At 36.6% G+C, this 124047-nt stretch overlaps 1 protein-coding gene across 1 annotated transcript; it reads left to right on the top strand.

Moving 5' to 3' along the window:
- Nucleotides 1-35093: 35093 nt before the first annotated feature.
- AHI1 (Abelson helper integration site 1) lies at nt 35094-122009 on the top strand. The gene is made up of 25 exons (XM_056488327.1): nt 35094-35159; nt 39458-39529; nt 40355-40476; nt 45288-45898; nt 46468-46610; nt 46897-47110; nt 47695-47884; nt 49424-49519; nt 50979-51164; nt 52124-52261; nt 53272-53404; nt 54408-54531; nt 56707-56936; nt 57981-58084; nt 58805-58923; nt 61920-62050; nt 63365-63505; nt 65384-65586; nt 76238-76355; nt 97364-97422; nt 102869-102934; nt 105235-105397; nt 106818-106918; nt 117218-117297; nt 120848-122009. The coding sequence occupies exons 2-25, from the start codon at nt 39520-39522 to the stop codon at nt 121086-121088; spliced, it is 3723 nt and encodes a 1240-aa protein (XP_056344302.1). The 5' UTR covers nt 35094-35159; nt 39458-39519; the 3' UTR covers nt 121089-122009.
- Nucleotides 122010-124047: the final 2038 nt, after the last annotated feature.

Genomic DNA, 124047 nt, shown 5'->3' with positions numbered 1-124047 from the left:
ATAATATAAATAGAATATGAATATGAATATGAATATACTAAAATATAAAAATATCTAATATATATGTATATATAAAAATATATATAAATATATATATATATATATTTATATTATTTTTATATATACATATATATTAGATATTTTTATATTTTAGTATATTCATATTCATATTCATATTCTATTTATATTGATTGATAATCAGTAATCAATTTCTTTAATAATTAGAGAACAATTGTGCAAGATGTTCTGCATCCTGAGATTACTGCATCTTGCATGCTAAATTTCTAGTGCTTTGGAAGCAAGTCACAAAGACTATGCTGAAAAGCTGGTCTACCCCAAATATGTGATATTGGCAGTAGAAATGCCTGTATATGTTTATTTGGCAATCTAAATTTCTGTGGCTGCTTCTCAGAGATTTGAAAGTCTTTGAACTGAAAAGATTTCCCTGTTAGTTCAGTCCTTGACTTGCCTCCTAGTCCTGAAGTGGGTGCCCTTAGTTCATGTGGGCAAGTAAGCTGTCCTTTCTCAGGAGAGAGTTTAAAAATGTTCTTTTTCCTCATTGACTTTGTTGAGCCACATTTACCATCTCAAGGTTTTTCCAGGGTAGGTACAAGACTAATTATGAACACAGGTTTTATTTTTGTTTTGTATTCTCCTTTTCTTGTGGGTGGCTGTTCTCCCAAAACTAAAATTCTGTAATACATATTTTTTTCACAGTCTACTACAGTTTTTACTTGTAAGCCAAAAGGAAAAAATGTTACATTAAAATTCAGCAAAAAATTTAAAGAAACTTAGTTTCTCTTTCTTTCTTTCTTGAAAATACTTTCAGTTTAGAACTTTAAAATGTTTTAAGGAAATCAAGGCTTAGTCATCATATTAATGCAGAGACTTGGAGCAAGGCTGGAATTGTGAAGGGACACAATCCTAGGGATCTGGTATTAACAGGGAATGTAAAACTCCTAATTTTTTTAATAAGTAATTTTATTTTTCATTTTAAATGGGCTGAAGTTATTAGGAGAATCACATGAACTATCCCTCGTATTTCAATATGTTCTACTTACTAGAATGTCTATTTATTTTGCAACATGAGGATAAGAAGGTAGACAATTTTATTTCATTGCCAGAAAACTGGGTTTCAGAAGTTCAAATTGTGTGTCCAGACAATGAGGTCATGAACCCTCTGGCGAAAAATTTTATTGTGTTTTCAGTACTAATGTTTCTTGAGCAACATCTGAGGTATGGCTAAATCTCTACTGATGTTTTCCTGTCCTCAGGACGAGAATTCTAAGTCTTTTTAAAAGCAGGTTATCATTTGGAAAATGCATGTGTTCTCAGAAAACTTCGGGTGCTTTGCCACGGGATGGCAGTGTAACAGCACATGTCACTAAGTCTAATTTTTGTGAAGTGTTTTGGAAGCGTTGGATATCGGAGCTAGAATTTGTCTGTAACTAAGTGCAGCATTGTTGCTTTTTAACTTTACAAAATACAGTTGTTCCCCTTGTACTTTAAGTGCATCTTTGGATATATTTTAATTAAATTATTTTCCTTTTGTGCTGCTTATTAGCTATACAATAAACTTTAATAAAGAGTAACAGATCTCCTGAATATCCCTATTGTATCCTGTGGTTAATAGATTTTATTTGTAGACTAATTCACACAACATTTTTTTTCAGAAATGTATTTATTCTTTGAAATGTACTTGTTTTGTTTCATAATGTAATTGTTGATGTGGTTCAGTGGATTTTGTTACTTCTAAAGGGTTGGTTTTTTTAATCAAGTCAGTTTGAAGACTTTAGTTTGTAGTCCTTTGACATGTTCTTATAACTTTTTTCAAAGTCTTCAAGCCTATCTTTTAAAACATTATTGTTTATCTCTCTGGGATATTTTATTCTTTGGTATTTTATTAAGGTTCACTTCTTTCCTTGTTTCCACTGACTTGTTGAGTAAGAATCACTATTGTCAGCAAAGTGGCCATTTTTTCACTTGAGGAAGGAATACCTTAATATTCTATTTCAGATATGGTGTTCACAAATCTTGTTCACAGTCCAGCATTAAAAATCAACCCTGTGGTGTCCTGCTGCCCAGCTCTCACTCCAGCTGTGCTGAGGGCTGAGAACACCCAGCTTTGACTGGCTTTTGCTGCAGCAGGAGGCAGTTCCTCATCCCTGCAGCTTCCAGCAGTGATGCTGGTTTCTGTCCTCATTCAGCCCCAATTCCCACAAGCACACTTGGCTTTGCTGAGCTATATCCAAGGGATGCCCTTCCCACCCCACTTACCAGACCCACCTTTTTAATATTCCCCCTGTAAAACAAAGCCAAGGAGTCTTTGTATGTGCATCCATAGAATATGAAAAGAAAAAAAAAAAGAACAAAGCCTGTTGCTGTCTCTGGGTTTCCAGAGGTTCCAGAGGTTCCATAAAGCTTCCAGAGGTTGCTATACTTTCTTCCCTTCTTGTGTAATTTAGTGACAAAATTGATTTTATGAAAATAAATATAAGAATAGTCACTCTAATATTAGTGAAAATCATCAGCATTATTAAGAAGCACTTTTCTCTAGCACAGACAGTGTCTTTTCTCTCATCTTTTTCTTCTCTTTTACCTTGCAATTTTTGTTTTGCTTTTTTCTGTTGGGATTTTTTGGTTCAGCTTGCCACATGGTGGCAGCTACTTCCTATCTTCTAGTGAAAGATAGGAAGCCAAAAAAAATGATACCAGCTAGATTTCTTCTGAAGTCTGTTTGGGTGGGAAAACCAACATACCCTTTTTTCATTTAAGCAATGGGATAGAGAGTCCTGCTATGTTGTGCAGCTTGGTCACAAAATCAGCATGGGAGGGGGACCAGACAGAATCCCACATCTAAATAACTAGATTTTGGGAAAATTCAGCTTTGGTTTTACAAAGCCTTGCTTGTCTGGAAAACACCTTATGTTAGAAAGAATTCAAATCAATATGAATCTAGGCTAACTCTTCTGCAGGGAAATGGAGAAATTAGCACCCACAGGTTGGTCAGGCCTCCCAGAGCTATGGAATTGGGCCTGGATGCTGACCAGAGCAATGGAAAAGATCTGCCACTGAATCAGGAATCAGGAAATCTGGGTTAGTCCTTCAATCAGTACTGTAGTGACCAAAGGAAATTGAGTGGGGCATGTTCCAACAGCAACAAAAATCAACAGAAACACACCTGACCCCTAGCCTCCCAGTCTCTAGCCAAGGCTAATTCCAGAATTTTTAGCTGTTGTTCTAGTTTTCTGTGTATCATTAAAAAACATACCACTTCTAAACAGAAGTGGCCTACATACAAGAAATGTACACCTTACCAATAGAAATGGACCTCTAAATCTGAAGAAGGATATTTATATTTTTTGTCTTCCTGTTGAAACCTGATATAAAGTACATTATAAATCTGTATCTAGTATTTAGATTTTTTATTGTTGCTATTAAGAACCCTGGGGAGATCAGACTCTGCAAAAATTAACTTTGGGAGTTGTAAAAAGGTTACAGCTAAAAAAAAAAAAATATATATATATATTTGCAGATTCTCTGCTTTTCCCTTAATAATCTTCATCAATGATTTATGGCTTCCATTCTGACCCATTCATCAATTTCTTTTGTTTGAATGGCTTTTCTATACCAGTCTTTCTTGACAGCACATTTTTTTGTGTTTCTTCCAAGTCCTGAATATTGTTCCAGTCTCCAAGCTCCTGCTCTCCCATTCAGTCTGCCCTTAGATGTGTATCCCCACTACAGCTATAGACCAGGCTACCTTTTCAAACCATGTGGCCCTTAGTGTGGAGTTTCTCACACTAGCACAGACCCCTGTACTCTCACCAGGGGTGCTGGAAATGGTGGTGAATGGAAATCCACTTTTTCCTGTGTGATCACCTGAACAGGCTTTTACAGGACTGTGTTTCAGCCCACAGCCACTTCTGCAGCCTGCTGTTATCTCACTAATCTACCAGTGGGACAAGGCCAGAGAAAAACCTGAAATGGGAACTCATCACCAGCTCCCCTTTCTCAGGTATAGTACTCAGTGTGTCTCTCCCTAGTTCTCCTGTTGTACTACAGCCCCAAAGGCTTTTCTTGAGCTTCTTGCTCAGTAGGTTTGGATGCTTTCAGAGCATGTTGAGCACAACATTTCCCAGAGCACATTAAAGGCTTGCTGCCATCTGGCACTTGCTTTCTATCCCCCATGCACTGCTGGCTTTGAAAGTTCTGCCAGTAGTGCTGTCCTTTAAAAAACATTGGCACCAATTCTCTGTAATAATTGGCCAGACCCAAAAATTGTTCCTGTTTCTTTTGATTCCTGTGAGGCATTCTACAGGTCCTGTGGGCACTAATGGAAATTTCTGGTATTTGATACTGCATTTTGCTAGCAGATGTGAACTGTGCCTGCTGGGGATCTGCCCCCCAGGTGATGCTGTTGCCTGCAGAGGCTTGCACAGTCTGCCTGTAAGGCACAGATCACAGCAGTACAGACAGAATAACAATTTTCATGTTATTAAGCATCACATTTAGAATTCAGGTTTCTTGCCCAGAAATCTGTGACTCATTTACAGACCATCCTCTTGCTACAGGATATTCTCAGGAGTGAAAGACTGTCAGGAGTGAAAGACTTTGCAATATTCTGTGGATCACTTGATTCCACAGTCATTTGAGTCTTTTCTATGTGTTAGTTTGTGATTTGGGATATTTTTTGTGGTTTTTGTGAGAATACAGTCTGGATATCTTGCATTATTTTCTCCAGCTGGGAAAACAGTTGCAGTTTTATCTGTTCTCTAGCATCCATCCTAATTCAAGCACCTATTCAGGTGATACTTCTGGCAAGATTTCCTGCATTTTCCAGTCTTTGATGTGCCTAAATAATAAATATTTTTTTCATATTTAGAGTTGAATACTAGGACTGTGTCATTACTACTAGGACTATGACAATATATTGTCATAGAATGTAGGAACTTGGGCCCTGATTCTGATGATAACACCAGCACTTTGTCACTGGATGGGGCTCTGCATCCTTGGTGCACAAGTACCATCCTCCTCATTTCATCTGTCTGGGTCTGCTTTGGTGATCTCTATGTCCTTATTCTGTCACATTTTCAAATGTAGTACCACTGGATTTTTTTGTTTTCCTGTATCTTAACCCTGTAGACAACTGCAACACTCTGAACATTTCTGAGTGCTATAAAAGCTTTTTTTTCCAAGAAGTTATCTTGCACAAGATGTCAGAAGACTAATGGGTGGCTTGTAACTAGGGAAGGTGTTGCAGAGGTTGAAAACAAGTTTGGAAAAAGTTATTAAGATAATTCCAGTTGCTGACAGCATCATCTGTTTAATTTTTTACCCTACTTTCATCTGCCTTCCACCCCACTGTTTGTGATTACTCATGTTTCTGCACTTTCTATGCCAAAAATAGAACATGGTATGCTACAGACTTTGGGACACACAGCACATGTAAATGGCATATCTTTCAGAAATTTACTTTGAATTAAAATATAGTAGGAGCAAATTATAAAGCTGATCATCAACTTTTCCATGATTTCTACAGCAAAATTTCCTGATCTGAACTTGGGAGTTTACATGAGAGTCAGGAAAAAAAGAACCAACAATTTTTTCAATGTTGTCTTCAGCAAATGCAAGCTGTGGAATACAATGACAAGGTCATTTTGCATAGAGACATAAAAATGATTTTAAAATAGAGGATTTTTATACAACATCTATTAAACTGGAATTGTCCTTAACACTTTTATTAAATATTTGTAAACAAAGATGTTATAGTAGGTTGTATTCACACACATAAACACACACACATAAACATGCCCACACACACACATGCAATTTGTCAAAATGTTAAACTAAACCTGAAGGTAATATTCTCACCTTGCTGACATATTGTTGAAAATCTCTCTAACTCAAATGTCTTGAACTGATCCCATTCCAAACAACCCTGAATGGAATATTAACATAATTTTCTGCCTTTACCCTTTTAACATGTATTTTCAATAAGATTAAACTGATTAGAACATCCCTCCTTTATGCAAGTCAATGAGCCAAGAATAAGCATGGAAATGAACCTACATGTAAGTGACAAGCAGAAAATGCACTTGGAAATTTCAATATGCACTTTGTGTAGAAGATGGAGGTGGCTTGTCCCTTTTTTCTGAAACTGTCATAGAAGTAAGGAACTGTAAACATTCATCTTATTTCAGTGAGATTTCTAGACATTGATTTCATCACTAGTTAGAACCATCAGTTAGCAAACAATGCAGCACTGATCATTGTACAAAACTGCCTAAGTGTGTAGAAAAAGAACAGAACAGCACCTTACAGATAGCAGGCATCTGTAGGGGTCTTTGGAAGCACTTAGACAACTATTGGGTAAAATGCAAAATTTCTCCACACAGTCTCTGCTCAGCTTTTCTAACCAGAAGTGGAATAATCATTATGCTGCTTTTCTTCATTTTCTCTTCCACATTCTGCTGCCAAATTGCCCTTACCCTCATCCAAGGACTCCCCAGTAACTCTAAACATTTTGAAAAGAGTGGTCACAGGGTTAAGTTGCACCATTAGTGTCAGAGGAAATGATAAGAGTTCAACAGCCCTCCCTCTGCATGGGCTCCAGAGCACAGCTCACAGCTGAGTCCTGTGACTCGGAACAGCAGAGACAGGAACTGCTCTCCTGCTGAACAAAGAAGTGCAGCAATGACCTGGAGTTGCACCAGTCTTTGAGGAGTCTGAATGCAAAAAATTCTCACTTTCCTACAGACTCTTTCAAGAAGAACAGAACTAAAAGAGAATCAGACATATGGTTGCATTTCAGGCCCTTTTACGTGCTGCTTCTCTGTGTTTTGCAGCCCCACGTGTAAAGAGTGGGTAGTTCTTTAGGCAGGGTGGTTGCAGCAGTACAGCAGGAGAATAGCAAAATCAAGAAGGACAAGTTTGGGTGCAGGACATGTGCTCTCCCTGACACACATGTGGAGCAGGCTGCAGAGATCACCACAGCAGTTTTGCTGAGCCACTTCCCAAAGCACTGCTAGTGCTGGATGTTACATGCTGGAATAGTCAAGACTCAAAGCTGCACAGTCTCTGCTGTCCACAATTCTTTACCTTAGCTGTGGTTTCTCTGATGTTCCCTGCCTAGGAAATGAAGAATGATTTTACCTTCTTGTCTATCAGCAACATGATGCCATTGTCCCTCGTGTGCAAAGTCTTGTAGCACAATGTGTGCTACGTGCTGGCTGTCAGATTCTCTATGGTTTTAATGCTCTCCACACCTCTGTTAAAGGCAATTACACAGTCTTTGTATTTCCAGATACTTTTTCAGCAATGCAGAAACCTCACTAATTAATTCTTTAGATGTCTCTGCTAGAAAGGTGACGCTCAGTTTGCTCACTTCTGGCTTCCCATTTTCCTGACTTTATTCTGCTGGTTTCTTACATTTGGCAGCAGCCAGAACATATGAACATTTTAGACACAGAAGCTTTCACTACTGAAAAAAAAATCCTCTCTGTATCTCCTTATTTTAATTTTCCTTACCTTGGATCCAGATTAGCATCTGTGGTCAGAAATCACAGAGATGATTTTATCTACCAGATCTACTGCCCTCTGTTCTTTCATGTGCAGAGCAAGGACAGAATTTATTTTTAACTTGGCTACCTTTCCTCCTCCCGAACTCCTCCCTACCTTACATTCAGCAGCATCTGCTCTTAGAAGCCATCCACATTATCCATCTGGGGCTGCTGCCCAAAGTTCCCTCTGCCTCTGTGCATCAGGCTATGTACATCTTATTTTGTTACTTTTTCTGGTGGTGTTTGAAAAGAAAAATAAAAATAGCTTCCTTATTTCCCTCTGCTCATGGCTCTATATCATGGAGACTCTTTGGGGCAATTACATTACTCCTTTTTTTTTTTTCCATGCTTATCCCAGTCTTGTGGATGAGCAATTCCTTAGAGATGCCTTTTGAAATGTTCCCTTCCTTTGAAGATATTTAAAGATAACAAATCTTTCCTTTGATTCTTCCCTCTTAGCAAGTACGTGATAATCTCAGTGTCTGTTTTCTGATGTTTCCTGATTCTGAAATTTAGAGAATTTATGTTTGAAAATTTATTCGAAAAATTGTGCTCTGTGTTCTGAGATTGTTTGCAATTTCTTTTGTGGGGAACTTTTTCTGAACTTACAGTAAACCCAATTTCAAGGGTCAACTTCTATTTAAAAAACCTCCTACTGTTGTTTATATTTTAACCACTGTGCTAACCAATGTACCCTGACTCTGAAATAAGATCTGATAAACTTCCACCTATGGTGGGCCTCACAGTGATCAAATAAATGAGAACAAACACCACAAGACCAGACCTGGGGAGAGATTTAGATACTGTGTGCATCCTTGAGGGGAAAGAGGAAAGAAGGAAAGGCATAAAAGGTTAAATCAACAGTTTACAAGGGATCTTCTCAAATATAATGCCTTGACAGGTCACATCCTTGTCACAAGACAACAGTGAGGAGTGCCAGTGTGACAGATAAAAGCACCTCTGTTTTGTCATTTTCCCGTGGAAAACTTACAGAATGACTGTTCTTGTACCAAGCACAATTGCTGACAATATTCTCAAATCCAGTTTTCCAGGATCATATCCATTAAGACAGAGATTATAAGATTTATTCAAATGTGCATTGCCATCTTTGAATGGAATGGCAATGAGTGTTCTTTGCTTTCTTCAGAGCATTGACACCAATGTAGGTGCATTTTAAACAGATTTGAGACAATGAGGTTGAGAGAAGGACCAGATCCAAGCCTAAAAGTGGCAACAACTCTAGACTATAAGGAAGGAGTATAGATTGTGAAGAAGTATATGTAGACTTTTAAGATGAGGAAAGCTTGCAAAAGAGTTTACTTACCTGATGCATGCAATTTTCCTAAACTATCCTGTTAAACCTTTGGCTACCACAATTAGCTTCTTTAATTTTGAAACTAAAAAAAGCTAATCCGATTAAAATCTCTAATACTTAGTGTTTATTGATGAGTTTTACAAACTCAGTTAAGACTCACAGCCTTTCAACCTCTCCATGCAGCAGAAGCAGCTGCACTCACCCACTTATGCATCTTTTTTTTTAGACTTTTACCACCAGATGTGCACCATAACACAGTAAGCCAATGACTACCTCAGTGGAAATGGGGGATACAGAAAAATGGGGAAGGTGCCAAAGATGCTGGAGAGGGCAAGGCTGAGCAGAAAACAAATTTTGCATTGGAGTAAGGAAAAGACCCATTCACTATCTGATAATATCTGATGGGATGGAAGCACAAGGATTGATGAGCAGATGTAGTTGGGGAGTCAGGGATGTAAAGAAGGAGAGACAGAAACCAGGATCTGGAGCTAGAATTGAAAATTAGGTTATTGTTAAAAACATGGAGCTAACCCAACTTGAATAGCTCTCAAAAGCTTACTTGCTAGTAACACCTACTTGGAGTTCTGGTCCTTTGTTTTACACTTCTTTCCCAATGAGTAACTGTTTCCTAAACCTGATAACCTGATCCCACACATGATTGCATTATGTCCAACCCATTCCCCTGTCTCCTTTCAAATGTTTCCCTGAGCTGAGTCCAGATCCAATCAGCTCCTCTTCTAGGCCCTTCTGCTTTGTTTCCCTGGACTAACATCAGTGGTAAACTGAGCCCCTAAGATACCTCATGCTTTGCTGTTGTTCACAAGTTGCATTAAAACAGATTCAAGCACAGGAAATAACCAAATAACATGGTATTTATACTACCCTACAGTAGAAAAAAATAGTATAGGACCACAAGCAGGATCAGCTTTAAATTTTTCAGATAATCAATAAAATATAAGCTAATCTGATTCTCATGCTAAAATGCCTCTCCCACATATTTACTCCTGCACTCCTAGATTTATCCCAAGCCCTCATACAGTGTAACTTCTACTTAAAGCAGGCAGGATGATGTACAAGTGGTCAGCCTCATTCATTTTTAGAGGCAACTCATGATTCTGTAAACTTTTGGCTTCAATTGCAGAAATTGAATTGCATGATGCAGCAGTGTCCATTCAAGTCTGTTCTCCCCATCCGTATTCATCCTACTCCCCCTCCAGTGAGCCACCAGCACGTTTGGTTCAATAAGTTGTTTGGAAGCAACACCAGAGAGTTAACAGGCAAGAGAAGCCATGAAATGGTGCTGCAGTGCAACTTTTCCAAGATAAAGGCTGCTTGGGAAATGCAAAGTGATCTGATGTTGAAATCAGGTAACACACAGATGAAACAAAGTCTGACACCCTCACTGAATGAGTTTTGTGCATGCAGTGTGAGTTAGATGTCTGCTAAGGAAGAACCACTAATTAAAGAACACTTAAACCTAATGTTTATCCTCTTAAATCTTAATTAAAAGAAATTAAAATTAGTCGTAGTCCCATATAGAAGAAAAAGAGAAAACTTTAGGTCAAGGAGACAGCAGAAAAGGAATTATTTAATAAATAAGTAAAATAAAACTATTTTACAGTGCTAATAATATCAGAATCTTATAATCATGCTTACTATGAGATTAAATAGAAGTTGCTCCTTATAAATCAGTGAAGGTATGCATGGCTGAATTTACTACTGGGACTCCAGTGTCAAGAGAAATTCAGATCCTGCTGGACACATGATTTTCCATGCTTTTCAGCAACATTATTCCTGTCTTTTCCCTAGCAGAGAAAGACCTAACCATTTGAGAACAAAACACATCCTGCAAAACAAGAAAGTGCCTTTGCATTTAACAGCATCCAGTAGAAATGATTGAATCTGATTTGGTAATCCATCCAATTCAAGGTTGTTTGAACGGCACACATGGCAAGGGGGGAGCAGCATGGGAGAATGATTAACTTAATCCTCCTGCCTTGTTTGTTTGATGCTGCCTCACTCCAGTGCGAGTCAATAAAACTTCGAGCCCGCACACACAACTTCCAGCACCCGCCAAGCTGGCCCAAAATGGGGATTAGCAAAGCTGCCCTTCTCCTTCTGGTCTTTCTCAGCTCAGGTAAGAGTGCTTTGCCTTCTGCTTGCCTGGGTGAGACTGGGGCCAGACTCTTGTGAGCTCCATGTGAGGAAGGTAGGTCCCCAAATCCCTGTGTCACAACTTCCCTGGACATGCTGGATTTGGGGCTTGCTGGCCAGCAAGAGCTGCTGCTGAAGAGTGGAGTTGTCATTTCTCCAGGGCTGTGTTCATTAGAGAATCCAAAAAAAGGAGCAGCCTTGGTGTCTGCATGGGCAACTAATGGCTCCCAGCAAACTTTTTCCATGGCCAGAGGCAGGGACACCCTTGGGAAGCAGCCTGTCAAAGGCTTGTACAAAGGCATGGCTCCCTCTGGTTTCTGGTTTATTATCTTAGGTTTTGGGTTGGGATTTTTTCTATGTTATTGCCAGCTACTGTGATCCTTATTCTGATTGCTTTAAAGTCTGTTAATGCTTGTGCAAAACAGAATCACAAACGAAAGGAAAGCTTGCTCTACATACTGCAGTTTCACTCTTTTCATAACCATGTTCTTAACAGTGAATTATATCATTCCATGTGACAGGGAGACCAAATCTGATCACTGTATTTCTGCAATATTTTTGGTATGAAAAGATAACTTTGTGGAAGACAATAAAAATGTTTGGGAACACAAAGAACTGAATTGTTCTCTTTAGATATATTTTTATGGGTTTTCGTGCATATGAATATTCTCTGTCCTGAAAACCTTAAACTGCAATGAACTGTGATATTCAGACCATGCAGCTTCTTGCAGGCACCTATAACCACTCAGTATGTTGTGATTGCAGTAAAAAATACATGTGTAATACAATGTCTAATGCATGTATAAAGGTGCAATGAAATAAACAAGCATTTTAACATGTGCTGTTTTAAAACACAAAGAGGTAACAGTTAGAAAATATTTGGGTATATTTTAGCTGGAAATATTAGAGACATGCCCCAGCATAAAAAAAAATCTGTTATTTAATGCTAAAATTTTTATCTTTGTTTAAATTCTAATTTCTAATCTTTGTTTTTGCAAAAGAACAACCTTAGTAAAATTAAATTCCTTTCTTAATGAAGTGGGAATTTTATATGAGGGAGAAAAATATACAATTTGGGCTTTTATCTGAGATACTGTACTTTTGTTTGCAAATCCTTTCTCAAATAGTGGTAAATATTTGCATTTCTGAATAAGATAATAATACATATTCCTGAGACTGTAAAAAACCACAGATACAGGGAAAATGGTAACATGAAAATTTACTGTTTTTTATTCAGATTGCATATTTTCCTTTTATTTTCTTAAAGTATGATGCCTTCCATGTAAATATAACACAAAAGGGGAAAAATATTTTTATGACCCAAATCAATTATGACCCTGTCAATATTTTTAAAATCAAATGTTGCATAATAATAACAATATTATTGCAAAATGTCAAAACAGAACAGAATTAAGTTTGCATGGAAGCTGTACCATAATAGGAATTCTTTACTTGTTTTTCTTTTCCTTGTGGAGAGCATTGCAGCATCATATGATATTGTCTTAACCTAGTTTAATGTTTTGTCTCAAAACATTTCTTCTCAGTGTTTTTGTTTTGAAATAACTAGCGGAAATTTCATTAGACTATTTTTCACTTATTCTTTTGTTTTCCAGCAGCTATCCTTTCCTGCACACTGTTAAAGTAACTGCCAACCCTTAGGGACAAACTCTTCCCTTCTCTAAATGCAGAAAAACCCCTGCAGTAACTTCTATGCTTTTGCAATTGTATGAGAAGAAGCATAATTTGACTTCTATCCCTGTTTTACCAGCTTCAATATGTAGATGCAAAATGATCTGTAGGAAAATACCCAATTGCAGGCTGAGCTGTCTCTCAGGTGAAGGAATTTAACAGCAGGACACATGTGAGCCTGCTCCACACTAAAGGGTGTACTCAGGACAGGGAGGAGCTGTTGCCTCTCTCAGCTGGGAATACATCACTGAGCAGCCCAGTGGAGCCCCTGCTCACTGTGGGTCTGAGTGGGACAATGAGGCTTTTTGTCCCTCCTGCTGGCACTGGGCCATGGCTGAGACAGACGGGTCGGGAGAAAGTGAGGAAGTCCCTCTCTGCAGCATGGCTGTTATTGCTGAGATTCCAGTCATGGTCTGGTTCATCCCCTGTCTGCCTTTTTTTCAGCAATTGTGTAAGGCCAGGCACAAAAACAGAGCAGGACTGAGATGTCCTGCAGTGACCAGGGGCCAGGGTGTCTGTCTGGGGTTGAAATCCTGCAGAACAACAAATCCCAGAGCCAAACATTCGTCAGAAGAGTCATATGCTCCACTGATAAAGAAACTAAAAATCACAGGACTCGTGTAACTCCATGACCCTGCAGCTGGAAGTCATGAAAGTCTCTGTGCTGTGCAGGAATTCTGAGATTACAGAGCTGTAACAGGAAAATGCCAAAGTCTTACAAGGAGGACTGTTCTTGAACATTTTTGAGTTTACCAATAGACATAGCTGTACTTTTTAGTATCCTATATATTTGACAGGCAGCTGTAGCCCAGAGGTTGTTAGGTGAATTTGTTTACCAGTTTAGTGTCTTGTGTTAATTCATTGCGATGGAGGGCAACAACTTCTACCTTGGTTATTAGGTAAATTCAGTACAGGGTTATTACAAAAATGACAAACCAAACATCTGACAACCCCAGTGACTGGGGGTGGTTTGATTCTTTTAGGAGGAGGAGCCTTTGAAAGGAGGTGACTGATAAATCTGAATTCATTCCATGTGGATAAATGGAGAGCAATGGACATCATTGTTTCACACTTTCTTGAGTCCCATTTCTCCAAATGTCCAAAGTATGCATGGCCACTATTTCTTTCTGAAACACCTCACTTTTTTTGCTCCTCAGGTCATCTTCTGTGCTCCCATTACTTTATACCATAAGTTTGTGTTATCACTATTCAAGCCATTTCTCTATCCTGCCTTACACTGGGTTTTCAGTGATGCTACTTTTACCATACCAGGAGGGCATTTTAGATTTACCCATATTTTGTCACCATTAGCCCAATCATTCCAGCAATTAAATGATGATATCACATGGCTAGGTGACAGACTTTAACATGAGAGTTTGAAATAAATCAAATAATCATTCCCATTTTCACTCCTTCTCTTTTTCCTTTTAGTGCAAGGAAGCATCCTAGACCGCTATGTGAGAACAGAGGGGGCTTGGCTGCTCAACCCAATGAAGCAAGTTTATAGAACAAATAGTGATGAAGAATGTGCAGAGAAATGTGAAAATGAAGAGAAGTTTGCTTGCAGGTAATTTCCACTGGTTCCCACATTTTTTATTTTATTTTATATATTTTATTTATTTTATTTTATTTTATTTATTTTATTTTATTTTATTTATTTATTTTATTTCATTTTATTTATTTATTTATTTTATTTGCCATTTTTATCAGGAGCCTGAACTTTCAAAGGTTGCCTTATGACTATGTGGGGATTTGAGGCTTGCTGAAAAAAAAAAATGCGTAGTAACAGAATGCCTGGGACATATAGTTGAAGACAAGAAATATAGAGAAATTAAGGAAGTTATGTTGAATTTTTATTGAAAAACATTATAATATCTTTATGCACAGCTTGACATGCTGCAAACCAACTTGACATGGTTTTATCAAGACTTGCACTCCTGCAACAGGGATTCATAATTAATTTCTTGGAAATTTAGGACAGCAATAATGGCATTGCTTATTTTCATTGCATTGGGTATCTCACAGATAAACCCATTATTTGGAATTTTACTAGAATTTGAACTTGGGTAACTTCTATTTGCTTTGAGAAGGAGATGACCACCTAAACCTTCATGATTCTTCTTTCAGCCAAGTGCTCCCACTGCTCTTGCATTAACCAGGCTCAAGGGGTGAGCATGAAAGGTGTTGATGAGCCTGCATCATTGGTCTTTGCTTTGCTGGAGCCTATTGCTCTGAGCCTCAGGCTTCTGGATCTCCTGCAGCAAAGCCTTGCAGCCCATTGAGCTCCAGCAGAATAGAAGGAAACTGGGGCAGTGAGGAGAGATGTCCATTACTGCAGTGGGAGGCAGTGCACACAGATGGGGCAGAGATTTCTCTTCCAATCTACCACTTCTGCAGCACACCTTTTGAAGCAGAGTGATTGTCTGCAGTGCTGTTTCAAGCACTTGGTTTACTAAATGCTTTTATTCAAGGCAGGGTTGCACTGGTTCTGACTTCTTAAATGTGTTTTGTAACTTTGTGTTTTAACGAAAGAGAAAAGGAGATTTTTTTTCAGAAGCTGTAACCCTCAAGGATGACAGAGGCTGCTGACTGTATGAAATACCATCAATTCCCTTTGATCCAGCTTCACCCTGGAAACCACAAAGGGCAGAGCTGCAGCAGCATGTACTTCAGGAAAGTAGGGAGGAAGGCAGAGAGGCAAGTCTGTATATTCAGATTATATATTTACAGTTGCAGGCAATTAATGTTCCCTTTCAGACACAGTATAATTCCTTAGCTTCTGCACTGGGGCTAAGCCTGCCATCATTGGCACTGGAAACAACATCAGGTTAATGCCTCCTTAATTAATTATGTGAGATCTATTACAATCCAGCAAGAACAGATGCTCTCTGGCAGGAAGGATTTGAAGGAAGAAAGATAAATGTTAGTTAGAGCTTAAGACCAGGCCAACACTGCAGCATCCTCACATTAATGCTTCAGACCAATCTTCAATTAAAGCTTCAGATCAATATTTCAGACTTGTTACCCACCTTAGACATGGATTGGGCTGTGCCCTTAGTTACTTCACTACTTACAAATTTAACATTATGACAGCTTAATTGGCTTATTTGTGGGTAGCAGCTTTCCTGATATGGATCTACCACTGAATGCCATGCTGCTACTGCTCTTTTTTCAGTTCAGAAAAGCCAGCTGTAGGAATTACTATGCCTGTCAGAAGGTTTCCTTAGATGCTATTCTAAAGGCTAAACCATCTGCTCCAGTTTTGCAGTTTACAGCCTAGTCACCTGCTGAAAAGACAAAATGCTATGACTTACAAAGTTCTTACTCTCAGAAGAGGTACAACAAGGTAATTTAAGGTCCTGGTCCTGTGTTTTACGTGCTCCTTAGTAACTTCTGCACACTGGGGAATGTTCACTCCTTGAATGACCACTAAAATATTAGTGGTCATTCAAGGAGTGAGACTTCCCCAGTGTGCAGAAGTTACTAAGGAGCACGTAAAACACAGGACCAGGACCTTAAATTACCTTGTTGTACCTCTTCTGAGAGTAAGAACTTTGTAAGTCATAGCATTTTGTCTTTTCAGCAGGTGACTAGGCTGTAAACTGCAAAACTGGAGCAGATGGTTTAGCCTTTAGAATAGCATCTAAGGAAACCTTCTGACAGGCATAGTAATTCCTACAGCTGGCTTTTCTGAACTGAAAAAAGAGCAGTAGCAGCATGGCATTCAGTGGGTAGATCCATATCAGGAAAGCTGCTACCCACAAATAAGCCAATTAAGCTGTCAGTAATGTTAAATTTGTAAGTAGTGAAGTAACTAAGGGCACAGCCCAATCCATGTCTAAGGTGGGATAACAAGTCTGAAATATTGATCTGAAGCTTTAATTGAAGATTGGTCTGAAGCATTAATGTGAGGATGCTGCAGTGTTGGCCTGGTCTTAAGCTCTAACTAACATTTATCTTTCTTCCTTCAAATCCTTCCTGCCAGAGAGCATCTGTTCTTGCTGGATTGTAATAGATCTCACATAATTAATTAAGGAGGCATTAACCTGATGTTGTTTCCAGTGCCAATGATGGCAGGCTTAGCCCCAGTGCAGAAGCTAAGGAATTATACTGTGTCTGAAAGGGAACATTAATTGCCTGCAAACTGTAAATATATAATCTGAATATACAGACTTGCCCTCTCTGCCTTCCTCCCTACTTTCCTGAAGTACATGCTGCTGCAGCTCTGCCCTCTTTGTGGTTTCCAGGGTGAAGCTGGATCAAAGGGAATTGATGGTATTTCATACAGTCAGCAGCCTCTGTCATCCTTGAGGGTTACAGCTTCTGAAAAAAAATCTCCTTTTCTCTTTCGTTAAAACACAAAGTTACAAAACACATTTAAGAAGTCAGAACCAGTGCAACCCTGCCTTGAATAAAAGCATTTAGTAAAACCAAGTGCTTGAAACAGCACTGCAGACAATCACTCTGCTTCAAAAAGGTGTGCTGCAGAAGTGGTAGATTGGAAGAGAAATCTCTGCCCCATCTGTGTGCACTGCCTCCCACTGCAGTAATGGACATCTCTCCTCACTGCCCCAGTTTCCTTCTATTCTGCTGGAGCTCAATGGGCTGCAAGGCTTTGCTGCAGGAGATCCAGAAGCCTGAGGCTCAGAGCAATAGGCTCCAGCAAAGCAAAGACCAATGATGCAGGCTCATCAACACCTTTCATGCTCACCCCTTGAGCCTGGTTAATGCAAGAGCAGTGGGAGCACTTGGCTGAAAGAAGAATCATGAAGGTTTAGGTGGTCATCTCCTTCTCAAAGCAAATAGAAGTTACCCAAGTTCAAATTCTAGTAAAATTCCAAATAATGGGTTTATCTGTGAGATACCCAATGCAATGAAAATAAGCAATGCCATTATTGCTGTCCTAAATTTCCAAGAAATTAATTATGAATCCCTGTTGCAGGAGTGCAAGAGTCTTGATAAAACCATGTCAAGTTGGTTTGCAGCATGTCAAGCTGTGCATAAAGATATTATAATGTTTTTCAATAAAAATTCAACATAACTTCCTTAATTTCTCTATATTTCTTGTCTTCAACTATATGTCCCAGGCATTCTGTTACTACGCATTTTTTGTTTTTTCAGCAAGCCTCAAATCCCCACATAGTCATAAGGCAACCTTTGAAAGTTCAGGCTCCTGATAAAAATGGCAAATAAAATAAAATAAAATAAAATAAAATGAAATAAAATAAAATAAAATAAAATAAAATAAAATAAAATAAAATAAAATAAAATAAAATAAAATAATATAAAATAAAATAAAATAAAAATGTGGGAACCAGTGGAAATTACCTGCAAGCAAACTTCTCTTCATTTTCACATTTCTCTGCACATTCTTCATCACTATTTGTTCTATAAACTTGCTTCATTGGGTTGAGCAGCCAAGCCCCCTCTGTTCTCACATAGCGGTCTAGGATGCTTCCTTGCACTAAAAGGAAAAAGAGAGAAAGGAGTGAAAATGGGAATGATTATTTGATTTATTTTAAACTCTCATGTTAAAGTCTGTCACCTAGCCATGTGATATCATCATTTAATTGCTGGAATGATTGGGCTAATGGTGACAAAATATGGGTAAATCTAAAATGCCCTCCTGGTATGGTAAAAGGTAGCATCACTGAAAACCCAGTGTAAGGCAGGATAGAGAAATGGCTTGAATAGTGATAACACAAACTTATGGTATAAAGTAATGGGAGCACAGAAGATGACCTGAGGAGCAAAAAAAGTGAGGTGTTTCAGAAAGAAAATAGTGGCCATGCATACTTTGGACATTTGGAGAAATGGGACTCAAGAAAGTGTGAAACAATGATGTCCATTGCTCTCCATTTATCCACATGGAATGAATTCAGATTTATCAGTCACCTCCTTTCAAAGGCTCCTCCTCCTAAAAGAATCAAACCACCCCCAGTCACTGGGGTTGTCAGATGTTTGGTTTGTCATTTTTGTAATAACCCTGTACTGAATTTACCTAATAACCAAGGTAGAAGTTGTTGCCCTCCATCGCAATGAATTAACACAAGACACTAAACTGGTAAACAAATTCACCTAACAACCTCTGGGCTACAGCTGCCTGTCAAATATATAGGATACTAAAAAGTACAGCTATGTCTATTGGTAAACTCAAAAATGTTCAAGAACAGTCCTCCTTGTAAGGACTTTGGCATTTTCCTGTTACAGCTCTGTAATCTCAGAATTCCTGCACAGCACAGAGACTTTCATGACTTCCAGCTGCAGGGTCATGGAGTTACACGAGTCCTGTGATTTTTAGTTTCTTTATCAGTGGAGCATATGACTCTTCTGACGAATGTTTGGCTCTGGGATTTAGTTGTTCTGCAGGATTTCAACCCCAGACAGACACCCTGGCCCCTGGTCACTGCAGGACATCTCAGTCCTGCTCTGTTTTTGTGCCTGGCCTTACACAATTGCTGAAAAAAAGGCAGACAGGGGATGAACCAGACCATGACTGGAATCTCAGCAATAACAGCCATGCTGCAGAGAGGGACTTCCTCACTTTCTCCGACCCGTCTGTCTCAGCCATGGCCCAGTGCCAGCAGGAGGGACAAAAAGCCTCATTGTCCCACTCAGACCCACAGTGAGCAGGGGCTCCACTGGGCTGCTCAGTGATGTATTCCCAGCTGAGAGAGGCAACAGCTCCTCCCTGTCCTGAGTAACACCCTTTAGTGTGGAGCAGGCTCACATGTGTCCTGCTGTTAAATTCCTTCACCTGAGAGACAGCTCAGCCTGCAATTGGGTATTTTCCTACAGATAATTTTGCATCTACATATTGAAGCTGGTAAAACAGGGATAGAAGTCAAATTATGCTTCTTCTCATACAATTGCAAAAGCATAGAAGTTACTGCAGGGGTTTTTCTGCATTTAGAGAAGGGAAGAGTTTGTCCCTAAGGGTTGGCAGTTACTTTAACAGTGTGCAGGGAAGGAAAGGATAGCTGCTGGAAAACAAAAGAATAAGTGAAAAATAGTCTAATGAAATTTCCGCTAGTTATTTCAAAACAAAAACACTGAGAAGAAATGTTTTGAGACAAAACATTAAACTAGGTTAAGACAATATCATAGTGATGCTGCAATGCTCTCCACAAGGAAAAGAAAAACAAGTAAAGAATTCCTATTATGGTACAGCTTCCATGCAAACTTAATTCTGTTCTGTTTTGACATTTTGCAATAATATTGTTATTATTATTGCAACATTTGATTTTAAAAATATTGACAGGGTCATAATTGATTTGGGTCATAAAAATATTTTTCCCCTTTTGTGTTATATTTACATGGAAGGCATCATACTTTAAGAAAATAAAAAGGAAAATATGCAATCTGAATAAAAAACAGTAAATTTTCATGTTACCATTTTCCCTGTATCTGTGGTTTTTTACAGTCTCAGGAATATGTATTATTATCTTATTCAGAAATGCAAATATTTACCACTATTTGAGAAAGGATTTGCAAACAAAAGTACAGTATCTCAGATAAAAGCCCAAATTGTATATTTTTCTCCCTCATATAAAATTCCCACTTCATTAAGAAAGGAATTTAATTTTACTAAGGTTGTTCTTTTGCAAAAACAAAGATTAGAAACTAGAATTTAAACAAAGATAAAAATTTTAGCATTAAATAACAGATTTTCTTTTTATGCTGGGGCATGTCTCTAATATTTCCAGCTAAAATCTACCCAAATATTTTCTTAACTGTTACCTCTTCTTGTGTTTTAAAACAGCACATGTAAAATGCTTGTTTATTTCATTGCACCTTTATACATGCATTAGCACATTGTATTACACATGTATTTTTTACTGCAATCACAACATACTGAGTGGTTATATAGGTGCCTGCAAGAAGCTGCATGGTCTGAATCTCACAGTTCATTGCAGTTTAAGGTTTTCAGGACAGAGAATATTCATATGCACGAAACCCATAAAAATATATCTAAAGAGAACAATTCAGTTCTTTTGTGTTCCCAAACATTTTTATTGTCTTCCACAAAGTTATCTTTTCATACCAAAAATATTGCAGAAAATAACAGTGATCAGATTTGGTCTCCCTGTCACATGGAATGATAAATTCACTGTTAAGAACATGGTTATGAAAAAGAGTGAAACTGCAGTATGTAGAGCAAGCTTTCCTTTCGTTTGTGATTCTGTTTTGCACAAGCATTAACAGACTTTAAAGCAATCAGAATAAGGATCACAGTAGCTGGTAATAACATAGAAAAAATCCCAACCCAAACCTAAGATAATAAACCAGAAACCAGAGGGAGCCATGCCTTTGTACAAGCCTTTGACAGGCTGCTTCCCAAGGGTGTCCCTGCCTCTGGCCATGGAAAAAGTTTGCTGGGAGCCATTAGTTGCCCATGCAGACACCAAGGCTGCTCCTTTTTTGGATTCTCTAATGAACACAGCCCTGGAGAAATGACAACTCTCACTCTTCAGCAGCAGCTCTTGCTGGCCAGCAAGCCCCAAATCCAGCATTGTCCAGGGAAGTTGTGACACAGGGATTTGGGGACCTACCTTCCTCACATGGAGCTCACAAGAGTCTGGCCCCAGTCTCACCCAGGCAAGCAGAAGGCAAAGCACTCTTACCTGAGCTGAGAAAGACCAGAAGGAGAAGGGCAGCTTTGCTAATCCCCATTTTGGGCCAGCTTGGCGGGTGCTGGAAGTTGTGTGTGTCGGTGCTCGAAGTTTTATTGACTCGCACTGGAGTGAGGCAGCATCAAACAAACAAGGCAGGAGGATTAAGTTAATCATTCTCCCATGCTGCTCCCCCCTTGCCATGGTGTGGCCGTTCAAACAACCTTGAATTGGATGGATTACCAAATCAGATTCAATCATTTCTACTGGATGCTGTTAAATGCAAAGGCACTTTCTTGTTTTGCAGGATGTGTTTTGTTCTCAAATGGTTAGGTCTTTCTCTGCTAGGGAAAAGACAGGAATAATGTTGCTGAAAAGCATGGAAAATCATGTGTCCAGGCAGGATCTGAATTTCTCTTGACACTGGAGTCCCAGTAGTAAATTCAGCCATGCATACCTTCACTGATTTATAAGGAGCAACTTCTATTTAATCTCATAGTAAGCATGATTATAAGATTCTGATATTATTAGCACTGTAAAATAGTTTTATTTTACTTATTTATTAAATAATTCCTTTTCTGCTGTCTCCTTGACCTAAAGTTTTCTCTTTTTTCTTCTATCTGGGACTACGACTTAATTTTAATTTCATTTTAACTTAAGATTTAAGAGGATAAACATTAGGTTTAAGTGTTCTTTAATTTAGTGTTCTTCCTTAGCAGACATCTAACTCACACTGCATGCACAAACTCATTCAGTGAGGGTGTCAGACTTTGTTCATCTGTGTGTTATCCTGATTTCAACATCAGATCACTTTGCATTTCCCAAGCAGCCTTTATCTTGGAAAAGTTGCACTGCAGCACCATTTCATGGCTTCTCTTGCCTGTTAACTCTCTGGTGTTGCTTCCAAACAACTTATTGAACCAAACGTGCTGGTGGCTCACTGGAGGCAGGAGTAGGATGAATACTGGATGGGGAGAACAGACTTGAATGGACACTGCTGCATCATGCAATTCAATCTTCTGCAATTGAAGCCAAAAGTTTACAGAATCATGAGTTGCCTCTAAAAATGAATGAGGCTGACCACTTGTACATCATCCTGCCTGCTTTAAGTAGAAGTTACACTGTACTGAGGGCTTGGGATAAATCTAGGAGTGCAGGAGTAAATATGTGGGAGAGGCATTTTAGCATGAGAATCAGATTAGCTTATATTTTATTGATTATCTGAAAAATTTAAAGCTGATCCTGCTTGTGGTCCTATACTATTTTTTCTCCTGTAGGGTAGTATAATACCATGTTATTTGGTTATTTCCTGTGCTTGAATCTGTTTTAATGCAACTTGTGAACAACAGCAAAGCATGAGGTATCTGTAGGGGCTCAGTTTACCACTGATGTTAGTCCAGGGAAACAAAGCAGAAGGGCCTAGAAGAGGAGCTGATTGGATCTGGACTCAGCTCAGGGAAACATTTGAAAGGAGACAGGGAGAATGGGTTGGACATAATGCAATCATGTGTGGGATCAGGTTTATCAGGTTTTAGGAACAGTTACTCATTGGGAAAGAAGTGTAAAACAAAGGACCAGAACTCCAAGTAGGTGTTACTAGCAAGTAAGCTTTTGAGAGCTATTCAAGTTGGGTTAGCTCCATGTTTTTAACAATAACCTAATTTTCAATTCTAGCTCCAGATCCTGGTTTCTGTCTCTCCTTCTTTACATCCCCTGACTCCCCAACTACATCTGCTCATCAATCCTTGTGCTTCCATCCCATCAGATATTATCAGATAGTGAATGGGTCTTTTCCTTACTCCAATGCAAAATTTGTTTTCTGCTCAGCCTTGCCCTCTCCAGCATCTTTGGCACCTTCCCCATTTTTCTGTATCCCCCATTTCCACTGAGGTAGTCATTGGCTTACTGTGTTATGGTGCACATCTGGTGGTAAAAGTCTAAGAAAAAAAGATGCATAAGTGGGTGAGTGCAGCTGCTTCTGCTGCATGGAGAGGTTTGAAAGGCTGTGAGTCTTAACTGAGTTTGTAAAACTCATCAATAAACACTAAGTATTAGAGATTTTAATCGGATTAGCTTTTTTTAGTTTTCAAAATTAAAGAAGCTAATTGTGGTAGCCAAAGGTTTAACAGGATAGTTTAGGAAAATTTGCATGCATCAGGTAAGTAAACTCTTTTGCAAGCTTTCCTCATCTTAAAAGTCTACATATACTTCTTCACAATCTATACTCCTTCCTTATAGTCTAGAGTTGTTGCCACTTTTAGGCTTGGATCTGGTCCTTCTCTCAACCTCATTGTCTCAAATCTGTTTAAAATGCACCTACATTGGTGTCAATGCTCTGAAGAAAGCAAAGAACACTCATTGCCATTCCATTCAAAGATGGCAATGCACATTTGAATAAATCTTATTAATCTCTGTCTTAATGGATATGATCCTGGAAAACTGGATTTGAGAATATTGTCAGCAATTGTGCTTGGTACAAGAACAGTCATTCTGTAAGTTTTCCACGGGAAAATGACAAAACAGAGGTGTCTTTTATCTGTCACACTGGCACTCCTCACTGTTGTCTTGTGACAAGGATGTGACCTGTCAAGGCATTATATTTGAGAAGATCCCTTGTAAACTGTTGATTTAACCTTTTATGCCTTTCCTTCTTTCCTCTTTCCCCTCAAGGATGCACACAGTATCTAAATCTCTCCCCAGGTCTGGTCTTGTGGTGTTTGTTCTCATTTATTTGATCACTGTGAGGCCCACCCATAGGTGGAAGTTTATCAGATCTTATTTCAGAGTCAGGGTACATTGGTTAGCACAGTGGTTAAAATATAAACAACAGTAGGAGGTTTTTTAAATAGAAGTTGACCCTTGAAATTGGGTTTACTGTAAGTTCAGAAAAAGTTCCCCACAAAAGAAATTGCAAACAATCTCAGAACACAGAGCACAATTTTTCGAATAAATTTTCTTAAACATAAATTCTCTAAATTTCAGAATCAGGAAACATCAGAAAACAGACACTGAGATTATCACGTACTTGCTAAGAGGGAAGAATCAAAGGAAAGATTTTGTTATCTTTAAATATCTTCAAAGGAAGGGAACATTTCAAAAGGCATCTCTAAGGAATTGCTCATCCACAAGACTGGGATAAGCATGAAAAAAAAAAAAGGAGTTAATGTAATTGCCCCAAAGAGTCTCCATGATATAGAGCCATGAGCAGAGGGAAATAAGGAAGCTATTTTTATTTTTCTTTTCAAACACCACCAGAAAAAGTAACAAAATAAGATGTACATAGCCCTGATGCACAGAGGCAGAGGGAACTTTGGGCAGCAGCCCCAGATGGATAATGTGGATGGCTTCTAAGAGCAGATGCTGCTGAATGTAAGGTAGGGAGGAGTTCGGGAGGAGGAAAGGTAGCCAAGTTAAAAATAAATTCTGTCCTTGCTCTGCACATGAAAGAACAGAGGGCAGTAGATCTGGTAGATAAACTCATCTCTGTGATTTCTGACCACAGATGCTAATCTGGATCCAAGGTAAGGAAAATTAAAATAAGGAGATACAGAGAGGATTTTTTTTTCAGTAGTGAAAGCTTCTGTGTCTAAAATGTTCATATGTTCTGGCTGCTGCCAAATGTAAGAAACCAGCAGAATAAAGTCAGGAAAATGGGAAGCCAGAAGTGAGCAAACTGAGCGTCACCTTTCTAGCAGAGACATCTAAAGAATTAATTAGTGAGGTTTCTGCATTGCTGAAAAAGTATCTGGAAATACAAAGACTGTGTAATTGCCTTTAACAGAGGTGTGGAGAGCATTAAAACCATAGAGAATCTGACAGCCAGCACGTAGCACACATTGTGCTACAAGACTTTGCACACGAGGGACAATGGCATCATGTTGCTGATAGACAAGAAGGTAAAATCATTCTTCATTTCCTAGGCAGGGAACATCAGAGAAACCACAGCTAAGGTAAAGAATTGTGGACAGCAGAGACTGTGCAGCTTTGAGTCCTGCTTGACTATTCCAGCATGTAACATCCAGCACTAGCAGTGCTTTGGGAAGTGGCTCAGCAAAACTGCTGTGGTGATCTCTGCAGCCTGCTCCACATGTGTGTCAGGGAGAGCACATGTCCTGCACCCAAACTTGTCCTTCTTGATTTTGCTATTCTCCTGCTGTACTGCTGCAACCACCCTGCCTAAAGAACTACCCACTCTTTACACGTGGGGCTGCAAAACACAGAGAAGCAGCACGTAAAAGGGCCTGAAATGCAACCCATATGTCTGATTCTCTTTTTAGTTCTGTTCTTCTTGAAAGAGTCTGTAGGAAAGTGAGAATCTTTTTTGCATTCAGACTCCTCAAAGACTGGTGCACTCCAGGTCATTGCTGCACTTCTTTGTTCAGCAGGAGAGCAGTTCCTGTCTCTGCTGTTCCGAGTCACAGGACTCAGCTGTGAGCTGTGCTCTGGAGCCCATGCAGAGGGAGGGCTGTTGAACTCTTATCACTCTTTCCTCTGACACCTAATGGTGCAACTTAACCCTGTGACCACTCTTTTCAAAATGTTTAGAGTTACTGGGGAGTCCTTGGATGAGGGTAAGGGCAATTTGGCAGCAGAATGTGGAAGAGAAAATGAAGAAAAGCAGCATAATGATTATTCCACTTCTGGTTAGAAAAGCTGAGCAGAGACTGTGTGGAGAAATTTTGCATTTTACCCAATAGTTGTCTAAGTGCTTCCAAAGACCCCTACAGATGCCTGCTATCTGTAAGGTGCTGTTCTGTTCTTTTTCTACACACTTAGGCAGTTTTGTACAATGATCAGTGCTGCATTGTTTGCTAACTGATGGTTCTAACTAGTGATGAAATCAACTGTCTAGAAATCTCACTGAAATAAGATGAATGTTTACAGTTCCTTACTTCTATGACAGTTTCAGAAAAAAGGGACAAGCCACCTCCATCTTCTACACAAAAGTGCATATTGAAATTTCCAAGTGCATTTTCTGCTTGTCACTTACATGTAGGTTCATTTCCATGCTTATTCTTGGCTCATTGACTTGCATAAAGGAGGGATGTTCTAATCAGTTTAATCTTATTGAAAATACATGTTAAAAGGGTAAAGGCAGAAAATTATGTTAATATTCCATTCAGGGTTGTTTGGAATGGGATCAGTTCAAGACATTTGAGTTAGAGAGATTTTCAACAATATGTCAGCAAGGTGAGAATATTACCTTCAGGTTTAGTTTAACATTTTGACAAATTGCATTTGTGTGTGGGCATGTTTATGTGTGTGTGTTTATGTGTGTGAATACAACCTACTATAACATCTTTGTTTACAAATATTTAATAAAAGTGTTAAGGACAATTCCAGTTTAATAGATGTTGTATAAAAATCCTCTATTTTAAAATCATTTTTATGTCTCTATGCAAAATGACCTTGTCATTGTATTCCACAGCTTGCATTTGCTGAAGACAACATTGAAAAAATTGTTGGTTCTTTTTTTCCTGACTCTCATGTAAACTCCCAAGTTCAGATCAGGAAATTTTGCTGTAGAAATCATGGAAAAGTTGATGATCAGCTTTATAATTTGCTCCTACTATATTTTAATTCAAAGTAAATTTCTGAAAGATATGCCATTTACATGTGCTGTGTGTCCCAAAGTCTGTAGCATACCATGTTCTATTTTTGGCATAGAAAGTGCAGAAACATGAGTAATCACAAACAGTGGGGTGGAAGGCAGATGAAAGTAGGGTAAAAAATTAAACAGATGATGCTGTCAGCAACTGGAATTATCTTAATAACTTTTTCCAAACTTGTTTTTCAACCTCTGCAACACCTTCCCTAGTTACAAGCCACCCATTAGTCTTCTGACATCTTGTGCAAGATAACTTCTTGGAAAAAAAAGCTTTTATAGCACTCAGAAATGTTCAGAGTGTTGCAGTTGTCTACAGGGTTAAGATACAGGAAAACAAAAAAAATCCAGTGGTACTACATTTGAAAATGTGACAGAATAAGGACATAGAGATCACCAAAGCAGACCCAGACAGATGAAATGAGGAGGATGGTACTTGTGCACCAAGGATGCAGAGCCCCATCCAGTGACAAAGTGCTGGTGTTATCATCAGAATCAGGGCCCAAGTTCCTACATTCTATGACAATATATTGTCATAGTCCTAGTAGTAATGACACAGTCCTAGTATTCAACTCTAAATATAAAAAAATATTTATTATTTAGGCACATCAAAGACTGGAAAATGCAGGAAATCTTGCCAGAAGTATCACCTGAATAGGTGCTTGAATTAGGATGGATGACTGATAGTAAATCAAGAATTCCCATGCTGCTAGAGAACAGATAAAACTGCAACTGTTTTCCCAGCTGGAGAAAATAATGCAAGATATCCAGACTGTATTCTCACAAAAACCACAAAAAATATCCCAAATCACAAACTAACACATAGAAAAGACTCAAATGACTGTGGAATCAAGTGATCCACAGAATATTGCAAAGTCTTTCACTCCTGACAGTCTTTCACTCCTGAGAATATCCTGTAGCAAGAGGATGGTCTGTAAATGAGTCACAGATTTCTGGGCAAGAAACCTGAATTCTAAATGTGATGCTTAATAACATGAAAATTGTTATTCTGTCTGTACTGCTGTGATCTGTGCCTTACAGGCAGACTGTGCAAAGCCTCTGCAGGCAACAGCATCACCTGGGGGGCAGATCCCCAGCAGGCACAGTTCACATCTGCTAGCAAAATGCAGTATCAAATACCAGAAATTTCCATTAGTGCCCACAGGACCTGTAGAATGCCTCACAGGAATCAAAAGAAACAGGAACAATTTTTGGGTCTGGCCAATTATTACAGAGAATTGGTGCCAATGTTTTTTTAAAGGACAGCACTACTGGCAGAACTTTCAAAGCCAGCAGTGCATGGGGGATAGAAAGCAAGTGCCAGATGGCAGCAAGCCTTTAATGTGCTCTGGGAAATGTTGTGCTCAACATGCTCTGAAAGCATCCAAACCTACTGAGCAAGAAGCTCAAGAAAAGCCTTTGGGGCTGTAGTACAACAGGAGAACTAGGGAGAGACACACTGAGTACTATACCTGAGAAAGGGGAGCTGGTGATGAGTTCCCATTTCAGGTTTTTCTCTGGCCTTGTCCCACTGGTAGATTAGTGAGATAACAGCAGGCTGCAGAAGTGGCTGTGGGCTGAAACACAGTCCCTGTAAAAGCCTGTTCAGGTGATCACACAGGAAAAAGTGGATTTCCATTCACCACCATTTCCAGCACCCCTGGTGAGAGTACAGGGGTCTGTGCTAGTGTGAGAAACTCCACACTAAGGGCCACATGGTTTGAAAAGGTAGCCTGGTCTATAGCTGTAGTGGGGATACACATCTAAGGGCAGACTGAATGGGAGAGCAGGAGCTTGGAGACTGGAACAATATTCAGGACTTGGAAGAAACACAAAAAAAATGTGCTGTCAAGAAAGACTGGTATAGAAAAGCCATTCAAACAAAAGAAATTGATGAATGGGTCAGAATGGAAGCCATAAATCATTGATGAAGATTATTAAGGGAAAAGCAGAGAATCTGCAAATATATATATATATATTTTTTTTTTTTTAGCTGTAACCTTTTTACAACTCCCAAAGTTAATTTTTGCAGAGTCTGATCTCCCCAGGGTTCTTAATAGCAACAATAAAAAATCTAAATACTAGATACAGATTTATAATGTACTTTATATCAGGTTTCAACAGGAAGACAAAAAATATAAATATCCTTCTTCAGATTTAGAGGTCCATTTCTATTGGTAAGGTGTACATTTCTTTGTATGTAGGCCACTTCTGTTTAGAAGTGGTATGTTTTTTAATGATACACAGAAAACTAGAACAACAGCTAAAAATTCTGGAATTAGCCTTGGCTAGAGACTGGGAGGCTAGGGGTCAGGTGTGTTTCTGTTGATTTTTGTTGCTGTTGGAACATGCCCCACTCAATTTCCTTTGGTCACTACAGTACTGATTGAAGGACTAACCCAGATTTCCTGATTCCTGATTCAGTGGCAGATCTTTTCCATTGCTCTGGTCAGCATCCAGGCCCAATTCCATAGCTCTGGGAGGCCTGACCAACCTGTGGGTGCTAATTTCTCCATTTCCCTGCAGAAGAGTTAGCCTAGATTCATATTGATTTGAATTCTTTCTAACATAAGGTGTTTTCCAGACAAGCAAGGCTTTGTAAAACCAAAGCTGAATTTTCCCAAAATCTAGTTTATTTAGATGTGGGATTCTGTCTCTGGTCCCCCTCCCATGCTGATTTTGTGACCAAGCTGCACAACATAGCAGGACTCTCTATCCCATTGCTTAAATGAAAAAAGGGTATGTTGGTTTTCCCACCCAAACAGACTTCAGAAGAAATCTAGCTGGTATCATTTTTTTTGGCTTCCTATCTTTCACTAGAAGATAGGAAGTAGCTGCCACCATGTGGCAAGCTGAACCAAAAAATCCCAACAGAAAAAAGCAAAACAAAAATTGCAAGGTAAAAGAGAAGAAAAAGATGAGAGAAAAGACACTGTCTGTGCTAGAGAAAAGTGCTTCTTAATAATGCTGATGATTTTCACTAATATTAGAGTGACTATTCTTATATTTATTTTCATAAAATCAATTTTGTCACTAAATTACACAAGAAGGGGAAGAAAGTATAGCAACCTCTGGAAGCTTTATGGAACCTCTGGAACCTCTGGAAACCCAGAGACAGCAACAGGCTTTGTTCTTTTTTTTTTTCTTTTCATATTCTATGGATGCACATACAAAGACTCCTTGGCTTTGTTTTACAGGGGGAATATTAAAAAGGTGGGTCTGGTAAGTGGGGTGGGAAGGGCATCCCTTGGATATAGCTCAGCAAAGCCAAGTGTGCTTGTGGGAATTGGGGCTGAATGAGGACAGAAACCAGCATCACTGCTGGAAGCTGCAGGGATGAGGAACTGCCTCCTGCTGCAGCAAAAGCCAGTCAAAGCTGGGTGTTCTCAGCCCTCAGCACAGCTGGAGTGAGAGCTGGGCAGCAGGACACCACAGGGTTGATTTTTAATGCTGGACTGTGAACAAGATTTGTGAACACCATATCTGAAATAGAATATTAAGGTATTCCTTCCTCAAGTGAAAAAATGGCCACTTTGCTGACAATAGTGATTCTTACTCAACAAGTCAGTGGAAACAAGGAAAGAAGTGAACCTTAATAAAATACCAAAGAATAAAATATCCCAGAGAGATAAACAATAATGTTTTAAAAGATAGGCTTGAAGACTTTGAAAAAAGTTATAAGAACATGTCAAAGGACTACAAACTAAAGTCTTCAAACTGACTTGATTAAAAAAACCAACCCTTTAGAAGTAACAAAATCCACTGAACCACATCAACAATTACATTATGAAACAAAACAAGTACATTTCAAAGAATAAATACATTTCTGAAAAAAAATGTTGTGTGAATTAGTCTACAAATAAAATCTATTAACCACAGGATACAATAGGGATATTCAGGAGATCTGTTACTCTTTATTAAAGTTTATTGTATAGCTAATAAGCAGCACAAAAGGAAAATAATTTAATTAAAATATATCCAAAGATGCACTTAAAGTACAAGGGGAACAACTGTATTTTGTAAAGTTAAAAAGCAACAATGCTGCACTTAGTTACAGACAAATTCTAGCTCCGATATCCAACGCTTCCAAAACACTTCACAAAAATTAGACTTAGTGACATGTGCTGTTACACTGCCATCCCGTGGCAAAGCACCCGAAGTTTTCTGAGAACACATGCATTTTCCAAATGATAACCTGCTTTTAAAAAGACTTAGAATTCTCGTCCTGAGGACAGGAAAACATCAGTAGAGATTTAGCCATACCTCAGATGTTGCTCAAGAAACATTAGTACTGAAAACACAATAAAATTTTTCGCCAGAGGGTTCATGACCTCATTGTCTGGACACACAATTTGAACTTCTGAAACCCAGTTTTCTGGCAATGAAATAAAATGTGTCTACCTTCTTATCCTCATGTTGCAAAATAAATAGACATTCTAGTAAGTAGAACATATTGAAATACGAGGGATAGTTCATGTGATTCTCCTAATAACTTCAGCCCATTTAAAATGAAAAATAAAATTACTTATTAAAAAAATTAGGAGTTTTACATTCCCTGTTAATACCAGATCCCTAGGATTGTGTCCCTTCACAATTCCAGCCTTGCTCCAAGTCTCTGCATTAATATGATGACTAAGCCTTGATTTCCTTAAAACATTTTAAAGTTCTAAACTGAAAGTATTTTCAAGAAAGAAAGAAAGGAGAAACTAAGTTTCTTTAAATTTTTTGCTGAATTTTAATGTAACATTTTTTCCTTTTGGCTTACAAGTAAAAACTGTAGTAGACTGTGAAAAAAATATGTATTACAGAATTTTAGTTTTGGGAGAACAGCCACCCACAAGAAAAGGAGAATACAAAACAAAAATAAAACCTGTGTTCATAATTAGTCTTGTACCTACCCTGGAGAAAACCTTGAGATGGTAAATGTGGCTCAACAAAGTCAATGAGGAAAAAGAACATTTTTAAACTCTCTCCTGAGAAAGGACAGCTTACTTGCCCACATGAACTAAGGGCACCCACTTCAGGACTAGGAGGCAAGTCAAGGACTGAACTAACAGGGAAATCTTTTCAGTTCAAAGACTTTCAAATCTCTGAGAAGCAGCCACAGAAATTTAGATTGCCAAATAAACATATACAGGCATTTCTACTGCCAATATCACATATTTGGGGTAGACCAGCTTTTCAGCATAGTCTTTGTGACTTGCTTCCAAAGCACTAGAAATTTAGCATGCAAGATGCAGTAATCTCAGGATGCAGAACATCTTGCACAATTGTTCTCTAATTATTAAAGAAATTGATTACTGATTATCAATATAATATAAATAGAATATGAATATGAATATGAATATACTAAAATATAAAAATATCTAATATATATGTATATATAAAAATATATATAAATATATATATATATATATATTACATATATTATATCAATATAATATGTGTAAAATTCTTCTTTCAGTTGCCCCAACTCAAGCTTCAATTTATGTCAAACAATCAGATCGCTGGCTCAAAAATACCAGAAGATTATATTTTGCTACCAAGAGAAAATAACCCACAGTTAAGCAATTAACTTTTGCCAAAATATCACTGCACCTTTAGTGCTCTTAGAGTTATCCAGCCCCAGATCTTGTTTCTATTTTGTGCACTCGAGTGACACCTCGAGGCTGTCCCTGCATGTGACAGATTTTACCTTTTGTAGAAAGTTAGGTTCTGACAAGAACCTTGATCCATTCTCCAACATCCTGGAATTCCTGTGAGATTTTCTGAATGCATCTGGTATGTAACTGCTTATCTGTAACCTACAATATGCCACCTTACTTCGTGTCCCTTTCTACTTCCCACACATCCCAAATATAAGATAATGGAAAGCTTTCTCTGTACAAGCCCCTGCAAACTGAAAAATCAGGTGAACAGAGTCAGCACATGCTTTTGAAGCAATTGAAAAACTCCATGTATACATGCTGTATCTTTTTCAAAAGTCTTGCTTTCCTCCTCCTAGCAGAATAGGAATTGCACACTTGTCTCTGCTTACAAAAAGGATGTGTTGTGTTTGGAGTATGCTTTCCTTTCTTTGGTCTGTTCCACAGGCCATCAAAGTACAGACAAAACTCATCCTGTTATTTTGGGGGCTGTACAGGTTCCCCAGCATTCTTTACGTGCTGCTCCTGAATTCCATTGCTTTTGCAATAATGAGTAAAGTCAATATATTAAAAAAAAAAAAATTCACTGTCAGGAAATGGAAAAAAATATATTCGTGACACTGACACATTGCAACATCTTTAGTTGTAATGAAAGTGTGATTAGCAGCCTCAGGAACTGCTTAATATCAGCAGGTCATGTTTTGCACTGTGCAAAGTATATCAGAAGAACTGTAAGACACAGGACCTCATAAGAAGTAACATGAGGCAAAAAAACCTTCTTTACATCAGCATGTCAAACCTTTGCTTACAGTAGCTTTCTATAAGGGACATTCTTAACATCAGAATAGTGATTTTTAACTAGCCCAGGATGAAAGTAACAAGTTTAACAGAGACTTATTTGTTTTATCTATTATTTATGAGTAAGAATGGCAGCATTGTCGTCTATCTCTACCCTCAAAAACCCAGCTAAACAAGTCAGCTAAAGAGGTCAGATTTATCCTCCCCTGACATGGAATATGGGCCTGACCACTACTTGCTTATAGTTCTCAGATGGCACAAATGCCTTGTGTTTGTCAAAGGTGTAATGGTCACAAAAATCTTTAAGACGTTCTTTCGAAACAAGTGATCCTGGAAACCTGACACAAGCTTTTGGTGGTAATAGAAAACGTGTTGATGTCTCATGCCAGGCTTGTTTAGAAGGCTTTATAGCCCATTACTGCTGGTCAAATTAGACAGTATCAAATCTGCTTCCTATGTCAATGATTAAAAATGACTGGTTTTGAATTTGTCATAACTCTCAGCTGCCAGGAAGTTAGTTAGGAAGAAACACCTGGATTTCTGGTCCAATCTCTTTTTCAATACAAGGCCAACCTGCAAGTGAGACCAGGTTGTCCAAGACCATTATTTCATGGAGTTTGGGGTACCAGGAAGGACAGAGGGATAAAAGAATGGAGATATACTAAGGATAAAGAGAAGCACAAGAAGGTTGAGGAGTTGGTTTTTGTTTGTGCTGTGCCAAGGCAACCCGGGACACCTGCCTTACAAAGAAAGAAATATCCCTACCTATCAGCTGAGTGCATGCAAGCATTTGAGAAAGCAGAGGACAGGTAAATACAAAGAAAAAAGAGATAATAATACCTCACTATATGTGTCACTATGTCACTATATATGTCACTAATGTGTCACTAATAATGTAGGAGGAACAGGGAAGCCAGGTTTCAGAAGGTGCATTCTTTTGGAAGCCAGTGGAATCATTGACAGAATTTGAGGGATTTAATGCTTGGGGACTATGTCACAAAGTCAGGAACACAAGCATTTGCTCACATCTAGTTTGTGCAAATTGTGCCATCTGAAGGCTAATTTTACCCAATTTGTTTCTGAAAAAAAACTAACCACGATCATCAAAAACCTTGCACTGATTTCTCAAACCTTCTAGTGCATGAGCCACCTTTGACATCTAAGTCTTAATCAATTTTTACAGAAGAAATTAATACACAGTTTTTCAATAAAAAATATGCTTAATTTTATTAGGTAATTATGCCTAAGGGGGTGCGGAGGAAATCCCCCAAAACACTGATTAAATCAGCTACTAAATCAGGCAAAAAATGAAAGTTTCTCCAGCATCTGCGTAGCTCGGCGACATCCACTTGTGCTGCTACTTGCAGAAAGCTTATGTTTTTCCAAACACTTGTCACTCGCATCCCAAACACTCGGCGCTCGCCCTCCGGAGCCCAACAGAGCCCATTACCCGGGGACTTCATTCTTACCCCGCAACTTTTGTTAGAGCTGACACGTACTTTCGACACTTTTTTTTTTTTTTCCAGTGGACCATAAAGCACCCGTGGGAGGGCTCGTCTTTTTATTTTTATTTACTTTTTCCCCCCTATCCCCGCGCCTCCCTGCGCGCCTGCGCCGCGCGCGCCGTTTCCCTGGGAGCCGGGATTGTTTCGGGCGGAACCACCCGCGCGGCGCTGCGGAGGGGGGAGCGGGGGCAAGGAAGAGCCCACGGGCGGAGGGAGGGGGGGGAGGCGGGGCGGCCGCAGCAGCCGCCGGGCCACGGCAGAGGACGCGGCCGACGTGAGTGGTGCCCGCGGCGGGGAGCGGGCCCGGGCTGCGCCGGGCGTGTGCCGGGGCGCGGGCCCGGGGGCGGGTGGGGCTGGGGAACGCCTCCCGGGCGCTGTTCCCGCCCCGGGGCGGGGGGCTCGGCTTGGGGCTGGGCACGGCCGCAGCCGCTCGGGGGCCGCGCCGGGACGGCGGGCGAGGAGCCGGGATCGGGATCGGGACCGGGCTGGGGAGCGGGGGCGGAAGCGCGGCCGGGCCGGGCGGCGGGAGCGGGAGTGAGGGCGCAGCCGGCGAGCCGGAGCAGCCCCGCAGTGACTGTCTCCGTCGGGCAGGCCTGGGGCTGTCTCCCCCGGTCCCGGCAGAAGCCCTAATCCCCAGATCGGTGTTGTTTCGCCCCCCCGCTCCGAGGAGCTCCGTGGCTCGCTGCGTGGGCAGCTGTGGTGAGCACACAGCGCTTCTCCGTGCCGGCGCCTCCCAAGCGGGGATGCCTCCCTCGCGTGCGGAATGCGCATCGCATCCCCGCTGGATAATTCCGTCCGTTTGTCCACTCGTGGTGTGTGGGCGGAATGTCCCTTTATGCCTTTTAAATCTACCGCTGTTCTTCCGCCAAGGCAAAATGTCACATTGGAAATGAAAATACTAAGGGTGGTCTCTTGCTGCGAACACATTTTCGTAATTAGCATCGAAGATAAAGCAGAAACTTAAAACTTAATAAACAATATATATTCTATATTTCCTTAGATAGAGCCGAAGTCCATAATTTTGCCGTCAGAGTCTGTTTGCAAGTTTCTCTTGACTAAAGGTGCCAAATTTCTGGGGTAAAAACCCCCATCTGACAGTTCTTATGAAGCAAAAACTTTCTGATATATTGCTATTGGAAAACCGAGGGTAGCACCAGCTTTTTAAAGCATCTTTTTTTTTTTATTAGTAAGAGTGTAAGATTTTTATAGGCACATCTAAACTGGTAGAAAACTTGTAAAAAATGTGGTACTGCACTTTCATTAGTTTTTGCATAAGGGTTTGCCTGGTCTGTCAGTTTCTGTCAGTTTCTGGACTCATATACTGAATTTTCATTAATAAAATTAGATTAGTTTTTGATGTCAGATTTATCAATAGTGAAGAGGAACAGATTCATCTTAGTGTACTTTTGCTGTGTAATTCTGAGCTGAGTGTAATTCTGAGATGAAGCTGAAGCTCTTTCACATCTCAGAGTAATGATCCCTACATGTAGCTTTATTAAAAACCTAATAGTGAAACCCAGGATTTCCCTCTATGATCTAAAAGATGAGAAATAAACAAGGCCTAATGTTCTACTTGTTTTCAGCCACTGAAGTTTATGCTCACTTAACTGCGACATGAAAAATGAGGAATTTAGTTCAGGAAAATTCTAAGCAATTATATTTTGTCAGCTCAGTTTCCTAAATAATTATAATTAGGTAGGAAATTTTTCACTTCCATTGTGTAATGCAAATTCAGTATGTTCTGCTCCTTGTAGTATAGGTTTTGATTTATTTATTTTATTAGTGGTCAGTAAAAGTGTGTTTTGTGTATGGTGACCTTTGTGGCATGTTTAACATAGAGAATCCCTGTATTACAGATGTAGAATAAAGCAACTCAGTGAGTATTGTAAAATACTGTGAAAAGAGCAAGAGTTTAATGTAGAATTACTTTATAAATATAATAAATACTGGGCTTTATGAATTTGTTTTGCTGTTTATTCCTGGTGGCTGGACTATGCCACTGTTCCAGGTATGTGTTTTTGTGGGTCTTGGATTGTCTTATATTTACTAACGTGGAAGAGATCCAATCTGATCAGGCAAAAATGCATTTTCCAAAATTAATGATAGCTTAGCTTACTCAGATTGGGACATGATGGTTGCTGAACTTTGATATACAATTAAATCTCTCTTATTCTAAGGTGAGATTATGCTAAGTAAACAGCCTTGTTCTTATCCTTGTTGATTAATGCTCTATATTTACACAAGCCTGATGGTTGCTTTCATGCACCATGTCAAAGACCATGAAGTTCTAAATTAGAAATATCTAATAAACAATAGCACTGTCATTAGAGGACTTTATCTCTTAGTTTTATTGCCACAACAGGGTAGACACTGAATAAATTAACAAACAGTTGTGCTCTCTCTGGTGAATTTTGCTAATTCTTCATTTTACTGAGAGTGCTTGTAGATGCAAGGCGAGCCTAACCTTTGGTAAGATGTTTGTTCCATTATAATAAAAAACTATCTGCAAAAGTTTGGTTGGGTTTTTTGATGGACTTATTTATTTACCCTTTGGTAAAAAACCCTTATTTATTTACCCTTATTTCCATACTTAGAATAGGTATGCACTTATTTTATTTTGCTTTTGTGTACTATATTGTCTCTCTTCTTTTTTTTTTTTCTTTAAATTTAAGAGCCCTGCAGTATTTCATTTCTTGTTTGTAATTAGTTTTTGAGGGCTTGTTGAAAACATTCAGCTAATTAAAAGATACCTTCCCATGTTCCTGTGGTCCTCAGTCAATGATGAAAGTGATAGAATCTGCTGTATTTTTAAAAATTTATTTAGTTTTCTGCTCATCTAAATTACGTGCTTTCTGGCCAATTGTGAATTGACTACTTGGAAAGCAGCACTTTGTAACTGTAGTACTTTCAAAATGCTCATTTGGTTTAACCACGTATAAATTGCAAAAGCAGTTTTATTTTTCAATGGTGTTTTCTCTAATTTATTGTTAGAAGTGTTATTTTTAACAGTTACTGCTTTAGTTGTGGCAGTAAAGCTTTGCTGTAGGAGTCAACATGTTAAAACATGTTGACATGATAAATAGATAGTGAAAATACTGGAACCTCATCAGTGTCATTTCAAGCCTATTGCAAAACTGAACATTTTCTTGCTGCCAGTGAAGTCCATTTGGCCGCCCTTGCTCTTTTGAAATATCCTTAGGTAGATGGATACTTAGTGTAAATGCTGAAGACATGAAGTAAACTAATTACTCATGGCATCTGACTAGTCATTTCCTCTGTAGTCCCGAACAACCTGAACACTTTGCCTTTTTTTCCTTAATTTGGTTTAGTTTGGATAGCCAGCATACCAAAGCACTATGAGTAATGAGTGTGAAATGACCTGAAAGTAACAGGCCTGTGGAAGTAAGGCTGTGCAAGAGATGACAAATGTGTGATGCAGATGCTTGGGGACCCAAGTATAGCCACAGCTCTTTCCTGTGCTGGTGAAATGTGCGTGCCCAGGAGAGATTTAGTGCTGAGGCCAAGTGCTGTGTTTGGCTCACTTCACTGCTGATCAACTCAGCCTCAAATCAGATAGCTGCATGCAAACTGCCTGTATATATATTAATCCAGAATAACTCCTGAACTGGGTGAGTCTTAGGTGGCTTGGACCAAAATGGTGTGAGAATAATGCAGCCACACGTCCTGGCAGTGTTTAATGCTATGTCTCAATTTGTTAGGGTCAGTGTAGTCTGGGTGTGCAGGGAATGTGAGTTACTGGTGTCTAGCAGGAGGTGTTGCCTAGGGAGGGCTTGGAGCTGTTACCTGGTGGGCTGTGGGGGGCATAGGGACCAGAGTTCTAAGGGGAACATCACACCTTCATAGGAGCCTACACTTCATTAGTTCCACTGTTTACAAAACAGCTCTTTGTATTAAACTTTTTGTGGAACAGTCTGAATTTTCTTGATGAAAAGATAAACCTGTGTAATATTTTTATTTGCCTTCAAGCTTTGTTTGGATTGCATTTGCGGGCTTTTCTCCACAACCAGGAGGGCCTATAACAATTTTTTTCTTTACAGGAATGAGTTTTGTGTAGTTGCTTGTTTGCTTTGTAAAAAATACAAATGCTTTATATAAACATAAATATTTAGAGATTTGTAATAAAGTTAGATTTGCTGGCAGATACTAACCTTTGTATTGAAAACTATCAGCCGGTTTCCTCAGTGATGCTGTCAGGAGAGGAATCAGATTAGAATGGCTTCAACATACATTGTTTCATGAGTCATTATTGTTTAAATAAACTGTTGGGTTATTTTGAAGATTGAAGGGCTACAGTCCTGATTATTTGGCTACCCCCCCAGAAATATAGCTAATTAAATTGCTGTAATGTTGTTTTTTATTTACCCTCAAATAATAAGTATCAGAGCTGGCATGTGATAGCAGAAAACTTGTAATGATTTATAGACACATAGGGAAATACTTATTTCTAAATAAAACATACTCATCCCTAATACTAATTAGCACAGATTTTATTACTAGCTTGAAGTCTATGGACCACTTATGTTAATGACAGTTCTTAAATACTTTAAATAGAATGGTGAATTCTGAGGAAGAAGCAGCTGTTGTGTTGAGCCACTTCTAACTGAGGACTGAAAATGCGAGCAGGTAAGGATACTTTGTGTTTGATTTCCAGTACATATTTTATAGCTAGAACTAGGTGCAAATGATAGAAGTTATTTGTGTCCTGTGTAAATCTTTAATGCTCCATTGGCTTCTTTTTGAGTTCATGATTATAGCTGATTTTCAAAGTGGTGTTATTTTTTGTTTTGAATTCAGGGACTTTTGTAAACGTTGCAATGAGAGTGGTAAATATGCTGTAGTTGAGGATTCAGCAGCCTTTCTCAGTAGTGTGCCAGGTTGCATCGTGAATTCGTGGTTGCAAATTAAGGATTACCTGGAGGGAACTAGAACACCTACTGCTTCAAGGATTCAAATGCTGCTGATGGCAGTATCATCATTCATAGAAATGCAGGAATGCCAGCTCCTGGCTCTTACAGGTCTGTCTCAGGATGCTGCTGCTCTGGTTTCCAGACCCAGTAAGAACTCAGAGCTGGTGATTCTCCTGGAAGACAGTGTGTTGTCACCTCTGCTCATAAACAGTAATCTGTCCTCTGCTTTGGCTAGCCCAAGTTGTGTGCTGATCCTGCTGCATGTGCCCTTCAAAATGTGCTTTCTTCAGGAGACAGAGTAGATGGTGCTGACTTCAGCAACAGGTGAAAGACTGGTGTGTATGTGTGTGTTTGTGTCTGTGCAAAGCTGCTGAGTTATGGGTTATGTTGCCAGTGGAAATTCTTAACTGAATACAAAGTGAATTTCTTGGTAAACTTTCCCTGATAAGTCATTCTCATCCTTTTAAAGCATGATTATGCACTTTTTTTAGCAATGGTGATTAATGAGATAGCAAATCATACTCTAGATTTCTTTTTGCAGTTGAAAGTGAGGCAAAGGCAAAAACCAAAGTCCGCTTTGAGGAAATCTTCAGACGCCATGCTGGCCTAGCAGACACAAAGAAGTCAAAAAAAAAGAAGTTTGACTCTCAAGAGAGTATTGTGGTGAGTTACAACACATGCAGGCTTTGTTTGGTTGCCTTCCTTAACAGAAAAAAAGATCAGGAAAATGTATTGCAAGGAGATGTAAGCATTTAAAAAAAGATGAAGTGTAAAGCATGTTTCTGCATGTACCCCTTGATTTTGGTGTGGCTTTTATTTTCTTTTTTGTGTACCAGCAAAGCAGCCTTGTAACTTGGAGGTATGCCAAAATTATATAGACTATAATACTGATGAAAAGGAAGTGGCATATGCAGGTATGCACTCAATTAATGTCCACCTGTACTTGTTTTTCCATACCCTTTTTTCATAAAATTTATCAGTATCAGTACTGACTTTACTGGGAGTTAATTAGATGTTTGAGGGCTAGTAGAATTACAGTTGTGAAAATATTTAATTTTGAGAGTACTACATCTGTGTAATACAGGTATATCTGTCTAATACAGCTGTGAATTGAGAACTGATGAGAAGTTATAATAATATTAGAGAAAATAATTAACAATTCAATTTTTTACTTTTTTTTATGCAATAGTCTATACAAAGAATCAACTTGATATCTAAAAATAGTACAGAGAGTTAGAAGGTGGGTTTTTTCCTTTTTGCTGGCATATATGTAAATAAAAGACTAAATTCTTCCACAGTTACTTTTTTTATGAAATGTGAATTTTTAATTTTGTAAAATATAAGTATTTTTGAACACATAATTGTATGTTCATATGCAACTACATATTGCTCATAAATATTTTAAATTTGCTTTTTTAGTTTTAGAATTGATTTCCATTCCAGAAGTCTCTGATGTAAAACACTAGTGTTTTGGTGTTATGTAGAAACACTTAAAATCACAGTGATCTGAATCAAAACTCAGTGGTATGCATGTAAATTAAGAAGCATTTTTAGGATCAGTGCGGAAGCTCAAATTTCTGGCTTTGTTGAAGCTTTAAATATTACAAATCAAACCACTTAAAAATTAAGGACTTAAGGAGAGCTTGTATTGAAACCTATTACTGACCATTTGGAGTATTTCCTTAAAGTGTGACATAGTTGCAGGAGCTCAGGCTGGTATTTTCCATGCTGGTTGCATTCAATTAGAAATTTCTGTAAAAGCTTCAGCAAATAAACAGTCATTTCTCTATAAAAAATAAACGTGTGTGGGAGTGGAAGAGTAGGTAGATAGAGGAGGTTGGCTGGTTTTGTTCCCATTTTCTTCAGTTCATATGATATAACTATACAGAGTTTCACATATCAGTGATGGTTGGCTTCGTGTCACGCACTTGCCATAAACGGTCTCCCAGCTTTGATCAAAAGCAAGTCATGGTTCAGAGCCTATTTCCACTTGATATGTTCCAGTCTGTTTCCTTCCTTTGTCTTTGCTCTAGCCTTTCTTAAAGATTAATAAGATTTTTTCCCTTATAGTCCACTGTTTCTTTGAAACTTGAATTCTGAAGCTGCAGGGGGTTGCTATGGTTTTAAATGATAGAAGTGAGGATAAGGGGTGTGCCTACCTGCTTGCCTGCTCTGCTCTCTGTGCCTATTGCCTGGAGAACCTGCCTGGACAGCAGGAAAGCAGTCTGCTTGGAAGAGGAAAGGTTGATGTCTGTAGTGCAGGATGAGTTTGAAAGCACAACTGATAGGAATGAAGAGCTTGTACTGGAGATGGAAAATAAATCAGCTGTGGCAGCAAAAGTTCTGCTTTGCTGTTCATTAATAGCCACTGGGGCAGTGGGTGTGAAGCCTTAAGGCATTGTGGAAAAAACAAGCAATTGAGACACAGCCAGAAAATTAATTTGCTAATATCCCTTCTAGGGCAGTCACCATTTATTTTTTACCAATTGTGCTTCCTATTACAACTTACAGATATATTAACCTCTGTAAAGTCATCATGAAAATGTTTGAATTTACTTAGTTCAATCTAAATTTTGTGGTTGAAAAGAGAATGTTTAAAATTTTTCTACCAGATGAAAAGGTTAGATCCCTCTACGGAGACAAAAATTTATTTCTTAGACTGTAGTCTGATTATATTGCAATATTGGGATGGACATATTGGGATGGACAAACTGGGATGGCACTGCTAACTTGGGTTTTGTGTTCAAGGCAGGACTGCAAGAGATTTATCTCGTTTGTAGGCTGAAAGGCACTGAATAATTGTTGAGATTTCCACTGGATTTTACCCTATTGTTCCTTGTGCATAAAATAGGAGAACTGATAATAGTTGACTGTATAATTGATCTGCACATTTTCTGGGTTTTCCATTAGAAATTGGTGAAAAAATTGAGCCCATGATCTTATCTGTAAATTAACATTCTTCTAGCTTTGAATGGCTATATTTTATAGCCTTACACAAGCAATGGCATTAAAATTGTCTTCCTAGTATGTTAAGATTTTCTTAAACATCCCACCCAACAAGCCATCATCACAAGTACATTCATTGACAATTCAACTGTAGGTTAATGGTCTTTTACAACCAGCACATATCAGCGCTTCAGTGGGCTGGCAGTGTCCATCCCTAATTTTTCAAGGTGTACCTGTATTATTATGGGCAGAAATTCAGGTACCTCTGTAAATCAGGTTACACAAGTTTCCAAATTACCACGACAAACCCACTGTATACAGTGCCAGCTTCCACTCATGCGTATTTGAGAAGTCCTTTTGAAAAGGTGTAAGATTCTTAGGCGTTGTCCCTGCTGTCTGCTCTGGGGCAGGAATGGCAGTGATGTGACCTGTGATTAACTAATTGTGGTGTGAGCCTTGAGTGTCAGCCCATGTGTGTGCACCTTGGCTGGTGCCCATCCCATGTTCCTCTCAAGCCAGTAGTGCAAGCAAGGCTGTTTTCGGGAGGGAGTTGCTTCCTCTGCCCGAGTGTACTGTGGCCACAGAGCTGTTTTGAAACAAAGCCTTCTTATTTGTTCCATATTTTAAGCTGAGAAAGTCAGCAACCCTCTGGAGTTACTCCAGAGACAGGCTTGTCTACTGAGTTGCTTTTCCAGCCTAACTCCTTTCTCTAATTCAATTCAGTGTTTATGTATTGATGATTGCTCTTAGTTGACATCTCTCAGTCCTGTGTTTCAAAGAATCTGTATCAGTATTCCCACCTCTGCCAGAATCCTAATCTGAAGGTTTTTATAAACCTCTTGGCTTTTGCTTCATTGTTTTGTAATTTATTTGCATCTTTCCTCTGTGTTTAACTATGTCATGTAATTACAGTATATAAGAAAGGTGGCTGAATTGAGATTATACAGGCTATTTATCTGAGGAATTTATATTTGAACTGCTGAAGCAACTTTGTGCTGCCTGCAGTATCATTAATGTTCCTGAAATTTGCTGTAGTTTGAGATTGTGATTTGTTTTTATTATAAGGAAATGGCCTCAAGTTGTACCAGAGGAGGTTTAGATAAAAGGAAAAACTTTTCCATTGAAAGGATAGTCAGGCACTGGCTGCCCAAGGAAATGGTGAAGTTACCATCCCTAGAACTGTTCAAACGGCATGTGGATGTGGCACTTGGGGATATGGTTTAGTGGTGCTGGGTTAATGGTTGGACTTGATGATTTTAGAGGTCTTTTCCAGCCTGAGTGATTCTATAAATCTATGGTTTTTTGTTCGTAGGCAATAATAAATAACAAATTCTAGTAAGTGTTTTGAGCCAGTTTTTGCATCAGGTAGATTCCTTTAAGGAGATTATTCTTGAATATCAGAGTTATTTTAGAAACTCTTGACCAGGTCATAGATGAGGGCTTTTGGTTCAGGATTTCTCAAATTCTCTACTACTTGCACGTAGTGGATTGATGTTTTACCAAAGACAAAAATCAGCATTACCTTAGCTATTGGCCACTGTGGGTTTAATTGTTAGTGTGTTTTAATCTTCATTTCTCATACTCTACAGGTAAAGTTATTAGCAGAAATTATGATAAGGAAGTGAACAATCTATTAAAAACATTATTCTGTTTTAGGGTTTTTGCTTAGTTTATGCAAAACTTGCTCTTAAATTCTTTTATTTTCCTTACTGTGTTTCAAGTTATTTATGCACATCCTCTTGAATCATTGGATTACAAATAAATATGATGTTAGTGGTTTCTTTAAGCAAGCATAAGATGAAAATGCAAGGCTTATTACACATATTGTCACTTTTTACAAATGTTTATGACAAACATGATTCTGTAACTGGGAGACATATCCTGACTAGAAGTGAGCCATGATCAGGAATATCTTGAAATAGATCGGGATGCTCAGAGCCCCTTACAACCTGACCTTGAACATATCCAAAGAGGCAGGGAAGTAGCATTATAACCTTTAGTAACCAGAAATAGAAAGTTAAAGGAGAGAGGAAAGTTTACAATGTGTTTTCTATAAAACCATCAAGAAGCGCTTAAACAAATGCATTAGCTGAAATTGAGTTCTGACAAGCAGCTTTCAGTATAAGAGACTACAAACAACTAAGCCTGAAATATGTCTCTAACTTAGATTTTTAGTGAATGAAAGTCTTTGTTTTCATGGTGCATGAGGTCTTGTCATCCTCCACAGTGTAAAACACTGGCATCTGTTTATGGAGTAGACTTGTTGATTTCCTTTTTTTTACTTGGATATATGTAAAAGTCATAAGAAAACATAGTGTAACATTGAGGATGAGGTGCCCAAATACCAAATTTCTTTTCGATGTGAATTTTCTGTTGACTTACCATCTGTCATTTGCCAAATTGAAACAACAAAATAAATAGATATTTGATTTAATTTTACGTTGCTGAAGGAATAACATGAAGTGCAGTGTTTATCCTTGGAACCTGATTTTTAGTAGAAATATGTTGTATGTTCTTTTCATTTATAGCTTGATACCTTTAGAAATAGTATTGATCTATCTAAGGAAAGTGTGAATGATGAAGCAATTATAAACAACACATATAATCCTGAAGAAGAGAGCCCAAGATTTACAAAAAATAAATTGAGAGAGAAAGCATCAATTGCAAAGAAAATAAACAATGATGTTGTTAGTGGAGAAGAGAACAAGCAGCCAAAGTCGAACAAGAAGAAAAAGAAATCACTGTTACAAGAAGAATTTAATGAGGAGGATGATTTATATGAAGCTAAATTGGGGAGTTTTGAAAAAAAGACTGATGATTTTCCAAAGAAGAAAACAAAAAGTAAATCACAAACAGATGTACCTCATCAGGAAGGTGATAGAAAGATCAAAAATTCCTTGACTGAAGTGAGAAATGTAACTGAATTAGAAGAGGAAGAGCAGCTAATTCAAGCCTATCAGCTGCACATGGCTGAGGAAGAGGCAAATGCAATTAAAAAGAAAATCAGAAAGAAACTTAAAGAACAGATGTCTGAATCTACCTCCATTGTTCAAAGGCATGAAGTTACACTGAATAATGAAGTGGGCAAAAAAAAGAAAAAGAAGAAAGAGCGAGCAGTTTTAAGTGAAGCTGAAACAAGGTAACATGACAAACTGTACACAGTGTGTTGTCTGTGAATCTTTAACAAAATGTTTCATTTCAAGATAAGCAGCAGCTTTCTGATAAATTGTTCATATTTTCTAAGTGATTACCTGGATGATTTTGTTATAAAAAAATAGTACTAAATCCTTTCTCAAAAGGTTGTCACAATTAATATTTAGCTCATGGATTCTTTTTAACTTTAAAAAAAAATATTCTTCATTGCTATTTGATGTTTGTTTAGTGTGGAACTCAACTCTTAAATTAAGGTAGTTTCGTGCATGATTTTTTTTTTAGTGATAAGTGATGGTCTTGATCCAGCAGAAGAGTATTTGTTTAACTCTTCATATAAATGGTTCTGCAGTTGGCTGGAAATTAGGGGGAAAGGAAAGGGGGAGAGTGCTGGGAAAGGCAAGACACTAATGGGGCTGGGGGCTGTTGTGTTTTCAAGATACACAGCTGATGAGTTGCAGAATTTCAGGTTTAATAATGGATTAATAATGTCAATGAGTAATTGTATCAATATATGCAGTGGACCGCAGCTGCTGACAGTGATCCATTACCTTGCAGTGCAATGTCCCTTTCTGAGCTGCAGCATCATCATCCAGACGAAGGTGGCAATGAAAGTCAGTCACCTGAGAGACTATTTACATCAGAAAGGATGGATAAACAGAAACCTAAAGCCAAGAAGGTTAAGAAGAAAACCAGAAAAGGTCTGCCAATAAAATGTTATAATACTGTGCTACTTTGCTGCCCTTTCTTTTTGTGCTGCTTTGTCCACAGTAGTAACATGGAAGTGATTGAGCTGTTTGAGTTACTTATATTTCTTAAGTTACTCAATCATACCTCTGTTCCTCCAATTCTGAGGCTTATTTGTGAGGACGTTTATTTGATAAATCAATCTACAATCTTGAAAATTTATTTACTGTTAGTAGTTTTGAGTTGAGACACAAGTTACTATATTGCACCAGTGACTGTTTACTTTGCTCCAATTTCTAGAAGAAACCATGGAATTTGCTGCAGAAAATGATGAAGAAATGAAGAATTCCGAAATTTCAACTCAATCTAAATTTGGTTTTGGCGATGATCTTGTTTTGGGAATTTATATCCATAGATCGGATCGACTTAAAATTGATCACTTGGTATCTCATCCTGTGGTTAAAATCCATATTGTTGATCAGAGAAGTGGCTTATATGTGAAGAAGGATTATAGGTGACTTAATAAACTGTTTCTATTATCACTGATTAGAATAAATAGGTATACTCCAACTCAGCATATTTTGTGAATCTGTGATATTTCCAACACAGTTCATTCTATAGTCTTCCCAGAGGCAAAATTTCTTAAGTGTCAAAAATATATAAAAGCCAAGAATATGTAACCAAATTCTAGTAGTATAAATAGCGTCTGCCTTTTATATTAAGAACTTTTAAAATCCTTAAATGAAGTTTAGTTCTTTATATGTCTAATTATTTCAGTTATTTGTTTCCACTGTCATTATCCATAATTTTCCTGAAACCAAATTTTAATGGGGTTTAAGCAGTAGACTCCACCATGATAATTTTGCATTAATTTGCTAACAGTAACTTAATTGTTAGGATTTTCAACTTCAGCTTGTAGTTTTTCTGTATACATTGCAAATTGCCTTAAATATTCACTGGGCTTAGAAAAATTGTTTTAGAATCAGGCACATAGTATTTTATATGTTTCTTAGCTTTCAGTAATTGAAAGTATTGTTTTGTTCAAGGTTGTTTTTTAAATGCTCTAACAATTGTGATTCTTTGGAAATGTTCAAACAGTAAGAAGGAAGATTCATCTTATGAACAAGAAGAAATAAAGCACATTCTTCCTGTAATGACACAACCATGTGATTTTAGAAAGTCTAAATCAACAATTCCAGAATGGGAAGAGCAAGTAATATTTAATGAGTGTTTTACTTACTTTATTCAAAACACTGAGGAAAACCCTCAGGTTATCCTGTTTTTTGAGGTAAGAAGAAATATTTTGCATTTGATTTACACACATTCTGTTTTTTGGTTTGTTTCTTCAACAGTATCTATTTCACTGAATCAGGTGTTTTATTTCAGTTAAACTGGGTTAATAGCTTTAAGGTACAAAGTCAAGTGGAGATACCAAAAAGTGGGGTTTTTTTATAGGAAAGGATCCTGTTTTGGTAGTAACAAGATGTACGAAGCTTTCTTATAAAATCAGCTCTCAAACTTCTGAGGAAGGCTGGTAAGATATGGTGGATATCACTATTTTCACATTCTTGGAATCTGAAAAGAGGGTTAAGTACAAGAAGCTCAAAAGTGGAATTCATCTGTATGTAGCAGCACCTCATTGTACCAATGAACAAACTCTTGCATTGTTTCCATTAACATCTTAAACATGCACCTCTCTTGTCCCAGTCTTAATAAAGTAACTATTAATTTGTCCTCCAATACAATTATGTTTAAAGGAAAAATTTTAGGTTACATAATTTTTAGTTTAGACATTCCAATATTTGTACAGAGAGATTCTGTAGAATTAACATAAAAATGGAAACTTAATACAAGAAATATTTTTCATTCCTTTTTTTTTCCTGTTTCAAATAGATTGAGTATAATTTATTGCAATATGTTTCCTAATATTTTGTGATGCTTGTAAATGAACATATTCAGAGAATTAAATATCCTTAATTGCTTAACACAAAACTAATTACATTTGTATGTAAAAATTCTTCATGGAAATAATGTTGGAACCAAAAGATAATTCCACTGAAAAAAGGCTGTTTGACTTCAGTGTGGTTTATGAAATATAAGTTGGAAAAAAGTATTATTCTAAGGTTTTTTTGTATACCAGATAAACTTCCAGGAGTTGCTAAATATGGGAAAATTCAGGTCCCTGACAGAAAAATGGAGACTCATAGGCATCCCTGGAAGTGTTCAAGGCCAGGTTGGATGGGGCTTTGAGGAGCCTGATCTAGTGAAAAATGTCCAAGGCCATGGATCAGAACTCTGTGATCTTTGAAGGTTCCTTCCAACCCAGACTGTTCTATGACTGATTTGATAACAAAACTGATAAAGCTACGAAAGAAAAACTAACTTTTTGACTGCCATTTTCCATCTAGATTAATATGCAGCTGGTTTTAGCTGTCAGATTTGTGATCTAAATGATTTCTGAATTATTAAGAAAATTACACATTTTTTTCTCTTTTATTGAGATGTAAGGGGAGCAAGAATAAGTTTTTTTGAGGCTAGACTTCTTTTCTTTTTTAATAGAGGTCATAAATAGTCAGATAGAAATATAGTCTAAATAGTAAAATTAGTGAATTTTATTTATTAATAAAATAGTCATCAGATAAATGCATAAGGACCTGTTTATTCTAATTTCATACTTGTGTGGAAGAAACACTGGTTTTGTAATATCTTAAAATTTAAATCTGTTTAATTTAGTGAATTCACCAAGCATATTTTCAGCAGTTTTTTAAAATTACTGTGAAGTATACATTCATTAGAAATACATTTATATTCCTGCTGATACTTCTAGGTCCTTGATTCTCCAAATGTACATGATCTGAGAGCCAGCTCTGATGTAAAAATTCAGGAAGGTCATTACCGAAAAATCTGTTGGGCATTTCTAAAGGTACTGTAAATATTTAAATGAAGAAACAAAATTCATAAATCCTTTTATCTGAAAATTTCTAACTGTACTAAGTAGGAAAGCATTTTAAAATATTTTCAGCAACAGAGATGGGGAAAAAAGCCTCCTCGTTTGCTTGGCTGTTCTCTCCTTTTCCTCTTCTTCCACCCCATGAAATCAACACAATAACAGGCTTGACATTAAAGAGTGTGTTTTTCAAGGAAGTATAGCATGTGTAAGTTTTTTTTGTTTGTTCATAAATTACATAAGGTTGTTTTGTGCTTATGTGATTGTGAAGAAAATTACAAATGCACTAATTTCTGTACCACAGCCTGTTCTGTATTCTAGTGGCATTTTCAGTTGTCCAGTCTTTGAAAAGACTCCCTTACTTAATTATAGGATGCTTCTCATTTTCAGTTGCAGAGTTTGAAATGCTGTGGCAATTGAGATACAAATGTGTCAAATGTGAGGTATGGGTAATTTAGCCAGCACATATGTACCTTTCTACCATTTTAAGAGAGACTTGAATGTGTCAATTAGTTCCCTGAGAGCTGACAAACTTCAATTTCCCTGAGGATTGTTTATTTACGCCTATGTGTATGTGTGATAATAATTGACAATCATTGAGCGGTCCACAACGTAGAGGAAATGTGAGAAATACAGAAGATAAAGACTGCAAGTGTAGGTGAAGGAATGGGGGTCTCCACAGCAATTCAATTCAGAGATTGTTCTGAGCTCCACCCAAGGTAAATCTACTGGAAACAGGATCTGCTATACTGTGTGTCTGTTAGCAGAGCTGGTAGTAACTGTGCATCCAGGCATTCAGTACAGCCTGCTCCTGAATAAAGGGAAGAACAATTTTTCAGCTCATAAATATGAATAAAGTTGTTGCCTGTCCTTCATTCTTTCTGCATCTGCCTGCATTATTCTTTCATCTGTATCAGTCGAAGTAGAAATGTCCTGATTCAGCACTGTTCAGTGTTAATGGCAGTAGGTACTTCTGCTATTCTTCATTTCAGTAGACAGGACTCTGTCTCCTCTGAAGTTGGAGAGGTTCTACATTGCTGCATCTTCTGCTCTGAGCCAAAGCCTTACCAATGCCCTTTGTTGCAGCATTCAGAGGACAGATTTGGAAGAAGCTGTTTGTGGACTAGTAGTCCTTTGAGATTTGGTTGATTTTAGCCAGTAGTCGTTTAAAAAAAAATTAAAAAGGTATTGCAGAGGTCTTCCCACTTTCATAAGATATTACTGCTGGGGAAGTATTTTGTGAAACTAGGCTGCCATTTAATATTTAATCTTTGTTATTTGATCCTGGAGGGATTAAATACTTGCTTAGTTCATTACCACTTTTAGAGTTAGGACATTTCTGCAATGGGAAGTAGATTTCAAAAGTTTATACTGCTAGTTAAGATATTAAAAATTATCAATTACTTTTGTGTTCCTCTTTTTAATCACCCTCCAGCTTGTAGGTGCAAATGGAGTTCTAAACGTTGGTGGAAAACTTCGACTGCAGTTATATTACCCACCTTCAAGGACCAAGTCACATTCAAATGTTGTTGAGGTTTATGACTGGTGGGCAAAGTGTCCTAGAAATCGTTACCCATCGACTTTATATGTAACTGTAAAAGGCCTCAAACTGCCAGATTATGTAAGTTAAATACATAATGTATAAATATATTTGCAAATATGCAGACTTTTCTGTGGGAACTAGTACCTAGGTAGAGCACGTGAATTTGTGTTTGTATGCATATATATAAAAGCTGTGCTTACTTGCAATATATAAAATGTATTGTAAGAATATTACCTCTCAAGATAGGTGTTTCAAAGTCAGCCCATTATAGGTATCTTTCAAAAATAGGCATACTTTTCTACCTACATCTTCAAGTATTTTGCCACTGACAGTCAGAAAACTTTCAGAGTACTTTCTTGAAGAATAACGTTCCTTCTTATTAGCAGAAATGCCATTTTTAAAGTCACTGAACTCACACAGGTGTATAAATTCTTTGATAAAAGATGCAAGTTACTAAACTCTGCTTCCCTGCACCCTCTATCAGTATTGAGCTGTATTTTTTTTTTTTTTTCACAAATGAAAGCTTCTTTAAAAATAGTCTTACACTGGTATGTGCTGAGATGGGCATTCAAGATAGATATGGCATTTTCTCTGATGCAAACACAAGATTTCTCTATTATATAATTTCCCATTTGTATTTAGACCTGTAATAATACTTTCTTCTGCTCACTTTTGTACTATGAAGCCTAGTGAGATGTGCACCTTCTCAGGAGTACATTGCAATACAATAGTGGAATAATTCTAATTTTCACTGACCTTGATAGTTACTAAGAATAGGAGATTATCGATTATTTGAAAAAGTGTGATACCATTTGATTGACACAACTTTGGAAGCTTGGACTACTTTCTGACTTCCTGGTCACTTTAAATGACATGTTGCAATGCAGTTTTCATGTATTAAGCTTTTCCCATCTCTGTGTTCCAAATATAAAAATACCAGACATTTAAATCAAAAAGTACCTTTTAACCTTTTTAGAAATTACATTGTTCACTTTAAAAGTATTTTTTCCCTGATACTTAGTTTTGTTTGCCTTAAGGTTGGTCCTTTGCACTCTATGTCAGCTGTTCAACAGGAACAAAATAATACAGCACTGTCAGAGCTCCAGAGAGAGGGATGTGAACTTTCTTCAGAGGAGAAGAAGGAGCAGTTTAAGTGGTCAAGATTGCCTGGACAGGTGAAGCATTTTTCTTTAATTTTTAAGTGAAAATAATTTAAATATTTACTATATTTTTATACATATTGTGAAGCAAATAATTAATTAAAATAATTAATAAAGATATTAAACAAAACATTAGAAACTCATAGGTGGTAAAGGAGGCTTAACCTTAGCAAATATGGGTGATTTAACTTTTTTTCACCAGAACAGCCAGATACTTTTATCTGCAGAATTCTTTAAGAATTTGAAAGAGTAGGGTTATTTGGGTAATGGAAGTAAGACAGGAAGCCAGTTCTCAGATTTCAGCTTGATTAGAAATATGTTTTCTTGACTTTTCTTTTTGTTTGTTGAGAACATTTTTAAACTATGACAGAAAGAGCTTGCATTGAAGAACCACAGATCTGCTGTGGATATTGACCTTCACCTTAAACTTAAAATTTAGTTTTGGAGAAAAAGCTATTGGGTCCAAAAGAGGTAATATGTTGGGAGAAAGGAATGGGGTCTGTCTAAAATACTAGTTCAGTTTTTTGAAATTTTTCGTCTCTGGTTCTGTCTTTAAAAGTCAGATATTTAAATACGGATGAGGAATGTTAAAATTATTTGGTAGAACACTAAAGATTTGAGTGCCTGTGATTGGGTTTCCAAGTTCACACTGCAGTCATTAGGTTACTAAAAGTTGTGCTTAGACTCTTTAAACAAGCTTGACTTACAGTCTAACTCCACATCTTACGTCATTGATGGTAGGCATTATTAAGCATTTCTTAAGATTAAGGAATTTATTTAAATTTAATATTTTAAAGGTTTTTTAAACTTGCTAGTTGTTTGTAATGATGGGGCAGAAAGAGATAAGCATTCATCGGGCCTTGGTTGTGCTGCAGAACTGTCTCTGTTTATAATACATTGAATTTTACTTTGGAATGCCATTAAGATATTACGAGCCTTTTAGAACTTCCACATGCCAGGAGCTAAGAGTGTGCTCCATGCACTGGATAGTTAATATTCCTACCAACTGTTCCCTGAAAAGCCAGGCTTGCCGCATTCCCAACAAGCACCTGCTTTCCCTGCGAGGAGGAGATATGGGCTGCTTCTGTATCCGCTTCTCTCATGATGGGAGAACACTGGCAGCAGCATGTGCAGGAAGGAATGGCTATCCCATTGCTTGTAAGTTTAAATACATTTTGGCTTTTTGCTTATAATCCATGTATTTGGAAATTAAAGATTAAAGAGGGAAGTTAATTTTTATATTGTGCTTTTTTAGAGTTTCTGGCTTGGAATTGTGGTTAGAAGATTGTTCTCTGCATTAAAGAGCATTGAGGGAAATGCTCTTTCTGTGTTGATAGGGCTGGAACTGGCTTTTCCTACATGGTTACATATACACAGTTTAATGGTATGAAATGACACAGTTTCTGCCCAGAGGCCTATTGAGAATACTAAATCAGTTTGCAGAAGGAGCATAGTTTCTGATGATAATGTTTTAAGGAAAATTACAATTTAAGCCTCCACCTCACACAATTTTCATGTAAGTTTTTCTCCTAACCTGTCTTGAAAGTTAGATACCAGAATGTTGCCATCTCCAGACAGACTACTAGAAGCTGCTGTGTTCCATGGTCCAGTTCAGTTGAAGTACAAACATTCCTTGCAACTCAGATTTTTGACTGCTTTATCATGGTAGCTTCAACTGCATAGTTCTTAAACCTTGCATAAAAGTTTTGAGATTTAGAGAGAGCAGTATTTTAAATGTATACAAAGTAAGTGTTTAAATGAAAGAAGCAGTAAATCTAGATTCCTTTATTACATAGCCTCAGAAAATTATCTCAGTGTTAAAAAATTTCTAAGATTGGTCAATTAGTTGTCAGGATTAAAAAAAAACCCAACATAATCCTAATCTGGTTCTAATGATTTAGTGCAAATAAGGTGTTTCTTAAGGGGTAAGACATTTGTGACATCTGTGAACCACTAGATGGAAGTAGATGCGTGCTGTCTATTCATGTCTCGCAATTATTTCATCCTGTTGCCTCAAAATGAGAAGATAAAGAAAATGAGTTGATTTATGCTAGCACAAAATCAGCCTAAGATTAGACTAAACTTTGGCTCTAGTAGCTACTAGTAGTGTTTGACTGCAAATACTTACAAAACTTATATTTTTCCATTTCAACTTCCCTAGTGTATGAAATTCCTTCTGGACAATTCCTGAGAGAATTTTATGGTCACCTTAACATAGTGTATGATCTTTGTTGGTCAAAAGACAATCAACACCTTCTTACTGCTTCCTCTGATGGCACTGTCAGGTCAGTATGATGAAATGTTCTAGCAGATACCATCAGAAGTTGAAAAGAAAGTGGTCTAATTCAAGGTTTTACTACAAACTGTGCTATAATGTTTTAATTAAAGATTTGGTTACCATGTGACTAAAATAATATAAAAATTGTGATTGGGTTAATCACTTAATTGTATTTACTATTTATAATTTAATTCTATTTAAAACCAAAGTTTTCCAAAAACTCTAGTGTCTAAATCTACAGTGCAGTAAAAAACTAAAGGAGTTTTTATTTCAACAAGACACTGAGACAGTTGTATTATTCTGTTCCTGGAGAAATTGCCATACCAGGAACGCAGTATTAAGTTTGTATAACTGAACACTAGGCAGGAAATAGAAAATTTAAGATTCAAGTTATTTGTGTAAATTTACCAAACTGCATGGATGTATATTGGTGGTGTTCTTTTACTATGTTTTTTACGCCTAGTAAAGTAATTCAACTTAGACTGCTGTAAATGAATTTTGATACTGTTATTTCTTAAATTGAATCCTCTATATTAAAGTGTACTTCCCTGCAGTATTAATGTTAAAATATTGATCTGTTCAGATTTAAAAGCCAAAACCCTCAAAGTTGTAGATACACATGAAAATATTGTTGGGGCACTGTACAATTTTATTGTGAGCAACTTTATTGGTTTTCATAGAACTTTCTGGGATTTTTTTAGCCCACCAGATCTTTGTCTATTTTTCCTATTACGTAGCTCAGTACTGCTGCAGGCAGTTGCACAATTGAAATGCCAGAGGAATTGTTAAATGATATATTGTATGTGTGGAACTGTTTTAGGTTTTTTGCTGCTTGTATGTAGGCATAAAAAAAGTGTGTTGAGAGTTCAGCACATTTTTTTAAAATTTGGGAGTGGATTAAGTAAGAATTTTTTATTTTGAGGTAAATATAAATTTCAGTCTTTTATATTGCCTGTAAGAAGGCTGAGCTGTTCCTCAATTCTTGAATTTCTGGCAGCAAGTTGAAACTGCACTGGTCTGTCTTATTTTCTGTGCACTATGTGCAGTCACTGTATGAGTTATTAGTTCCTGTATTTGTTGTGAGTTGCCTTCAGCTCCTTAAAAAGTCTCAGCACCTCACTGCTTTAAAATAAAATACTTATCATTTTATTATTTAGATTATCTCATACTGAGTTAAGGTAACATGAAGGTAAATTTATGAATTTATGTGAATTCTTCTTTATATAGTATTCTGTGTTATCCTCAAACCTTCCCAAGGTTTAGTTGTGCATTATTTGTGAGCAATAAATTAACTTTATTTTGTTAGATTACAACCATTCTAAAAGATAGGTAAACTCCTTGTGACCTTTCTGCATCAAATTGCAAATTAATTGCTGTACTCAAACGGGTTGCAATTTTGGTTTTAAGTCACCTCTGAGTATACTTAGAATTATTCAATAGCCAGCAGAAGTGGTTGCCTCACCAGGGGGGGTGCCACTAAAAATTCAACAACATTTTGTGACTGAGTACTGTGTGTAATGTGCTGCCCACCTGTATTTAGTTATGCAGGTACTGTTTTATTCTTTATGGACTCATCTTTGGGGAAGGTTCACTAATAAAATGCATGCCATCAAATAAAAAACGCTAAGAAAAATCTGATCTTAAAATTATGGGTGGCAAAGGATAGGGAATAGATTAATAGTAAGAAGGGGATTTATGTGATGTAATCATCCTTGAGATCATGATCACTTGTGGCTGGTAATCAATACTCTAAAAATTTCTGGGATTTTTGTTTATGTTTAGTAGCCCTAACTGTTCCTTTATGGCTTTTCTTGTTCTAATATTGTTTTAAATGAATGATACCTCAGAACAGCTTAATTTGGTTGTAACTCCTGAAAGAAAGAAACCAATTCATTCCATGGATTTCTTTATGAGTATTTTAAAATGAGAAATATATCCATTAAGTGAATAAGTAGTCACTAATTTGCTTTGAAGATTGAATAGTAAGTTTTTCTTAATTCTTGTTAGAAAGTACCATATTAAAGGATTAAATAAAAGTGGAACAATTTGCTGGAAAGAACAGGTATTGTTAAGTGTTTGCAAGCATTTGCCTCTAGAACCAGTAGCACAAAATATGGCATGAGTTACACCTGTGTGTGTGACTGCTTTATGCAGTAGAAATTCTAACTTTGTTTCCTTTTAGAATGTGGAAAATAGAAATGAAGGCAGCATCTGCAATGAGAGTTTTCCCTCATCCCTCATTTGTCTACACTGCCAAGTACCACCCAGTTGCTGACTTGTTGGTTGTGACAGGATGTTACGACTCAGTGATTAGAATCTGGAATGCAAATGTGAAAGAAATCCATGGGCAGCTGCTACAGGAGCTTGATGGCCATAAAAGTTTCATCAACACACTTTGTTTTGATGCTGAAGGTATGTAGTTAATACTGCTTTTACAATAGTTTTCTTTCCAATTGAAGGCCAACTTGAATGTTGCTATTTGTCTTTACTTCATGGAGGGAGTCAGTTCTTAGGAAGAAATTATTTACTGGGAGAGTGCTGAGACTGGAACAGGTTGCCCAAAGAGATTGTGGCTGCCCCATCCCTGAAGGTGTTCAAGGTCATGTTGGTCTGAGCTTTGTTCTAGTGGAAGGTGTCCCTCCCCATTTCAGAGAGGTCAGAACTAGATGATTTTTAAGGTTCCTTTCAACCCAAATCAATTTGTGACTCTTTAATGAAGAAAATGAGGCAGTAGTAATTAGACTGTGAGAATTTTAGCTCTAAATTGAAGATGTGGGAAGGTGATGAACTTTTCAATCCTGACAGAGAATAGGAAATACGGAGAGAAAAGGACAGAGGTTTGACCATTGTGAATCATGTTAACTGGTAGGTTAACAGCTGAAAGGGAATGTTGTACTGATATGAACTAATGGTGGAGGAGTTGAAGATGAGTGAAAATTAATGTTTGACTTTTTCTAGTTTTAGTGACATCATTAATAGTTAGGTAGTTCAGTTTAGTCACTTGAGTAAGTACTATGAAGAGGAAAACTGTATTATTATAAAGAATAAATATTTGTGCTTAAAGAGCGAGTGTTGGAAAACACTATTGGTTCTAGTTCAAGGTTCTCTTAAAGCAAGCATTGAGCTATCATGTGAAGCTCATTGAGCTGTAAATGCTCACTTTGTGCTAGTTTTAGAATATGAATAAAAATGAAAAAAATTTAAAAGTATGTTCTGTACCTCAGTATTTAATGTATATACTGCGTCCAGATTTATAGTATCAGCTTATGTCATGCAATAGGAGCAAAATGCATTTGCAATGACTATATTATATCAAAAGAGATGAAAGCATTTGTATTTGCCTATTCAGAAAAATGAGAGAACAAAAGGTTGTTTTCCTGTTTTCTGTATTATTGTTTTATAACAATGTGGTGTTTTGTGTGTGTGGTGTTTTACTTGCAACACATTATTTCTCAGGGCACCACATGTTCTCAGGAGATAGTTCAGGACTGATAATAGTTTGGGATACACCTGTCAAAGAAAGTCCTCCACACCTTTTTCAACACTGGAAGATCAATAAGGTAATCAGGTTTCTTAAACTAGCATTGCAATTTTTATGTGAACTCTTCCAAATCTGTTTTGAATTAAGTTTTTAAAATACATTACCTTTTGTTTAACTGCAGAGGTGTATTTTCTTTAAAAATTGGTATAGAAAAACTTGAACAATGTGCAGTGATTCACTGACTTAATTTTTTTAAATTGTTTTGCAACTTAATTGAGTTGGGCACTGGAATAGACTCCTGAGGAAAGTGATCACACCACCAAGCCTGAGAAAATTCAAGAAGTATTTGGACTCTCAAGGCACATGGTGTGATTCTTGTTGCTGTCCTGTGTAGGGCCAGGAGTTGGTCTTTGATATTCCTAGTAGGGCCCTTGCAACTAAGGATATTCTAGGATTCTGTGGTTTTTTTTCCTGTATAAAAGATGAAAATGCTTGAGGTTTGATAGCACTGTTTTAATAGATAAATGCTCTCTAGAGACAAAAATAAAATAGACCACAGGCTTTAAAAAATATCTTTGTTCATACTTTAGCGCCCTCATATTCAGAATCTGCCTCATGGTTGTAAAAAGTTGATGTCTAGGATGTAATGCCTTAATATAGAAACAAACTTCTTCCTTAACCAATAAAATGAATTGAGCAGAAAAAGAATAATGCAAGAAAAAATGGGCAATAATGTGTAAAAGCATGAGTTTTGAAGCACAAATTTATATGTTTTTCTTTATTCTCTGTCCTTCTGTAGGAAATAAAAGAAAATGATATTAAAGGAACACCAATAAATCATTTGGAAGTGCATCCGAATGGAAGGCATTTATTAATCCATGCCAAAGACAGTACCCTGAGAATTATGGATCTCAGAATGTTAGTATTTTTGGTGAAAAATTTGTATTTCCTTTATGCTTTAAAATTTACATGGGTAGATAAAATACCATAAAGGTATTAATTGTGTAGTTGGGGAGAAAAAAGATGTCCTAATAATCAAGGATAGAAATATTAGGGTTAGAAAATGGTTTCAAAACACTGCTGTATTATAGACCTTTTGGGTGATACTGAGTGAGTATTTTAGAGTAGAATATCTAAAAATTACTAGATTACTTGGGAGTCTAAACTGGCATGAAGAAGACAGTGTTAGTCTTCTAAAGATTGAAATCCCTTTTAAAGTGCAATCTGGGCATAAAAAGAACTTGGAAGCGGTAACATTTGTATGTTAGTTTTGCATTTTTAAGACTCTGGGAAGGATATTTTGATAATGAAATGGAAGATGATTGTCATCATAAATACTAAAAAATACAATGATGTACATGCCATGGTTTATTAAGCAGGCTGTAGGACAGTTTTGCAATTTTTGATGATTTTCTCATTCTTAATTGGTATAAGCATGATCTTTTAAGGACAATCAAAAATAAAAAGCGAGGAGATTATAGACTAACTTGAGTTTGATGTTGGAGAATGACCAGCTCAAACCAATAATCAAACAACAGCATGCTACTCAGAGCTTTATACAATTCGATTTTTAATATCTTGAAGGATAAAGATTTTACAACTTCTGTGAGCAACATGTTTTAGTGTTCATTCACCCTGAAAATAAAATACTTTTTTCTTATTTTTATACAGAATTAGCTATATTTCAATTTTCCCTCCTCTCCTTTCATTGTGTAGGACTGACCAGAGTCTCTTACTGATCACGTACATATGTTGATCAGATGCACTTGAACATTCTCTTCTGGAAAGTCACATTAGAGATATGAACTTTTCTAAAATGTTTCATCCTTAATTTCACTGATTTCTTTCCACCCTTCACCACACAGAAAATCCCTGGAGATTTAAAAGATGTGTAGATGTGGCCCTTAGGTACATGGCTTACTAGTGGACGGGACTATGTGCTATACTAACAGCTGGGCTTCATGATCTTGAAGATCTTTTCCAAACTAAGCAATTCTGTTATTGTACTGGACTGAATGTTTGAACTAGCTGAGGTCTCTACTGTATTATGGTGAACTTTTCTCTTTTACTGAAAATGATAAATTATAATGACCATGCTAGAAGCTAAACTGTCCACTCAGTCGAAGTGTGAAATTGCTGGATTAAGAGAGGGAGCCTGCAGTTTTTGAGGCAGTGTTCTTCTGTTGCTTTTCTTTCTGAAACATGCAGAGTTTTAGTTTGAGAGGGAAGGATGGGTATGCATATTAATCTCTAAGAAAGGGTTTAATACGGGGTGCAATTTCACAATTATTTTAAGCAAATAGGGCATACCATCTCCTGCAATCTCCCACACCTTCGGCCGTGTATTCCTAGCATTTCTTTTTTATCATCTCTAGAGATCTTTTGATGTGGGGTAAGTCAGATCTGTGAACTGATCCAACTAAAAATTAGCCTACAAATACAAATGATTAATTTTCATTTTAATCAACTATCTGGTCAAACTCATTTGATAGTTGCCCAAACACTAGAGAAGAAATGAGGGAGAGCCTGGGAAAATAAGGGTGGAGAGGACACCACCACACTGCTACTTTGACCACAGCCCACAGTTACATTGACTTAAATCTATCAATAAACCACAGGGTCAGATACCCAGCGGTGATAATTTTACACGTCAGCATTAACTGTTCATTCCCTGCATGAGAAAAGAGGGGGTGGAGGTCACAGATGAACACAATTCACTTTGATTGACAGCTGGTTGCTCTTAACTTTCCTCTTTCAAAAACTTGCCTTTTTGATCTTTTTGGATAATGCTGCTGTCCTGTCACTTAGGTATGTGATCAGGGATTTGGTTTAGTTCAGTCCTCACCTTAGGGTTTCATATGAAGGTTAGTTTTGCATCTTGCAGGGCTCTTCTGATGACATCTCAGAGATACTATCTTTTTTATTCATACAGCTAAAACTCTTATTTGTGCTAATATGGTCTTGCACTGGGATCATTAAAGCTTCCTTTTCTCTTACTTGCCAAATAGAATTTCATCTAGAGTATATTTATTTTAAATATTGTTTAAAATAATTTTCCTGTCATATTAAATGCACTGCACTTCTCCCAGCATACCTCCATTGTTTTTGCAGTAAATGTGAAATAATACTGTCTTCTGTCATTGAGGGCTGTGGTGCCTTATTGCTGTTCTTGCCTCAAATTCTGCATTGTACTGCTGCTGGGTTAGTCTCCATGTTGAACTTTGATATCTTTTTCCAGGCTATGCCTCGTGTTTAAAATAACCTTTTGCAAGCTGATTTATGCTTCTTTCCATCCTCTTGTGGATTCTCTCCTATGTGATGCCTACAGACTGTTTGACTGTAGATCATTATTACTATGCTGACCAATAGTGTTTCACTGGAAAAAAGATTTGGATACCTAAGTTGCAAAATAATATTCTACATATTAATAATAAATCAACATTTATGCCTGAAATTTGTTGATTCTACTGCTGGTTTTCTGACCAAGGAGGAGACATTAGATTGACAAGAGAGCTGCTGCATGAGTTTAATCATTCAAGCTCAACAAGCATAATGAAAACTTTCCTGACAGATCTTGGAGTAATAGTGCCAATTTCCCTGTTTTTTGCAAAACCCAGGATCAAGATAATGCAAATTACTGCATCTCTATCTGTTCTCTAGATCTGAGGATTTCCTTTTTCTGCTGAAAGACAAGGATGTATATTTTCATCTGTACTGTCAGGTGCATTATGAAGGTTAGGGAAAATAAAGGTTAAATGAGTACTGCACTCTGCAAAAAGTGTGTGTTTGCATATCTGTTTGGTATGCAAGGTGTCTGGATTTTTCTGAGGAATAGAGGGGGAGCTGACTCTTAAAAAGTTGCATTGTCTGTGCTGAATGTATCTTCTATATTTGCAAACTTTTTTTATCTTTAGCTTGGCGGCAAAGAAATATGTTGGTGCCACAAATTACAGAGACAAGATTCACAGCACCTTAACACCATGTGGTACGTTCCTGTTTTCAGGAAGTGAAGATGGAAAGGCTTATGTTTGGAATCCAGAAACAGGTAACTAATTATTTTATGGGCTTAAGCCAAATTGTAAAAGCTGAGGGGCAAAGGATTTTCTAAGGTTTATTGAAATACATTTCATATGGAATAAAACTTTAGTAAGATGTCCTTGAATCCTGAAACTTCAGCTCCACTTTTTAAATACCTGTTATTAATCTCTGAGATTTAATTCTCTAGAGGAAATTAATAGAGGTAATGTTTGTAATATCCAGCATGACTGGAGCACCTAAGGCTCAGCTTTTTGTATACTGCGATGCTTTACATGTGGTGGGGATCTTGAGATGGCATGCACAAAAAATTTTTTAGGTCAGGTAAGTTTTTCTGTTGAGTTGTTTAGATTTGAGAATCAGGCTCATGTTCAGAACCACTTCATCTCTGTGGTAGGTGGTCAGAGACTGAATTATTTTTTGGTGTGTGGTAGATAAGATTTCTCTGTGAATTAGACCCCAAGCCAAGGAGTTTCAAAATAGCTACCAAAATCTTTCAGCAAAAATGTGACAAAAATGTAGGGTAGATTTTCTTCTATGGGAGGTAAAAGAGACAAAAAAAAGAACAGAAAGTAGCAGAATACCGTATTGGATTTGATGACGTTATAGTCTGTCTGTAATTGTAATCTATGTAATTTTTTAAAATAAAGAAGTAAATATTTTGAAAGTATAACTAACAGTTATATTAACAGATAACTAACAGTTCTGTTTTGAATTACTTTCCATGTTTCCAGCTATGTTAGCTTGCGTCTCTGCAACTACATAATTTGCCTGAAAACTTTAAAAGCATAGTAAAAGGAAGGAGGAACTTTGTTATTAGTATGCTTTTATTGGATTTTGACTTCTGTTTACACACTGTATTTGCATTTATAGTGCCATCAGCTGAAGAGCTAGTTTTATTTATATTTTTTAATAATTCTCTGCTCAACTTTCACTCCTGTTATCAGTATTGTATAGCTGAAATCCACAAGTAAGATGCTATCTTTGTACAATGCAAGCACAAACAAATACTGTGGAACGCCACCTTTCCAGAACGTGCTTATCGGAACAAGAGAACTCATCTAACCTGGTGCATCCTCCTCTGGCATTTCCTGCAGCTATTGCAACAGCACTAACTTTTCTGACTTACTGAGTAACTTAAAAGCATATAGTATTTCCTTTGTCATATGCCAAAATATTACTTTTCAATCAGGAAATTGACTGAAAAACATTTATTTAGTGGTAAACACTGCAGTAATGCAATATTTAACCAACTGTTATTTTGCTGTATCGAATATTTTGAGTATTTTTCCATGGGATTAATAAACTTATTTCACTTCTGCAGGAGATCAGGTGGCTATATATTCTGACCTCTCCTTCACATCTCCACTTCGTGATGTTGCCTTTCATCCACATGAGCACATGGTGTCTTTTTGTGCCTTTGGTCAAAACCATCCAATACTTGTATACATTTATGATTATAAAGGTATAGTACAAATTTTCTTGATACTTACCTGTAAGTATTTTGTTTTTGGAAGCAATTTGTTAGTATTTGTTATTTTTTTTGAGAGAAAAAGAAAACACTCATTTGATGATAATGCATATCTTTTTTCTGGGAGATATGTAAAAAGTGAATTGAACATGGTCCTGCACAGTCTGTCCTATGCGATGTTCTATGTGACATTGCTTTAAGCCAGGGTTTTGGCCGAGCTGAAAATCACCAGAGATCCCTCAAGTTTTTTGTATTTCATGCTGTGTGATTTTTGAAGCACTTTATCATATAAAGGCAGCATCCTACAAAAACCCTATTTGCACTATCAAGGTGAATTATGGAGCTAGAAAATACAATTATTTGGAAAACTAATTAGTAGCTTAATTGGAATCTGAGTAGTTTGTGCCAGCTATGCTAAAAAAACATGTTGAAGAGCTGTATAGAAATAAATAAGAGTGTATAGACTTCTAATAAATATCTGTTATAGCTATGATGTCATTATGGCAGAGGTATGTTTATTCCCCATGTTATATTGAAGAGAAGATAGTAATGAATGCTAACTTTGAGTACTGATATTTATACATATCTTTGAAGTTTTGGTATACAAAATAAGATTCAGATTGTCCTTTGCAGACTTTTTTGATACTTGTGTTCAATTAAGGACATTTGCTTCTAGAGAATTAATGTGTTAATATGAATTATGCAGTAATTTTTTTGTATTAATGAAGTTTGCAGATCTGTAAAGCTAATCCTATCTTTATACACTGGCTTTTTAGATAACATATAGTAATTGGATTACTCATGTAAAATTTTAGTGTAGGTTGACTTTTACAGGAACACTGATTGGAATGACTTTGCAATCAATATTCAGTGCTGTACTTCAATTAAATAGGATATCAGTATTTTAGAAAACAATGAAATTTTTTGGGTGTGAAGAATTTCTTCAGAATTTTTTGATTGTTGAGCAGACAATGAGGCTTAAAAAACTTAACGTAGTAATTTGAAATATATATATGTGTGCATACACATTTCGAGATCACACAGCACAGTGGTAGTTTTTTGTGTCTTCTGACTTAGCTGCTGATAGTAAGATTTTACATAGGTTGTGGTCTTCTTTTGTGTCTTTGGTTACTATCTTTTTGTTCCTTTTTCGTTAAAAGCACCCTCTTTTCTTTCAGAAAGTAGTCATACTGCCATAGCATTGAAAGAGTTAAACATATAGTAATACTAATTTTAGTCACTGACACAATTTTTGAGACTCTGACAGCATGTATTTTAGGTACACCAACAGTTTTATTAATATCCTGGGCAGAACTTCCATGAAGAATTCTTTTAACCTTTGTTGGTTTGAGACCACAGTACAAAGAATTGCAAAAGTCAACTTGTCAGTCAGTGTGTCCTGTGCCTGTATAATACGTCTGTCAATTTACAAAATATTGTTCAGGCACCATGAACTCACTTGAGCTAGGTTGAAAAAAATGTGAAATGGCTGACTTAAACTCGGTGCAGGCTTTATGACTTTATTGCCTTTGGAAAATTCCTTTCTCTTCCCACTCTTTCCCCCACCCAATGCCAATGTTACTGCACGAGGAATACTATTGTTTATAAGCAATACAAAAATCCCAGTTCTGTATGAGAGATTACTGAACACAACTGAAATGAGATATTGTGCTCAGAAGAGATAGGGAGAAAATGTAGTAATAAGGGGTGAAATTTTCTGTCACTTTCAGGTTTTCCCTATAGCACTATTGGTACAGTTTCTGATGGTGTTTGCTGAATACATGTCTGGCAAAATGACTGTGATCCTTCAATTCTTCTTCCCATGGCAATGTAAGGCTTCACCTGAGACCTTAATATTGGTTATTTCTACAGTTGCACAACAGGAAGCTGAACTCGTAAGAGATCTCAGTTCATCACTTACCACAGCTTCACCAAGAGGGCCACACTTCTTTAGCAGTTTTTCTGAAATTCCTGTACAAAAAAACTCAGTGATGTCTCCAGCAGATCAGTTTGTCAGTGTTGCAAGAGCATCAATGAGAATGCAGAAGGTGAAACAAAAACTCGATTCTGTTATGGTAAGTCAAATTTAATTAATTTCAGAAGTATATAGTCTTCCCATATTATGGAACTGTTATACTTAAAAAAACACGTATGTGTTGTCATGGCATCTGGTGTTTAGAAATGAATACATCTCTTAGTTATACTAATTGCACGAGTAAGTAGCTCTTAAGAGAAGAGCAATCATAAAAATCTTAATTTTGGTTTTCAAGTACTGATGACAAGGGATTTTTTGTGCTAGTGCCCATTGCTGTTTGTCCATTTATGTGAAATCAGGGGTCCATAGATCCTTATGGTCAAGATTCCTATCCACCTTAAAAATTGTATGTGGCATAAATAGTAGGGGTTTTAGGGAACTGCAGGGTTGGGAGGAGGGCATGCCCTATGCTGGGCACAGCTGTTTCAAGCCAGCTCAGTGAAGGACTGTATGGACCCACTGCACAACTAAAACTGGAACCCAACACAATATGGCACCTCTGGGAAAACAGACTTAAGAAAGGTCAGAACCTACTAGAGACAGGAAACACCACAGCAGAGGAGAAATGCAAAGGAAAATGTGTCAGGGGGTACAAGTGAAGCTACAGGAGGAAGGATGTGAGGAGTCATGTGAAATGAGGAGATGTGAAAGAAGACACAGAGGGAGGCACGAAGGTGATGCAAGACACACAAAACAATGCAAAAATGGAAATACAGGGACAATAACAGAGTAGGCTTGAAGGGAAAGACTAGAGATACACGAGGACACAAAATAAAACACAGATGATGGTACGCCTCCAGAGGGGTTGCAAACCATGGAAGAATCCATGCTGGACAGGTACAATCCCTAAGGGGATGTTGTCTGGTGGAGGATCCATACTAAAGCAATTGCAAAGAGCAAAAAAAAGAGAGTCAAAAAGGGCAAGTCACTATGCACTAACCTCACTCTACTGCTTCACCCTTCCATTGCCTTTCCAAAAGGATTGAGTATAATGTAATGTCTAAAGAAAGGAGATTGAGGATTAGAAAGGAGAAAAAAGAGGTGTCTGAAGTGAAGACAGACAAAGAGGGATGAAAAGTGTTTTCTTTGGTTGGATGTTTTACTATTTGTCTTGTTTCTCAATACCCGAATCGGTAATTAAAGCTTTTGTAATTGGAAATAAATTTACTTAAGTTAAATTTCCCAACTTGAGACAATTTTGCATGCAACAAGGATACAGAATGTTCCTGAATAGCATTGTGAAGTTATAATTACTTTTCACAATGACATGAACCACATTTCAATATACATATACTGTTTTCCATTTTGAAGTACTTTTGAGTACATGTAGATGTTTTTTTAAATGTAGTTTTAGGTTTTGTCTGCATTAATGAGTAGTGAATCACAAAAGAAGCAGATGAGTAGATGAAAGCAGTTGTTGCTGAGGTTGCTGTAACTACTGTCGTAATGCTTTAGGGGTTTTACTTTGGGTTAGGTTTAGTCAGGTTCCTTGGCTTTGGCATCCCTATTAGGCCTAAACTTTGAAACTGTCTGGAAGAAAGCTATCCCACAGACCACAGATTTGTGAACTGTGAACTTCCAGTGAACCCCTTCATGAAACAACACATGGTAGCTCTCATGAATGGGAGTAGCATGCTGCTTCTACTTTTCAATTACAAGTGGCCTGACACAAGGAAGCAAACCTTGTTTCTATGTAATGCTCATTCTATTCCTGCTCAGGTATGAAGTGAGCACTAGTGCCTCACTTGGTGTTGTTTATCAGGGAAAGGGACAACATGGAGAAAACAGAGCATGTAGCCTTATGTCTGGGACAAGTACTCCAGGAAGATACTCCAGGATAAATTCTTTTTGTTCTGGATGTCTGGTCATATGAAGATAAAGATAGGGTTAGAGAATTTATGAGAATCTTTGTCATTGCAAATGTTTACTCCCAGATTAACCAGTGGTTGTGGACTGTGGAAGACAAATCTGGTTTAGCAGAAGCACGTAGAAGTTCCATGTTAGTGTGTGACTAGATGAAATAGATAAGCTTACAGCTGTGTTTGAGAGAGTAACTTTCAGCCACTGGAGTTTTGTAACCCTAGATTTCCACTGACTAGTTTGGGATGAGTAAGTCCTCTGTGAGCAGAGTAATGACCTGTGTTTTTGACAGCATCCTCCAAGCCCTTTACCCATGTGGAAGATGTCAAAAATTTCATCTGTCTTCTCACTGTGTGAGTTCCAAACTGTACAGGATGATGGTTGAAAGAATCCAGTTTGATATCTCTCACATAGCAGTAGTGATTGTAAACACTGAGAATGCTTCATTGCAGGGCTTTATGAGCCACTGACATATTGGGGAGGAGATTTATTTGAAAGGAATCTTGATGCTAATCTTTCCAGTGATCCAACATGAGACTCATGGGACAGTGGTAGATACATTTCAAGCAGGGATGGGATCATTTTTTATTGCCTGCCTGATTTACCAGATTTTGGACAGCCCCAGAGTAAAATATAAAACATTAAAATTTAAAATTTCTACTACTTTGTAATTGGAAATTAGTTTTTAATGTGTGTGTAATTCCCTTTCTCATATGAAAAATGATGCATGTTTGTAAGTGCAGGCTTTGGTGGAAGGCTTATTAGAATGCACACTCACATGAATGGTTTGCTATAGTGTTTGTCAAAGTAGAACTCTTTAAGTTGCCACTCAACCACATGTGTGAGAATGTACTAATATTTCTGGGAACAGACAAGTGAAAATGGAGAAAGATGACTTTAGGAAGCCACACAAAGGGTGGCTTGTTGCCCTGTGGTTGAGTTGGAACATTAAAAATCCAGATGAGAACACAGGTGTTACCTTGTATGTATTTCACAGAATCATAGAATGTGTTGAATTGGAAGGAACCTCCAGAGATCAAGTCCAAGTCCTGGAGCTGCACAGCACCAACCCCAAGAGTCATACTGTACGCCCAAGAGCATTGTTCAAACACTTGAGCTCTGTCAGGCTGGTGCTGTGACCCTGGGGAGCCTGTTCCAATGCCCAGACACCCTCTGGGTGAAAAATCTCTTCCTGATACTCAACCTAAACTTCCCCTGACACAACTTCAGGCCATTTTCTCAGGTCCTGTCACTGGTCACAACAGAGAAGAGATCAGTGCCTGCCCCTCCTCCTCCCCTTGAAGAAGTTGTAACTGCAATGGGGTCTCCCCTCAGTCTCTTCAGGCTGAACAGACCAAGTGACCTCAGCTCCCCCTCCAGGCCCTTCACCATCTTTGTTTCTGTGCTTTGGACACTCTAATAGTTTAATGTTTTCTTATGTTGTGGCACTAAAACTGCCCCCAGCATTTGAGATGAAGCTGCTGTAGTGCAGAGTTGTCCTGGTTTTTGGGTCATGTTTACATGCCCTTGTCACAGACATGTAGGCAATACCGTGTTGGGACAAGCATGGTGGCAGCATACCTTGTAGACCTGCCTAAGGTCACACATGGAGTCATGTTTTATGAGACAAAGGTGCTGAAACACACAAACAGCAAATCTGCCAACATGGGGTCTCTGGTTTTAATGTGTGTCGACTTACCAGCGTAGCTACTGGATTTATAACTAACTTTAAAGTGGAAGAATACAGAAACTTGTGCTTTTGTCTGCAGCAAAGACCTAGAGGCAGAGCTGGATGCCCAAGTGATTTGTATTTTTCATGCTGCCATTTTCAGTCTCATAAGAATCTGTCCTCTGGTTCACTTTAGTTTTGGTAAGTTCTTAAATGCCATGATTGACTTCTAGGGTTAAATGCAGATGTGGAAGAAGAGAGTTCTAAAGTAACTTAGTACAACTTGTACCTGGAGATGGAAAACCAGAGTTGATAATACATGAAGTACTGAGGACTCTTTTTGAAACACTGCCTATTCTGTGAATGTTCTTGGCCTAGTACAAGATATTGCTGCAGTGCCTCTGCAGGTTGAAATAGCTGTTTCACTTGATCATGCCTGCAATACAAATTTATGTACAAACTACCAGGGAAGGTACTGGTATTCTATCTTATCATATGTATAAGAAATGTGAAGTATTTTTAGAACCTCTTTTTAGTTTTTTATCATATTGGTAGAGAACATGATCCTGTAACACAGGCAGTCATTTTCCATATGACCTGCACAATGCATTTCACTGGATGAGAGCTTTTAAATTAAATAAGTGGGTTTTTTAACAGTGATGTAGGCTTTTTCCATTCCTGTATTCCTCTTTAGAATGCTAGGAAATGCTCTTATTCTAAGAAATTTTATTGCAATTATTACTTTACATGAAACTACTCCTAGTTGCAGACTTCTAAGGATGTATTTTATGAGGCATGCTGTATTTGATACCCTGTAAACCTGTGCATTTCATTTACAATGTAAAGTAGTTTTTATAAAGCTCTTTTCTATTTGTTGAGCAGATACTGTTGAATCATTGTGATTTCATAAACTGATTGTTGATATGAAGTGGCTGCATTATTACTAGAAGCTTTATACAGGTAAAATATTTACTAACATGTGAAACTTTTGCCAGATTTTTACTTTGTATGTCTTCAAGAAATATTTCATTATAAAGTAAGGTTTTAGAAATTGCAATGTTTTTTTCTTGCCAATTCATTAAATTTTCTAGGTTTAATAAAGTAACCTGTGTTAGAAAAAGTTGAACAAATAGCTAAATTTTTTCTGTGATTTTTTTTCTTGATTTCCTCTCACCTGCCCTCTGAAAATCTTACACAGCAGGCTAGGTTCTTACAATTTGTTATATTTTTCTGTGTTAGTAGATTTTTTGCCTAATAAGATTTCTTTTTATACATTCCTCATTTTTAGCAACCATCAGGTGAATTTTAACACAACACAGTTAAAATAGATGTATGTGCTGGTTTTGCCTGGCTTAGAGTCAAACCATGACCTCTTTCAGCACTGTATGTCTCTCAGTGGCTTGTGTTTTATATAAATGGTATGCCAGCCAGAAAATGAATTGCATTCATTTTAAGCACAGAAATATACCACTATGATAATTTTATCAGAGGGCAAAATAAGATGGTGTTAAGGATTTTTACTGTGTGGGGATTTTACTGGTTGGTTTAATTTTGTTTTCAGGTTTTTTTAGCTTTCTTGCCATGAAAATTTGTGCAGTTAAGCAAGAGTTACTGATTAAGCATTTTTACTGTGTATGGGTTTTACTGATTGGTTCTTTAATTTTGTTTCCAGTCTTACCATATTACCTTTCTTGTCATAAATGTTGGTAAAGTTATGAAGTTTAATAACTCAGTGTTTTGTTTTGTCATTACTGAACAAAGTTAAACAGGGCTGAGTACTGGTATATTTATTCAAACAGTATTTTAAAGCAGAGAAAGCTGGATTCATTCATGTTAAAACCCAGCAAATTACTTCTACTGCCAGCTGGCTTGTTTCTCAACAGCCATGATGTTAAGAAGGCAGCTTTTATTAGAAACTTTTAATAAGAGAAAATACCATTAATGGGCACTGAGTCAATTAATAACATTGTTGACAACTTTTGTAATTGTTAATGGGGCTGTGATAGAATATCTTGCAACATGAAGAACATTCTTCCTGCCTGAAAGGAGGTTGTGGCAAGGTGGTAATTGGCCTCTTTTCCTGGGCAACCAAGTGACAGGACAAGAGGAAATGGCCACAAGATGCATCAGAGGAGTTTCAGGTTGGAAATCAGAAAGAATTTCTTCACTGGAAGGGTGGTTAAGCATTAGAACTGTCTGTCCAGAGAGCTGGTGGAGTCATGATTCCTTGAAATGTTCAGGAAATGTCTGGATTTGGCACTTAGTGCTGTGGTTTAGCTGACAAGGTGGTGTTTGTTCAAAGGCTGGACTCAATGATCTTGGAGGTCTTTGCCAACTCAGTGATTCTGTGTTGGGTGCAGAAAGAAGTGGCTCAAATACCAGGAGACTATAGCTGAGAGTTAAAGAATGACATATAAGATGAAGCCTAGAGTATAACCAATACAGGGAGGACTGGGGACATTGTGTTGTGTGTTTGGTAGGTGGGGTGGTATTGAAGACCTCTGAGTGGTCATGATTAGCTGAAGCTCTTTACTGTTTTTAAAATCATAGTGCCCTAATGTCCTTTACCAGCAGGTAAAAAGGAATAGGTTTGTATATGTATTTGACAAAATGTGAGTTAGAAGATTTTCTGGTGTCTTATTTTCATAATAGAGAAGTAAAAGTATCTTTGGGTTTATTTTTTATGGGGAACAAGTTACATCCATTTTTCATTTGCACAAAAAAGAAGCCATTTTAAAATTAACTACTGAAGTAATGGATTTTTTTCCCCTGGTCATATGTTTGTTGGTAGCATTAATTGTAACATGAGATCACGGTTTATATAGTAACCTACTTGGCTCTTACTAAATAAGACAGATCTACTTCTTGCTGTTATTGGTGATGACATTGCCCATTTCTGCTAGAATGTGTTTATCTAGGCATGTTCTTAAACTGAAATGCCAGTTTTATCCAATCCAGGAAAGGTCATTCTATTTGTTTGTAATGGCTAAGTCCTGCATTTAACTGAGCCTTTATTTAACTGTTTTGTGTCTTGTGCAAAGAATTTAGTGTTCCTTGTAGCTAAATGAAAGAAGCTTGCTATTCCAACTATTTATAGCAGTCTTAATTTCTCCTTAACGTTTTTTTTAAAGACCCAAAAAAAAAAAAAAAAAAAAAAAAGGAGGAAAGAAAGTGTTTGAAGTAACGTGTAGGAAATGCCAGGACTCTGGCAGATCTAAGGAGCTGAATATATGTAATTACTTTGTAATCAGACTCAGCATCTGTAGACAGTGACTGAACTGTAGGATCAAGCTCCTGTGTAGTGTCAATTTTCATTTGTATGTCCTGGTCACTTCTGGGCTTCTACAGAGAAAAACCTGCTGAGCACTTAGGTTGCAAACCATCCATATTGCCATGTAGACAAGTAAGAGAACTGTAGGAAGCATCAGGGGAACATACTTGCTTCAGACAAGCAAAGTAAGTCTTTTTCAGTTTTGCCTCTGTGTGTGGGTAATATCTCATTTTAGCTGTGTTTGGCTTTTCTACTTAGTCTAGAGCTATGTAAGAGCAGAATAGATTATCTCTAAGTGATTGCAGGACCCTACCGCAATAGAATCCCAGCTTTTGTTTGAGTCTTTTTATGCTGCAGTCAAAGAAATTATTGTGCTTTTACACAAATGTAAACTTGATTCAAACTTAGATTGCAAATTTAAAAGCTGTAGTGCCATACATACTTTAAGCATTATTGCCTATGTGTTTTCTGCTTACTTTGAGAAAAATATCAGATTGTGTTGTGAGGGTTTTTTATTTCAGATTCAGCTTTTAAATCCTGAAGAATAATGTCTTAGTAGGGCTTTTAAACTGTGTTTAAAAGCAGTATCCTAGAGACATAAGTTTTCACAAGAGAAACCTGAAACTAAGAGATTCAGAAGTAATATACAGCTGACCAATGTGATTTGGCTTGCAGGTATATGTAGAAATGTTTATTGTATTGATTGCAAAGGTAATAAAATTCTTAGGAAAAAGAGAAATTGCTTTTGCCACTTTGTCAAGTCTTGAGCATTCTATTTTTTGTCTCATGCAATTCACTTTTAACGTGATAACTAGTTTCACTGAAAATATGTATTTGCATAATTTGCATAGTGCTACCCTAACACAAAAAAGAAAATGCAAATCTTCTTTGTTTAAGCTTATCAAAAATTACGTAGGTATCTTTATTGTGATGGAAACAATAAGAATGTTTTAACTCTTAGTTTTACTCAATTCACAATAGTAGTAAACTATGTCTTTGATAATGCTGTGGTTTATGCATGGAGAAAGCAGAACCTGTTGTGAAAAATAAGCAAATTCATGGTTGGCTATCTTAGCCAACTTTGCTCGTTGTAAAGGTATTTAGCAATGATTTCCCACCGCATGCATTTCAAAAAAAATGATTGCTTCATTTTGTTCTGTTGGTAGTCTTATGTCTTCCTGTTGTAGGAGAATTAATTATTTTTCATAGAATAGTGTACTTCACCTTAAAACAGTTGTTCTTGAATCACTATTCCTCACTTATATGCTTCCCATTTCTGTTACAATGTTGTGCTGTTTTTCCTTCTTGGGCCTCTTAGAGATTTAAATAATGCTTAGGAGCTAGTGGCAGAAAGTTCAGTAAAACTCTGGTTTTTGTCTCTACTTTGGATGGGCAGTTTTTTATAGCTCACCTGAATTCAGCTTCACTGCTGACAAGGGGAGGAATGAAATTCCAGTAAGACTGCTTACACTTAAAACTTCACTTTTAATATCTCTTCTATTAAAAATATTTATCTTGGGTTTTTTTATTTATCTTGTTTTTAAGGCCTTGGACAGGAAGGAAGTATTCTCAGAGAACTTATGCTGCATTTTAGAATGGTTGATTTTCTTAAATCCTCAGGACTGCTCATTTGGTCTTCTCTTGTGTGCGTCTTGTTGCATTTGATTTCAGAGCATGCTATACTCTCATGTATAGTGTGAGTGTTTGCATAATACAGCAGGAAGATAAAGAGAAGTGTTGTACAGGAATAATTTACACAGAGTTCCATATCTCTTATATAATTTGTTCAAGGGCCAGAATCAAGACAAGCTTAGCTTCCTAATTCTTCCTTTCAAGATGAACTGGGGAGGCGTCTATTAAGTCTTAGTTTTCAATAGTTTGCTCTGTCATGTTTAGTTTGATTTCCAAAGGCCAGTATATTCAACCTGTCTTCATTTCCTGGTATTATCTGAAACCTAATTTTTGATAGCAAATTTGAAAGAGACTTCCATTAAAGTATTTGACTGGAAAGCCTCTGTTTGTCTTATGATGTAGTGTGCACTTAGCAAGAAATTAATGCAAAGGGGAGATCTTCTCATTTATCTAGGGGAAAAGGCTCTCCCTAGAGTTTACGGTGGTTTAAAGAAGATAAATCACTGGAGAGCTGAGCTCAAAACGTTTGCAGAACAGATTATTTTTTCTGTGTTTGAGTAAATATGTAATCTAATGGCTTTCCACCATTTTTTTGTATCAGGGAAAACTTTATATTAATGAAGCTTACTTACTGGTATATGTAAAGTAAGAAAAGCAGATTGGTTTTGTTGTTGCAGTTATTCAGAAAAACAGGCCTCCATTCTGATAACATTTTCCAGCTACTGTTTACTAGCATTCATGTAAATTTGTACACTGTAGTAAAATCTAACAGGTTTAATGCTTTTAAAAATCATGTTCAATGATTAATCTGATTTTCTATCTTGGTTTTCTTTCTGTCAGCTTTGGAGTATAGTCATTACAATTGTGCACTTTTGCTGCAAGATCACTTGTTAGTCAAAGACAGTTTTAATATAAACTTTCCTCATTAGAATTAAATGCATATTCCTGCACAAAAAAAAACCAGACACATTAAGATGAAGATCAGGTGTAGTGGTGCAGGGCAGATGGTGGCACATATCCTCTGGTTCATTCAAGTGATTCAACATACATTTTTACTGCTATATTACCTGCATTCCAGTACACCTGCCAATACCCAAATATTATGCATTATTGAATTGAAAAATGTTTATTGACTTACAGAAATAATAGTACATAAAACAGATAATTTTTGAGATAGTTAAACAAAGTGAATTGGTGATTGTCTCCTTTCTTCAAATAGAATTTACAAGCCAGTAGTTTGAAGATTTGCAAAATATTACTGGCCCACAATTGAAGTTTAAGGTTTACTGAAGCTAAAGGTAGTGCTTCACTGATTGGAAGCTTTTAGTTGGATTAAGGGACCATATGCTTTTATTCAATATGATGAAGTAGGCTTGACTTTTGGAAGGGTTAAGAATTATGTTGTCTTATGTAATAACTCACAAGAATTTTAACATATTAATATCTTGCTTAAAGATAATTACAAATATTTTATTTTAGGCCTATTTTGCTTCCATTTTGGCTGTGATGTATTAAGGCAGTGAAAAGAGTTTTGCCAAACTGTAAAATTCTCAATTGGCTCAACCTAAAACTTAAGAGCATTAGGGTTTTTTTTCATAGGCTGTATTGAATAATACAGTGAGTGAAATTTGGGAAGGGCTTTTGCTTTGAAATAGTTGGATATATTGCAAGGAAGTCCATAGGAAAACAGGTTTTAACTGCATTATCTTTGTTGCTATGGAAATTAGGACTGGAATTATATTATGTGTAATTTACATGTAGAAAGTGTCTGGAATTTTGGTGTTTATTGCTTTGCAGAAATCAGTTCTGTGCTAGGATTGGTTTAAGATTATTTTTTTCCTAGAGTGGTGAGTATCTCTTCATGGATGTAGTGTAGTTTGAGTACTCAAAATGAGAAGTTATTTTACATTTATACGTTTATGAACATATGTACATGTATTCTTATTTTCATACATAAAGATGCAACAAAATGCTGGTCCAAACAAATCTGTTTCATTGTTTGCACTGCTTGAGAATTAGTATCCATATATAAGCATACAATTCAGTTTATGACTGTGCCAGTAATTTTTTCAAGTCTGTATTTCCAAATACTAAGAAAAAATAAATATTGGAGTTGTAAGTCATCATCGACTTGAGTTTTAATTTTTTTTCCTGGAATTTAAGTTATTTACAGTAAGCAAATATTTCTCTTCTAGCTATTGCATCAGTAAGTCACCCAGGAAATTACACTTCACTTTCTGATTTGTCTTCCTGTTACAGACAAACTCAAATCTCTTGCTTCCTGCACCATCATCTCTGTCACCACACTCGAAGCTAAGACTACCAGGCTCTCTGAGTGTTCCACTGAATCCTTTGTATTCTCTCACTGCTGAAAGTGGTAAGTTTCTTTATTTCTTCACTCTAGGGAAGGGGTGATAACTTCTATCAGGATTTTTTGTTTTCTGCCTTTGAAAATTTTGCTGTGCAGCTCTTTCAGGGACTAACCCAATTTTGTTGTATGTGATACTCTTTATTAAGTGCAGTGTGATACAGTGCAATGCTGATGCAATCTGTGTAATACTTTGTTTTTCTTTAAGCAATACAACTATTTATCAGTGCTGTAAGTTTGTAGAAGAGGATGAGATTTCCAGCTTTTCTTAATTTAGTATTTTGATCCTTTAGTAAGCATTAAAATATTATCTTAAACATGGACAGTCAAAAAGAATAGAATTTAAAAGCATATATACTAATATAGAACCATAGTTCTTGATAGTCTATTGGCTGTAGTTTTTAATCTATTTTTAGATTTTTTTTCCTAAATATATTTTGTATTGAAAGATTTTGAGAAAAAGGTAAGCAATACAATTATGTACATTTGTGATGCTTACTTTGGTATTAATATCTGCTTCATTGCTAATCACAGTATTTAATAATGAAATCTATAATTTCATACTATTTTCTCTTTTTTATGGGCACCTGTAAAATAAGACAGAAAATTGGCACCTTAATTTTGAAGTGTTTTTGTTTTGTATCCTTAAGAAGAGTAAAAAGAATTCCAGAGGGAGGGCGGAATACATAATGAAATAAAAACAGGTAATAGAGATTTAAAATGTAGATTGTAAAGATAGTAATAATCTCTATAATTATATAGAATTATCTCCTAAAGGCAGGCAGGTTTTTTTCACAAATGAAGTTATGATTACTTTTTCTGAGCAGCTGGGGAAATGGTCCTTAGCATGGTCTAAAAGATTGACCACTGGTCTCAGAATCACTCTTAATCACTAATTCACAATGCAAATGGCCATGCACCAATTAACTTCAGTGTTTTACCTAAACAAATGGGCTTGGAGCCATAATAACATTCATCTGTTGCTGAATGGATGCATGTGATTTCCAGAGTGTGTAAATCTTACAGAGACAGTAGAACACATATGCTTACATATTGTGAATGTTTAAAATAAGTGGGCTAACCCTTTAAAGAACATTAACATATACTTTTGAGTTGTTCTACATGGCTATTCCTAGTATTACTCAAATCAAGGAATTTAATTTTCTTGAATTTTACTTTATGCAGAAGTACAGACAAAAGTGTTGATGGAGACTTCCAAAATAGCATGAGCAAATATAGGTGTATGTTACAGCTGTTCATGAACGCTGTGTTTTTGTTTCTAAAACTAACTGATACTTCCAAGATGATCCACAGGTCAGGGATAGTATTTATACAAGGAAAGCAACTAAAAAAATATATATATTAAAGAAGAAGCCATGAGAACAGAAAGATTTTTAAGGGAAGGCAACCATAAAAATACTAGTGGGCCACAATTGAAATAGATTTTTCTGTAAGAAAATATTTTTAAATTGTGGATTACTTCTCTGCCATTTTGTGGGCCTCCAAGTTGCTCTGCTGTGGTAGACTTGTTTTCAGTGAAACATGAAAAAGATTTGCTAATCTATTTCATCATTCCCCATTGGTTATAAACTGTGAAGATAAGTGCTGGTCTTCATAGTGCCTAACTGACAGTTAAGTTTTACTTTTGAATAATAGAAAATCTGTACTTAAACACATCTGTTGATTTATTGATTGTGCTGGAAGGACAGAACCTTTATTTTCTGTGTTGGTTTTATATATTAAATATATTTTAATTTTGTACTTATGTTAATTGGGATGTTGGATTGTTAACAACTGCCAGTACTAGAGATCCAGCAGATGGTTACATGTTCCTGAAGGTTATTTTGACAGTTCAGTTCTGTCAACTTTTGCAGTGCATCTTAAAGCAAAATGCAGAATTCCCATTTACGTGTGTAAACCTCTGTTAGCAATATGTTTAACCATTTAACTGGTGTATGTGCATGCTCTAATAGTTTGGTAAAGTGGTAGCTGATATCTGGTAGTATGGGCAGTGTAATAGCCTGAATATATGTAGCCCTTTCTTTTTAAAGGACAGTTCAATTGTCTTGGTCTTGCCTGAGGTAGGAAACAGTGGAAAAAACAGTGTTTCCATCTATGTGCATGGATAATACAGTAATACAGCAGTAATACAGCAGATCTTTCTTGACTTTTAAATCTTTTCATATCTAGATACATTTGCAGAATTAACTGTATGCAACTTTGTAATATAATACTTAAAATAAAAGTAATATTCACTGCTGTGGCTATTAAATATGTGTGTTTGTTTTGACAAATGGGTTCTGTATACCCTGACACATTGTGTGATTTGGCTTTTCTTTAAGTGCATAATTTCACAGGTTTATTTTCTTTAACGAAGCCCCAGTCTTATTGTACTTGTATTTATTCTGCTATTTCCCCACTTCCCTCAAGATCAGTTAGCTCATGGATTCTGAGGCAAGACTGCCTTTGTTTCCAACCAGTTTGCTCTAAATTAAGTAATTAATTGTTTAATCATCTGATAGGAAGCTTCAATATCTTTCTCAAGGACAGAATATTCTTTATGTGAGATGAGTAAAGACAAGATCATGATATTATTGATCATGGACCTCAATCCTTCCTTAAAGTGGATTCTCTTAGAACTCAGGACTGTCCATTTGGGTTTTGAGTATCCCTAAGGATGGAGACTCCAAAACATCTCTGGACAGCCTCTTACAATATTTGACTGCTCTCACAGGAAAGGATTTTTAATTATCTTTAAATTATACTTTGTGTATTTCAGTCTGCATTGGTGCATGGAATTATTTCTCCCCTAGTTCAGGACTTGGCATTTCCCCTTGTTGAACTTCAAGAGATTCTTGTTGGCCCATTTGTGTGGCCTGCTGAGGCCCTCTGACTGGCAGCATGTCTCTCTGCTGTATCAGCCCCTCCTCCCAGATTTTTATAATCTGCTAATTCATTGAGGGTGCACTCGGTCCTGTCATCCAGGTCATTAATGAAGAAGTTCAAGAGTGGACTCCAACTTCAACCTGTGGAGTGCACCACCGGTCTGAATTCTCCAGTTAGATTTCACATGAGGGGTTACAAACCTCTAAACTCTCCAGCTCAGCCAGCTTCCAGTCTGCTGTACTGTCTATTTTACACGGTGCACACTTGAGCTGTTCATCTGTGAGAATGTTGTGGGGACAGTGTTGAAAGTCTTGCCAAATTCAAGGTTAACAACATCTACTGTTTTCCAACTGATTGTATGCAGTGCTGAGCAAGAGATAGTTTTGTCAAGAGCATGGTTAGAAATACTAGAAAATAGTCAAATAGTAATTTAGCAAAACAACAATAATTAGCAGATTACTATTTGTCAAATAGCAATTAGCAAATTAAGTACCACAAAGCAGGTACAAGACATGGATCCACTTATTTTTATTTGTTATGTATAAAGCACTTCATTAGAGGCATTTCATCAGATTTAACAATTAATTTAAAAAAATGTGCATTGTGTGCTTTCCTCTCACAAAGATTGTTTTAAATTTAAAGGAAAGGCATGGTACTTAGGTTTCCTTTTTTTTCCCCCCTTCCCTGGTAATACAATTTGTTTAAGATCTGTCTTTGATAGTCAGAATTGAGGTTTTACCTTGCCTGTGCTGTATAGCTCTGGCTACACTTGTACTTTGTGCTAGTTTTATCATACCTGGCCTGTAGTGCTGTTCTGCAGCACTGCACTGTAGTGTTATCCAGGACTTTGTCTTAAACATTCCTCCCTTTCTTCTCATATGCTCCTCTTTCATTTTTTTCAGGATGACCCATTTCCGAGTTATTATTTTTTAAACAAATAGGGAAGTAGCAAAAGCTCCAGATTTTCAGTTGCTCATTCTAGCTGACAAACATTAAAATCCCCTCTGATTTTTTGTTGTTGTTGTTGTTGTTGTTGTTTTGGGTGGTTTTTTTTGTTGTTTTTTTGGTCTTTCCTCCTTAAGACTGTGAACATCTTTGGACAGTGAAATCATCTTCCTATGAGACATTGTTTTGCAGGTCTGTGGCATGCCATGAAAGAAATATCCGGCATCTTTGGGCTTTATTCAACAGTGACTCTTCAGTAACTACCATTATGTTCAGGACATGCTTTCTAAAATAAGTTTTAGATTTCAAGTCATAGTAATTAACAGTGACCCTAATTGTTAATTATGTGGGAGATTGAAGCTTGACTATAAATACTATACGGATCTGTTCACTGAAATTTGGACTTCAATAAAACCAGTTAATTAAACTTGCTCTTAAAAATTAATTACGTATGTGCTAGAAACGTGATGGTTCTTGTATCTTTAAAGAAAATCTCAAAAACAAAAAACACAACATTTTGGCAGGGTTGAGAACAATTAGAAATTTTCTCTCCATTAACACAACTGACAGTCAAAGGTGTTTTCCACCTATATAAAGGGAAAGCTTCAAAGCACTCTTTATTGCTCTCTAAAGATATTAACAAAACTGACTTCAAATTATAGGCCTCTGTTACATTTGATAGACTATTTAAAATTGCTTCTTTCAGACTCAATCAAATGGTGAAATAGATTTCCACATCAAAGATATCAGAAATATTTATGCATCAATTAAATGTTCTTAAAATACCATTTTTATTCTTGGGTTTTTTTTTAGAATCAGAAAATGGAGATACACAAAGTAGCAAAATTCACATTGTGCAGAGATATTGCAGAAACATAAAAGTTGCAGTCTCATATGTATGTTAAATCATTGATTTTTTTCCCCAATGTTTCATAACTTTTCCCCAACTCTGTAACATCTATCCTTCAGTACTGCAACAGCCCTGGAGGAATTGGATGGGTTTGTTTGGTTTTTTTGGCGGGTATATGCCTTTCACATAATTTTGTGCCACTCAAGGAAGGATATCTGCAGAAAGCTTGTTCAGTGTGGTCTTACTCTTTTCATCTCTTACTAAGAAACTCTTAGGGGAAAGAAAACTTACACAAACTGTAATTGAAAATGTATCAAATGAACAATTGAATTCAATTTCATTATTCCAATAACTTATTTCTTCTAATTTGAAAATAATCATCAACAAAGTATTCCCAAGAGATACTTAGAAAGACAACAGAGTATATATTAATTGAAGGGTGCATGTATGTGTAGTATAAGATGTACTGTATAAGATGAAATAAAGTATTTGTAGTATCTCTTAAAAGAAGTGGTTGAAAGACCTAAGATGACTAGAAGAAGCCATGTGGTACAGGTGGCAGCATTGCCATCTTCCCTGCACTACTGTGCTGCAAATATGTAATTTTGATCTTGGGAGGGTACATTTTTGTTTGGAGGGAGTGCCAGTGGGAGTGTCTGTTGAAGAAATCTGTTACTGGAATCTAATCCATGCAGACAAATCAAATGGCACACAGATCACTGAATACATACCTTTTTTTTTTTTTTTTTTTAATCCTAGCATATAAGTGTTAATACCGTATTTTAAAATTTTTTTAACATAGGAGTGAAATATCTTCCTTTTCACTTTTTCAGAGAAATATCTTGAGTATATGTAAAAGACTTCTTGCCAACAATATAAACATGAGAAAAGAACTCAATTTTGTTTTGAAAGAATCTGGCTATATCTGTTCTCTGTTGAATTGTGATGTGTGCTGCCTCATTAGCCCACTCAGCAGCTTCATTTAGATTTGCTGTGATGGTGAAAGCAATTAAGCCTGCAGGGCTGCACAGATCAGAGCTATGGAAATGGTGTAGCAATTTGCCATAATGTCTAAGTCCCATTGACAGTTTTCTTTTTGTTCCCACATCTTTCTAAAATTGGTGCAGAAGTATCTTAAGGTGAACAGAACCAAATGCACACCTAAGAGTGGTTTAGAACCCTCATTATTACTTGTAAGTGGTTTGAGTGTAGTACAGTCTGCTAGGAGGAATAGGTAATGATAGGAAACTAATTTTATTTTATTTATGAAAAAACTTACAGTAGAGAAGTAGGAAATGTATAATAATTTCACAAACTTTCTCAATTTCATTAGCACTGGTGAGTCTGCTAGCCTTTTTTTGTGTTATTCACTGAGAAAATAATGAAGTGATGTTATGAGGCCTGTGCAGAATGGTTCAGTAGTCTTTGTATTGGTTGCCTGATCTGTTTCTCTTTTCCATTTATTCTTCCTCCTACTACTCCCTCCTTCTTCTACAGAGGGAGAAATGCAAATTTCTAGTCCACTAAGGGATAGTCCTAATGGTCTCAATGTGATCAGGCAGTCCAGTGGGTGAAATATGTTTTGATTAACAGTCTGCTACCCATTAAGTCTGGAACTGGAGAGAAATGCAGAACACTTTTAGTATGTCCTGTAGAGGTGCTGCCAACATAGGAAGTGATACATGAGAATAAATGCTTTCAGAGTGGTTAGCTTCCTGCAAGCTACAATCTGCTGCTAGTAGATTATGTCATGTGTTTGAAAAAGGGGAATGTGTATCAAGATGAAAGAAATAAGTGCCTAGTACTTGTCTTTCATTTTTCAGTTATTTTTCTATGTTCTTACACAGTTTGCTGTCTTCGTGCTCTGTCTCCTATCTGAAGAACTAATTCTGCCCAACATACTTTTCAGAAATTGAAACTTTGAAAAATTTTCAACAGAACTTTTCTAATATTTTTATGGGAATGGATTTTTTTTAATGTGACCCTTTTCATTTAATTATTCTAGTGGGACACTGATGCCAAAAAATAAATAAAATTGCCTAGTATTTTCTTCTACATTCCTAAATGTAGAAATGTGGTTTGCTTTCTGTTATTACAAGAAATAACTTATTGCAACTTAGCAGAATTGTCACATTTTCTGTAATTTGTAGGATGTAATTAATTTTAACTCTGTGGGCTGTATCAAGTATGTATGTTTTCTTTCTTCTGGAAAATGAATTTCTTAAAGTTCCCCACCGCCACTTGGTCTGGATAACAGTAATGCAGAATACTAACACTTTTTAAGTGAGTAAACTTGACTTATTTTAGTCCCTTGATTTTTGAGTACAGTATTCTGCTATGGGATTTTTTCCTCCTATTAACCAGAGATAAACATACCTTTACTAGCCTTTGTTTTAGAGATTACTGCATAGTCACTGATAATTTATTATGAGTTAAGTTTTAGATCCAGTTAGACGATTTTTATTTTCAAAAGATGGTAGGAGAACTCAGTAATGAGTTCAACACCACAGATCAGCTCTCAGCAAGTGTCAACTGATGTAATAACACTGATGTGTGCTAAAAGTATTCTTACCATAAGCAGAAGAGCATTAAGTCAAAAGTACTTTTTATATATGTCTGTTAATTTGAATGGGAACTCCCCTCGGGAAAATGATCATTCATTTTAAGATATTCATATCTCTCACTTTGACTTAAGGGAAATGTGTAAGAGAAGGGTGAAAGAAAATAAATTTTTTCATGTGTTATTATTTGCTTATAATGCAATGTAGGAACTGAAAAATACAGCTTACAGATATTTTTCTCAAATGTAATTTTCTTTTAAAACAATAGGAACCTCTATCACAAGATGTTTTTGTTCTTTTTTAATACCTCCTTCTTTTACAACCTATTTGGCTATACCATTTACATTCTGAAGTTGCTGTGACTCAGTTTCTTCAGTGCAAATAGATTACAAAGGCTCATGATGTTCCAGCTTACAACTGACTTTGGCAGTGAATAAAAATTAAGAGTATCAGGACACACCTGTGCCTTCATCATGGCTTAGAGGCAGCTCAGGCCATTCTGCAGGGATAGGAACTTCCTCAGAGTCCTGTGACCCTGCTGTGCTGCCCACATCACTGGACAATGTCAGAGTTCTGGCTCAAGGCACAAATACAGGACCTTGTTTTGAGATAGAAGAGCTGGGTGTTTACATTTATAAAATGAATATTAAAAATCACTTCTTAATTTGAGAACATAACTTACATAAATAGATTCATCTAACCACAAAAATGTTCCAACAGAATAGTAAAGGCAGAGAGACATAACCATTAACATTAATGACAATGTAGTTCTTCTATTGTAAAAGGTTGCTTATCCAGTTTCTTCTGTCTGATTGATAAGATGTTATAAATGTCAGAAGAGTTTGTATTTTCTAGTTAAACTAGCTAGAATTGTTTATATTGAGATCAAAGATACACATGTTCCTTTATTATATGTTCTTTTTCATGTTTCTTCTAGGTAAGTTAATTAAAATATTTCTCTAAAAATTACACTAAATACAGAGCACAATAACAGCAATCTTTGAAGATTCCAAAAACTTTATCTAAAGAACACCATTTATATTTACTTGAAATTGGTGCATGTTAGGGTAATTACTGCTGAGCCTTCAGGCTAAAGGAAGTACTCTCAGCCAAATTATACAAGGGTGTGGATTAAATGAAGCATTACTCTCTGTTTGGCAGCAGTGGATATAAATTGCAAAATCAGGGTGTGACGTAGTACTGTGGAAAGTCTGTGCCAAAAGTGATTTGGCCTAAGTGTGCCCTTATTTTCTCAGTTATGTGGATCCTAAAACAACTGAATCTAATTAATTCCTAAGTAGAGAGGTCCTGTTAAATGATTTGACTCTGAGCTTGTCTGTAATTTTGGGCTATTGAGCCATGAGACAACAACATGCTTGAATGGTCACAGAGGGAGAAACAGTCCTTCTGCCAAAGACTGTGCCATAAAGCATCAGTTCTCTTGTCCAGCAGAAAGCTCACATCAGCAAGGATGCTGTCTATACAGCAAGAAACAAGAGTGAATAAAATGGGGAAATTGATTCCTGCTTGTACTGCCCCAATCCTTCTGTTCCTGTCATTTACAGAGGAGTGGGGAGGACTGTGCAAACACCCCACTAGCACAAGAGGGAGACATCTCCATCTCCCAAGAGGAGACCAAAGTACTTTGACTTTGTTGCCAGTTTTGACAAGTTAGCAAAACCTAAGTGCATCAAAAAATAAAAGATGTATGTTTTAAACATACATTATCCATCTCATTCTGGTACACATGCATACTTTTTCAACTGCTTTAAAAAGCCTTTGCTAATTTTGTTGATAGATTTTTATGTGTGAAGAAACTAAAACTTCCATGGATTCGTATGCATCTTGTTACTTCATTGAAGCAACGATTTCAGTGAGAGCAAACTTCCCTGACATGATTAATTCTATTAATATAACACCTTTAAAGTTAACTTTGGATGAATGTGCTCTGCAGTAGGTTGTGGTACTGATGCATTTTGGTCATTGTAGTTTGATACAGATCATGTTGGTCTTGTAGCAACTAATGATAGAGGATGGTGCCTTGGAATAAGCGTTAAGAAAGCAGAAGGCAGGTACAGAGAAGTGAGGGCTTCCATGAGCGTGTAACTCAGACTTTGCTGCTGTCCCACAGTAGTCTGCTGTTATATACAGAGCTGGCCTCAATGTGCTGCCTTCATCCAGATGAAATTAGAGTTTCACTGGAGTCTGCATGCTCATCGTTAGCTTGCTTTCTTAACCTTCTGGCTTGCTGGAGGTTGTAAGGAGGAACAGTGACTCGTTGCTTTTGGCCTCAAATGAAGCACTAGAATTCTCCTAAAACTCTGCTTCTGAAAACTTGTATTTGGGTGTTTTCTGCAACCTTATGGTGTGCAGTGAAGGAAGAGATTGCAGAGCTTCTTCTCATGTTTTCCTCCCACAATTAGGGCTCAGTTTCTTCAGTTTTTATTTCCTCAGGCAAAGAAAAAAGATTCAAGTGACAAACAGGCCAATTTAAAAAAAATCTTCTAGTGTCTCCACTGCTCGCTTGACCCTGGGCTTTGTTCTGGCTTGCTGGACAGTCCCTTTGCAGAAGGCAAGTTAATGGACAATGTAACAGATAATATTCAACACTGTATGTCATCTAAAGATTGATTCCAGCGTACTGCATCCCCATATGATTCTAGATATCGCATTCCCTTTGTCATATCCCATCAATCTCTCCTTCAGCTGTCTCTCTATGTTAGCTTCTGGTGCCTTATTAATTGGGGTCTTTTACAGATTAGCTGAAGGGTATTGCAGTGGCATATCTTGATACAGACTGCTGCAACTAATATGCCAAATAACAAAATACAGAAAATTGGAGCTTCTTTCAAAATATGCATTGAGCATCTTTTGGTGTGACAAATTGCCTAGTAGCAATTTGAAATGTCATGAGAATTCATTGGCCAAACTTCTGGTTGTCACTATGCACCTGCAGAGCACAATAAGATTCACTTTGTGAGGTATTGTATTTTCAGGTGAAGACCTTGAATAGGTTTCATTTTGCTACTCCTTGCATCTTTGAGTTTTCATTAATGGATAATCACATTTAAGTAGAGTTCATCTCTGTAGTAAAAGTGGAGGGGGGGTTTTTGTGACTGCCTCAATACAGAGGAGGTATCCATGAGGTGTGTCACCTCCTACTTATTCAGGAGAACGTTGTAACAGACTTATATGCATGTTGTTAGTTGAGGAACTTCTGTTGTGAGACAAGCTAAAACCAAGCTGGTCTTTCTTTCCTATGAGGACTCCAAGCATATTCTTGGAATTTTTATTTTTGAAATAACTTAAAATACAAGTTCTGTATGTGTATATATATATATATATATGTATATATAATAACTAGTGGCAACTTTTCACCTTTTGTGTCCATCAGTTTAATCTAATGTAATGTATGTTCTGCCACATTATATTTCCTTTAGATTTGGCTGCTTCTGCACAAAAAACAGCAACAAGAGGGGAAGAAATGTAATTGTTCTGCTGTTATTTGCAAGATTTGGAGTGCAGTGCCCACCTAATGCACATCTATAATATACCACATCCTGTGTACCCTGATAACAACAGTACTTTATTGGAAATTTGTTTTCCTTCTGGTACAGAACATAAAGGAAACTTCCATCTTTGTTTGCTACTCACACATGTAAAGGATCTTCAGCAGTTGAAACTGGTTTTAATTAAGACTTCCTGCAAATCAGCTTTTCTTACCAAAACAATTTTCAGAGTAAGTTCCAGGAATCACTCAAAGAGAACTAGGTGTGTCCAGAGTTGTCTGTATCACCAGTTCTTGAGTTAATAATTGGCATGCAAGCGTGTGCAAAAACCATCTAGGAAGGTTTACTGAATAAGTCTATTAAAACAAATGCTTTGAGGCTTCCAAACTTAAGTGTGTTACTAGACAATTTTCTGTGGTTTTCAGTTGTTTGGTCCCTTTGAAGAAGCAAATGTTTGTAGCAGTTGGCGATGAAGTAATTTTAAAGACACTCATATCATTCATAATGCATAGAAATGGGTGGTTCCTTTTAGAAAAGGCTATAGAGAAGAATTTCCTGTCCTTAAATATTCAGACCTTAATCACCTTCCTCTTACTGATGATTATAAAAACTTAGCCTTTGCTGCTTTTGTCTGGGTTTTGGCTTATTGGAGATGCTGTATGAGCATAGTCAGTAGTGATTTTAGCTGCAACTGGTTGTCAAACCAGAGAGGATGGGTCATATAATTAGGCTTACATGTTAAAGTGCTGTAGTTTTTAACAGTTTGGCAGTATCTACATGATGATGTGAAAAAAGCTAGTATGGTATTGTATTATGTACTTAAAATGTGTTTCATGATATTTTAAAAAATATTTAGTCAAATGGTAATTCTTCATTCAGAATTTAATTTTCATTATTAATTTTGTTTAAATCTTTTGATTTGCAGTGCAAATAGTCTTGCTTGCAAAATTGCTATACAAACAAGATACTAATTCACTGGATAGGTCTGTTACTTCTATTTTCTGGCTTGCCTCTGAGATAGTGAAAATTCTTATTGTATTCTAATCCCAGCTGTAGCATTTTGTGTTCCTGATTGAACCTTGAAGAGAATTCTGTTCCCTCCAGGATAATCCAGAGTTTTAGAAATGTGGTCTTAGCCTAAAGCTGTGCACAGCCACTCTTTATGAATCTGCCTGTCTTTATTTGCCTTCTTTTACCTTTCTTCAGATCAGGTACCACTGTTGTAAATTAAAGGGAGTATTGCCTCCTAATTATGTGCATTGGAAACATTTTCCATGCTTGTTTATTTTGTGTATCCCCCGCCTAGGACCCAAATGTTCTAAAAATCCACTGCTGTAAAAGCAGTGACAGCTTACTGTTGCATTCTATAAAACTTTGCAGATCTTGAAGGAAACTGAAAAATCAATATCATTGAAATCTATGCCCAGCTGGATCTCCAATGAGTTGCTTTAATGTTGGACAGTGTCTTTCCCTCTGTAACAGATGATACCAGTATTAATCTCAAGTGCTTTTTCTATGTTATTTTCAAGGAAATATATTCAGGTTTTTGAACCAAAGTGGATGCAGGCCATTATTTTATTTTTCTATACAATTGGATACTAATTAGATACTAATCACTGATATGTAGAAAAATTCTTTCTAAAAGTAGTTTGTTCATAAATTTTCTGAAAACTCAAAAAGTGTGCAGGAGGGAAAACTCTCATGGAGTAATTTGGTTTCACCAAATATTTCTATGAAATGTCTGACCAGTCTAATTTCTGAACTACAAAGTGGAAAGTAAACTTGGAGATGTATTTAAAAAAATTATCTTCTCTTTCTGAATATTGAAGTATGTTTGCCATGAATGTTTTTCCTTACTCTCTTGATTTGAGACCAAATTTTAAATCTTACATAATGATTTCCTGATACAGTGTCTGCCAATGGTCCTGCATTTTTCAGGTTTGATAATGTATTAATTTTTTTGCTATTTCGTGTAATTTTTTGGTAATACTTTGTCAAAATTAATATTCAGTATTGGCTGAAAGTGCTAATGTCATAGAGAAAGTAGTGGCTATTCTGGTCATGATAAAAATCTGAAATATCAAGCTGACTTATTTTTTCCAGCACACTGCACCTGATGCTGATGATACTATTTTACCCTGAATGTGAATGTTAGAAAAATACTACATAAGTTCTTCAAGCAGTTACAAGATTTGAATTTTTTTTTACATTTTTTTTTTCCAGTCATGATGTAATTTGACATTGTGAGACTTACTGGGTAGTATAGAAATTCAGTAGTTTATGCAGTAACTGGTTGTTTTTACCTAGTTGACAAGACTTTGTGTTGCAAAGATGTGTTAATGGCTGACTTGGAAAGATATTTGTGGTATTCTAAGTACATTTTCTTGCAAGCTTTCCACTTGTATAATGGCAAGCTAATTTGATTTGAGTAACTGTGAGTAACTAGCCATTGCTGAATTCCTGTTGTGGGAAGAACCATGTGAAAAAGATTACTTTGTTTTCCTTCCTTTCCTTGCATAATTTTCATTTTTTGTCTTGTATCTGTAGTTAAGTATGTTTTTTTAAAGACACAAGTAGAGTAATGAGGTCATAAGACACTTGAATATGAGAGTTACAGATAGAGTTAAATTCTATTTAACTGTATTACATAGGAATTACCTGTATTAATAAATAGAATTTAACTGTTCTACATATTTTTAGAAAACAGAAAATAATAAATCCTGCTTAAGAGTTCCATTTCCTCTGATTCAGGGAGGGTAAGTCAAAGTAGAAGCAAAAATATTACCAAACCCAAAAGTGAAGGTTGCTACTTCAGTGTCAGGTATCTACGACTCCAAGGGACTGAAGTTTTTATGTTTCATGAAGTATTTTATGATAGGGAGCACCACAAACTACATGTAATAGGATACAAAATAAATTTCTTCTCTATTTTTTTTTACTTTGTTTGCTTTTAAATAGTCCAGGTGAGCTTAGCAAAACTAATAATGACTTTCTCAGGATATCTGCAGCACTAGAAGAAAAATAAGTCTTATTAATACAAAGAATGCGTCATAGTCTGCATTTTCCTTACATCTTTATCTGCTATCTAAAACTTGTCAATAATGCTGCCAATCTGATTTCAGAAAGCTGATGGTATCTCTGCAGGCTTATTGATGTTTGCTGTAGAATCACTTTCTGTTCTCCAGGTTGGAGAAAGAAACAACTGGGTACTCTAACCTCTGCTCATTTTCAGGGATATCTACTGCCATTGTGATGTAATGTTAGAAGTTGTCGTAAATTAGCACGTTCCTGATTAGCAAGAACTCAATAAATGTTCTTTACTTCAAAAGAATGCTTGGGACACGTGCTGCTACTTGCATTGTTTATATATGGTACTGTAGAAACTTAACATTTGCAAGAAAAATGTGAGATGATGGTTTGATAAGATTACTCAGAAATAATTAGGTGGGTGTGTAGGCTGCTAAATGTATTTGATTTTAATCTCTAATTAAAAAGTTGGATTTTTTAATTGTTTTTGTGATGCAATAGTTTTTACTTCATTATGCTTCTTGTAAATAGAGGCCAAATTCTGCCTTTCACTTAGGGCCTAAGTACAGAATAAATGTTTTCAAATGAAACCCAAAGCCAGTGACAGACAGACTATCTCTATAGTCCTCCTTGTGGAGGATTATTCTCAGAACAAACACATGTATGTGCCCTTGTATTCCTTGAACCAGGAATGAAAATGATGGTTAACCTTGAATGAGTATCTCTATGCATTCTTTTGGCTGATGGGAGATATAATTATGTTGTGGAATCTGGCACTGCCAGAAGCATAGTGTTTTCATGTTAGTGCTGTCTGATTCTGAGGTCTCATATGAGGCTTGGAATTAGTTGATGTTACGGCAAAGGTATCTCTCTGTAGATCTACAGGTGTGAATTTAAGCCTTGCTCTGTTCCACTGCTCCAGTGTTCACTTAACTCTGCTGCAAGGACAAGCTACCTGGTCACTTGAGCTGTGGAATCACACAACCAGATGCATTAGCTAGAGATAACTACGTCAGTCCTTGGATCAGGAAGTTTCTGTGTTAAAGCACACTAGAACAGTTGAGTCTCTCACTTCAGGAAAACTGTGACTTGCTCATGGTTTGGGAACCCAGGGTTCTCCTAGTAGCTGCAGCTGGGGCATCCACTGGGAAATCATGTGCTGTGTTAAAGAAGCTCCGCCACGATGTATGGAACTGCATGGTCCTGAATTGTGTAACTCCCTTAAGTTATTTTTCTAGATAACTCTTTTTCATACCAGTGTTTAGTAAACAATTGGTTGAAAAGGTAAACATTACTTACTTTTTCATTGAAAGCTTATCCTTCTCTACAGATCTTTCTATATAGTGTAGTATTTTGAATGTCAAACAAAGTCTGATCTATTGGCCTAATTTCCCAAGATTATTTGAGTTTTCATTGTATTAATAGGCATGGGGAAGGCTAATAAAAGTAAGTTATGCTTTTCCACCTCTCAGCACAGCCGTTTCAGCTGAACTTGGGAAGGGTAAGGTGGAGTGGATTTGGGTTTTTTTTATGCCTGCTATCTAGATCAGTCTCCACTAGCTGGAGGAGTGAGGTCTGGCAGCAGTAGAACTGCCAGAGCTTTATTCTCACTCATTTTACTGAAATGTATATAGCATGTAAACAGCTCTCATATCCAATGGGCAAAACAAATTAACAGATAATTCTGTATGTATAGCTTACAAAAAGTGAGATAGTAAACTGAGAGGGATTCTCTTTGTCCTATAGATTTTGGCTTTTGGTTTTAAGTGGATAGATTTAGGTTAATAAATTTGAACCCCACTTAGAAAATGAGAATGACATTGAGGAATTAGTTCAATCTTTTCTGGATTCTTTGATAGAGGAAAAAGGTGGTAATGGCATGGGCTGACATGGAGTAGACTTCTGCCAGTGCAGAGTACACTGCAAGAATCTTACAGGTAGAAGACCTTTGCATTCAGTAATGTTGTCATCACAGCACCTTTGTGTATACAGCATGTGAGAACTGCCTGTTTTAAGCACATACATTTTGAGTGGTTTGCAAGATCAAAATCACAGCATTTTTTTAAGTTGGAAAAGGCCTACAAGATCACTGAGTTCAAGCTTTACCAAGAGTCACCTTTTCAACTAGACCATGGCACTAAGTGTCACATGCAGTCGTTTCTTGAACACTTCCAGGGACAGCGACTCCACCACCTCCCTGGGCAGCCCATTCCAGAGCTAAAAAAGCCCTTCCATGAAGAAATTTAACCCGATGTCTAACCTGAACCTCTCCTAATGCAGTTTGAGATAGTTTCTTCTTGTCCTGTCACTATGATACAGATTTAACTAAAACAGTTTTCAGTACACTTTGGTCCTATCAATTCTCCTGTTCAGTCTGGGATATCTTCAATGTCATAGGTGCTGGACTAAGTTGTGTAGAACAGAATTGCAAGTGGGTTTCCACTTAAAGCAATGGATATTAGTGAAACATCTGTTTTGCTGGTAAAACAAAAAGGTATGCTTGTGTTAAGTAGGTGCATCCACTCCCTTCCTTTTCTGTGAACTGCATCTGAAAATGCTTGTCATGGGCTTTAAATGTATTTGTGATCCTGTGTTTAAATAAAGGAAAACAGGTTCTTACCTAATATATAAACTATCCTTTTATATAATGAATTCTGTTTGATCTATTAGAGCATAATTGGTTTGAGGGATAAAGTCTTTGAGGGAAGATTAATATGTATTTAGATAATTACAAAATTATCTTAATTCCTTTACATTATGCATAGTTTGTAAAATGAAATTGCAGAAATAGCTGACAGCTTTTACTTTAAAAAACTCAAAACTTTTATTTGAAACCTTAGGAATCAAAAGTAGAAATTACATTGAATACTAAAAGATCCTTTGGTCACAAAGGTCATACTTTTGATCATATACTAGGTGACTGTGCTGAAAACATGATTCTCTTTACTGGAAACCGTTTAAAGCAACACAAGATGAGTAGTGAGAGGAATGAGCTGATCTACACATATTCATATCATATCTGCCTTGACTTTTTTTCCAGTGTTTGTTATTTAATTGGGTGTATTTTAACTGCACTGTGTTGCAAGAGCCCATGATATAATTCATAAGAATGTCTGCAACAAGAAATACCATTTCCTAGAGGCATTGTTTATTTTCATGTCTTCCTGGATTTTTTGTGGCTTTTGAGACATTAGCAATTAGTGTAAACCTAAAGTAGAACTCAGTTAAAAGCAGAATAATGTGTAACTAGAATAGGTAAGATTTTTTTTCTCTCTCTGCATGCTTTAAAGATGTTTGTCACTGAAATGTCTGGATATTAACATATTTCAGTTTTCTTAGATATATGTTTGTCCTTTACTCTATGATTTTCTGAGTTTTTCAGGATGAACTTTGGTATGATTTCATTAGCTGTAGATTCTATATGACTGGAATCCTTATAGATTTATTATGCTCAAATAACTATAGTAATAAAAAAATGAATTTATCAAGAACATTTCAGAAAGTGAGAAAAAGCCTTTTTTTGAGAAGTTCATTAAAATAGGAGTTCTTATGTAATGAATGTTCTCTCAGCCTTTTTTAAAAGATCATCTTTTCACAGAAACATTTCACAATGAGTGGTTATAGACAATCCAGTAGGATAGTAGTGGAATTATGTGACTGCCTTGAAAGACTTCTTTCCCTATTCTGCCTCTTATGCTATCAGTTTAAAACAAAATCTTTAAAGATGCTGTTATTTAAAAGATAATGTTCTTAATTATTACAAGTACTACTCTGGGGCAATGTGCTGCTGTCATATAAATTTCTACATAAGTCTATTTGGTTGTGAACTCATCTTCTTTGTGCATTTCAGTCTAACTACTTAGAGTTTTATCACCTCACACTGATGTGTTTGTCTAGAGCAGAGGGCAGTGAAAGCATGCAAGAAAACTGGGGACTTGGTATTGCAGACACATTTTGGACTAGACAACTGCTTGGCTTCTGTCTTCTTTCCTCTTAGGTTGCAGTTACACTGGCAAAGAATAAATTGTCAGAAGTGACCAGAGGGGAACTGAGGATTACACTTTCAGTTCACTGTTCACATTGTATAGGAAACTACCAAACTTTCAGACTCCTCTCAAGGCAGACAGATACACTGGTTTTCAAACCAGTTTCTTGATAGGCTCATGACATAATTGTGACAATATGATTACGTTACTCTAAGGAAGAGCTGTCCTGCTGTTAAACTGTCGATATGAAAATTCTGATCATTTGAAGTAAAGGATTAGCATTTATCGTTTTGGGTTGCCTGATGTGCAGCTAGACATTAGCAGTAAGTTCTCCTAGAAGTAATATGTTCTTCTTATGTAAAATTCCATATAAAGGAAACCACTGTAGAATCAATGCAGAGTAATAGGATGTGCAGTAATTCAGATGTTGATACTTTCATAGGGAAGATTAGCTTCTCAAGATGTAGATAATTTTGAAGGTGAAGACAGCAGATAAGAAAGAAGATTGTTGGAACGTACAAGTAAAACATCTGCATTAATAAAAATGCTTCTCCGTTGGTAATTCTGAAGCATCCTTAAGATAGGACAATCTAGATTCCCCTGGGTGTTGGGGGTGTTTAAGGCTTGACCTTACAAGGGATTTAATGACCTTTCTATAAGCTCAGACTAAGCGAGAGTCCCAGCAGGTCACGGTGTCCTGTAAACTTAAATTTTAGCTCAAGTGGAAATGTCCTTCTGGAATCCAGACCTCAGTTTCAATATAGTAGTTGAAAAGCGTGTACAGCCTGAGTGAGAGAGAACCAAAGCAAATGCTGCTGAGGCTGTTAGTCACACCTGCTTGATGTCATTTACATGCTTCATCAAGCATGGAACCATATCAAGCCCATAGCTGTGGAACATTGCTTTAAAATTCTACTGCTTCATTTGGGGAAGAAAGGATGGATATTCCCTTGCTTGCTGAATGGACGTGGTTTTGTGAATGAGGAAGATTTGACCAGGTTTTCTTTTTTTGGTTTGGGTTTGTTTTGTTTGCTTGGTGCTTTTTAATATAACTGTTTTGAATGTGGGGGCTACTAAAGGAATGCTTGATAATTAAAAACAAGTAACAGATAACACTAAAGTCTACTTTGGGGTAACCAATAGGCATGATCATAGAGTATTTGTGCCCAGGTGTGCTGTGGTCTTTTTACACCTCAAGCAAAGTAATAGGAATTTTCAGTTTGTTTTGTCTCTAGTTATGGAAAACACTGAGTCTGAACCAGTGCCAGCTTCTAGAATTCTGTACACCACTCCTTATATCTTTGAGTTACACATCTGTCTCTGTCCCAAGCTTGCAGCATAGCAGATCTGTGCTGCCCTTTATGGGGGCTTAATTGGGAATATTGGTCTAACCATACAGTTTTCACCTGATAATCAACTGAATATAGAGGCTGCGCAGGAATACTGACATGCATAAACGTACAGTCCAGGAGCACTTGGAAGCAATGAATGTTTTCCTTAGAAAAATATGAAAGTCAATGGTGTTTCTGATAAAAATGCAGATTACTGTTGTTTTTAATTGAAACTTGAGAATTTTTCCAGACAAACAATTGTTTTTATCAAATATTTTATGTATCTTTTATTTCCGTATGGGTTTGTGTGAGTTGGCACAACACTCCTATGCTCAAATTTGCTGTCTAAAAAAAAATTTGTCTTGCAGAGATTTTATTGATTTTCAGTTTGTTTTTTATTCAGGCTTGATACAACGTGTATGTGACAGTATATACATCCATATATAATATCATCTCTGTAGCATCTGGTTTCTGACTTTGTGAGTGTGTACATAACAATATTAATAGGAGTAATATCCCCCCTGACTTTTGGTTATAGCTGAACAAATGTTTTAACAAATAGCTTATTTGGAAAAAGGTTGCCTTCAGAACTACTGTCTTAAAGTACGGATTGAATTCAGAAAATGGTTTACATTCTCATCTCTTTCTTTTTCTTAAAAGATGTGGGAAAAAGTAATAAAAGCAAAGTAAGCCTTTCAAAATAAAGTATTTCAGAATTTATACAAGATTTTTCAAAATTATTAAGATCAAAATGTTTTTAATTCATACCTGGAGGAGAATAATCCATTATTGCATGTATTTAGGATTTCTCCCAAGTAGGTTAGTCACATGCAGATTTGCAGGAGCATGGTTTAACTACAATTAATTGAGTGTGCAGCTTTTATTCTAGTTAGAAATATCTAAATATCTTAATGATTAAACATTTATGAGTAAATCTGCTGTGAAAGTCAAAACCACTAGGCTTTAGAAAATATACTGTAGGTGGAGTTGTGCAAGTTTCCTTGTGGAGCTCTGCCAGTAGATGGGAATCTGAATCTGAAAAGTCCTCTTTATTCAGATGCTAGACTCCTCAAAAGCAGATTTTTGGTGTGGCAAATAAAAATGAGTTTTCAGAACTTATTTTTCTTTAAAAACAAAACTTTTTTTCAAAGCTAGTGTCTCACAGAGAAAATCCAGTGAGCTTAACTCTGTGTTGCCTGGCATTTCTGTACTTGAGAAACTGTTCTTCAGTGAAGCGGTAGCATTTTTCACTGTCATGTTCAACGATTTTCAGATTTTTTTGTATCTTTTCTTTTTAAGATGTTTTCTTAAGTATACAGCTGAGGAGACCAATAAAAGATAAATCCATAGATGATGAAAGGATTTTCCTGAGCTTAGTAGTTAACATAATAGTCTGAAAAGAATTTACAAGTACTTGTTCAAGTGTGCTATGTAGAGGGTGAATAAAATAAACAGCAAGATGTGTTGTGATAGGAACTCAGATGATCAAAGGGACTACTGAATAGAAATAGTTATTCTTTCAGATAAAATAAGGAAGTAATTCCTTTGTGAGTTTTTGTGATCATTTCTGTTGGAAAACTTTGTATGCATTACTTGGAAATTCAATGAAGAGAAAAGCAATACAGCCTAGATAATAGTGTCAGCTTTGAGCACGAGATGGCATGTGGACATAGCTTGAGCTACTTCTCCAAATCATTTGAATGGAAATATTGGATTAGTTAACCTTGTGTCAGGTCTGTTAGTTAAATAAACCCTCCAACTGTTCCTGACTGAAGGATGCATAGTTGTGACTGAAAGATGCTGCTGCTTTTCATTAGAATTTTGTCAAACATACCCTGCTAACATAATGATTTTAAAATAAAATGGTTTATTCGATGGAAAAGGATAACAAGCAGAAAATTCACAGCCTTTTCTTTTCACAGGGTGCTTCAGCCCAGTAGGAAATCCTCTTAGTCGAACACTATTGGGTAGACTACAGAAGGTAAGGAATTCTCTCTTTGCATTTTTTTTAAATTGCTGTTTAACTATAAAATGTCATTATTCACAAGTTCTCATTGTAGAGGTTTTTTTTTTTTATCCTGTCTTTATTCAGAAAAGATGTATTTTCAAACCATTTGTCTACATGGCCAAATTAGCTTATGCTGTGACCAGCTGGTAGTGAGATCTGATATCTGCAAATCAAAAGCTTTATACTTTTTTCATTATTTTTGTTGTTTAGAAATAAATAAAATAAAATCACACTCCAGTGTTTTTTGTTTTTACTAAGAAAACAGATGTTGATGAGTGGCTGGAAGAAAAGCTAAGACAATAACTTGGAATGAAATTCTCATTGCAGCACCATGGTTTCATCGTTTACTCATATTTCATCTTTTTGTAACAAGTTGAATTATATATATCCTCTGCTTACTTAATTGCTCATCTGTTAAATATTGATTGTAAGCCTCTCCTGATTTATTTGTTCTTTTCTTTATTTCTGGTTTCCTGATCACCATAAAAAAATCCAACAGAATCTGTAAATGCCATTAATTGCATCTATACATTTGATGAACCTGTATTAAAGACAAAATGTATGGAGAGACTAGTGAAGAAAGAACAAGTGGTGCATCTGAATAATGAATGTATTTTTGTCTCCATGAAGCTGGGCCTGTTGTACTGGAGATGGTTATCTTCCTGCTCCCATGGACAAAATGCCATGGCTTAATATTCTGTTGTAATTTCACCAATTTTAATTCTTGAGAATGGACATAAATGGACATAAATTATCTTGGGTAATTTATATCTGTTTTGCAGTTTCAATTCAGAGTTTTTTTGGATTGCTTTGGGATTTTTTGGACATACCTTTTTAACAGGTTCTGTTAAGGCAGTTGTGGAAAGCTTGTAAGATACATAGGATTCACCAAGAAATTTTGAAAGAATGGTTTTATGTTGATGTTGTGTTAGTTGCTAAATGATTTCTGTGGTCATATTTTCAAATTTTTAGCCATCAATATGTAATTTTTTAGGGAAAAATATTTATTGTTGAACCAGTTACTGTAGTGTTCACCACCACAGCAAGCTGGATAAACATTGGCAGGACCAACTGTTTTGTCAAATGCTAGGTAGCAGCTACTTTAAAATAGTTTTTTCTGAGAGGGCTAAATTAAGGTTTCGGATATATTTCTTTTAATATTTTTTTACTTCTATAATAACACATCAATATAATACATTCTATAAACACATTAATGTATATAAGTACAGGTTAACTGAATAATTAATATAAAAAACTAATATTTTTAGAAATAGCAAAATAGTTGAAGAGATTTTAAATAATTTCAGGAGCTTGAGTATTTATATTCTTTTAAATTGATTATTTTCCCTTTTTTCTTTTCTTTTTTTTTTTTTTTTTTTTTAATCCTTATAGATTTTACTGCAGCAGCTGTGTTTGCATTTCTGATTTCTGTTTGTACATTGCAGGTTTCAATAAAGTGCAGCCTGGTGCAGTTTTGGCCTTTTCTTCCTCTAGGCAAATTATAGATTCTCATGCTTATTAAATATTGAAGGGCTGTAATCAAATCAGGATTGTAGGCATCTGAAGCGTAAGGAAGTAGCTTTACAGTATCTATAGACAGATTAATAATGAGTGAAGAAGAGTTTAACATTCTTACCAATTGATACATTTAACATAATTTTAATTTAGCTATTAATACTAGTATTTGTGTTTCTGTTTCCTGTAGACTAAATTTGTAGTTAGTTGTCCTGAACTAGGACCAGAGAACAACAACTGAACACAAAAGTGCTAAGATTATCCAGCTGTTTTCTTCTAAGTCTCATCTTACATAGTATTTAATTTAAAACTTCACTTACTGGAGTAAAGAGATTGCATAGCATTCTTAAGGGAGGAGACAATTAAGTAAATATCTAACCTTTAGGATCTTAAGGAAAAAGAAATAAAATAGTAAAATCTCAGATTTATTCTGTAGAATATTTGAATGTTTGGCATATTAACTTTTAAGCCAACCAAGGGTTTTCAATCAAGCTCTCTAAGTTAATTTATTCTTTCTCCTTTAAAAAAACTAATCAAGAAACCACTAAAAATCAAAAACAGCAACAAAAGAAATCCACGAAAGGTAACAGCCTCAGACTGTTGTCGATTTCACACTGAGGCACAGATTTACTGGACAGACAAGAGAAGCTGTGACATACATTCCTTGTGTATTTTCTGGAGTGTTTGCATAAGTAATATTTCCAGTTTCTCTTACACTGTGTCACATAGCAGGTATGGGGGGGGGTGGATGGAAGCACTGCTACTGTGAAGCATCCAGGAAATAGATGTTTGTCCTTCTTCATGTCCCTGAGTCTGTCACTGATGGGAAAAGGAGGGAGGCTGGCTTTGGCCCTGTGTGCATACCCTAGGGCTCACCCCGGTATGTGTACGGTCTACCTAAAAATAATCTTAGAAAACCTTATTTTCCTAGTGTTGTTATTAAGGGTTAGTGCCTAATTAGAAGTGGCTTAATCTGTATTTTTATTATGTTACAATTAAGAATATAATAAATACATATAAGGAAGAAGCATATGAAGCTATATGAATCATTAGATTGTAATTTTTTTTCTTTAAATTTTGATATTGTGGTAATTGAAGCATATTGGTTCAGTAGTAAAAAATGAAATGCCAAGATTTTTACAGAAAAGAAAGCAATAAGAGATCACTTGTTCTTTCTCAGTGCTCCTTTTCCTAAGGGAATGAGTCTTATCTATTGCCCAAATCCTGTTGGGTAGTCTCTATTATATATAGATCTATATTATACATATACTATACTGTACTGTACTATACTGTACTATACTGCACTATACTACAAATCTGCATCACAAAACACAAACCTCCATTTGAGTAATCACTGAAACCGGCCCATTAAAAAGACGCCATAAATGTTTTAATTAGGGCTGTTGCTAGGAATCGATAAAACTTGATACAACAATGCATCAGGTTACTCTCACATATATGTTCTCTTTTGTATCAGCATCTTCAAACATTTTTGTTTGGTTTTGAGTTAGAAATGTCAAGGGTATCTAAGTGAGTTAGTCATGGATAACCAGTGTGATACTCCATGGTCTAGAACTCTGCATCAACTGATGGATCTATTTATCTTCCTCTGAGGATGTTCCTTAATGCTGAAAGCTGCTAACAGCTTTGTTCAACCACAATCAGTGTGACATGGCACACTTTTCCAGCAAACATTTTGTTTCTGTTTCTCACAGATGGTGTGCCTCCCAAAAAGACCAACTCCTCAGAACATAGCTATAGCCCCACAGCTGTTCCAGTGCAAGAAAAGGATTAGCTAATTTCTATCCTGCATGAAAAAAGGGAGACATTAATATTAATATTGAGAATTATGTATTCATACCATTCAGCATGCCTGTTGCTTTTTTGAAATCCTGAAAACATGCCTTAATCTTGTGAGACAGCATTTTAAAAATTATATTTTTAAGCTGAAAGGCTGCTGGTTTTTGTTGGGTATTCCTTGGTGTAGCTGGTACTTGGCACTATTTGAGGAATGGCTGGGCACTGCTTGAGGGATGACACTGCACACCAGAGGCAGCCTTGCAGTCGCTGTGTGTGTGGTAGGCAGCCTTGGCAATTGCCCTGGACAGCTGGAGGTAGAGGTGTGTGCAGCCAGTGACGTACTCAGAGTACCTCTTTCAGAGGCACCTTTGGATTGTTGTTGCCTTAAAAGTTTAAGGCAGTGTCTGAGAACATTCAGCATAGTCTTGGGGTGACTCATAGATGTTAGCTTGTTATTTCCACACAGCTTGCTCTCTTCAAGCTGTTCTTGAGTGTTTGAGAGCCACATAAATACTTTATTAAAAAAGGAGAGACAGACAGATTGAGACACAATAATGGGGCAATATGAGTACCTGAGCTAGATACCTAAATAATACTGCTAATAATTCTGATGAATCATTTTTGAGCAACAGGAGGCACTCCCATCCCACAGGCTAAGCACATTGCCTGCACAGTTCTCTTAACCTTGAGAATGGAAAATGAGAATTAGCTGAAACCTGTACAGCAGTGCTGACTACCAGTAGACTACTGAACAAGCAGTGTACACTGAACTGCAGCTCCTCCAGTCTTTGTTCAAAATTTGTTTATCAAATCAGGCAGTTACAATTTTTTTTTTTCCCTTCTGTGCATGTTCATAATTATTCAGAACTCTTTAGGTGGTAGGCTTAGATGTTTTGGTAGATGATAAGAACTGAGTGCAACTGTTCGCTTTTATACTGGGTTCATCTGTGACTGCTGTGTGAGTCTGTAAAATCTGGAGACTGGATAGAGTTCAGGATGCTCAGTGATTTCTTTCCCATATGGGATAAGCCCAGCTAAATTATGAAAACGACACTGAGGGCAAGAATCCCTGTTCTCAAGAATGGCATTTATTCTAGTGAGGACTTGGAAGGATTTTCTCTGCAATTTGTAATGATTTTCCTTGGACCACCATAATAAAAAAATTTAAAAACCCCAAACATTGAAAATAAAAAGAACAATACATCTTAGATATATTTTTTTAAAAGCAGAAGAAGAGAAAGAAGTTAGTAAAAAGATATATAAAGGAGTGGCTGTAAAATATGAAAGAGATTAAGTACTTTGGATTAAAATTTTCAGATTTAAATGGTTATAATGCAGTGTGTATGTTAGAGGTAGAAACGTTTACTTTACAAAGCACACATTTTATACTTCTAAATTATTTTAATTCCTGTGTAATATTTTTATTCTGTGTGGTAGTGTGTATCCTTTGATGCAACAAATTTGTTTCCCCTTTGTGAAGATAGACCATTGAAAAAAAATAAGTCGCACCAGCACAGGATTTCCAGCTTTTTCTTTTTTCCTCTAGTTTGTTGTTCCTTTGCTAATTTTCATAATTTTTCTATTTTAAATCTTCTTTCAGCTTAAGCAATCAATTATTTTACAGATATCAAAAATTTTTAAGGTATAGACTTATCCTGGTTATTGCAATATATACCTACTATTCTTTTGAATTCATTGAAAGTTTGAAGAGCAATTAAAGTACTAGTTATTAAGACCAACCTAAAATTCTCCATTATATAGAAGTGACATCTTTTGCATACTGGTTCAGAGGTTAAGTTCACTGCAACAACTTAAATATCTGCTGTAGTGTTTGCAATGCAAACAAGCTTGGACTGCATAGTCATCAGTCCAGTTGTGTCTTTAGTGCAATGTACATACTTGAAAAATTTAATATCTTCTTCTAAACATCTGCCAGCCAATAGCCAATATTACTCAGTGTTGCTTAACATCACTTCTGCTTTTTCTTTTTTGCAAAAAGCATTTTGTTGCAGATAATTCTTACTGTCTTAGTGGAGAAATTAAAATACAATCATAGTTTAGCAAAATGCTTCATATTAAAATTTAAAACAACTTACTCTTCTAGAATGATGACAGCCTGACTGCACTGGGAGTGGGAGGAGGAAACACTTGTCCACCCGGGCAAGAGACAGTAAGTGTTATGTAATTTTTTGCAATATCTTCTGTACCTGTTATACTGTATCTGCTTTTGAAAGCATGCTCTTTTTTTTAGCATGATCCCAAGGATATTTTTTTTCCTACTGTAAATTTTGTAATTCTTACAAAGATGTTTATAACTGTATAACTACATTACTTCTAGGTTTATGCCAATATTGAAAAAGAATTTAGTAAAATTTTGTTGAATATAGATATTTTTTATTTTTTGCTTGGACTTTGACCCAAATAGAACTTAACAAATCTTTGAATTTCACACCAGAAGAAAGTCCACTACTTTAGGTGTAATTGTGAGTGATTTACATTCTTCTTTGGTTCTGAGGTGAATTTCTTATATCCTCTTATGGTCATTTTTCTGATCATATATTGACAGAGAATATAATGACAATTTCCACATTTTATTTAAATTGTCAGGCTTACTAAACCAGTTGCATTACAGGACACATTGATATATTAATTTCTTTTTTCTGAGTGAGAGACAGTGGAACTTTCTTGATTGGTTTGAACTGTTTGTGGCAGTTTCCATGTGTGACTGAATTTTCGTATTTTTTTCCAAAAAACCACAACATTTGCACCAGAAGTATCTTGCAAAAGACACTGCAAAACAAAGTAGTTGTTGCTCTGCCTTTCATTGTTTTTCATGCTGCCAAGTAGTTAGTGTTGTATTCTTGCATTCCTTTTCGGGTTTGGGTTTTTTTTGCCTTAAGTGTCCTCCTGGTTTTCATGAGGTTGTCACTTAACTGAAGTGGGCACTGTTAGAGCACCTCTTGCTGGACATGGTGCTCGTTAGTGTGGTTTAGTTTGGTTCTGTTCTACAGTTCATATTTCTGTACTGCCAACATCACCTGTAATTACTGTTAGCTTTCCTAGTGCTGGGAGGAGAGTTATGATAAAACACATTTCATGGTTTAGTTGCTTTTTTATGTAAATTCAGGACTACTGAATGCATATTTAGGTAAATTTCCTGTCTACTGAAAACTATGATGATATTAATTCTTTGGTGCTGACCAGCTCACAAATTGCCACATAAAATTTACAGTGGTAGAATCCTTTCCATCTTTTTCCATTCATAACTGATGTAATCTGTTTAATTGGTGACATGGAATTATGAAAATACAAGTGACATTGGCTATATTTTTACATATGAACTTGCAGGTGATCTTGCTCAAAGCAGAAATACAAATGTAAAAAAAGCACTGTGGAATTCAGCAGTCTTAAAATTTAAATGCATGCAGGAGGAATAAAAAAGAAGGTTGTTTTCCTATCCATATGATACAACTTCGCTGTCTCCTTCAATCCCATTAACCCTTCTATTGCTCCTAATGATTCCTGTTTCTGGTCTCTGTTAACAATTTTGTAAAGTAATATGAGGTGAAGACTCTAGGTAGGGAAGCAGCATTCTGTGTGTAAAATAGGTCATAATTTTGTTCTTCACTTATGATGAGGGAAGTGAGCAATTCCCTTATTCTTTCAGTTCATTTGTTTTCCTTTCATGCTTTTCTGCTCAGAGCTCACTAGGACAGATTTTTGTTAGTAGGGCATAGGAAATAAATAAGAAATTTTACTTGGTATTTTAATACTCAGGGTAGAAAACAGGCTTCTAGTAGTTTATTATATGTAGTATGCAGGGTCCTGATGACTGTTTGTACTCTTTTTCATAAAAGTATAGCTGCGCTGAATTTCACTGTCAAATAGATTTATTATGTGAAATGGAATATAAATTTATTTTCTACTGATATTTGTAAAATTGTATATCCAAATGCTTACAAAACAAAACAAATGAAAACTAGAAAAGAAAAAAGAAAAAAATGGAGTGATCAAAGCAAAACTTTGCAATGTCTTTTTGTATTAAATTTTTTCTTGGATAAAGCTGTCATACTGTTGAAGTATTTATTCAAACACATATGCTTCATGAGCACACAGAGAATGGGATCTGAAGGTAGTGTAACAATTCTGAGAAAGTGACTGTATGAAGTTTTTTTTTTCCCTTTTGCTTCACAAGCAAATTGCTTATAAAACTAACAGCTGCTGTTTTGAAGCTAATCTTAGTGAATTGAATGTTCTTAACCATTTCTGCAATCCCACAGTCCTTTATCTTGCCTCTCCTGCTGCTTTCCCACCACCCCTGATCCCATTAGCAAAACTTGAGGCAGCCTCAGCTTTTACCAAAGTGCAGCTTTGGTTTCAGCTGCTTTTCTGCAAGAGGAAGTGAATGTTGCGCTTTTTTCTCTGTGGCATGGTTGTGATAAAGCTGTGGTGTTCTTATCTCTCTTTTAGGTAGTGGCTCTTTATGACTACACAGCGCATCGATCAGATGAGCTAACCATCCATCGCAGTGACATTATCCAAGTGTTATACAAAGATAATGATAACTGGTGGTTTGGCAGCCTAGCAAATGGACAGCAAGGCTATTTTCCAGCTAATTATGTGGCTGGTGAAAGTAAGTTTACTGCTGTCTTCCTGGTATACCGGTGTGGGTTTAACTGATGCTCCAAGATTTTACCGTGCTGTTCTGCTTATTGTTCTGAAGATAGGAATTTATGTAGTACACATGTGGCATAATGATGACTTATTGTGGTGCAAAATTGTATAAAGTCAGCTAACCATTGCACTTGCTTAAGTATTTCAGCTTATGGAATAAGTCAGCTTATTACTGACTTAATTATCTGTCAGCTGTATTGATCCCTTGTCTCTTCTAACACAGAGCCACCTAATTCAGGCCCCAGCTTGGCAATGTTTTAGGACACATCAGAGCATTTCGCAAACATTTTGGGGTTTTTTCTTAGGCAATTTCTATTAAATCTAGCTTCTGTACAAACTCTTATTTTTCCCCCGGCTCTAATGGAGAATGTTTAGTTCCCAAGTATCTGGATTTCAGTGTGAAGTTTTAAAAGAACAGTAATGGTTAAATCTCACATCTGAGCATTGAACTTGCTACCAGGTCCATTTCATTAAAACAGTTTTGATTAAACTGATACAGATAAGCCCAGAGGAATTTGAATAAATAATATAGGAAGCATCCTAGTTGGCCCACTGCTGTAAAGATGCTCAGTGTGCTGGCAGTTGTAAATATTCAGCTTCTGGTTGCACACTACAAGAAATTCATATGCCTTCCTAAGCTATCAAACTATCAGTTATACTGGTATTTAGAAATCTTTTAACCCAGCATTTCTCAAGATGGTTTCCCCCATTTTTTAGTTCCTCCCTATGTCTTTGAAGTGAAATCTAGTATTTAAGCTCTTTCCTAAAAAATATTTGCACATAACACTGTGCTCATTTGATGAGGTTAATTAAAGTTAGATTTACTATGCCCTTCCCTATTGTTCTCTCATTGTTCATCCAGTGCATTTTGCCCTAACTTTCCTTTTTGCAAAATAAGCCAGAGAGAAGTCTGAGGGAAGAGTCTTCAGTGAGAACCTTGAGAAAATATTCCGAAAAACAGTGACAAAAAAAACCTAAACAAAATTATTGAGGCAGTTGTCCAACTGTGAAAAAAATCTCTAGTAAATAATTTGCTGTTGCAGTTGATGATCATCTTATTGAATCAAAAGAAATGTGTGAGATACATTTGTTAAGTATCAGCTGCTTCCTAACTTCCTAAAGTATGGACTTTGTTCTTAGGTAAATGTTTGAATGCTTTTATACAATAACCAATATATAAACCACATTTAAATCTAAACTTGTTAGTATAAGTAAAGGTTTATGGGAGAAATTTTCATACATTCTCATACAACATTTGCCTTCAAACATTTTTCACCTGTTTTCATTCACATCCTGTTTTTGGCTAGATTGTAATGTCATGGTGGTTCACAAATTCTTTCATAGCTCTAATAATGGCGAATTATGGTTCCTCTTTTCAGAAGAATATGAAGAGCAGCCTTCAGGATTATTACCAGATTCTGCTCCTCTACTACCAGAAGGACCAACAGAAGCAGAGGAAGGTTCTCTGACACTAGATAAGGTAATAATTTGAGAAGGAAGGATACTGTAAGTAATGGTAGGTTGTCTTTTGTGTTCCACATGGACTGTATTAATTTTTGATCTTTTATGTAAAAAATTCTTATATGTAGATCTCATTCCGGGCAAGCAGATATATTTTCAGCAGAAGTTTAATATTTATCTTGTGTGGAATCAGCTGTTCCATCATGTGGCAATTAAATATCCTGCTTTACTTCCAGTGTTGTAATGGATGGCAAGTCTCCCATTGACTCCAAGTTTACACAAGTTATGTGTTTGTAAAATTCCAGTTTCTGTGATTTTTGTTAGTCAGAATATATGGTATGTACAGAAGAAAAAAGGAACAGGACCCAGGTTTTAGCCCAGGAAAAAATAGACATTCGATTTTTATGGACTTGGGGTTTTTTCCCCTGAATTTTAGAGATTCCACTGTATGCAAAGCAGGCCAGTTGACTCTCACTTCTCCAGGGCATTAGAAACTTTGCATGCTTATGTTTCCCTTCTGTGAACTAAGACTGCTGATTGTCTTAAAACATGGGATATCTTCTAGAAAAAAAAAAAATTAATAAAAATTAGTTCAACTACTGTTGTAATTTAAGAATTTTTTATTTCTAAATGTTAGCGTCCTCAATAAGTATACTATCCACAACTGTTCATTTACTGAAATGTCCCTATCACAATGCTTTAAAAGTGTTCAGATTTCTTTCGAATTATTTGACTCTTCCATGTACTTTTCTAAAATTGAATCTAATATTTTGTGTCTGATTTGCACAACTCAAAGCATATTCTGTGTTGCTTAGTTACAACTTCTGGGGATTTTTTCTCAGATGATTAATCTAATCTTTGCTCCGTAGTGTATACAATCGTAGAATTATTTAGGCTGGAAAAGACACTGCAATCTTCAAGGTTAAAGCACTCAAGACTATTTCTATTGACCTTTTTTGTGCAGCTTCAGTTCTTAGTAGGTGAACATAGAGCGGTAGCATTTAATAAATTATTGAGTGCAGATTACTCACTTGGCAGTCTTGTTGAAGCCAGCTGTCTCTTGAAGCCAACTGCTATAAATTGAATTACTAAGTGTTTTGTTCCTAACTATCCTTGAAAAATGAAATTAATCATTATACTGAGTAGTAGTAATTAATCTGAAGTATCCTTTACCTCTTTGTAGCTGAGAAATTCCTAGCCAAACCATTGTCCAAGAAAGACAAGGGTGCACTGCTTCCAGATACTTCTGTAAAGGCAGATTTTGGAATAAATATAGGAAAAATTACATTACTGAAGATTTCTTTAATTTATTGTCTACATGGCTAGAGGCAAGGAGGGTATCCAGAGGATGTTGTAATCACCCAGTTTCACTCATACCTGGATGAGAGAGAAGTGCTGATACCTATTGTTATTAGACTTGGTCATTGTTACCGACATATTTTTTCTGTTATATTTTTATCTGTTATTATATTTTCTGGTAGGAATCCAGCCAGTTTACTGTATCACAATACTTTTATTATACAAACTACTGTTATTAACATTTGCAACCCATATTTGTTATTCAGCTTTGTGAGAAGCAGCATTTGATTAGTTTTGATTGCTTAGAATTTCTCAAGCATCTATGGCTGACATATTTTTCTAACACTTTTTGTATCACTAGTAGTACTTGTTTTAGTAACACTCAGTTTTAATAATATTTAATTAAGATACTCTTTACTTGAATTCTGCTTGTACCTTGAGTTAAATTAACTACATATTTAATAATATGTTGGAATTTTGTATTAGTCTACATAGTACCTACAGACATAAGAAAAACATAATTAATCAAATGTACAGTAAGCCCAAAACCAAGCAAAGACATTGCTTTTCATCTTGCACAGCAGCCAAGGGTAGTACAAACTCATACAGAGTCTAGAGTAAAATTATAAAACAAGTCCTGGAAAAAATTATATAGTGGGATATACGTACAAGATTAAACTAGCAACAAATGAGCACTGGAGACAGTGTACAAAGTAGTACCTTATGTGAAGTAAATGCACTCTTCTTTCTTTTACTTCTCTCCTGCTGTTAAATGAGATAAGAATGGAACACATCTACTATCAGTAGGAAGAAATTTTTGTTTTTGCCATGCTTAGTTACCCTGAAGAACTTAACTACTACAAGACACTCTTAAATGTATGTGCTTAGGGATTAATTGCTTTGATAACACATTTTAAGCTGAGGTAAGGATTGAGATTTCAGAAGCATTGGGATGACTGGGAAACATGACGTGGAGGACTTTTTTAAATTTCAAGTCTAATCAGCTCAGTATAAACCATCAAGAAGATAGTGAGTTGAACCAAATGATGAATCACATCTCTGTACAACTTATGGTGCCTTGAAGTATAATAGGTTTAGAAAAGCTGCAGAGTTCTGCATAGAAGAAGCAACTTGTCATTCAGCTGTTTGCCAGAATGAATGGAAGTTGTACAGGACTTTGGCTGTAGACAATACCAGAGACTCCTGAGACAAACCTGATAGGATGACTACTGGGGGGGCTCATCGGTTATGGCAGTTCCTGTCTTGCAGCAGTGACTCAGCAACTTTTCTTCCTATTCCTTTCATTTTTTTCAGTACAAGACCTGATGAAGGGAAATGCCAATTTCCTTTATATGAGTAATAAGAAAAAACATTACTTTGTAAAACCCTTTATTTTGTTGGGGTTTTGTTGTTTTTTGGTTTTGCGTGTGGTTTTTGTTTGTTTTTGTTGTTGTTGTTTTTTTCTTTGGCAGAATAGCTTTTATTTTTTTAATCCAAAAATACTTGTTGAGTAATTAGATTGTTACTTAAGTTGTTGACCCAAGCAGGAAAATATAAATGAATATTTTAGTTGTTTGTTTTTTGGACACAAGCATACTTTCCCAAACACTTAGTTATACCTAGGTCTGCTATATCTGTTGTTCTTTCTGGGGTTTTTTGATGATTACTCATGTTTAGATATTTAGCACTGTTAAGACTGCAAAACAGTTACTGTGAAAATCATCCTAGCAATTACTTGTGAGATTTTGCTACCATTCAAGACTAAAATGTTGACTATGATTGTGGTTTTAATTACTGAGAATACCAGATAGTCTAATTAAGAATTATTCCAACTCCAGATATTACACATACATACCTAAAAATAATCATCAGAGCTTTATGAGTGAATAAAGTGGAATTATTAACATTAGAAGAGGGTGTAATACTTTTAAGATCCAATATTAATCTTTGCAAATAATTTTTGGAAAGCTTTAGTTCAAAGAACTTTCTTTCAAAATACTTTCTACCATCAGTTTTGCATTCATAACATAATAATTTTATGCAAACCTTGTTTTCCTGCCTTATGAGTTACTTAACTCCTGAGCCGCAAAATTAGGTCATAATCATCTTTAATTACAACACGCATGTAAACTGCCAATAGAAATTTCATGGAGTGAAGTTCTTGCTGCACTGATGAAGAATTCCAAGAAATTGAGATGGACTTATCATCTGGCTTCTCCAGCTAATGTGTTGTTTTCAGGTTCCTTAAGATGAAGGTGGAAAGGACTGGAATTTAGATAGGGTTCTATTAGAAACCAGAATGTGGGTTTTGCAAAATTTTGGCCAATCAAAAACATATTCAAGTCAATAGCCTGTGTCTTTAGGGTTCCCCTCCCCCCCCAGAAATTTTCTGCTGGCTGTAAGATCTTGTGAAGATGTTTTATAATTCAATGGCCTGCCGCTCACTATATTAAATAGATGTAACTGGATTCTGAAAATTTAATATGCAATGCCATGTTGCATGAGAATAGTAGGAAGCAGTAATAGACAAAACAGAAAATTTAAAACTTCAATTAAAATTGTAAGAAAGTATTCTTTCTGGTATATTTATCTTTGGAAAATGATGCCAAAATGTAAATTAGAAAAAAAAAGAAAAGGCTTACTGGCAAGAACCACATTATTATTACACGATTTAAATAATCTACCCAAAGGTCATCAAAACATGATTCCATGTATATTTAAACAAAGTTAGGGATTATCACTGTTCACATAAATAATTCATGGTCTCACTCTTCTTCCCTTAGAGGAGGTTGTTGTCAGACCTTGTGAATACTTAGCCCAGTGTGTCTGAAACTAACCTGCCAAACAATTGATGCTTTTCCCCTGAGCTTGAGCTGTTTATATATGGGTGTTTTTGTGGGCTTAAAATTAATTTATTTAATCTAAAAATTTTAAAAGCATGAAAAACTTGTTCCATATTTCAAAAATAATAGCTAGAAATTTGTCTATTAATTCCATCAAAAACTTTTATTTTATAGTTTGTACTATTTCTATTTACTCCATTAATGGTCCCTTTCTTCGGATTACTGAGGAACACTTCAGAGACAGATTATCTTTTAGGAAGAGGAGGAGGAAATAGGAAGATGTGATTATGCTAATGAGGGTAACACTAAGGAATAAATACAATTAAACTCTTGCAGTGAATAGAACTGAAGACTTGACACATCATGAACCGTGTTCATTTTCAAGATATAGCAGAGATATAGCAGATACGAAAAATAGTGCTTTTCAATTGAATTAGAATGTATTGTAGTGAAGTTCATAATTCTGAGCTTCATTCCTACCTAATATGATTACAGATCTCTCGTTCTGAAGGTATTGGCATCTGGACTGAAAGAAACTATGCTTTCCTAGATCAATCGGCAAAGATACTGTGTAGTCTTCCACATAAATCGTTAAATAGCATTATAAAATATATATATCTTTACAAATCCTACTTTTGAAGTAGTAATGACTTTGGTTATTCTTTAAGAAATCATTCATCTGAAGGAAATATTACTATGGCACCATCTGTGAGGAATGGGCCATTTTTCTTAATCTTCACCCAACATTAACATATTTTAGCTTTTGAGTTTTTCCTATTTCTTGGTACTCCACTTTTCTTTTAAAATGCAGTTTGTACTGTTAAAAATAGAATCACAGAATGTGAAAGGGTTGGAATGGACCTTAAAGATGAGCTGGTCCCAACCCCCTCTGTCATGGGCAGGGACACCTCCCACTAGACCAGGTTGCTCAAGGCTTTATCTGACCTGGATTTGAACACTGCCAGGGCATCCACAATTTTTTTGGGTAACCCATTTCAGTGTTTCTACACCCTCACAGCAAAAATTTTCTCCTGATATGTAACCTAAATTTCCCCTCTCTCAATTTGTACCCATTATTCCTTGTACTGTCATTACAGGCTGTTGTAGGAATGGTTCTCCCCAGTTCAGTGCCCCCACCGAGGCTGTCCCAATCCACACACTGCTCTCTTGCTCCCATTTCCTCTCCCCCTTTCCACTGCACAGGGATGTAGTTGAGAATTGGAGGCACAAAAGGTGAAGATGGTGGGTTGTGATAAGAACAATTTACTGTAAACATCAATGAGATAAGAAAATGAACAGTAACAGCAGCAATGTTAATAACAAAAGTGTACAAAGGAGAGAGTGATTTGCATCCAAAGATTCTCTCTGTGGAGCCTACTACAATAAATTAGTGCCAGATGGCTTCCCCCCACCAAGTTTCTGACTGGAAGGAGCACCCTTCTCCAAGAGAGTCCTTTTTCCCCCACCCCTGGCAATGATGTGAGGTCCCTATCACATCTGGGTCCTGGCTGTGCCCCTCCCAGCTATTGCACAAAATTTAACCCTGCCCTGGCTGAAATCAGGACACATAGAAAGAGTCCCTCCCAGCTTCTCTATAGGCCCCCATTAGATACTGAAAGGTTATGAGGTCTCCACGTAATTTGCTCTTCTCCAGGCTGAGCATCCCAAACTTTCTCAGCCTGTCTTTGTGGGGATGGTACTCCAGTCCTCTAATCAACTTCGTGACTCTCCTCTGGAATTGCTCCAACAGTTCCATGTCCAGAACTGGGCACTCCAGGTGGGGTCTCACGAGAGCAGAGCAGAGGGGCCAAATCACCTCCTCTAACCTGCTGGCCACACTCCTTTGGATACAGCCCAGGGTTTGTTTGGCCTTCTGGACTGAGAACACATGGCTGCTCATGTTGCGTTTGTCATCAGACATCACCCCCAAATCCTTCTCCACAAATCTGCACTCAATCACTTCTCTGTCCAGCCTGTAGGTGTGTCGGGATTTGCTTTGTTGAACTTCATGAGGTTTGTATAGACCCAGGTCTCAAACTTCTCTGGATGACATCCCTTCCCTCCAGCATGTCAGCTGCATGTGCAAGTTGAATTACTCTCTCTTAAGTACATGTGGTGCTACTTAATTTGTAAGCTGGTAGCTACATGTTCTGTCTCAAAAAATATTTACATCTGTGTCTACAGTATTACTTGAGTCATTGAAAGAGAAGGTATCTGGTTTAGAAGCAAAGTAATACTGCTGGGGAAAAAAAGAAAAGGTAAATTTTATGCATGGCTGTTTACTGTAGGTGATCAGTCTGTTTAAATATAGGAAGAATCGGGCTGAGCCACTGAGTTGGTCAAGCAGAACCAAAAATGCTGTTGAGTGACATATATTATCTCAGGAGCAAGCTAACTTCTCCCTTTCCCTTTTTTCTCCTTGGGTCTTCATAGCCTCTTTCTGAAGAGAATTGAACTTTTTTTATGCAAATATTAATGCAAAGCTGTGATCCCATATAAATTCCCAGAGGCCAAATCGTCAAGACTGAAAACAGGTGTTCTAAACCATACTGCTTCAATCTGAAGTACCTTGTCTCCACTCTTCCTCCTCCTTTTGTTACCCCTCAGAAACTCACATAGTGGATTTGATTTCTGAGATGCAGTATTTGCTGGTGTTAAGCCATGACTACAGTTTTCACAGTTTTCAGTTTTTTTCCTTTTATGCAAAAGAGAGAAATTCGTGCCAATGTCTGTCTTGTATACAGAGCCATAGTTCTGCTAGATTCTCACAACTAAGCTAATACTGTTAGATATAAGGCCCAGAATATGGTCAGTCTGATTTAGATAGACTTGTTCTTTAAAAAGGCTAAGGAAAAGAAAAAGCAGTTGTAAGTTAATTGCATTTTAAGTAGGAAGATCATGGCAAAAGTAATATATGTAATTCTGCTAGTAAAGGTGTCTGCCAGTTGTTCATTTAATGGGGGAATGTGTGGATGGGTGCAGAATAGCAGGGGAGAAAATGATGAGTGAGGTGTGGTGTCACATTTCTCCCAAACTTGACTTGTTAGAACAGTTTTGACAGCAGGCATTGACATAGTTTTGGGTAGTTAAGTACATGGCTGTGAATCTTTTATCCATGGACTGCATAATAGAAAACAAAATATAGACTTAGTACTGAGTGTAGTGTCCTAAAGACGAGTCTGAAAAGGCACAGACATGTTCATTCTTGCCATCTGTGATCCAATGAGTTTTTAATTAGATGAAGTTCTGTAGAAACAGCTTCTATGGGAGAGTTCCTCTGTAGGCTATAGAGCAAACTCATTTACTGTCATGGCTTGAATCATCTGAATGGATTTCCTGCACCACTGTACTCTGTCCATTTACTTCCTAGTCTACCAGAGAACCTCTGCAGACCATCAGTCTTAGGGACAACTCTGCACAGCCTAGAGGAAAACACCTCCAAAAATACAGATTTGGGATGAAACTATGTCTCTAGCATTTCCTTTAGATGCCCTCTTGTGCTTCAGGTTCTTTCAGAAAGTGTGTTCTGAAATATCTGATTGCTCCCACAAGTTGCACAGGAAGGGTTTAGTGCTTGATTTACTGCTGAGGATTCTGCAGCAGGGATCAGGAACTTGATATGCTTTTGTGTATTTTGCCTTTATTTATATTGCCTTAGTTGCTTCTTGAATGGCAGCAAGAGAGAATGTTAAGTACAAAATAAAAGAGCTGTAAAGCAAGCAAGCCATTTTGAAAAGGAAAATATGTACTCTATTACAATTTTCATCTCTATAATCATAAAGCAAAAAAACTCTTTAGAAAATCCTTTTAGAAAAGCTTCTGCAGTTGACATGGACTAATGTTCTCTTCTTCTGGTGGGCTATATCTCATAAATAGGGGTAGAATTAGAACATGGCAACAAAATTAAACACCATTGGTGGCACTGTACAAATTAGCTCATTTTTTGTACTGTCATCTATTCTTGTGAACAGAAAATATTCATAAGTATCTGAAACGTTGGGGTGTTTTGCTTTAAAGCAAACACTGCCCTAATAATGCTATATTAATATATTAATATTTAAGCTCTGCAATATGGAGCAGTGTCATGGCTCACACCATGCCTGTTCCAGCACCTCCTTTACTGCATCTTAATACAGAGGCTGTGATGACAGTGCAGAGCTGTTTGGAGCTTCTTGGGAGATCTGCCTGTGCATAACAAGTGGTTGAGAGGTTTAGAAATGGACAAAGATGAGATCAACAGCCTCCTCAACTCCTCCATACTCCAGGATTCCCTGGCTTGCTCCTCACATTGACATGTCCTTAGCGAGTTCCCAATGTGTGTTACCATGCTTCCTTTGCCAAGTGTCTCCTGCATGTTTTCCCAGCCTCCACTTCTTCCTTCAGATGCTTCATCCCCTTGTGTCACCAGCTCCTGCACTGCCTCCTTGCATCTGCCACTGATCCCCTCATTTCTTCAGTACTGCTAGTTGTTACATCACTAGAATGGGGAAAGAAGGGCAAGGAGTAGGCTGAGAGAGTGAGATAGACAAAATGAGGTAGTGCCAGTGAGGTCTGCTTCAAAAAGATCTAGTTTTTAGTTCCTCCTTTGTTACATGCTTGAAAGTTTGTAGGAATGAAGTAAGGAAGCTGCCATAAACAGTACTGTGGAGTGTTGGGAGTCTGTCTCCATGGACCTGGGAATTCTCATGAGTTGCCATGTGAGATGAGCAGCTATTCAAATATCTCCAATTGTGTGCTCTTCTTTCCTTGGTACTCATACTAAAAAGCTGTGCTTTAATATATGAAAGGCTATGTGATCAGTTCTTTTTAAAACAGATCATAAGAACTTTCAGTTAAGCTTCCTGGATTTTGATTTAGTGGATACTTTAGCTGTAAAACAAGGATAATTTTCTGTGTTTAGGTATCTGAAGGTCTTAAAAATCTTAGTCTATTTTTTATAAGAGGTCAGTCTTCTGTAATAGCACTTTAGTGAATTCTACTCTACCGTTCTTTGGAATGGTTCATTTTTTATTACAGTATTAGTGTATTGAGAAGATTCTGTAATATTAACTCAAAAAGGTGGATAAAAATGGTTCAACATCATTCACACAGGATTTTCTGAAAAAGATTTTGTTTTGACTGCAAGCAGAATGAATTCATGATTGTGTATGGCAAGGAACCACAAGGTTATAAATGCTGAAGGAAGTATTAATTACTTGGAGTCATTCCCTTTACAACACTCCCTTGTATTTTCATATCAGTGGTATTATATTTCCTTCTTTGTGTTTACTTTTACCATTGACTTAGTCTCAAGTTTATTACTGTATTAACAAGGATTTTGTGTGTGAAGTAGATGCTTTTTCTTCCTAGCCCTGCCAGTGCTACATTATTGTATTCTAATAGGCTGACTTTTGTCTAACTAACTAATCCAGCAATCTGTGTTTTTACAGCAGACTCATTCTAATGACTAATGTTTGAACATGGTTGTTGTGGGCAGTGTAAATGAATGAATTCAGTAAGTCAATGGGAGCTTGATCCTGTTTATTCTAAGTCAGCAGAAAAATAATATTAAACTAATAAAATAATCTGTCCCTGAAGACTCAGGAAGGGCATTCACATTTCCTTATGGGAATTCTTTCATTAAGTTTGAGACCTGTTTGAATTAGGTTTGTTTGTAGAGGGAGCAAGTTGTACAGAGACCCTCTAATTACTTTGGAAATGAGAGAATTTACTTTTACTGATTTGGGGAATCTTTTTAGCCCTGAATTACAAAATAACCTGGAGTAATTTGAACTACTTTTGAAGGAAACTTGCAGGCTTTAAAAAGACAGGTTTTTCTTGTGAGTACTATGCAATAAGAAAGCTTTATATCATTCTGCTTTTTGACTTGTAATAGCACAAATAACGCTTCTTTTAAAACAATGTGTGTTTTAAGCTGTCGTCAAGCAGATACATAACCTCTTGTTTCTACACATACCTGAAAACTTTTATTTGCAAGCAGCTTTTTTTTAGTAGCAGGGCACTGTTTCCTTGTTTGTAACCACATAGGAGTTAACATTTTATGGCTGATAGACATTCTTTTTCAAACGAGGTATATTCTCTCCTTATTCAGGAAGCTGGTGGGTTTTCTATGCACATGTGTTGGCCCCATTGTCTATCGTCTTTTTACCTTCCTGCTTTTTTTGTTTCTTTTACAGATGTCACCAGTCACCAATAAGTCAGCAGACCTGAAATTTATCTCCAAACATGACACAGATAGAGACTCACCTACAACACAGTAAGCAAGGAATGCTTAAAACAATTTGCAGTGTTATTCCTACAACTGTTGTTTGAAAACTGTGAGAAATGTTGGAAGGGTTATTTTTTTCAAGCAAAACAAGAAGTTAGCTTTAGGGTAATAAGTGAGAGAGTGCTTCACACCCAAAATGTGAAGGAAATAGCAGTTCATATACATATGCACACCCCCAGAAGAGCAAGGACTATCATGTACATGACAATCAGAACTCAGAGATATGTGATTGTTCACTGGCATCCCTTAGCTATGTATTAGGATTTATTACTGCAGACTGAAAGCTATTTTTGCTCCTTCTAAAAGTTAATTAATGTAAATTCCAAAAAGTTTTCGCATTCTAAGAAGATGCCAGCAGCACCTTTGATGGTGACACTTGCATTTCTTAAAAATTGCAGCTCTCTGTTGCGTGAAAGCTGTGAGCAGATAAGAGCTCAGCATTTTGAATGGGAGCTTCCACAATATCTTTAGCTTTTGTATCCATTTTTGCTTCAAAAATTGATGTCTGAAAATACTTCCCGTATTTTCCATTGTATCTGTCACCTAAGCAAATTTATTTCACTGATCATTTTCCAGACTGGTTCCCTCCTCTTATAAATAATCCGTATGTTATGCTGTAGATGCAGATACATACCTCATTTTAACCTGCTTTTAAATCTGAATTTTGTATCTCCAGCTATATTTAGATTTGAAAATAAATTGTGAGTTGAAAGTTTAACCCTTGAGTGTGATGAGGAGTGGGCTGAGCAACTACACATTGACAGAATTCAGTGTTGAATTTTGGACACAACTATTCTGGTAGTATATACATTAAGGAAGGAAATGCCTTAAAAGCACAGTTACTGTGACGGTTGACACAATCTGTTAGAAGTCAGTATCAAAATTTTGGGAACTCCATTGGTAGGACTTCAGGAAGCAGTTATTTTGAGTGACCTTTCCAGGGCATCCATGGAAAAATGTGGAACCACAGATTTAAAATCTGGAATGACAAATTATTTAAGAAAATTCAAGAATTTTGAGTCATACCAGATACAAATGTTCATTTTAGTGGAAACCAGGGCTATCCTGAGAAGATGTTACACTGAAGTATTAGAGCCCAAAAATCACTTCAGTTGCTTTTCAGAAAGGCGAGAGGAAACACCTACATGCTTGAGTCACTGAAATATGTGCCCTCATCCTGAGCAGGGAGCAGGAGCATCATAGAGATTCCAGCCTGAGTTCATGCATGCTCCATGTCTTAGTACTTCATAGCAGTGACCACATGAACCAATTTTGTTTTTTTTTTTTTCAGAAAAGACTTCAAGCTATTACTTTATTTTTAGCTAGAAAAGAATCTTCTGACACTGACACTCTTGATGCCACTAGTTTGAAAAACTGTCAGTATTTCTGTTTATAGGTATTTTTACAGCACACATCAGATAATAAAACACCTCAGAAACAGAGCTGCCTATTTTTCATGAAAACTCTTACTTCACTGTTACCAAAAACATGACCTGCCAGGACTCTAGTTTTCTTACTCACTGCAGTCAATGTGTCTTGAAATATCCTTAAAAATTTACATACATGCAAGTGTTGCTATCTTAACTGGAAAAGGTTTATATTTCAGCATCTAACAGCAGTACCAACATGACTGGAGATCCAGTCCAATCTGTATTTAAATAGTTGCTACACCTAAAACATGCTTTTATTTTCCTGTTTTCTGTGAAAATGCATTTAATATTCACATCACATTGACGTATATGATACGAAATTTATTTACTGAATAATTCCTAAGAGTCAAGTGGTTGCAAAGTACGCACTTTCAGTATGGAGAAGTGAAACTTTAACACCTGCACAACTCACTAAGCCAAATGAATGATTTGTAATTTGCTTATTAGAACAGTATTGTTCACTACAGCCACAATACGTGCCGTAAAAGAATATGAATGGCAAGTCCTTATGAAATGTCTGTTTCTTGAGAATTTCTGGGCGGATAATATGGTCTTGCAATAAGAAAACAAATTTTATACAAGATGGTAGTAGACCTCAATCTTAGCCAAGCAGTTGATGTGTTTTCTGCAGACTCTAGAAGAAATAGAGAAATGATGCTAAATGATTTTACTCTAAGTTTTGACACATCATCACATCTGATGTTCAAATAATAAAAAGACAAAAACTGCTTCTCAAAATTAGAGTAGCTTTATATTGGGAATAGCGTAGTAATCTTAGCCTTCAGATATTAATGATTAGCTGCTACTTGTCAGCACAGCCACTATGTCCTTAGGCATGTTCCCATTGTATGGTTTTCTTGACCTGCACTAGGTAGTGCTCTGCAAATTTACACGAGACCTAGCTGAACACTGGGTTTGGTACATTGGTTCTTATAACACTGAATAATTGTGACTTTGTACCCTAGTTTCCTCCTGCAGCAGTACTGCTCAAATTGTTCTAGGGATCCTAACAGAGGGTCTTAGACTCCCAAACCTTTACCTGAGGATGTTCCAGCACTAGAGCTGCAGAATGCACATATTCATAACATACATTTTATGTTATGTATGTAGCAAGATGTATATATGTATGTATACAGTTTAGCTTTAAAAAAAAGTTCCAGCTACAGGCAGGTATTCATCAGTTCATTAGCAAGGCTGATTACATTAGGACAGTTTCATCAGCTGTGCAGCACTTATAACACCATTTTGTGGAAAAGAGACACATTACATTCTTCAGTCTTGATTCATCCATTTGCTGATGTGCTTCAGCAGCATTGAACAGTTCAGATCATAAACCAAGACCCTTTTGTGCTAAGCACAATATGAATTTTGAATAAAGACAGTACCTTTTTTTGAAAGGTTGGAGTTGAAGTATTGTTACATATTTATAGTTAAATAAAGTTACAACTTCTGCCAAGAGTGGGAATTCATGGTAGAAGTAGTGTAACATCTGCATAACCCTGCCATCATGTGCAAAGCCAGTTAGAGGCATCAGCTGGGATACAGGAGCTTGGCTGATCCATTTGGCACTGTATGAAGGCTAATAAGCATAAATAGATACTAAAGTGATATCTGACTCTGTCCTCGTTCAAGTAAATTAAAATAGAAAAACTAATTTTATGCACTTTGACTGCCTGTCTTATTATTGTTGCATAAATAAATCAGGAATCTCTCCTTAATTGTAAGTATTTTGGTCTCTGAGCTTAGGAAAGTGGAAAAAAAAACCCAAGTACAATTGCTTTTATGAGGGGAGGAAACTGGTAATTTGTATTTTTTAATTTCATCTGTTGTCTATTGATCAAGACAAGCTGGTTTTTAAGATCATGAGCAGTTCTTTTCAAAGCAATGCTATGATAAAAAGTAGTCTAGTGGAGCGGTCTCATATTTTGTCTTCATGGTTTTTCTGTCTTTGTTCTGCTGTGGAACAGTAGTTTTTGTAGTTGTTTCAGCATTGTGCTCAAGAGGACAGGCAGACAATTGCTCTAACACATCAGCTGTAGGTGGAAAAAGCTCTAAATTTGGGCTAACTTTGTGTTTCTTTTGCTCTTTTTATATCCACCTTCCTCTAGAGGTACAAAGAAAAAGAAGAAAAGGATACAAAGGAATGAGAGAGAAAATCAGCACAACTTAATGAGTGTCGATACTCCTCTGTCATCAGTTACAACTAATGGTGTTGAAAACGAACCTACATCCCGTGGGGATGTGGAATTGAAGAAGAAGAAGAAAAAGGCAGTGAGAGGCTCAAACTTAAGCACAAATGGAAGGACAAATATTGCCTTTGAGCCCGAATGCCATGACGCAGAGGCATAATTTATTTCTGAATTCTGGGGCAATGTTCATTACACGCGTTGAAGGCTGCAATTATGATCTCTCTTCTAGGATTAACAACAAAGAAAGAAATTAAAATACTTAAATATGCAAAATGGTACCAGTTGTGACTTATCAATGGTGCAAACCTGTTTTGGATGACTTTTGCCCTGGGTTCCTTGAAATCAACAGAACTTGGAGGTTCAGCTCCTCACTGGACTGGAAAAGAGCTGAAACTGTCAAATACAATGTTTCCTAATTTGATATCTGATTAAACTGTCGCTTAGGCATTTATATGGGCTGTAGGTCAATCCATTGGGAGCAAAGAATCAAGTGAAAAAGAGTGATCTAGAGCAAAACAAGCCCAACCACTAGGTAAGTTATTAAATTAGCATTTTAAAGTGTGCTGTAAGTAAAATAGAAGAGTGTTCATAATGGTAAAATACCAAAGGAGTGCTGATATTAAGGTGTACGTGAGCTTTCAAAAAATATTTTCCTGGCATCAAATATCTGCTTGGACTGCATTTTGCAGCTCTGAAGGGAACTGTGGAATAACTACCTATGCAACTACACTGTCTTCAGTAGGACTACATGTTCTTATCAAAATAAATTAATGTTGCAAATTCTAGGCAGTTGTGTTTTTCAAATAAGGTGTGCTGCATATAGTAAAGATTCACTGCAGTTTTGTCAGATTTCCTGGCTGCTTTGGCAGCAGTCTTGCCAAATATACTTTCTTTTGTCTGAATGAAATATTTCATATCCAACTATGCTGTTTGTTTCACTTGTAATCCTTATTCACTTGTAAGCGTCATTAATCTATTTTTTTACTTGAGTATTATTTTGTGAACTTTTACTAATGGCTTCACTAACTATCTATGGTGTTAAATAATTTATATTTTGTATTAAACAAAACACTTTCTATCAGTTAGTGTTGGTATTTTTTCTGGCTGATGATGTCCAGTTTATTTTTACTCTGCTAGGAAATTCTTTCTCCTCCCCCTCTGAAGCAATAAATAACATAAAATTAGAAAGCCCTTATTTAGTAGACAGGGCACTTGATTCCATTAAAAAAAGAAGTGAAAATAACAATGCTGGGCACTGATGTGTGAAATGCACCCAGATGCAGAGGACTAGTTGCTGTATATTGTAATATCTTCCTTGCACTTGTTTTGAAGCCAGAAAACTCTGTAAACTTTTTTCTTTCTAGTAAAGCACAGCAGCAAATCCTCTCTTTTCCCACTGGTAGTTGTTTGCCAGCAGTCCTAACCTTGCTCTGCCTAGAGTATGTGCATGAAGCCCTGCCCTAAATGGGGCTTGCATATGTGCACTGGAAACTTGGTAATGTCTCTTTCCCCAGTCAGAGGTGGTGTAAAATTACCTCAGTCCTGGGGCTGCCTTATTCTGTCAAGGCTCCCCACCTCTTATGTCCCTGCAGTGTGTTCCAGCTCATCATCCTGTGTGACGTGTGGCATTTAGAGATTTTATAAAGGGGAAAAATCTTGACATCTTACATTTCTTAAAATGTCCTGGGTCACATTTAAAACAAGGGCAGAGCGTGACATCAGGCTCCACGTCAGGGAGAGCTGAGCAGTAGCCAAGATCTGGAAGCTCATTGGAAAGCATTGTAAAATGTTAATTTGCCATTGTCGACACTGAAGACAGAAATAACACTTCAGATAAACACCACAGAGAGATGGTAGTTCTAATCAAAGGCACAGCACCTCCTTTCATGCTTGCGAACTAGGGCTCCAATTATGTTCACTGCTCTGAAGCTGAATAGAGCTGCTTTGCCACACTTTCCAAATTGAGAGGAGAGGCAGCAGTAGTGTCTTCCAAGGCACAGTTCCAAATAACAATTAAGCAGAAGGAATCAGATAAGAGCCAAACATGAAAATGCAGGAGTTGAAAATAAACTTTTCATAATGTTTTCTTGCAATTGCAATAGCTTTTGTATTGCTTCTATAATTTTTTTTCTTCCCCACCACATGGTTGGTTAGAGACTTCTTTTCCTTTATACACTGTGTCACTGTGGTGCTAGTTTTCTGCATTCATTTAACAGAAAAGGAACAAAAATATCTGAAATTTTAAAAAGTCTGTGATCCCTCAGTATTAAAATTAGAGCCTTCACCCTAAAATCTCTTTAACAAATTATGAGAATGGCACAATGGCAAAGACAGTTTTTACCTTTTGTTCAGAAATACAGCTGATACAGTCATTTTCAGAAGAACTGCTTTTTGGCGTTAGTAGAGTCTTTATTCTCCAGACATTGCTGTTGGGATTTTAAATTAATAAAAAAAAAAAAGAATAAAACTTTTAAACACTTTAGATTAGTGTAATGGTTTAAAAAGAAGTTTTTAATTTAAAAGCTTTATATAATGCTTCTTGTTTCTTATGCAATCTACATATTTTCTGAAATCACTTTACAGTGAATATCATGTACATTTGCTGAATATTGCCTAAGTACTTAGAGGACTTAAATTTCAGTGGAAGAAAAGAATTGCAGAAGGATTCAGATTTCCTACTGAAAATTTTCTTTTTTTATTAGATGAAGCATTATGAGTGTCCTGCAAAATTGCTCCCTGAGCCATGATGTGTGAATTAAAATGCAAGAGTTGTAAATGTCTCTGTGAGACTCCTTAGAGGGTGTTCATTGACAAGAGTTCATTGCTGGAATAAACCAGATAAAATGTTGCTTTAAAAAGTGTGAATATTAGATATTTATAGCTGCCTGGTGATAGCAGCATCGTGGGTCTTTCATTGTTCTGGTGTTTGTAGGTTTTGTGTGTGTGGTTACACCATAGATATGCTATTATGTTTTTATGATAGGGCAGAGATATTGAGAGCTGTGTGTAAATCAGCAACGCAGAAGAAAGTGTGTGGCCATGTTTTTCCTGTGTTTCCCAATAGCCTTCAAATTGCATTTAGTTTTTTCCTTAAAATAATTTGAGGAACAGACATCGTA

Source organism: Oenanthe melanoleuca, chromosome 3 (assembly GCF_029582105.1).
Source record: "Oenanthe melanoleuca isolate GR-GAL-2019-014 chromosome 3, OMel1.0, whole genome shotgun sequence".
Lineage (NCBI taxonomy): Eukaryota > Metazoa > Chordata > Aves > Passeriformes > Muscicapidae > Oenanthe > Oenanthe melanoleuca.
The sequence above is the reverse complement of the archived record's forward strand: the minus strand, read 5'-3'. Positions and strand labels throughout refer to the sequence as shown.

Coding starts and splice junctions, on each gene's coding strand:
- AHI1 (XM_056488327.1), top strand. Junction 53,405..54,407: donor GAATGGCTATCCCATTGCTT/GTAAGTTTAAAT, acceptor CAACTTCCCTAG/TGTATGAAATTCCTTCTGGA. Junction 58,085..58,804: donor AACACTGGAAGATCAATAAG/GTAATCAGGTTT, acceptor GTCCTTCTGTAG/GAAATAAAAGAAAATGATAT.